This window comes from Mobula hypostoma, chromosome 8 (genome assembly GCF_963921235.1).
Source record: "Mobula hypostoma chromosome 8, sMobHyp1.1, whole genome shotgun sequence".
Classification (NCBI taxonomy): domain Eukaryota; kingdom Metazoa; phylum Chordata; class Chondrichthyes; order Myliobatiformes; family Myliobatidae; genus Mobula; species Mobula hypostoma.
This window is the reverse complement of record NC_086104.1, coordinates 19,543,901-19,688,079: the sequence shown is the minus strand read 5'-3', so window position 1 is coordinate 19,688,079 and position 144,179 is coordinate 19,543,901. Positions and strand designations below refer to the sequence as shown.

The window sequence follows — 144,179 nt, the reverse complement described above, 5'->3', positions numbered from 1 at the left end:
ACTGATGGATTCTCCCCCTGGGTCAGGGTGCCTGGACTGCTTTAGTGCTTGTCGCAATAAAACCAACAGTCGAGCTAAATGAGCTTCTCTTGTCTGTCATAATGGACCGAATGCTCGCCACTTTGGTGCCAGGAGTGGGATTAGAAATTGATGGCGAGATTGAAGAGCTATGGTATCAGACCTGGGGAATAAGTCGAGGGGCCTCCCCTGCTCACTCAGACGGGGTCCTGAAGGTGGACCCCTAACCCAGTTGGAGGACGTGGGAACCAAGCACCGTGCCTTCCCAGGGAACCTGATAGGGTGAGAGTACCCAGCCTTCCCAACCCGGGGAACACGGTGGAGCACGTCACCAGCCTCCCTCGTTCCGAGGAACCAAAGATGCTGTAGCTATGGGAAGATGGGCAGCATGGCAGGCACCGTAGACGCCACCAGAGCAAGAGGAAGGCCAACGGGCCTCAGCAATTCATGCCACAAAGTCCACCCTGAAGCCCTCCAGATACAATGATGCCAGCCGCCTGGAGCCTTACCGGCACAAGTCAAACTTGCTGCATTGGCACAACGGGTGGAGCCTCACTGAGATATCGGTGCACCTTGCCCTGCGAGCCCTCCTCGACCTAACGCTGGCTGAGCAATGTGACTACAGGGCCCTCGTAGTGGAGTTTCAAGCAGAGGCCTTTGGAGGGAGCAATGAGGGATGAACTGGGCAGCAGGCAGCGCCATGTGGGAGAAAGCCTAGGGGCATTCGCGGCAGATCTCCGTCACAGTGCCCGGCATGGCTACCCACAGTTCCATCCTGTGGCACAGGAAGAGCTTGCCCTCCACAACTTTGTAAAGGAGCGGAGGCTGGAATGCCTTCGGCAGCACATTTGCCTGACATCACCATCGTCGCTGGCCGAGGTGGAGAGGGCAGATGCAATTTTAGCCCTGCGAGGCTTTCCAGCAGCGCCCTACATGCCACAAACCCGGGCTTGTGTCCCTGGGGTGAAGGAGGAGATCGACGAGGAGGAGCCTGTAAAGTGCTGCACCCGCCCCGGCGCACGCCACAGAGCGATCTCTCCAGCCAGTGTGGCAGGGCAGGCCATGTGGCCCGGGTCTGCCCCACACCAGCTTCACGCCCACAGCCCCGTGCAGGAAACACTGAACAGGCGACACCACCAGAGACTACCAGCAGAACCCCTCTCACGTGGCCTCTCTGGGTGGGCCATTTGGCTAAAGATCAAGGCTTATACGTTGGCCTGCGTGGTGGAGGACACCAGATGCCATGCATTGGTGGACACAGTGTCAACCATCACCATCATCCGTCCAGGAGTCCTCCCCAAAACGAACCAGCCATCCCTGCCTAGGTGGACAACAACGGTAGTCCAGCTGACTACGGTCACCAGCGACTGTGCAGCACTGAGAGGGAAGGGGTGGCTGTGAATCTCACTGGGGAAAAGTGGTGGAGCATGAGGTGTGGCTAGCCGACATCCGGGAGGCCTGCATCATTGGGCTGGGCCTGCTGCCCCACTGGGAGGCCTCTGTGGATGCGCCGGGGGCAACACTCTACCTCGGTGCCAAAGCCACGGCCCTCTGGCAGGGCAGCTCCAGGAGGTGGACCTGGTGGAAACAGTGACAACCACCACAGGTCTTCCAGTGGCCCGCCACAATGCAGCACGCCCTGCAGCGGCTCAACACAGCACAGCAGAACCAGGGGCAAGAGGCGGTGGCGGTGCTTCAGGTGGCAGATGGTGGCAAAAGGTAGACCTCCCCACTATTGGCCAGTCGGTGAGTGATACCGTGCTGGCCCAGGTGAGGGGATGGCTATGAGTGAGACTGGACAGTGTCCCTGTACTCTCGCCGGGGAACACTGGAGATGCACGATGGGTTGCTGTTCTAGCTCCAGCAGCTTTCCGATGATGACAGTCACTTCCTGTGGTCCCCTGGGGGCTCCATGCACGATTCCGTGGCTGGTGCATGGGCTGGTGGGGCCGGCCACTTTGGGGTCGCAAAGACATTGGGCAAACTGCGGGAATGCTTTTACTGGCCTGGGACAGGCAGGACAGTGGAACGGTTCGTGCACTGCTGTGATGCTTGCAAGTCTCAGAAGGAACTGGGCCGCCGGTCTAGGGCGTCAATGCAGCAGTACCATTATGGGACTACTGTCCCACCACGCTTGGAAGCTGCTGGAAGGGACTGGAACAGGTGATCGACCGGATCTCCGATGTGGTATTCTGGGTGCAGTTGCCTGAGCAGCAGAAGGCAGTCTTGCTGCACTGGAGCTGGTTCGCGCCATGTTATCCCTTGGCCACCACCGACCCAGCGAGACTGAAGGCAGGAAGTGACACTCTGAGTGTCCTGTCTTTTGCCTCACCAAACACCAAACACCACGGGGGTCGTGGAGTGAGCTGCTGGCACCCCACAGCACCCCAGATGGTGACGTCAACCACCACCTGTCCTTCCTGTCAATTTCCTCTCCCTCTCCTGTCAGTCACCGAGCTACCTGCCTCCTGAAACTGAAGGGTGACTGCTTCCCTGTAGCTCCCACTTACTGCCTTCTCACTTTCCCTTATAAGCCGAAGGAAATCGAGCTGTAGCTCCAGTTCCTTAACGTGGTCTCTGTGGAATGCTGCTCAGTGCGCTGGTCGTCCCGGAGCCTGGAGGTCTCCCTGAATTCCCACATCTCACACAAAGATCACAACCCAGCCCCTGGAGCCATCCTCACTGCTCTAACTATGCACTAACAGATGAAGAATGAAGAAGAAGAAATTTCCCAGAAGTTAACCTTGCATCCTGAATACATTTGACAAACTCTATCCCATCTAGCCCTTTCAAAAATAGGCAAAGGTTAAAATCACCTACTTTCACAACCTTATACTTCTTGCAAGTCTGCAACTCCTTTGCATGTTTGCTCCTTTAAGTCCCACATACTGTTAGGTGGTCTCTAATGTAACCCAATTAATGTGGTCCTTCTGATTTCTTGGTTCCTTACCCATCTTGCCCGGGAGACAAAGTCTGCAGTCTTTTCTGTCTGAGCACTGCCATGACATTTTCACTGACTAGTTATACCACTCCACTCCCTTTACTCAATGCCAGCAAGATCAAGGAACTGATTATTGACTTCAGGACGAGGAAACCGGAGATCCGTGAGCCAGTCCGAATCGGAGGATCCGGGGTGGAGAGGGTTAGTAACTTTAAATACCTCGGTGTTGCACATTGTCTGGCCTGGGCAATTTCAAAGAGAGCCTGGCAGCACCTCATCTTCTTTAGAAGTTTACTAAGGTTCAGCATGGCATTTAAAACTTTGACAAGCTTGTATAGACGCGAATGGAGAGTACGTTGACTGGTTGCATCACAGCCTGGTATGGCAAAAACAATAGCCTTGAACAGAAAACCCTACAGAAAGTTGTGGATATGGCTCAGTCCATCACATAGAAAGCCCTCCCCACCATCGAGGACATCTACATGGAGTGCTGTTGCAGGAAAGCAGCTTCCAGCACCAAGGACCCCCACCACCAAGGACATGCTCTGTTCTCACAGCTGCCATCAAGAAGGAGGTACAGGAGCCTCTGGACTCATTCCATCAGGCTCTTGAACCAGTGGGGATAACTTTCATCAATTCTATTATGGTTATTATTCTGTTATGGATTTATTGAGTATGCCCGCAAGAAAATGAATCTCAGGGTTTTGTATGGTGACATATGTACTTTGATAATACATTTACTTTGAACTTCGAACTTTGCTCAATTTCACTCACCCCATCACTGAACTGTTTCCACCACCTATGGACCCACTCTCAAGGACTCCTCATTTTGTGTTCTCGATATGAATTACTTATTTATTTTTTTATTTTTGTTTCATTTTTTTTCTTTTGTATTTGCGCAGTTTGTTGTCTTCATTTTGGGTGCGGTCTTTCATTGATTCTATTATGTCTCTTGGATTTACTGAGATTTCCCACAAGAAAATGAAACAGGGGGTTAACATATATGTACTTCGATAATATACGTATTTACTTTGAACTTTAAACCGTACCACTCTATAGCGATTAAAGCAACGCAATGCTAGAACACTGAGCTGCCAGTCCTACTCCTCCTGCAACCAAGTCTCACTGATGGCTACAAAGTCATCATTCCACATGCTGATCCATGCCTTAAGCTCATCCACATTTCCTACAACGCTCCTTACTTTAAAACATACATATCTCAGAACATTAGTCCCATCATAATCAATCTCACGATTCCTGACTTTGTATGTAGGCTTAACAACATTTTTCCCCACCACCACTCCACCAGCTGCTCTGGTGCTCCGGTTTCCATCCTGTTGCAATTCCAGTATAAACACTCCCCCTCCCCAAACGCAGCACTAGCAAACCTTCCAGCAAGGATATTAGTCCCCTGCAGTTCAGGTGCAAACTGTCCCTTCTGTACAGGTCCCACCTTCCCTGGAAGAGAGCCTGTTGATCCAAAAATCTGAAGCCCTCTCTCCTGCACCATCTACTTAGCCAAGTGTTAAACTGTATAATCTTCTTAGTTCTGGCCTCACGAGCACATGACATAAGTAGCAATCCTGAGATCACCACCCTGGAGGTCCGGCCCTTTAGCCCAACTCCCTGAACTCACTTTGCAGAACTTTGTCACTCTTCCTACACGCATCTTTGGTACCGACATAGACCACCTCCTCTGGCTGCTCACTTTCCAACTTAAGACTGCTGTGGACTTGATCTGAGGTATCCCTGACCCTGGAACCCAGGTGGTGACATGACATCAAGGAATCTCATTCTTGTCCACACAACCTCTTGTCTGTTCCCCTTAACCAATGAATCACTACAGCTCGCCTCTTCTCCCCACCACCCGCTTCCCCCCCTTCCCTTCTGAGCTATAGAACCAGACTCAGTGCCAGAGACCTGACAGAGGCTTTCCTCTGCTAGGTCGTCCCCACAACAGAATCCAGAATAGCATATCTGGTATTGAGGGAAACAACCACAGGGGTACTCTGCATTGGCTGCCTATCCCCCTTCCCCTCTTGACGGTAACCCAGTTACCTATGTCTTTCCTCACCAAAGCCTGATTTCCCACTTTGACACTGGCCCACTCACACAATGGTTGCTCCACTGAAACCAAATTTCTTTTTATTAGACCTTGCGATGTGCTTAATTATCCACAATCCAATATATCCTTGGGAATTGTGGAGTGCAGTATATCCTGACTGCCCCTGTTTGTTTCTTATGAAATCTCTCTCCCACTAAGTAATGTAACAACCAAAGCTGGTTGTTTCTGTAGGTTGCACAGAAATATGTTGTGGATTATTGGGGACCACGCTCATTCCTATAAGTCTGAGTCCTAATGGCAGGTCATAATAAAACTGAGTAGCCTGTTGAACAATTCAATAAGATTTTGACCTATCTTTCACCTTGGAGCCATTTTCTGTACAAACCCCTAAACTTGATTCCCTGATGAAGGGTCTTGGCCCAAAATATCAAGTGCTTAATCTTCTCCACAGATGCTACCTGATGTGCTGAGTTCCTCTAGCATTTTCTGAGTATTTCCCTGGATTTCCAATATCTGCAGAATTTCTTGTGTTCATGACCTTGATTCCCTTAACATCTGAAACTCTTCTGATATCTTTCTTGACCAGGGACTGGTGCTGAGTTCCCCTGGATTTTATGTGTATGTATAATGATTTAGATGAGAAGGTAACTGGCATGATTAGTAAGTTAACATTAAAATTATGGTTTAGTCTAAGAAGTCTTAGACAATGAAGTCTACGGATTCAACATGATTGACCTCAACTGAGAAAGTGGGCAAAGGAATGGGAAGTAGAATTTAATCCAGACAAGGGTGAAGTAATACATAATGAGAAGTTAAACCAGGGCAGGATATGCACAGTGAATATTCTGGCCCTGGGGAGTATTGTGGATCAGAGGAAGTACAAATACATCATACTCTGACAGTGGTGTACTAGATGCAGCAGATCATGTAAGAGCTGAACAAGACTATACCTGGAACATTGTGTGCCGTTCCAGTTGTCTTACTTTAGGAAGGATGCGATTAAGCTGGAAAAGATTTACAAGGATATTGCCAGGACTCGAGAGTTTGGGTTATAAAGAAAGACCGGATAGGTGGGTTTGTTTTCCATTGATTGAAGGATGCTGAGTTTTATAAACCTTATAAAGGTTTATAAAACTATGAGGGGCATAGATAAGTTGGATGGTCACAATCCTTTTCCCTGGAAAGGGGAATGCATAGTTGGGAAAGATTTTAAAAAGCATGCTTTCAAAACGGTGTCAGAGAAAGTAGCAAAGTGAATACAATAATACTTAAAAGCTATTTGGACTGGTACATGGATAGAAAAGGTTCAGCAAAATATGGGCCAGACTTGCTCAGGAAGACACCTTGGTCTGCATGGTAGACTTATATTGAAGGGTCTGTTTCTGGGCTTCATGACTCTATAACACCTTGCCATCTTCCCGCATTTCATCAAAAAACGGATTATTACACTTGATCTGCTCACCCAAATCACTGATATTCAGGGAAATTTTTACGGCATGCTCAGACAGGACAGAGAGAGTGTGATACTAGATCTCCTATTAGGGGATGAGACAAGACAAATGACTGAAGTTTGTGCAGGGGAACACTATACATCTAGTGATTATAATGCATTAATTTCAAGGCAATTATAGAAAAAGATAGGTCTGGTCCTTGGGTTGTGATTCAAATCAGAGAAAAGCCAATTTTGATAGTATCAGAAAGGATCTGGCAAGTGTAGATTGGGGCAGGTTGTTTTCTGGCAAAGATATACTTGGTAAGTGGGAAGCCTTCAAAAGCGAAATTTTGAGAATATGGAACCTGCAAGTTCCTGTCATAATAAAAGACAAGGTTAACAGGTTGAGGGAACCTTGTTTTTCGAGAGATATTGAGGCCCTTGTTAAGGAAAACAAAAGGAGATACATCCAGGTATAGGCAGGAAGGTACTTTAAATCAGGGGTCCCCAACCTTTTTTGCACCGCGGACCGGTTTAATATTGACAATATTCTTGCGAACCGGCCAACCGGGGTCGGTGTTCAAGTAGGGTTAAACTCACCTCAGCGTGTCTTTTACAGTTAGGGTTGCCAACTTTCTCACTCCCAAATAAGGGATAAAAGTAGCAGTCAAATCCCGGGACACTTTACCCCGGGAAAAGACTACCATGACCATGAAGCCTTGCACGGGCACCTGTGTGCGCATGCATGACATGCGCATGTGATGTGTGTATGCGCGTACGTGTTGATTTTTTCTCCACAAATCGGTTTTGCCTTCATCTTCCCGACTATACTGTACATACATTATTTTTACTTTATATAGGCTGGGTATTTATCATATCTTTCCTGCTTTTGCAATATGTTAGTGTTATTTTAGGTTTTATGTGTTATTTGGTAGGTTATTTTTTGGGTCAAAATGCTCAAAACTTTTCCCCATATAAATTAATGGTAATTGCTTCTTCGCTTTACGCCACTTCGGCATGAAAGGTTTCATAGGAACGCTCTACCTTAGCGGGGGAAATATGGGACAAGGGCGGTCCCGTATGGGACAAACCAATTTTGCCCAATATACGGGATGTCCCAGCAACTATGGGACAGTTGGCAACCCTATGTTCAAGTTCAACAGTGCGTGACAGGGAATGAGGAAAGGTGCAGCTGACTCATATCGTTTCCTCATGGCCCAGTGGCACATGCTTTGCGGCCCAGTACCGGTCCGTGGCCCAGTGGTTGGGGATCGCTGCTTTAAATGATTTGGTTTATTATCAGAGGATGTATTCAGTACACAACCTGAAATACTTGTCTTCGCAGACATCCATGACAAACAGAGGAATTCCTAAAGAATGAATGACAGAAAAATGTTAGAACCCCAAAGCCCTTTCTCCCCCTCCCCCGCGCAAGCAGCAACAAGCATTAATGCAACAATCTCCCCCTCACCTCTGCCTGTTTCAGCAAAAAAGTGTCTATGCCCACCACCCACCCAGCAACAGAAAAGCACCCAGAGAGAGACCATGATCTGCAGCCAACAAAAACTATTGTTTACTCGACGATTTGAGATGCCACAGGTTCTCTCTTTCTCTCTCACTAACAAGGGACAGGGAGATGTCACCCATTTCACAGTGAAAGAGGAGGCTAACAGTCGCTGTGATGGTATTACAGTCTGCTGCGTGGCTATTAATTCTGAGATTCTCCAACTCGAGAATTGGCAGCAAACTCCCCCCACCATTGAGGGGAAGAGAGAGAGAGTGTGATTGCTCGACTGCAGAGACCTCCGTCCACACATCTGCTACATCAAAATCCTGATATTCCTTATCCCGCAATGCCTGTCGGCAGCGCTGGCCTGGAATCAATTGTCCACAGAGCCATGCAGGCCGCTTTCCAGAGGCGCCATCTCCCAAGCTGCTCCTGAAGAATGTCAGAAACCCCTCTGCTGGCGAGCTCCAGCAGCAGGAACTGATCCATCCTGAAAAACCACAGGGACCTCGGTAGAACCCCAGCCACTTGAAAAGGAAAAGGGAGAGATTAAAGAGAGGAATTGTTTCCTCAGCTTGTTTCCACAGATGAGCTCGAAGAGGCAGCCAGCTGGGGCCACCTTAACTCTGCCTCTACTTGAGGAGTAAAGGAAATGCAAAATAACAATTAAAAAGGAAATCAGGAGGTCTAAAGGGAGACATGAGATTTCTCTGGCAGACAAGGTGAAAGAGAATCCTAAGGGCTTCTACAGATTTATTAAGAGCAAAAGGATAGTAAGAAACAAAACTGGCCCTCTGGAAGATCAGAGTGGTAATCCATGTGTGGAGCTGAAAGATATGAGGAGATGTTAAATGGATTATTCTTGCATCTATATTTACTCAGAAGATGGACACAATGTCCATAGAAGTGAAGCAAAGCAACACTGAGGTCATGAACCTTATACACATTGCAGAGGAAGAGGTATTTGATGTCTTGAGACAGGTTAGTCCCCTGGGCCTGACAAGGTGTTCCTGTGAACCCCGTGAAAGGCCAATGCAGAAATTGCAGAGGCCCTTGCAGAGATAATTTAAAACTTCCTTAACCACAAGTGAGGTGCCTGCGGATTGGAAGACAGCTAAAGTTGTTCCGTTGTTTAAGAAAGGCTCTAAGAATAAGCCAGGAAATGATAGACTAGTGAGCCTGACATCGGTAGAGGGTAAATTATTGGAAGGTATTCTAAGGAATCAGATATAAAAGTATGTCGATAGATATGGACTGACTAGGAATAGTCAACATGGCTTTGTGCATGGTAAGTCATGTCTAACTAATCTTATAGAGTTTTTCGAGGAAGTTACCAGGAAAGTTGAAGCAAGCAGGGGAGTGGATGTTATCTACATTGACTTTAGGAATGTCTTTGACCAGTCCTGCATGGGAGGTTGGTCAAGAAGGTTCAGCTGCTTGGGATTCAAATGAGATAGTAAATTGGACGAGGCGTTACCTTCACGGGAGAAGGCAGAGAATAATAAATAGTTGCTCTCTGACTGGAGGCTATGACTAGTGGTGTGCCACAGGGATCAGTGCTGACTCTATTGTTGTTTATCAACAATCTGGATGGTAATGTGGTAAACTAGATCAGCAAATTTCTGGATGTCATCAAGCCTGGGGGTATGGTGGACAATGAGGAAGATTATCAAAGCTTGCAGTGAAACTGGACCAGTTGGAAACAGATGAAAAATGGCTGATGGAACTTAATGAAGGTAAGTTTGAGGTGTCACACTTTGGGAGGACAAACCAGGATAGGACATACAAAGTAGGACACTGAGGAGTGCGGTAGAACAGAGGGATCTGGGAATACAGATCCAATCTCTGTTGAAATAGATAGGGTCCTAAAGAAAGCTTTTGGCATATTGTCATTCATAAATAGAAGTATTGAGTACAGGAGTTGGGATGTTATGTTGAAGTTGTATAAGATGTTGGTAATGCCTAATTAGAAGTATTGTATGCAGTTTTGGGCACCTACCTACAGGAAAGATGTCACTAAGGTTGAAAGAGTGCAGAGAAAATTTTCAAAATGTTGCCGGGACATGATGATCTGAGTAACATGGGAAAGGCTGAATAGATTAGGACTATATTCCCTACAGCATAGGAAAAAGAGGGGTAATTTGATAGAGGTGTACAAAATTATGAGGGTAAATGCAAGCAGGCTTTTTCTATTGAGGTTGGGGGATGCTAGAACTGAAGGTCACGTGTAAGGGGTGAAAGGTGAAATGTTTAAGGGGAACATAAGTGGGTATTTCTTCACTCAGAGAGCAGTGAGAACGAGCTGCCAGTGAAAGTGGTGGACGCAGATCCAATTCCAACATTTAGGAGAAATTTGGACAGGTACCCAGATGGGAAGGGTATGGAGGGCTATGCTCTTGGTGCAGGTGAATGGGACAAGGCACATAAATAGATTGGCATGGACTAGAACACTAGATGAGACACAAGGGCTATTTCTGTGCAACACACATCAAAGTTGCTGGTGAACGCAGCAGGCCAGGCAGCATCTCTAGGAAGAGGTACAGTCGACGTTTTGGGACGAGACCCTTCGTCAGTACTAACTGAAGGAAGAGCTAGTAAGAGATTTGAAAGTTGGAGGGGGAGGGGGAGATCCAAAATGATAGGAGAAGACAGGAGGGGGAGGGATGGAGCCAAGAGCTGGACAGGTGATTGGCAAAAGGGATATGAGAGGATCATGGGACAGGAGGCCTAGGGAGAAGGAAAATGGGGAGGGGGGAAAAACCCAGAGGATGGGCAAGGAGTATAGTGAGAGGGACAGAGGGAGAAAAAGGAGAGAGAGAGAAAGAATGTGTGTATATAAATAAATAACGGATGGGGCACGAGGGGGAGGTGGGGCGTTAGCGGAAGTTAGAGAAGTCAATGTTCATGCCATCAGGTTGGAGGCTACCCAGACGGAATATAAGGTGTTGTTCCTCCAACCTGAGTGTGGCTTCATCTTTACAGTAGAGGAGGCCGTGGATAGACATGTCAGAATGGGAATGGGATGTGGAATTAAAATGTGTGACCACTGGGAGATCATGCTTTCTCTGGCGGACAGAGCATAGGACTGTAGTCTTCTAGGTCTTTATGTCTCTTTGTTCCCATCTGTGCATTACCCCCATCTCAGTCCCTATCAGTATATTATCCTTAATCCAATGTGGTCTACTTTAGTTCAGTAACTACAAGAGGTCATACAAGAGGTTATTAAAATTGAAGCACACCTCATCCACTGCTTCTCTTTTATTTATTCTACTAGTTACTAAAATAAAACTCAACCAATTTAGTGAAGCATATTTTCCCTTTCATACATCAATGTTGACTCTATTGTTCCTCTTTACCACTTCCTTAATAACTGATCGCAGGATTTTCCCCACCATTCATGAAAGGCTAATTGGTCTGTGATTTCCATTTTCTCAGTCTCTTCCTTTTAATTAGTGGCACTACTCTGTATTTGCTGGCTTGAAATGTTTTACATCCTGTGCAGTGGTGCTCTATGACACTATGACCCAGTTGAATGGAACATAGTTCACCTCCTCATGCAAAAGGGCGTTGAATCCTCTGCTAGGTTCCATTTTAAATGCTAGATAATTCCTACATATCTTTGTGGTTATTAGTAACTTTCGACTCAATAGCAGGAGAGAAAGAGGAGGAGAAATATGCCCGAGCATTACTGAGCAGTTGGCGCCTGGCTGTGACTGTGTTTGACCGTGGCACAGCTGTAGGCCTTGGCTCTGTGGACGTCTCTGACCAGTACTCTCCTCACAGTGGGCAAGTTACCAAGCCAGCTGCTGCAAGGCCAGCAGACTTATCGTTCACTGATATTTAAAGAGAAATTACTCTTTTATTAATCGATGATGAAGCAACAAATTCTCAGACAGACTGACCCTTCCCAGGTGCTGTGTGTGTATTTTTTTGTAAGGCAGCTGGTTGCAACTTGCAGTGTGCTCAAGAGAGTGTTTGCATTTTATATCACTGAAGTCCTACTTTTTCCTTGTAGTGAACAAAGGTATTTTATACTCTTCTAATATTATATTAAATGCCATCAATTAAACAGATTAATTTCTATCCTGAAGTTAGTTTTTCTGACCTTCAACATAGTGTTTAACAGCTTACCCAAAGGGCGCGATATGTAATGGTGCAGCATTTCCCAGATGCTTCCGTCCATGGGTGTTTATGCTCAAATCTTTGGAATGGGACTTGTGCGAGTAATGAGAGTGCGGCCCATCAGGGCACAGATAACCTCATAAGGTCATTGGGATGGAGTTTCAGCGAGTGTCCAGGGCAGGAAGAGGTGGAGAAGTTCAGGAAGAGAACTCCAGGATTTAGCATCTTGTTGTTAAAGTCTGACCATTATTGGTAGATTGATGTAAATCGGGAATGAGCGAAAGGGCAGAGGAAGAGAAGCCGAGAGATAATGGAGATTACAGAGACATGTAATGACTTGTCAACAGAAATGAGAATTTCAAAGTCCCTGTTGTCAGGCTAGAGCCAGCTTCAGGAGTTGGAGGATGGGATCAGTTCAGATAAGGCTACAGCAAGGAGAGATGTGGAAGATTTTAGTTTACAGAATCTCAGTGAATCCAGCAAAGTCACGAGTGAGAATTTCAACAGCAAATCATGTTGTGTAGGAGCTTATTGCCATTTTTGTACTGAGACTTTGTGCTGTCTAAACTGGCAAATAGTCATTCACTGGGATGAAGTGTAAGATTTATAATATACAATTTGGTATCTGTACTTGTGAGAGAGGGAGTGCAGCAAAAGTTCATCAGATTGATTTCTAAGACAGTGTGTTTTCCATTTCTAAGACAGTGTGTTTTCCATATGAGAGCTTAAGCGTACATGGGCCTTTAACCTCTTCAGTTCGGAAGACTGTGCGGTGATCTCCCTGGTGGCGCAGTGAGATCAGCGCCGGACTCTGGAGCGAAGGTTCCCGAGTTCGAATCCAGGTCGGGCCACCCCCGAGCACGCCTTCCATCCGTGCTGGGTCGAGTGTCCAGCTAGCCACTCGGCCTTGTAAAAAATACAAGGGTCAAGTCAGGAATGTTCTTAATGTGACCCGGTTAATCCTGACACCATGTGCCAGACAAGAGTGGCTGAATGTCTGGTACGACACGCTTAAAAAAATCTGACATGTACAAAATTCATTAGTGGCTTCTAAGTGTTTCCACCAACTAATTAAAGTGGAACAGGTATCATCATCTCAAAATAAGCCATTCAAGACAGAGCTGAAAAGAAATTTTCTTAATGCATCATTCTGGGATTTCCTTCTATGTTCCCATATTCGCTACTGTGATTACTCTGCAATAGAGCATTTGTATTGTACTTTGGGATTACCCAGGGTTACAAACACCACATCAAAACAAGTCCCATCTTTCGTAATGATTGTCTTTCAGATCATTCTGAAGTTCCAAGTCCACACGGAGGTGGGTCCCATTGAGGTCCTTGTCATATCATAAAGCAGTGTAATGCCGACAAAGTTTGGTTGGATTCTGGTACGCTTTCATCAGGAGATTAGAGTATACATTTGCTTGACTTGAGTTGAGACAGTTCCGCTGAAGGAATTTATTATCATTAGAATCTCCAACAATATGGGAACGCTCTATAACAGGCAGTCAAAACTATCCAATGCATCACCAGCACCAGCCTACCTGCTATCAAGGACATACCTACAGAAAGGTGCTGGAAAAGGGCCAGTAACATCATGAAGGATCCCACCCAGCCTGCTCATGGACTGTTGGTCCCACTGCCATCAGGGAGGAGGCTATGCAGCATCTAGGCCAGGACCACCTGACTCAAAAACAGATCCATGGTCTCTATCTCATATGTATTTTGGGTTGCATCAGATACAGAGTAACAATTATTTTGTTCTCTTTTACACTTGTGTACTGGAAACGATATTAAAAAATCCTGAATCCAGAATCGTGAATATTGAATATTGAACGGTATTTAAAATTCATGCCAAGGAGTCTGGATAATGCTTAGAAAACTAGGATGAAGGCAGCTGACCAACACAAATAAGTCTGAAATTCAGAGAAGTTGGAAGAAGATATGTACGAAATTCAGTTAGATCAAAAATGGGAGAGGTAAAATTACCCTTCAAGTTAAATGAGTCATTGAAAGACCTCCTTTGGGGAAGTCGTGTAGATGAAAGCTTCATGTTACAGTCTATCACTTGCTAGTCAACATTTGCCAGTTTCTATCCTTGTAATTGTTCATCAGTAATGTATCCTGATCAGTTCAAAGTTCAAAGTAAACTTATTATCAAAGTACATATATGTCACCATATGCACCCTGAGATTTGTTTTCTTGTGGGAATACTCAATAAATTCAATTTCCATAGTAGAATTAATGAAAGACTACACCAACAGGATGGACAACCAGCGTGCAAAAGACAACAAACTGTGCAAATAAAAAAGGGAGAAAGATAAAGAACAAATAAGCAAACAAACAAATAAATAAGCAGGGTATAACTATCAAGTACATGAGACGAAGAGTCCTTGAGGGTGAGTCCATAGGTTGTGGGAACATTTCAATGATAGGGCAAGTGAAGTTGAGTGAAGTTACCCCCTCTGGTTCAAGAGCCTGATGGTTGAAGGGTAGTAACAGTTCCTGAACCTGGTGGGGTGAGTCCTGAGGCGCCTGTATTTTCTTTCTGATGGCAGCAGTGAGAAGGGAGAGATAATAACTGCTTCTGCACTTGATGATGTGAGTCCTGAGTCTCCTTTACTTTCTTCCGTAAGACCATAAGACATAACAGCAGAATTAATCCCTTCAGCCCATCAATTCCACTTCATTATTTCATCATTGCTGACCCCGGATCCCATTCAAACCCGTACACCTGCCCTCGCACCGTCCTTGCTTCTGTTCTGAAAGATCACCTGTCAATTTTGAGGCTGTGCCTCTTCGTTCTGGATACCCCCACCAGAGAGAACATCTTCCATACATCCACCTTATCTAGTCCTTTCAGCATTCGGTAGGTTTCAATGAGATCCCCACGCATTCTTCTAAATTCCGGTGAGTACAGGCCCAAAGCTGCCAGACGCTACTCATATGTTAACCCCTTCATTCCTGGACTTATTCTCGTGAACCTCGTCTAGATTCTCTCCAATGACAATACATCCTTTTTAAATATAGGGCCCAAAACTGTTGACAATACTCCAAGTGCGGCCTGACTAGTGTCTTATAAAGCTTCAGCATTATCTTCTTGTTTTTAGATTCTACCCCTCTTGAAATAAATGTCAACATTGCATTTGCCTTCTTTACTACCGACTCAAACTGTAAATTAACCTTCTGGGAGTCTCGCACGAGGATCCTTAATTCCCTTTGCTCCTCTAATGTTTGAATTTTCTCCCCATTTAGGTAGTAGTCCACACTGTTGTTCCTTTTACCAAAATGCATTATCATACATTTCCCAACACTGTGTTCCATCTGCCACTTTTTTGCCCATTTATTCCTATTTGTCTAAGTCCTGCTGCAATCGCATTGCTTCCTCAGCACTACCAACCCCTCCACCTATCTTAGTTTCAACTGCAAATTTTGCCACAAAGCCATCAATTCAACTATCATTGACAAGCAATGTGAAAAGTAGCAGTCCCAATCCTGACCCCTGAGGAACACCATTAGACACTGGTAGCTAACCAGAAAAGGCCCCCTTTATTCCCCTACTCACTGCCTCCTGCCTGTCAGCCATTCCTCTATCCATGCCAGTATCTTTCCTGTATTGCCATAGGATTTTATCTTGTTAAGCAGCCTCATGTGAGGCACCTTATCAAATGTCTTCAGAAAATCTTAGTAAATGACATCCACTGCCTCTTCTTTGTCCACTCTTCTTCAAAGAATTCCAACAGATTTGTCAGGCAAGATTTTCCTTTACAGAAACCATGCTGACTCTGATTTATCTTAGCATTAGTCTCCAAGTGCTCTGAAACGTTGTCCTTAGTAATGGACTACAATACTTTCCCAACCACTGAGGTTAAGCTAACTGGCCTATAATTTCCTCTCTTTTATCATCCTCCCTTCTTAAAGAGTGGAGTGCTATTTGTAATGTTCCAATCCTCTGGTACCATGCTAGAATCAAGTGATTCTTGAAAGATCATGACCAATCCTTTATCTCTTCAGCAACCTCTTTCCGGACTCTGGGATGCAGTCCATCTGGTCCAGGTGACTTATCCACCCTAAGAACTTTGAGGTTGCCTGCACTTTTTCCTTTGTAATAGCAATGTCACTCACTCCTGCTCCCTGACACTCACAGACCGCTGGCATACAGCTAATGGCTTCCACAGTAAAGACTAAAGCAAAGTACTTATTAAATTCGTCTGCTTTTCCTTTGTCCCCCAATACTATCTCACCAACATACTGAATGTTCGCAGACACCTGAGGAGTAGAGGCCCTGGCATGCTTGCTTCATCACTTAGGCTGATATCTGTAACTATGTGCTGCTAATGCCCTTTCGGCATAGGGAATTATGTTTCAAAGCTGCAGTTGGGCTTATTTCAAATCATTCAAGGTCAGATCTAAGCTGTTTACTAACTTTCAGGCAAGTGTGCATTGCATAACGGGTTGGGTTAGGAAAATGCAAGTTGCCTCAAATAGTATTCTTGCAAACTAACCATAAGCCACTGATTTACACATGTGACCTCGCACTCTCTGTGCAATCAAATCGTATTAAGTTCTTAGTAAGTCTTTGCAAGCCATGGAACGAATGGGTTCCTCCTGCCTTGTAGGTAAGATTGTAGCAAATGCTGAAAATGCCTTGCAACACAGAGAGCATTGTTAAGTCTCACAAGATTTCCTTGAGAAAGAGCATTAAAAGGTGTAGCCAGTGGTCACCAACAAGAGCTTACACAGAAGCTAATCCAGATGTTTACTGAGTTTGGGCTGTTTAATAGAAGTCAACCCTTCACTTGTTGTAAGTAATCTGCAGCTATAAGTAATTGCAACTTCTCAAAGTTTGCCATCCACTTAGCTGCCCACATTTCAATACCCTGGTGCCCACTGGATGGAACTTATCTTATTCCTCTCCATTTCCTTAGGACTCCTGTGCAGACCGCATGCCACAGCGTTCACTCCTGTGGTGAGCAACTCAAAGTCAACGTTGAGTTTATTGTCATAAACCCAAGTTCACGTATGCACAAATGTATTGAAAAACCTATTGCACAGCATCACAGGCATATAATATCATATAAGCAGCATTCAGAAGAAAAACATAAATTAAACACAGTGTTTTCAAGCGAAAGCACAATTAGAATTTTAAAAAATGCATTTTTCTGCAAAGAGATCGAAGAGGTCATGGTGTGGCTAATCTGTAGATTCCACCATCACTGTAACTAACAAATTCTGCCGCAAGCATGATGAGCATCTTCTTCAGAAGCACCAGGCTGTCTTTAACTATTGCTGCCTACATTTATTTTGTTGTTATTTTACTGAGATACAGCATTGCTCCGCGATCCCTGGATTTAACCCTTGCCCAATCACGAGATGATTTACCAATTAACCTACCGGCCAGAACGTCTTTGGGCTGTGGAAGGAAACCGGAGCACCCAGAGGAAACCCGTGCAGTCACGGGGAGAACGTACAAACTCCTTACTGGAAGCAGGCGGGAAAGTTAACTGGTGCGACATGCTTATGGTATGCTAACAGAAATATCCATGGTTTCAGTCTGTCCAATCTAACCTGTAGTCCCTTTGCTGAGGATTCCATACATAGTAGATAAAAACTCATTCTTCAGCTCGTGTATTAAGCAGCAAAATCAGGAATCATCGTTACGGGATGCCTTTCATTGCCTTTCATGGAGGCGTTTAGTATTCACTTGGCATTAAGTCTTTTGAGGTTTACATGGTTGAGATGAACAGATTTGTCGACACTAAGAGAATCCGAGGCTTAGGGGATTGGTCAATGGAACTTGAAGGACCAGATGCCTAGTTCTGCCTCAGTTTCTCTCCTAACTGATCTGTTTACCAAAGCTCAAAAATGATTCTGGTTTATCTGTGCCCAGCTGTGATAGGAATACAGGAAAAGGAGTGGGCCATTGTCCCCTCCAGCTTCTTCCACCATTTTGCTAAGTGAACGCAGTAAATGACTGGGATCATGACTGAACAATGGCCAGCTGGTGTGATTATGGTAAAGATAAAGATCTTTAAAGATTCGCTTTATTTGTTATGTGTATATCAAAGCATCTAGAGGGGAGGAGAAGATGGAGGCGCGACACAGCGTGCGCGGCCGCTCCGAAATGATATTGTATTTGTAAGTAGGTACCATGCACAATCCTGATTTGACAGAGACGGACGTGAGAAGCACGGAGGACCATCTGGAGTAACTTCTGAAATGCTCGCTTTGCTGCCGCTGCTACTGTGCGATTGAGAATCTCCGGGGGGGAAGGCCCCAAATCCTCGGCTTTGCCTATTGCCTGTTGCCGGGGCCGGGGTCGAAGCGCTCGGCAGAGATGGTGCTCGGTGCTCGGTGTCGGAGGGCTGGTCAGAGGCTCAAAGTTTTTGGACAGACTCAAGAGTCGGCTGTGGTCGGGTGCTTCCAGGGTGCTGCATCGGCAAGTTTGCGGTGCTGGAGGTTCATGGCAGGAAGAGTTTTTTTCTTCCTTCCACCGTCTGCATGAGATGATGGGACTTTCGAGAGACTTTGAGACTTTTTTTTTACCATGCTCATGGTCTGTTCTTTATCAAATTACGGTATCGCTTTGCACTGTTGTAACTATATGTTATAATTATGTGGTTTTTGTCAGATTTTCAGTTGGTTTGTCTTGTGTTTCTGTGATATCATTCTGGAGAAACATTGTATCATTTCTTAATGCATGCATTACTAAATGACAATAAAAGAGGACTGCGTGTCCTCATAATCTAATAATCTAATAAATATGCAATGAAATGCGCTAGTGACCAACACAGTTCGAGGACTGTGCTGGGGCAGAGCGTGCAGTCCATGGGTTTTGCCAGGCTTCTGGCACCAGCATAGCTGGCCCACAACTTATTAACATGCGTCTTTCAAATGTGGAGGGATACCAGAGCAACTGGAGAAAACCCACACAGTCCCAGGGAAGACGTACAAATTCCCTACGGGCAGCGACAGGAGTCAAATCCCGATTGGTGATCACTGGTGTAAAGCGATTCCCTTAACTGCTACGCTATTCATAGAAGGCAATATCACATCAAAGACAAGAGGGCAGCTTGGAAAAATATCATTTCAATTGTGCAGAGGGTTAATACATGGGTGTGTATTATGTCGAGACTAATGGCACTGGGTCTGCAGGGCCTGGTACTGAAGGGTTAACTTTCTATTGAAGAGAAAACATAATCTGATAGCCAACAAAACAATGACGCCAAGTTTCAATGGTAAGGGGACTTCCACAGTTCTGTGTTTCTAGGAAGCAGGAGTGTCAGGAATGAATGAATCCTCTAACTGGAATGCAGTTTTACTATTGTAAACAACTGCCAAAGCCTTCTGCCCATTGTCATCTCCTCAGATTGCTATTAGGCTAAGGAGGCACAGCGGCCAAAGCCTTCTGTCCCTTGACATCTCCTCCCATGGTTCTTAGTCTAAGGTGGCACAGTTGACTGAGCAAGAAATCCTGCCAGCGGCCATGTGATCTGCCTTGAAAGAGACTGAGAACCAGCTCAACTGTCTGTGACAGTAACAGGGAAAGCAATATCCCAACAAAGCCCCAGAAACAGAGGAAATAATCTATTATGTAAAAATGATAAAATGTGAACAAAATGTAATACAATATTGTATTTTCCCATGCCAGGAAATAGCTTATTTAGTAACTAGCTGAGTGGATACTTATTTACCTGTACATGTGATCTTAGTTCTTAGTGTCAATAAAGGTAAAATGCCTATTTGACAAGTAATTACAGTATGTGTATGGGATTGAGTTTGTGTGTGTTGCCCTGTGAATTTGAGTGTTGGCATGTGTATGTGTGTGTGTGTGTGCGTGCGTGTGTGTGTGTGTGTGTGTGTGTATGTGTGTGTGTGTGTGTGTGTGTATGTGTGTGTGTGTGTGTGTGTGTGTGTGTTTCCCTGTGAATTTGAGTGTATGTGTGTTTCCCTGTGAATTTGAGTGTGTGTGCGTTTCCCTGTGAATTTGTGTGTATGTGTGTCTGTGTTTCTCTGTGAATTTGAGTGTGTGTGTGTTTCCCTGTGAATTTGAGTGTGTGTGTGTTTCCCTGTGAATTTGAGTGTGTGCGTGTTTCCGTGTGAATTTGTGTGTATGTGTGTCTGTGTTTCTCTGTGAATTTGCGTGTATGTGTGTTTCCCTGTGAATTTGAGTGTGTGTGCGTTTCCCTGTGAATTTGTGTGTATGTGTGTCTGTGTTTCTCTGTGAATTTGAGTGTGTGTGTGTTTCCCTGTGAATTTGAGTGTGTGCGTGTTTCCGTGTGAATTTGTGTGTATGTGTGTCTGTGTTTCCCTGTGAATTTGTGTGTATGTGTGTCTGTTTCCCTGTGAATTTGAGTGTGTGTGTGTTTCCCTGTGAATTTGAGTGTGTGTGTGTTTCCGTGTGAATTTGTGTGTATGTGTGTCTGTGTTTCCCTGTGAATTTGAGTGTGTGTGTGTGTGTGTTTCCCTGTGAATTTGAGTGTGTGTGTGTTTCCGTGTGAATTTGTGTGTATGTGTGTCTGTGTTTCTCTGTGAATTTACGTGTGTGTGTGTGTTTCCCTGTGAATTTGAGTGTGTGTGTGTTTCCGTGTGAATTTGTGTGTATGTGTGTCTGTGTTTCTCTGTGAATTTGAGTGTGTGTGTGTTTCCGTGTGAATTTGTGTGTGTGTGTCTGTGTTTCTCTGTGAATTTGCGGGTGTGTCTGTTTCCCTGTGAATTTGAGTGTGTGTGTGTTTCCGTGTGAATTTGTGTGTGTGTGTCTGTGTTTCTCTGTGAATTTGCGGGTGTGTCTGTTTCCCTGTGAATTTGAGTGTGTGTGTCTGTTTCCCTGTGAATTTGAGTGTGTGCGTGTTTCCGTGTGAATTTGTGTGTATGTGTGTCTGTGTTTCTCCGTGAATTTGCGTGTGTGTCTGTTTCCCAGTGAATTTGAGTGTGTGCGTGTGTTTCCTTGTGAATTTGAGTGTGTGCGTGTGTGTGTCCATCTGTTAATGTCTATCTGAAGTTTTGTGCAGGTGGGTATGTTTCTGTGTTTATGGTTATGTGTAAATATTTAATGTGCATGTGCTTATTGGTAAATTACAGTATGTGTATATGACGTTTTATGTGTGTAGTGCTTGCATGAACTTTCTTCTGTCAGGGATATGTTTACTTCTCTGAACCTCCACCTTCCTCCCACGCCACTGAACATCATAACCCTCCTCTGTCCTCTGGCCCCTCCAAATCTCTACCATCCCAACTCCCAACCTTGCAGTGTCTTCACCAAACCCCTTTCTGAAGTGGAAGTTTTTGTTCTCAACAGGGGCCTTACCATTATCTCTGCACTCATCCATGATACTGAGTTCCTCTGTCTCCGAGCGCATTTCTTCGGCAAGGATTCCCCATTCCCCACTGAGGACCTTTCTCCTCTGTTCAATCCTCCTCCTCTTTTTGGGCACTCCAATCTGGCCCTCTGCCGCTCTGGATCTTTTCATCACTAACTGACAGTGGGACTTTAACCGTTTAGACTTTTCCACTCCGCGCACCCATTCTTCCCTCATGGCCCTGCACTCTGCACGTAGTCCCACCGGCTCCAAGCTCTCCAAATCAGGCAAAAGCAGTGGAGTCTACCACAGTAAATATATTTAAGACAAGGTTGGATAGGTTTTTGCATAGTGGGGGAATTAAGGGTTATGGGGAAAAGGCAGGTAGGTGGAGATGAGTCCATGGTCAGATCAGCCATGATCTTATTGAATGGCGGAGCAGGCTCGACAGGTCAGATGGCGGACTCCTGCTCCTATTTCTTACATTCTTATGTTCTACGATATAGTCAACAGGAGCTTCTGAAAACTTAAATGTCATTTTAAATAGACATTATTTTAAATTTAATCGTTTTGCTTTTCATAATTTAATTGCCAGTACGCTGCGTTGTACTGAATGGAATAGCACTGCCAGGTCGTTGTCCTCAGCAATGACAATAAAGCTCTGAACTTCTATGAGGTCTGATGCTCTCTGACTCTGTGACTCCATCTGTATTGAGCTGAATTGAACATGAGCCCTGCTGAACGGTGTCAGCCTGAAATATCGACTGCTTATTCCCCTCCATAGAAGCGGACTGACTTGCTGAAATCTTTCAGCATTTTGTGTGTGTTGCTCACGGCTTAACATCTGCCGAATACTTATGGATTCGTATGCATATCTGTATATTGTTCAGAATATATGTGTGAGTGTGTGTGTGTGTGAGCCGGCATACGAGTGTACGTTTATGTGTTTGTGTGTGCTCCAACAAATTGAATATGCTTGAGTCTATCTATTCAAAGCACATAGAAGCGCTATGTAAACAACAGGAGTATCTCATCTCAACAACTACCGCCTGTCAGGCACCTTGTGTAGCATCTCTGGTAGAATCTATGGTTCCTCATCAATCACCTCGGAAGCCACGGGGACTGGAGCTGAAGCATATCATTCTTAAACCCAAGGGGGCAGTTTAAGAGGAGAAAAAGAACGTGTCTACGAACTTGTGTAGCATGGTGTGTGTGTGTGTGTGTGTGTGTGTGCGTGCGCATATATACTAGTGAGTGTGTTTGCGTGTGAGCATGTCTGTGTGCAGAGGGTTTGATAATGAAATGTAATGACATTTAGTCTGGTGATGTTAAAAACAAGACACGAATTGCCGTTAAACATTTACTATTTGCAGCCGATTGCTTCATGTGTTCTAAAATTGTGAAGTTGAATAAATGCAGCACTGGTTATAATTAACGTAACAAGCTCCCCCACTGTAATAGGAGTTCTTTAATTGGCCTTTGCATAATATACCTCTCATTAAAGGGACAACTTCACGTTTTTATTTATGTGTGCATTATTTTTTAGAGTGGCTTTAGGCAGTGAATTTGTGTGTGCGTGTGCGCGTGAGTGAGTGAGTGAGTGTGTGTGTGTTGGTGTGGGGGGAGGGAGGATGTAGATTGATGATCAGCCATGGGACGATGTGGGAATTAAACCTGTTGTTCAGACCACAGGCGCGTCTGATATTGCTTGAGTGTGTAAGTTTATAAATAACTCTGGCTTCTGACTGTTATTTGCATGTAGCAGAAAGATTAATCATTTACAAGTCGACTAAGAAACTCTTTGTTCTTTGGGAAAGCCAACACTGCTGTGCGAGGAATGTTAGTTGTCAGGAAGACACACTATTTTCTCTTCCACTCCCCCCTCCCTCCGCCCATGCCCCTTCTCTGAGTGTCTCTTTTTCTCATGGGATGTCAGTACGCCTGAGCCAGCCCGTGTCTTTCTCCTTCAAACTATCTCAGACATAAATGAAGTCTTCTTTTACTCATTCTGCTTACATGCCTAGATCATGACATCACATGATGCAGCAGCCCGGCAACAACCATAAGGAGTTTAAGGTCTATTGCTTTCTGCATGTCAATATTACTGAGTGAGTTCGGAGTATGTTTCTGCGTGAGGCAGTAGAGTGGAAAATGAAACAGTTCCTTACACCTGGTAAGTGTTTATTTTCTGAACTACTGGCGTTTCCTTATGATCACTCAGAAAGTACCAGTTCAGGAGTATCAAAGTAAAAAATTAGTAATTGTTTTCAGCTTGTTAAAGATTTATAGGTCAGTGTTAAATAAATAATCTTTTGTTTACAGTATCAGCTTTGGCTCTGCCGATGGTATCTGTGTCTCTGGGTCAGAAGTCTCTGGGTTGAAGTCTGGGTTCAGGCATCTCAGCATGAAAGAAGATTGCAGTGCTGAAGTGATCTTGCACTGTCAGAGGGGCCGTCTTTGAGTCTTCATTGTAGCTGTAAAAGTGTGCTTTGCTGTCCTTCAGATGAGATTGAAGTTAATGCTCTGACTTTCGGTGGTAAAAGATGCCTCAGTTCATTTTCAGAACAAGGGATGATTTGGTCTCCCTGGAGTCCTATACGATACTCAAAGTCAAAGTAAATTTACTATTTAAGCATGTACTGTATTCATTTTCTTACAGGCATTCACAAGAACATTTAAAAATGTAATAGTATTTATCAAAAGCTATACATAAATAAAGATTGACAAATAACCAATGTTCAAAAGAAGAAAAAATGTACAAAAATATATTTGTATAAATAATACTGGGAGTGTGAGTTGTAGAACCCTTGGAAATGAGTACATAGGTTGTGGAGTCAGAGATGCGGTGAGTGAAGTGAGAGGATCAATCAGGATTATTCTTAGTCATTGATTGTGTGGGAGCTGACTGTGACTCTCGTGTCTTCTAGATTACAACCATGACCATACACCAGAAATATCTCATTGGTTTGAAAGGTATCATATAATAAGACTTCTTTTCAAGATCTTGCTCTTTAAGGCTCTGAGGTCAGATAATACATTAAAACCGAACCTGTTGCATGTCAAGTTGATAGTACAGACTGAAAACATTGCCTGCAGCTAAGCTCACCTACACTTGCAAAGAGAACAAGAGCTGGCTGTCAGATACGTAATTACTTTCTGGAGCATCGTATGCTGGTGGGATTCATGGTGTTCAAGGGAAAGCATTTTTTGAGGTGCAATCCACAAAGCCCCTTAAAATTGATGCTCTGCTTGATTGGATTAAGACACCTTCCATCTGTAAATCAATTTCTGAAGGACAGTAGTTGGGCAAGTTTCTTACTTCAACCTGAACAATGGTCAGAGGTTGTCTTAAGGAACATCCTGGTCTATCAAGTGCTATCACAAGATATAATATGATAGTTTTGAAGCAAAACCAGCAGACTCAACATTTAGTTTAGGGGCCTGGGGCACAAACACGTCTGTCCCTTCCCTAAATCCCTCAGTGTCTCCCCTTCCTGCTGCTTCTTCTCCCTCTCCATTGCCATCTGAGCTTTCTCCAGTCCTGCTATTCTGTCTCCTTACCTAAAGCCCCCTCTGTCCAGGTTCCAAGGACCCTCTACTCACCCAGCTACCCCACTCTCCCATCTGGTTTAGTTTCCATCTGCCCTTCACTTCTCCCCTAATGGTTCCATTATTACCTTCCTTTCTTCAGGTTCCAGGACTGGGAGCCTCACTGTTGCGGTTTATCGCCATCTTAGCTGTCTTCACCTTCACTCTACCCATTCCTCCACCATCCTCTGTCTCTCAACTCCCCCCTCCCTCTCTCTTACCTGGTTTAAACTGCTTATCACCCTTTGCCAACCTCAGAATCCACAATCACCTCTGTCCCCTGTCTCATCACTTCTCTCTCCTCTTTATATTGGCTTTCTCCCCTCTCCACACTTGGTCCTGATGCAGAATTTCAGCCCAAAACATTGACAATCCCTTTCCTGCCTCAGATGCTGCTTGACCCGCTGATTATAGACCGATGGATTATTTGTTGGTTGAGATGCCAGCATCTGCAGTCTCCCACATCTCCATCTCCACATCTCCTCCATTAACATCTTCCTGCCCTGCCCCTCCCATCACTGCACAGATTTTGAATCTGCATTGGAATTGGACGTATGACTGCTCTGGTGATGGCCAGTTACCTTTGGTTGAGGTGTGGAAGAGTCTTGGGGGAGAGGTGATGGAGCACAAGCTAGTTGCTGGGCCTGCATTAATTGTGCTGTGCGTAGGGGACATCATATGCTGAGCACGTTTCACAACTGTGGGCAAATGGATCAGAGAAGGAACCACCGCTAACAAAGAGAATCCATTCACTGCTTGCCAAAGCAGGATATCATTTTCAGGAATACAAGGTCATTGAGTACCTGAGTCACTCCAGGCTCAGAAATGTTTTGTTTAAATGGAACATTCCCTCAGTTAATCTAAATTAAGATGAAGAAAAGTCATAATGAAACAATGAGTTCTTTCTCAGTAATATGAAAGCAGCAAGTCCAAAACCTGCAAATGAAGATGCTAGAAATTCTCAGTGAGTCTTCCAGCATCAGTAATGGGTGAAATCGAGTCAATGACACTGTCATCAGGTCAATGGTGTGAGCATCCTCACATCAGCCATTAATCTCTGGTCTGGAGCAACATCCTCTCACAAGATACAGAAACTGCAATGAACTCTCAGGTCAGCAGAAAAGGTCATTGGCTGCAGTCTACCATTACTGCAGGACTTGTTTGTGTCCAGGTCAAAAAGGCAGGCCAAAATAATCGTTGCAGCATTACCCACCCAGCAAACTGCCTCTTCTAAAAGCTCGCTTCTCGAAAGTGCTGTAGGGCTATCAAAAGAAAAACTTCACACATCTTAAAAGTTTCTTCCCCCAGGCAGTTAATCTGATCAACCATTCCAGTTAGCTCACTCCTTCCCTCTATCATTACCCTAGTCACCACACTGATGAATATTTTAAAGCACTTTAAACTACTTTATATAATGTTGTTTACACTGTACATGCATGCTGCTATTTATGTATTTATGCACATTCTATCCCATATTCGTACATCTAACTTTATTTTTATTGAATTCTTTATTCAGTATAATTGTTGAATGTCGTTTATTGTTGCATGCCATGCCAACACACCACAGCAATTTCCAAGTATAGATAAATGCATGTGGTGAATAAAGTTGATCCTTGATCCTCGGCTATTTCTTTCCCCACCAGCGTTGCCCGTCTTGCTGACCAACTCCAGCATTTTATGATTTTATTTCAATTCATTCTCCGTTGTTGAACAACTCTCTCATGCAATTCTTCCATTACCTGTCTGTCTGCCTCTTCATAAACAATGGAGGTAGGGATCTCAGGTTCCTCGCCTTTCACTCCACCATCCTCCACATCCAATATTTCATCCTTCACCATTTCCACTATCCCTAAATGATCTTCCACAGGTCACATCCTCCCCCACCCACCACAATCTATGGACCACTCTCCATGACTTCCTAGACCACTCCCCTCTTCTCATTCCTTGGCACTTCCCTCAGCAGTCATAGGAGGGGTAACCCCTATCCGTCCATCCCTTCTCTCACCCTCATCTGGAGACCTTAACAGTCCTTCCAAATGAACCAGAGGTTTGCCAGCACCTCCTCCAACGTGGTCCTCATGGTCCTCATAGTCCTCATGATATAGCCTCTTCCACATTCGGAAACTGAGCCCAGTTTCGGTGCTCTGTCCACAATGGCCATCTCAAGCTTCTGGTTACATGTGATTTTAACTCTCTTTCCCACTCCCATGTCCAGCTGTATGCTTGCAGACTACACTATTGCCACAAGCAGGCCAAATGCAAACTAGAAGAACAATATCTCATGTCCCACTTGGGTAGCTTCCAATGCAATGATGTGAACATTGAATTTTCCAGTGTCAAATAACACACGCCCCAGCTGTTCACCTCCAACATACATTCACCAATACACCTTGGTTTGTTATCCCATTGTTTGCCTTTCCCACCTTCTTCCTCTCCATTATGTTGTTTTATCTGCTGAAAGATATTTCACTTTTACAAATAGAAACCTGAAACAGGTAGCTAATATGTTGTTTCAGCAAAATGACATTTTATGCTTTGCACTCTTTCTTTTCCCAGTTGGTTACTAAGTGGTTCTGACCGAAATCTTCTCCTGAGTGCCAATGAGACCTATTTGCAAGTTGAGATGCTGCTCTGGAAAGCGCAAATGACCCACAATCTCTGAAACCTTCAGTAGGACCATGGGATCAATGAACATTGGAAAGGCTGCGACACTGAATGAACTGCTACATGCCAGCATTGATACAATCGGTAAGTATATCGAATAATACTCCTTGCCCATAACAGGTAAGATGTAAATGGATTGTTATTTACTGAGAAGGTCCAATCTTGAAATGCAATGTTAAGAAAAGCATGTCTTTCGCAACTGCCAATGGTTTTCTGGCCGGTCATGCACTGTTGTATCCTGCCTTCTGAAGTCTAGATGTTACACAGCATATCCTTCCAAGTATTTCTTTTACTCCAAATGACCAGGTACAAAAGTATAAAAGCTGCCTATGTAATCATCTTAATGTGTGCACCATGCTGACAATGGAACAATGCTGAAATCCCTTCCGTCAGCTTTCGGTAATGCAAACTCATACAGAGGCAGAAATCTGGGAAAAGGAGCATCGAAGGGAGGTGGTAACTTATTGGAGTCTCGACACTTGTGGGCTGCCGCAGCACACCCTTGGGTGTATTGGTTGTTAACTCAAACAACACATATCACTTTATTCATCAATGTACACATGACAAATAAACATGAATCTTTGGTCTTGATTTTGATCTTGAGTACAAAATTCCTAATGCCCAAATTAATGATATGAATCAACTCTCCTTGACTTTTAAACATTTGCAAGACTTTCTTTTCCATACTTTCAAACTTAATCCATAATTCACTTGAAAGTGCATCAGGTAATATTGCAAATAAAGGGATATTACACATCTCAAAGACACGCAGGTAGATTAAATGACCACTGTCAAAGTATTTCTCAGTGTGGGCAAGTGGCAAAAGAATCAAAGGGGATTGGGTGGACATGTGAAACACAATAAATCATAGAGGTAGAGAAAAATGAGGAGGAGCTATTGGGGATATTGGCTCAGCTCTCTGAGAATAGATATGAAATTGAAGGGCCAAATGGTTTCCTCCTGCATCTTGGCAATTAAGTACATTACTTGGCATTTTATCCTCACCCTCAATTTTATGAAGTTTCCATCTAATAGTTGGAGGAACATTTGCCCATTTCACAACTATGATATGAGACCTTCACTTGGTGTTGTGGCGTAGTGTCCATGTTATAGTGTGGGCACTCCAGGTGGAGCCCATGTTTAAGGATCAGTAATGCAGATGTGTCCTGGTTATTGTATCTGTAATGCATATGTTGTTTCTGTGATAATTGGAGCTGCTGTGAAATCAGTAGTTTATTTGTTGCAATGTGTTACAGAATTAGTCATCTGGGTGGTGGTGCTAAGGAAGCCTCTACATCCTCAGGAGGCTAAAGAAACTTGGCATGTCGCTGTTGACTCTAGCCAATTTTTATCATTGCACCATATAAAGCATTCTATCTAAATGCACAACGGCTTTGGTATGGCAACTGCTCTGCACGTGACCTGCAGAGAGTTGTGCACACAGCTCAGCATTTCGAGGGAACCAGCCTCCCCTCTATGGACTCTGTCTATGCTTCTCGCTGCCTCAGTAAATCAGTCAGCAGAATCAACCCCATGCCCCCCCCACCACCCCACACATTCTTTCTTCTTCCCTCTTCCATCAGGCAGAAGATACAAAAGCCTGAAAACCTGAAGGATAGCTTCCACCCTGCTGCTTTCAGACTAATAAATGATTCCCTAGCAGAGCAATTGGACACTTGACCTCACAATTTTCCTTGATATGATCTTGCATCTTATTGTTTACCTGCACTTCTCCTTCTCTGTAAAGGTTGCACTTTATTCTGCATTGTTATTGTTTACCTTGTTCTACCTCAGTGCACTGTGCAATGATTTGATCTGTATGAACAGTGTACAAATAAAGTTTTTCACTGCATCTTAATACATGTCACAATAATAAATCATTTCCATTTCCATTTGTTTATATATCTATCTATCTATTTATTTAACTATGTATTTATTGAGATACAGTGCATACTAGGCCTTTCTGGCCCATTAAGCCATGGTGACCAGCAATCCCTGAATTTAATCCCAGCCTATGGAGCAATTTACAATGATTAATTAACCTACCAACCAGTATGTCAATGGACTGTGGGAGGAACCCGGAGCACCCAGAGAAAACAATCATGAGATCTGTAATCTGGATGGTGCCCCTGTTATTGGATCAGTAATCCAGATGGGCCCATGTTATTTGATCAGTAATCCTGATGTCGCCTGGGACTATACTCCCTGGAGTTCAGAAGAATGAGAGGGGATCTTATAGAAACACACAAAATATTGAAAGGGATAGATAAGATAGAAGTAGGAAAGTTGTTTCCATTGGTAGGTGAGACTAGAACTAGGGGACATTGCCTCAAGATTCAGGGTAGAAGATTTAGGATGGAGATGAGGAGAAACTGTTTTTCCCAGAGAGTGGTGAATCTGTGGAATTCTCTGCCCAAGGAAGCAGTTGTGGCTTCTTCACTAAATATATTTAAGAAACAGATAGGTTTTTACATAGTAAGGGAATTAAGGGTTACGGGGAAAAGGCAGGTGGATGGAGCTGAGTTTACGGACAGATCAGCCATGATCTTATTGAATGGCGGGGCAGGCTCGATGGGCTGGACGGCCTACTCCTGCTCCTATTTCTTATGTTCTTATGTTATGATGTTGCCCATACTATTGGATCAGTAATCCAGATGTTGCCCATGTTATTGGATCAGTAATCCAGATGGTATAAAAAACTTAAAAGGTAATTAATAACAATTCTTTAATAGTGAATTTTATGTCCTAATTCTTAGGTCATCATGTCCCTGAGTTTGTTTGGAGTCAAAGTTGATTTTATTGCCATATGTACATGTAAGCATAAAACAACGACCAAACTTACTCGCAGTAGCATCACTATCAAGTAAGCGGTATTCACGAGAAAATCATAAATTAATCATAAATTGTACTCAGTTCAAGAATTTTTTTGTTCTATTTTATTTGGTCTAGTTAGATTTTTCTAATTATTTTGTTCTAGTTTTTGTTATAATTAGAACCAAAAATAAACCATAGTAGTGAAAATTGATTAAAATGTTCATATTGTTCCTTTGAAACCTGCTTCATCACTCACATGGCAAATCCTCTACCTCAGCACCATTTTCTGGCACTGTTCCCATATCCCTCAGATCCATTAATGTTCAGAAATCTATCGATATCTGTTTTGAATACATTCAAAGACTAACTATTCAGAGTCTTCTTGGTTGGTTCAGAGACTGACTTCCCCCTTTCTGAAGAAATTTCTCCCCATCACAGTCCGAAGTGGCCTAACACTTTTACTGGACCATAAATAAAACATAAGACATCGGTGCAGAATTGGGCCATTCAATCCATTGAGTCTGCTCCACTATTCCATCATGGCTGACTTATTATCCCTCTCAACCCTATTCTCCTGCCTTCTCACTGTAACCTTTGACACCCTAACTAATCAAGAAGCTATGAACCTCCACATTACATATACTCATTGACTTGGTCTCCACAGTCATCCATTGCAATGAATTTCACAGTCACCCTCTGTTTAAAGTAATTCCTCCTATTCTCTGTTCTAAATGGATGTCCCTCTATTCTGACGCTGTGCCCTCTGTTCCTAGATTCACTGACTATAGGAAACATCCTCTCCACATCCACTCTATCTAGGCCTTTCAATATTCAATTGGTTCCAATAGGATCGCCCTTCATTCTTCTAAACTCCAGTAAATACAGGCCCAGAGCCATCAAACACACCTCATACATTAACTAAATCATTCCCGGAATCACTCTCATAAATCTCCTCTGAACCCTCTCCAATGCCAGCATATCTGTTCTTATATAAAAGACTCTAAACTACTCTCAGTGCTCCAAGTGAGGCCTCAGCATAACATGCTTGCTTTTATATTCTAGTCCTCTTGAAATGAATGTCAACATTGCACTTGCCTTCCTTACTACTGATGCAACCTGTAAGTTAACTTTTAGTGAATCCCGGACAAGGACCCAAGTCCCTATGCAGCTCTGATTTTTAAAAAGAATTTCTCCACGTTTAGAAAATAGTTTATGCAATAATGCATGACCACACACTTTCCTACACTATATTCTCCCAATCTGTCTAAGTACTTCTGCAGACTCTACCTCTTCAACACTACCTGCCCCTCCACCTTACTTTGTATCATCTGCAAGCCTGGCAACAGAGCCATCACTTCTGTTCAATCGTTGACATATAATGTAAATAGAAATGGTCCCAATACCGACCCCTGCGAAACACCACAATTCACTGGAAGTCAACCAGAATAGGCCCTCTTTTCCCCACTCTTTGCCTACTGCCAACCAATCAATCTTCTTTTCATTCTGGTATCTTTCCTGTGATGCCATGGACTCTTAATTTATTAAGCAGCCTCATGCACAGCACCTTGTCAAAGGCCTTCTGAAATTCCAAGTAAGCAACATCCACTGACTCTCCTTTGTCTATCTTGCTTACTATTTCCTCAATGAATTCCAACAGATTTGTCAGGCAAGATTTCACCTAAAGAAAACTATGCTGACTTTAGCCTACTTCATCGTGTGCCTCCAGGTACCCTGAAACCTCATCCTTAATAATGGATTCAACATATGCTTCTAAACCCCTACCCAGTAGAAACATCCTTCATGTTTCCAGCTTTCCAATCTTGTTAAATTCTTTAAGTTACAGTGAGATTGCCTCTCATTTTTGCTAAACTGTAGGCTTGGTCTACTCAATCTCTCTTCAAATAGCAAATGTGTTTTCTCTGAAATGATTCTAGTGAATCTTTGCTGCACTCCCTCTATTATAGTATATCCTTTAAGTTAAAGATGACCAAAACTGTAACTATTACTCCAGTTTGGGTTATATCAATAATCTGTGCAATTGCAGCAAATCATCTTCACTCATGTTCTTAAAACTTCTTGTGATAGAACCACATGCCATTTGTCTTCCTAATGGCTTGGCTTTTCTCTCTGATCTAAGTTAGCGTGCCATTCAGTTCAGAGGTAATAAGGGCATTGAGTTTCCATATTAAAGCACAAGTAAAAGGAGAGATAGTCAATGATTTTCCAAACCATGCCAAGCAATACATTTTGCATTAGACAACTTTTTGTCACAGAGATTCCCAAGTGTTAAATCAAACATGTTTGGCTGAGTTTTTCCTGTGTATTTGGGAGTCAAGTTAACTTTCCTGAAGAGGAACTTCAACTGAATATGTACAAATATCCCCCCTATTTGTGAATTTTACTAGGAATGTTGCAGATGAAGGGCCCAAAGCATTGTTGAGAATCCACTACTGTCAGGAAGGAGGTAGAGGAGCATTAGGACTAGGACTGACAGACTGAGTAACAGCTTCTTCCCTCAAGCTGTGAGACTAAAGAATACCCTGCCACCACCAAGAACTCGTCACTAGGACAGCGAGCTGTTTACTGTTTATTGTTTAATATTTACCAGTGCTATGACTCAAAATGCATTTTGAATTCAATGTTATTAACTTATTTATTTTGTTTTATGTGCTGTGTGTGATATATGTTTTGTGGGTGCACAGTGGTCCATAGGAACATTATTTCATTTAGTTGTATATATGTGCAGTCAGTTGACAATAAATTTGAGCTAGGTTCTCAGGATCTCGGGAATTGTACTATGAGAAGACATGAAGCAGAACAGACCTTTACATTCCTAAATTAAAAAAAAACGAGAGATGACCTCTTTGAATGAGGCAAAATTATTTCAGGATTTGATAGGGAAATTAGAGAGCAAATTCTTCACCCCAAAGGCAATGATTTTTGGAATTCTCAGTCCAGGAGTTCTGGGAAGATTCAGTTGCTGAGTATATTCAAGAAGGAGGTCTTTTTGGATATTGAGAGATTCAAAGAATTTGGGAAATTTGCAAAAAGAGCTGTAAGAGGGCAAATGGCTTTTTACCCATCTATTTCTTATGTTCTTGTTAATCAGCCTGATTTTTGTGTCTATAGGTTCACCTAACTAACTTAAGAGCCAAAGACAACCTTAGGTTTCCATTTGATCCATTCTTGATTTGGCATTGGGTCCCCGTTAAACAGCAATACTGCCTCTTTTTCCCTTTATTCCAACATTAAGTGGAATCCCATTTTGAACAGAGGAAATATTTAATTCTCCTTCAGCTTTATTCCAAACATCTGGGAGTAGAGGCATTTTAGTTAATGCATGGAAATTCCAGAGATGTTTTTCCTACAGACGTGAAAAGTCTGTGCCCCAGATGCTGGGAAGTTACAAACAGGAGAGACAAAATATCTGCATCTCCATACCATTACAGAAACACTGTTCAAAGGTTCAAAGGCTCAGTTATTATCAAGGTATACAGGCACAATGGCCCTGCCCCCACATCCCTCTTTCTGCACAAAAAAATGAACAAATTGGATCAGGCACATCGACCCCCAAGTCCCCTTCCCACGCAAAAGAATGAGAAGATGGGGCAAAAAAAACACAGAATATAAAAACTGTAAAACTGAAAAAAAGGGTCTATAGTCCAATGTCCAAATCCAAAACGCAGAAAAAACATGGACAACACTCTCCACAGTGGCAGGCTCTCCCCTCTCCCGTACAGAACAACTTATGAAAAGACAAGCAGCCGGTGTTCACCCTCTGCACCCGCTTCGATGCTTCAATGTCCCTTGTTGCTTTAATAGGTGAACAATTGGAGCTTTAATTAGCGAAACGGAGCCAAACATAGGCTTGTGCCCCATCCTGCAGACTGCCCACTGTGAGGTTCGCACACGCTGCCTCCCAGAATCTTCTCAGAGGCTGCAGAGTGCTAGAACACCCAAATGATCTGCAAACTTCCCCACTGGCCTCAATGTTTTAATCACCCCTGTTGTTTTAGTTGGTGAACAATGGAAGCTTTAATCGGTGAAATGGGCTCATACTTCGGCTCACGTGCCATCCCACAGCCTCTTCACCATGAGGTTTGTTCACACTGTCTTTGCCTCCCAGAATCCTCTCGGAGTCTGCAGAGTATTGAAACACACAAATGATCTTGAAACATCAAAACACAGACTCCAAGAGTTCCAGCATCACATTCAAAATAAGAAGTAAACATAAAATACATCAAAAAAGTGAAAAAGTTGGTTTCATGATCTATCTAGAACATGTTGACCAAGGGACTGTTGTACACAGGCCCCATCTTGACAGGAATATTTAGCTATTGAATCTTAGAAGTGTGTGGATTGTTGTTGATGACGTTATGGGCTGTGATGTTACCAGATTTAAAATAGCTTTAACTAATGGATGCGGAAAATCACAAAGAACGTCTATTTGATTCTTGTACAGAGAGAGAGACTTCAGTACAAACCAGGGTGAAACTGATCACATTGTTTAATATAGCTAATGAGAACATATCCTAGTTAGGACAGCACTACTCTGTTTCTACTGAGCAATCACCATAGCATTTCCAAGTAAAGTGTTGATAGTCACTCAGTCCAGCCCTCATTTCCAGTGGGATGTTCTCGTTCCAGAACAATCCCCTGTATGTTTGCATATTTGTTGCACTTCTATTTTTTAGTTTTCATCTATTTATTCCAAATAAAACAAAATGCCTTTTCAATGTTGGGATGGCCGGAGAACTTTATAAAACCAGTGAGGTGCTCTTGAAATGTAGGAAACAAATTTGTGCACAGCAAGATCTCTCCGGCAGCCACACTTTGCACCTTGTGGTCTGAGGATAGAATCACAGAATTAGTATGGCCTTTATTATATTGCTGTCTGTGGGAGCAGTCACATTTCTCACAATACTATGTAACATCTCTTCAGAACAACACCGGATGTACTGTGCCTCGGTACCCCTTTCAGGTTGTGAAAGGTGCAATAGAATGGGAAGCTTTTAAATAATGAGGTTCAATGGACAAGAACACGAGGAAACAGGAGCCAGACTATATTAGCTGGTTCCTCACGTCTGTCCTGCCTTTAGATACGATCATTGTTGATCTACTCTAGACCTCAAGACCCTTCTTTCTGTTAGATCCCCATAGCCCTCAATCCCTTGATCTTTCATAAAATATATACGCACCTCCATTTCATAGATTTCTATTGAGCTAGCCTTCACATTTCTGAGGATGGAAATTCCATAAATTCACCACCGTCTGTGAGAAAAAACATCTGGCCACCTCAGTTTTAAATGATCGGGCCCTCGTCTTGAATCTATGCCACTGATCTGAGATTCTCTCACAAGCGAAAATACCTCAACGTCTACCCTGTCATATTCCCTTGGAATCCTGTATTTTTCAATATGATTACTTCACATTCTTTTCAAATGATGCAGATCCAATCCATTTAGTCTCTATTCCTATTCCTGACAGGGCAATGGGTGAGAATGTGAAAATACTGGGCTGGTGGTGCTGTTTGGAGCTGGTTCAAAGGAGGTTAAAAAAATTGAAAGGCTTGTCATATGAGGAGCGTTTGATGGCTCTGGGCCTCTACTCACTGGAATTCAAAAGAATGAGGGGTGACCTCATTGAAACCTATCAAATGTTGAAAAGCATTAATAGAGTGGATGTGGAGAAGATGTTTTCTGTGGTGTGGGGGAGGGAGGTCTAAAACCAGAGCGCACAGCCTCAGAATGGAGGGGGGTCCTTTTAGAATGGAGGTGAGGAGGAATTTCTTTAGCCAGAGAGTGCTGAATCTGTGGAATTCGTTGCCACAGGTTGTCATGGTCCGGATCGGTGTCCCTTTAAATTTACTTTGTTTATGTTACGATCCGGACCGTTGATTCCCTGTTTTCCCGTATCCCTCGGCCTTGGTGATTGGAGGCAATTTAATCTCGGTTGAACCGGTAGTTTATAGTCTCTGGCTTTCAGCCACTGGGGGCGAGAGCATCTGCAAAGTCACCAAAGGTACAGCGTGCCAATGTCATCTGGCCGGAGCAAGCCTAGTCTCCGCCCAAAGTTAGTGCCGGTAATTCGCCTTTCCTCACTGGTGCAACCCTGTCAAGTTACCTCGCCAAAGCGAGCCTGCAAAGTTTCCTCACCGAGGTGGGTCCGTCAGTTAACCCGCCAGAGGGAATCAAGAACCTCTGTCTACTGTTCCCGGGCCGAGTCGAGAGCTCGTCACTACCTGGAGGCTCCAAGTCAAGTCCTGGCTCCGGGGGCATCCAGGTTCCGAGTCAAGTCCTGGCCCTGGCAGTCTGTGATTCCTGTCCTACCCCCCTGTCTGAATCCATTCTCTGCCCCTCTCACCTCTACCCCTTGTCTTGTCTTGTCCTGTCCTCGCCTCCGTGGGGTAAGTCAGGCCGTCTTGCTGTTGCCCCGCGGGGATCATGAGTCCCAGCCCTATGTCCTGTACCCAAGGAGGGGTCCCGACTCTGTGTTCTGTGTATGTGTCCATGGTTCCATGTACCTGCTCTCACGAGACCGAGGCTCTGTTTTTCCATGTTCCTCCTCTCCCTAGCCCATGTCATGTCCATGCCTGGTTCTGGGGTCCGAGCCCATGGCACGACCCAGGTACTGGGTCCTTGCCCAGTCCCTGGCTCGGAGTCCATACCATAGCCGCTTCATGTCGCCTCTAGTTTTGGGATCCGATTCCGAATCCAAGCCCAGACCCTTAGTCCCAGCCTAGTCGTAGTCCTGAGTCCTTGACCAGTTTGCTATTTCCTGCTCCTGCCTTGCTCTCCTGGTATCGAACAATAAACTCAATTTAATTAACCTCACAAGATGTGTCTTGCATTTGGGTCTACCCTTGCTCCCTATGCCCCGCCATTGTGACACAGGTGGCTGTGGAGGCCAAGTCACTGGGCATATTTAAGGCAGAGGTTGATAGATTCTTGATTAGCCAGGTCATGAAGGGATATGGGGAGAAGGCAGGAGATTGGGGCTGAGAGGGAAAATGGATCAGCCATGTTGAAATGGCGGAACAGACTCGATGGGCCAAATGGCCTAAATGCTAGCCTTATATCTTATGGTCTTGCCTGATGCTACTTTGCACTGAGATTGTGCCTGCTGTAGACACCCTGGATAAAATGTCACGGGTTGTGTGTCATCATGTAGCAGGCATAGGTTGGGAATGAATTTCTGAGATAAACAAATTTGAGAAGGTTTAACGAGTAAGTAAAAGTTTGAACATTAGTCATCAAGCTGCAGTACGCTGATAATGTTTGTATATACACATTTTTGGAGGCTGGACTCCAATTCATCACTGATTCAAAGTTTACAAGGGTTATATACTAAACATCCATACCAAAATGTCTTTAGCTAAAGTTCCTCACTGCATGAACACAATCATAACGTGGTGGATCAAAGCTCTCCATGGATACAATCTTGCTGTGCTACACATTTATGTTCGATATAAAAGTGTGACAAAGTAAAGGACTAGCTGTAATGTATGTGTGTGTTTGTGTGTGTGTGAACATATTTGTGCATATACAGTTTTAGGCACAAATCTTTTGTACTTGTCGATGTGGAGTAGAGAGCGACTTTGTAAATCTGGTAGGAGTAAAGGATGTTGGGAACGGTGAATGATTGGGAATGGGAGTGCTATGGGAGGGGTGTGGGACAGGTGGCAGAGAAGGAGTGCTAGGCTGTGGGGTGGTGCAGGTGAAGGCATGCCCAGCCCTGAGACACCAGGCAAGGTCATTTGATTCCAAACAATTTGGATTATTGATCATTATGGAATGTTTCGCTGATGCTTCCCGCTCCCTGCCCTCTCCCTTTCCTTCTTTCCAACGATGATTTCCCCCCTCCCTGCCCCCCATCCCACTGTCAGTCCACAATAGAGACCCACATCAGAATCAGGTTTATCATCACTCACATATTTCATGAAAATAGTTTTTTTTTTCACGGTAGCAGTACAGTGCAATATATAAAATTACTGCAGTATTGTGCAAATGTCTTAGCCACCCTAGCTATATGTACTGTATGTGCCGAAGACTTTTGCAGAACTGTACAGTGTACGCAAGTGTGAATGCATAGGTGGGTAGATGTGCATGCGTGAGTCTTTGCATGCATGTGCACTTATGTGTATGTGCACGTGTGTGCAAAGTACATTTAGTAGTAGTAGTCATAGTCATAGTCATAGTCATACTTTATTGATCCCGAGGGAAATTGGTTTTCGTTACAGTTGCACCATAAATAATTAAATAGTAATAAAACCATAAATAGTTAAATAGTAATATGTAAATTATGCCAGGAAATAAGTCCAGGACCAGCCTATTGGCCTCAGGGTTTCTGACCCTCCAAGGGAGGAGTTGTAAAGTCTGATGGTCACAGGCAGGAATGACTTCCTATGACGCTCTGTGTTGCATCTCGGTGGAATGAGTCTCTGGCTGAATGTACTCCTGTGCCCAACCAGTACATTATGTAGTGGATGGGAGACATTGTCCAAGCTGGCATGCAACTTGGACGGCATCCTCTTTTCAGACACCCCCGTGAGAGAGTCCAGTTCCATCCCCACAACATCACTGGCTTTACGAATGAATCTGTTGATTCTTGTTGGTGTCTGCTACCCTCAGCCTGCTGCCCCAGCACACAACAGCAAATAGTGTTATGTATTTACACATGTTTATGTGTGTGCGTATTTGTGTGCATGCACCCATGTTTGACCATTTATATGTACAGATACATCATGAACTTGGGTCTTGTCAGTGTGGAGCTTGCTTATTCTTCCTCAGCCCTGTATGTTCCTCTATGTGCTCCAGTTTCCCAGCATATCCTGAAGATCTGCTCATAGGTTAAGTGGCCAATGTAAATTACCCCATAGGTCAGGTGCAAAAAACTTGAAAGGAAAAGTTGGACAGCAATTTGAGAGATTGATTTGCCGAGATGCGGGGCACTTGGACTGGTGAGATTGATCTGCTGGGAGTCGGTGTAAACTCAGTGGGAAAATAGTCTGCTTCTATTTCATAAGTATGTCAACTCGCCAAATCTGTATAACTGAGTAATATGGAAGAAATTACTAATTGTGAGATGTACGTGTGCGTGTGTCCACGTGCACCATATGCATGGGAGTTTGTGCAAGCTTTTATGTGCACGTGCACTGTATCAAAGTTCAGTTTATTGTTATATGTATAAGCACATGTATCCACAGGTGAAATGAAAAGAAATATTTATGTATTGAGATACAGCACAGAATAGGCCCTTCCAGCCCTTCGAGCTGCTGCACCCAGCAATCGCCAGTTTAACCCTAGCCTAATCACAGGACAATTTTCAATGACCAAACCTGTAGCAGTATCAAAGGCACGTAGCATCTTACAAGCAGCGTTCATAAGAAAAATATAAACATAAAATACATGTGAGTTTTATAAGAAAAACATAATTACAAAAAAACCCAGTCTATTTTAGTGCAAAGTGATCAAGATGATCGTAGTGTTGCTAACGTTGATGAGGGATTGCTTTGGGGACTGAATGGCCAAACTTATTTACATATTGCCCATTATGCCCCATTTTAGGGCAGCAATAAAGGTCCTCCTTCTCTATCCGTCCTTGGCCATCTTCTCTATTATGCCTAGGTGTGGTTCAGATTGGCGGAGTTCAGGGCTTTCTTCATCGTGTCAGTAGCTTCCTCTCAGTTTTCATGACTGTCAGTCATGCAGGTCCCGGGTGGAGACTCAGGATATGTCGCACATAGATGTAGAAGGATTCTTCATTGCTGTTTCTGTAACAATTTTGTTTGGCCAGTCAGGGTTGTTAGTCTGAGCTAAACCCCAAATTTGGAGGAGCGGAGGACCACTCTTACTCTGGCCTCTATCCTTTGACCTGTTCAGTATAAGGCTCTGACTCCAGCCAGCATAGCTCTCCAGGTCATTGAGGCACTCAAGTCTCCAATCCACGACAAGGTTGTGGTCCTCTTGGAGGTGAACGACTGAAGGGAAGCAGCTATTCTTGAACATGATGGTGTGAAACATCAGGCTTCTGTACCTCTGGCTCGATGGTAGCTGTGTGAAGATGCCTAGGCCGGGATGGTGGGTATCGTCGATGATGGATACAAGAAATTCTGCAGATGCTGGAAATCCAGAGAGACGAAATGCTGGAGGAACTCATCAGATAGGCAGCAGCTATGATGGATGTTGCTGCCTTGAAGTAGCGCCTCCTGTAGATACTACCAATAGGAGGTAGGGAATTACCTGTGATCTATTGGGAGAGTCCATTACACTCCGCAGCTTCCTACATTCCTGCACCTTTGTGTTGCTTTGCCGGTCCGTCATGCAACCAGGTATGTGCAAGTGTGGCCATGCTTGTCTGTTTGTTCACCTGTGTGTTCTCATGTGTGCCTGTACACAAACCTGTGAACATGTGCGTATGTGTGCATGCACTTGTGATGATTTTGTGCACATGCATGGGTACATCTATGCAAGAGTGCTCCCATAAGTGCTTGTGTGTACTTACGGTGTATGCATGGTTTTAACAAGCTCAAATTTATTGTCAGTCAACCGTACACATGCATACCATCAAACGAGACAACATTCCTCCAGACCAAGGTGCACAACACAGTATATATAACTCACATACATACCACATAAAGTAATATTGCCACAAATAAATTAACAAATAATAAGGTGCATTTATGATACAAGTTATAAAGTAAACAGTTTAACACGACTGGCGCTTCATGCGTGATGAAGCGTGGTTGGTGGCAGGGAGTTTAGTCGTCTTACAGCCTGGGGGAAGAACCTGCTTCCCATCCTAACAGCAAACAACAGGAATTCTGCAGATGCTGGAAATTCAAGCAACACACATCAAAGTTGCTGGTGAACGCAGCAGGCCAGGCAGCATCTGTAGGAAGAGGTGCAGCCGACGTTTCAGGCCGAGACCCTTCGTCAGGACTAACTGAAGGAAGAGTGAGTAAGGGATTTGACGTTTCAGGCCGAGACCCTTCGTCAGGACTAACTGAAGGAAGAGTGAGTAAGGGAATCCCTTACTCACTCTTCCTTCAGTTAGTCCTGACGAAGGGTCTCGGCCTGAAACATCGACTGCACCTCTTCCTACAGATGCTGCCTGGCCTGCTGCGTTCACCAGCAACTTTGATGTGTGTTCCCATCCTAACAGTTCTTGTCTTAATTCTAAGGTACCTCCTGCCTGATGGTAGGAGGTCAAGAAGATTGCTCTACAGATGGAGGAGATCACTAACAATGCCAAGGACCCGGCATACGCAGGACTCCTGACAAATATCGCTAATGTGTGGAAGAGAGACTCCAGTGATCCCCTCAGCAGTCCTCACAATCCTTTGTACATGTGAGCCTCCAAGAAATCTTATTAAAATTATCATCAGCTTCACTTTTCCAACGCTCTCCCTCTTTTCATCCCTCCTGCACAGTCTGCAGTCCTGCACACTGTGCTTTCTGCTCCTTGCACAGCTGCTATTTTAAACACTTGCTCCAGGCAACTACTCCTTCGGCTGCTGAGTCCCTGAATTCTGGAATTCTCCCCGTAACATTCCCCAGCCTGCTCTTTCTTCCAGACGCATTTAAATCTTCCTCTTTGACCAAGCTTTTGGCCGCCTGCTCTAGAAGAAAATTGAAAATATGCTTTGTTTGGTGGTGTTCCTGTATTTAAAAACATCTTTCTGCCCATGTGGTGTTATATTGCATTGACAACACTATATAAACAAAGATGATTTAAGAATACTTCTGCATGCTGAAAAAGCTTCTCTGCCAATAGTTGGCTCTGTCTCACTGAGTTAATAATTTGGCTCCTGGCAAGGTACACGACAGCTGCTGTTTTATGTGACAGAAAATGCACAGCTGTGCTCTATATAAGGGGCTCGGCTGGCAATCTTTTTGAGTCTGGCATACTCCAGAAACCTCAGCAGAGACCTGCTGGGATCAGTTTGCTCTCTCTTCTGGTGACATTAGCAAACATTTTTTTTATTGCTCTCTCCCTCTCCTTCTTCTGCTGAGGATAGGATTCACGGAGACTGCTAGGTCTCTGCGCCTTCTGATCGTGTGCTCTCTGCAGCCAGGAAAGAGGACTAATGTTAGTCCTTTGGGTGAGCAAGGGCACATTGGTACTTGGCTTTGTTTACACTGGATTTTCAGTTTCATATAGAATGGAAGCTTGAAGCAATTATGACTATTTTAGCACTGGTAACCCAACATTGCTCTATTGGAAACATGATGAGATTCCAATTCTGTCTGCTTCCTTTCACTTTCCCAGCTGAATGGGCTTTACAGCAGCTAATAATGTCTTTGTCACTATCCTCAGAGATGGTTGTGGCTCGGGATCATTATGAATCCCCTAGTGTGAATTACTAAACTACACTCCAGAGTAGGCTGGTCTCAGGGGGTGAGTTTAAATAGTTTGCTTTCCATTTACATGCAATCAGGCATGTGAACATTTTAGCCTTTGTGTAATTGATGACCCCCGAATACCTTGCCCGAGCACAACACATCTACGGCTTTCACCAGAGCAGGTGGAATTGGGGCCAGGGTCTTGTCTGTTCCTTTCCCTTCATACAAGTGTGGCCAAGCTCTTCAAGAGTTTATCGGAATCACTTCACAACCTTTATAAATTGGCTTCCGTAGATGGTATCTGTTCATTGCAGTAAAGTCTAATCCAGGCAGTTGAGTGCTGACCTTTGTGAAAGAGGGAATGATAACATCAGTGAGTTGACCAATGTGTTAATGATAAGCACTGGTGTTAGGTTCAACCTCCAATTGAAGCCCTCACATCCGATCATAAAGGAAGCATATGCAGGCCACGAGGGCATCCCATTAATATACAGAAGTAACCGTGCGTGAAAATGGTTTTGTACATAACTGAGCTCAGCAATTGATGAGGTCATTTCCAAGGACGTTACATTTCTGAGTGGTGCCATGAGGTGGAATTGCTTCCAGTGTGAGGAAATGGAAAATACTGATCTTGACATAATCAGGTCAACGTGCTTTCAGATCCTTTTTTTTTTGATCTCCTTTCAGTGATTAACCTTCTCAGTGAAGAATGACAAGCATTTCTCAGTATGTGCGTGTGTGTGTTTCTGAGAAGGAGGGCAGTGTTGGGGAAGTACTTGTAGTTTGAGGGGTGCTGCAGGATCTAGTGCAAAAAGATAAATGACTGGAAGAACACGGCAGGTCAAACAACATAGGTGGAGGCAAAGGGAGGATTGAAGTTTTGCAGAGCAGCCACACTCTGTCCACAATGGGCACTCCCACCAGAACACGCGGGTTTGCTCTCCTTGTGCGACACACTCAAAATGCTGGAGCAACTCAGCAAACCAGGCTGCCTCTATGGAGTGGAATAAGCAGTTAATGTCTTGGGCCAAAACCCTTCATCAGAACCTCAACATCAATTGTTTACTTCTTTCTAATGTGTTCCGTTCTGGTTGCCTCATCATAGGGAGGATGTGGAAGCCTTAAGAAGGATGCAGAGGAGATTTGCCAGGATGATGCCTGGATTGGAGAGCATGTTTTATGAGAAAAGGCATGTCTTTAGAGAGCTAGGGAAGGAAAAGAAGAGGTGACTTGCTAGAGGTCTGCATGATGACAGGAGACATAGATGGAGTGGACAGCTAGAGACTTCTTCCCGAATACAAACAAACATGATTCTAAGGAGATTAGAGGAAAATATAAAGGGGATGTCAGAGGTAAGTTTTTTAAGCAGTGAGTGCTGGGTGCATTGAAAGCTCTGCCAGGGGTGGTGGCAGAAGCAGATACATTAGGGACATTGAAAAGAGGCACCTGGTTGATAGAAAATGGAGGGCTATGTGGGAGGGAGGGGCTAGATTGATCCTAGAGTGGGTGGTCGGCACAACATTGTGGGCTGAAGGGTATGTGGTGTGAAGATCTATGCTCTATTTTCTGTTTCTGGTATCTGCAGAATCTCTTGTGTTTATGATTTGTATTCACCTTTTCAATTTGGCCCCTCATCATTACCCCCCCCCCCAGTCTCATTCCTCCATACCTGTCCACCTGGGCTTCTCCTATCATGTTTCATCTTTCCAAGCCGCTGTCCCTCCTGGCTCCATCGGTCCATTATCCCTCCTTCATCTGGTTCCACCTATCACCTACCAGCCTCTGTGTCACCCCTCCCCCCTCAGTTCTATGTAACCCCTCTCTTCACTCTACACTCTCATGAGGGGAATTCATCCAACACATCGACTGCTCCTTTGCCTCTACAGATGCAATCTAACCCTCTGAGTTCCTCAAGCAGTTAATTTATGCTCCAGATTCCAGCATCTGCAGGCTCTTGCCTTATCTGTTATTCCAGCACAGTGAGAAGTCAGGAGGAGAGGTGGTGGGAGTTATGACCAGTAACCTGACAGAAGGGGAGAAGAAAGTCCTCCCCCCCGCCCCCGCAAGCAAATCCTTTTTGGCGATTTCTGTTCGTGGGGGTGGGTGTTAATCACTACCGGAATATAGGTGATAAGTGGGTAATACACTCAATTTTGTTTCTAAAAGGGTTTATCTAACGAATTTAATATTAAACACACAGCGCATATTTTCCTCGCATGGATATAATGATAAGTCAATTATCAGGAGAACTTGAAGTGTTGAACGAACTTCCAGTAGAAGTGGCAGAAGCAGGTTCGATATGATCATCTGAAGAAAAATTGGATAGGTATCTGGACAGGAAAGGAATAGAGGGTTATGGGCTGAGCGCAGGTCGGTGGGACTAGGTGAGAGTAGCGTTCGGCACGGACTAGAAGGGCCGAGATGGCCTGTTTCCGTGCTGTAATTGTTATATGGTTATATAGGTCACTTATAAGTCAATAGCATCATAACATTTTAAGTAGTATTTGGATATTAAACGCACAGCACATATTTTCCCCGTATGAACATATAAAATCATTGCAACAAACCAATATCGCTGAATCAGCGGGAGCCCTGGGCTTGTTTCCCTGCAACAACACCGTCTTATTGAGGGGTGATGGGAGACAGCGATACTCGAAGGGGGTTCCTTATGTCCAGTCTATTCCGCAGTTTAGTTTTCGTTGCATTCATTGCAGAAAACTCCGCTTCGCAGAAAAATGTTGGAAATGAAAGCAACGTTTTCAGTGCTTTCGTGGCTATCTCGGGATATTTAGCCTTGACTTTGATCCAAAATGCCGACAGAGATGTTATGTCAAACATACTTTTCAGCCCGTCGTCATTTGCAAACTCGAGGAGTTGATCGCCTTCCCGCCCTGACACAGATGACGCGCGGGTCATGACCTCGCATGCGTAATGGCTGATCAGTGGCCGTGACAGGGAATGAGGAAAGGTGCAGCTGACCAAATCATATCGCTCCCTCGCGGCCCGGTAGCGCATGCTCTGCGGCCCGGTACCCGTCCGCGGCCCGGTGGTTGGGGACCGCTGAGCTAGGTGTTACATTTTAAAATGGAGGAATGTGTGGAGGCTGAGTTTTGTCCTTTAGGGAGTTCATTCTCTGCCAAAGATCAAAGCAGTGATGCAAAATATGTACCAAAGGTGCTATGACTCCTAATGGCCTGGGGAGAACAATTATGAATTTTACATTCAATTATGAATATTACGATTTAAGGTAGAAGTTATAAGCAGTAGAAACTGCAAGCAGTTTCAAACTCCTGGGAGAGCACATCACATAATCCTTTCATGATCCCAGGAAATTTCCTACACAGACTGGAAAGCTCACCAACGCCTCTACTTTCTGAGGAGGCTGGAGGGAGCTGGACTTTGCACATCCGTACTCACTTCATTCTACAGTAGAGAGCATCCTAACAAGCTGCATCATTGTCTGGTGTGGAAACTGCACTGTGGTGGACAGGAAGGCTCTACAAAGGGTAGTCAAAACTGCTGAACTCATCATTGGCACCAGCCTAATCACCATTAATGACTTGTATACTGAAGATGCCAGAAAAGGGCCAGTAACACCATGACTGCTCCCACTCTCATCAGGGTGGAGGCTACATAGCATTCACAACAGGATCACCATAGTAGTAAGGCTGATCAACACCTTCCATGCTCCCAACCACCAGTACTTTTTGATTTTCTGTCAGTTACCTTATGTACAGACTAGTGTCACTTTATGGGCATACAATCAGTCTATACACACATAAGCCATCTTAAGACCATAAGACATAGGAGCAGAATTAGGCCATTCAGCCCATCGCGTCTGCTCTGCCATTCCATCATGGTTGATCCCAGATCCCACTCAACCCCATACACCTGTCTTCTTGCCATATCTTTTGATGCCCTGACCAATCAGGAGGCAATCAACTTCCACCTTAGATACACACATGGACTTGGCCTCTACCACAGCCTGTGGCAGAGCATTCCACAGATTTACTGCTTGGGCTAATCATATGTACTTATATTCATTGTGTTATTTATTATTGTGTTCTTTATCTTTTGTGTTTTCTTTTGTGCTGTATCAGCTCTGGAGAAACAAATATTTCATTCTCCTTTACACTTGTGTACTGGAAACAGCATCAAACAATCTTGAATCTGGAATCTTAAATAATTTATTAATATGTTTCCAACCCTCCCCAAACCAAAGTTAACATTATTTAACCAAATCATTCACTGCAGAATTACGGAATATTTCACTATCCACAGTCTAATTTGCACATTACTCACTGTCAAAATGTCCAAAGGATCCAACATCAGCACTTGCACCCTTTCCCCACAACCTGAATTCCTTCATCAGCAGTTTATTCTGGTTCCTGAACATAACTGTGAATAGTGAACTGACATCCATGAATGTACTTAAGGAACCACTCCACTCCAAACATGATGGCTAATTCTTCCACATACAGTAAAGGATACTTTCCAAAGCCATTGTAACCATTCTGATCTTACATCCTGTCAGCTTTTCAGACAGAGTGACCAAGTGACCATCCTGTTAGGTTTTCAGAGGCACCTTCTATCTGATGAGAGAGCACAAGGCCAATACCCATATGATAATCTGGCACACAACTCTGTTGAGTAATGCACTGATTGCAGGTTGTGGCAATCATTTAGAATTTCCCAAGGCCTCTCCTTAACGAACTATAGCTGAGAAAAAGTTTACCTCTCCATAAGCTTCTGTCCACATCCACCATGTCATCTCATATCAATTGAATTACAGGCATTGCAGGATTGGAGGCAATTTATTATAAAACCCAATAATACTAGACATGCCTTCAGCTCAGTTACACTAGGATTTCATTTTCTCTGAGCGGGATGAAGTTCTTTATTGCCCACACAGTGTTCCAAATTCTTCAGTGGTTACGCATGCCTGCTCTTTCCAGTCTGCTCATCTTGTCTCCCAGTTTCTGTAGGTGTTGGTTGCTAATGGCTCCTGTAATCAGGATACAGCCATCCTGGGAACATCCTGCAAGAACTCCTCTGTAAAATGGACCTAGGGCTTTCCCGGCATATGGACGAATAAAACGAAAAGAAAAGAATTTTACCAAAGACAAAGGTCTTGCTCTGAGTAAGGACTGGAATTCGATTGCAAACAAGGTCAGACAGCGGAAACCTGATTGGATGAGGACTAACTGATCAGGAGGGACAGACTAAGGGGGTATAAGTACCACTGGACCAGACATGCCCAGGCATCATCCCTGATGAAGATGGCAGAGTTTCTCATCAAAACATAGGTTAATATCAATACCCGTACCCGGCTGGAATCCCAAGAAGAGTTTAAACCCTTTGTAGTTCTACAAGAGGTAGCAGGTGTAGACAAAACTTTGGATGGTAGTGTTTTTGGTTAATAGCTCTTGATAAACAAAAATGTCTTAGACTGATTCTTCAATAGTATCCATTGATATGAATAACTCATATTCCCAGACAAAGCAGCAAATAAATGTTTCATTCTTAGAATGGAGTGCTCTCCCAGGAACAAAATTTGCTTAGCAGTCATCTTACAATCTTAAACAAGTTTATTGCTATGAGGATCTGTGATGATGCGTCCTGTACCCAACACAGCCAGCATGGTTCCCTGAAAGGAAAACCCTGCCTGACTAACCTACTGCAATTTTTTGAGAAAATTACAAGCAGGGTAAACAAAGGAGATGCCGTGGATGTGGTGCACTTGGATTTTCAGAAGGTCTTTGACAAGGTGCCGCACACGAGGCTGCTGAGCAAGATAAGACCCCGTGGAATTACAGGGGAGTTACTAGCATGGATGGAGCATTGGCTGATCGGCAGAAAACAGAGAGTGGGAATAAAGGTATCCCATTCTTGCTGGCTGACGGTTACCAGTGGAGTTCCACGGGGGTTGGTGTTGGGACCGTTGCTTTTTACGATGTGTGTCAATGATTTGGACTATGGGATTAATGGATTTATGGCAAAATTTGCAGATAATACAAAGATAAGTGGAGGAGCGGGTAATGTTGAGGAAACAAAGAGCCTGCAGAGAGACTAAGATAGTTTAGGGGAATGGGCAAAGAAGTGGCAAATGAAATACAATGTTGGAAAGTGATTGGTCATGCACTTTGGTGGAAGAAATAAACGGGTAGACTATTATTTAGATGGGGAGAGAATTCAAAATGCAGAGATTAGATTAGATTAGATTATGAGGACACGCAGTCCTCTTTTATTGTCATTTAGTAATGCATACATTAAGAAATGATACAATATTCTTCCAGAATGATATCACAGAAACAAAAGACAAACCAAGACTGAAAAACTGACAAAAACCACATAATTATAACATATAGTTAATAATTTGATAAAGACCAGACTATGGGCACTGTAAAAAAAAGTCTCAAAGTCTCTCGAAAGTCCCATCATCTCATGCAGACGGTAGAAGGAAGAAAACTCTCCCTGCCATGAGATTCCAGCGCCGCAAACTTGCCGATGCAGCACCTTGGAAGCACTCTGTCCGAAAACTTCAAGCTTCTGACCTGCCGTCCACCACCAAGCACCGAGCACCATCTCTGCCGAGCGCTTCGACCCTGGCCCCGGCAACAGGCAATAGGCAAAGCCGAGGATTTGGGGCCTTTCCCTCCGGAGATTCTCGATCGCACAGTAACAGCGGCAGCAAAGCGAGCATTTCAGAAGTTTCTCCAGGTGTTCCTCCGTGCTTCTCACGTCTGTCTCCATCAAATCAGGATTGTGCACGGTACCTACTTACAAATACGATATCATTTCGGAGCAGCTGCGAACACTGCGTCACGCCGCCATCTTCTCCTCCCCTCTGATGTAAAGGGGCTTGGGAGTCCTTGTCAGGATACCCTAAAGGTTAACCTCCAGGCTGAGTCAGTGGTGAAGAAGGCAAATGCAATGTTGGCATTCATTGCTAGAGGTATAGAATGTAAGAGCAGGGATGTGATGTTGAGGCTCTATAAGGCACTCGTGAGACCACACTTGGAGTATTGTGTGAGGTTTTGGGCTCCTTATTTCAGAAAACAAATACTGACATTGGAGAATGTTCAGAGAAGATTCACGAGAATGATTCTAGGAATGAAAGGGTTACTGTATGAGGAACGTCTAGCAGCTCTTGGGCTGTATTCCCTAGAGTTCAGGAGAATGGGGGGGCGGGATCTCATAGAAACATTCTGAATGTTAAAAGGCCTGAATAGATTAGTTATTTCCCATGGTAGGGGAGTTTAGGACAAGAGGGCACAACTTCAGGATTGAAGGACGTCCATTTAGAACAGACATGCAGAGAAATTACTTCAGTCAGAGGGTGGTAAATCTGAGGAATTTGTTACCACGAGCAGCTGTGGAGGCCAAGTCATTGGGTACATTTACGGCAGAAATAGATAGCTTCTTGATTAGCCAGGGCATCAAAGGGTATGGGGAGAAGGCAGGCGAGTGAGGTTGACTGGAAGAATTGGATCAACCCATGATTGAATGGCACAGTAGACTTGATGGGCCGAATAGCCTACCTCTGCTTCTATATCTTACGGTTTTATGGTCTTATATTGATGCAGCTACAAAGAAGGCACAACAGTGGCTATATTTTATTAGGAATTTGAAGAGGTTTGGTATGTCACCAAAGACTATCATAAATTTCTGCAGATGTACTGTGGAGAGCATCCTGACTGGCTGCATCACCATCTGGTATGGGGTTGGTGGGGGGAAGGATGGCTATTGCATGGGATCAAAATAAGCTGCAGAGAGTTGTGAACTTAGTCAGGTCCATCATGGGCAATAGTCTCCGTAGTATCCAGGACATCTTCAAGGAGCGATACCCCCAAAAGGTGGTGTCCATCATTAAGGACCCCGATCACCCAGATCATCCCTTGTTCTCACTGTTACCATCAGGTAGGAGGTACAGAAGCCTGAGGAACAGATTCTTCCCCTCTACCTTCTGATTTCTGAATGGACGTTGAACCCACGAACACTACCTCACTAATTTATTATTTCTATTTTTGCACCACTTACTCTCTTTAACTATTTAATATATATATTTACTGTAATTCATGTTTTTTCTATTATTATGTATTGTATAGTATTGCTGCTGTAAAGACAACAAATTTCAGAACATATGCTGGTGATTTCAAACCTGATTCTGATTCTGACACTGAGGCTCCACAAATCCTCATTTTGAAATAACGACTGATGATTAGGTTTTCCCGTGCCTTTGGCACTTCATTAATCCCAACCACTTTGATGCTTTCAGATTCGTAAATTCAGGTGTAGTGTTTTCCGGGCAGCCGGTCGAATACCCAGACTGGTTTAGCAGCGTCAAGTTCAAATCTCACCTGTCCGCCATTCTTGTTCACGACAATAATCAGCACTCTATTTTTGCTAAGTCATCCTCGTTGTCATACTTCTTCTGTATTCAGTCATTACTTACTCATGGAAATTTTGAGCCGTCTATTAATGTTTCACTTTCATTTAGTTTACTCAATGCTTATGTCTATTAGCTCTGGATTGCGCCTTTAAGACATCTGTGGGGTAATTTTCCTGTCTGAACCATAATTCAGACAGTGCGTTTCCTTCCACAATTTTTGTCACCTTTGAAAATAATTTTCAGCTTGCTTTTAAATAGTGTGTGTTGACACGTTTCCTCAGTGTACATGGAACAGGCAGAAACACGTAGAACTCCTTGTTATCATTTGCCATTTCCAACTACACTGTGCCTCAGAAGTCAGATTCATCTCTGTATCCAATAATCCCCTGGTTCAGCATACTAATCTGTCCCTTAGAGAAAGTATTGCCAAATTTACAGTCTTGCAATCACTTCCTCAATCTGGCAAAGAATTACAACATGATTTTGCAATATCCATTTGTACGTCTGGGTTTGAGACAAATATACCAAACACACTCTTTGACTCTATGATCGATATCCTGAGTGTAATCTTAGGCAACTTTCTGTAATGTCTACAAAACAAGTAATATGCGTCAACACAGGTAATGTATGTCAACTCAAGTAATATGTGTCAACTGCAAACTTATTAATCATTCATCCTACATTCATATCCAAGTGTGAACAGTTCTAGGCTCCTCATCTAAGAAAAGATGTGCTAGCATTGGAGATGGTTCAGAGGAGGTTCACAAGGATGATTCTGGGAATGAAAGGGTTATCATATGAGGAACTTTTGATGGCTCTGGGTCTGTATTTGCTGGAATTTATAAAGGCGGGGGGGGGGATCTAATTGAAACCTTTTGAATGACAGAGTAGATATGGAAAGGATGTTTCCCATGGTGGGTGAGTCTAGAACAAGAGGGCACAGCCTGAGGATAGTGGGGCGTCCATTTAAAACAGAGATGTGGAGAAATTTCTTTAGTCAGAGGGTGGTGAATTTGTGGAATTTATTACCATAGGCAGCTGTGGAAGCCAGGTTGTTGGGTGTATTTAAGGCAGAGCTTGATAGGGTTTTGATTGGACACATCATCAAAGGTTCCGGGGAGAAGGCTGGGGAGTGGGGCCGAGGAGTGAAAAAAAAGATCTACTATGATGGAATGGCGGAGCAGACTAAAAGGGCCAAATGGCCTAATTCTACTCTTATGCCTTATGGTTTAAGTCATTAAATATACAGTACAACCAATGGCAAGAACTCAGTCTCAATCTCTGTAGCACACCAGTGGTCAACGACTTGCAATCATCCTTCTAATACCACCCTCTGCTTCTATCACCAAGTCAGTTTGGATCCAATTAGTCTGCTCACCTTAAATCTCAAAGGCTGTCATGAGCCTACCATATGGGACTTTGCTAAGGACTTGACTAAACTCCATAAAGACAATATCCACCACCCTACTGTTATTACTTTGGCTACCCCCTCAAAAAACTTGATTAAATCAGTGAGATAGCACTTCCCTCTCCCAAAGCCCTGTAGACTATTCCTGATCATCCCTTCCCTTTCTAAATATACATAAATCCTATTCATTAGAGTTTTCTTCAAGAATATTTCGACCACTGATGTGTGGGTTAGCAGCCGGTAGTAATTTGTCCTATCTTGCAGCCCTTCTTAAATAAAGGAAAAACATTAGCTATCATCAAGTCATTTGGTTCTTGGCCTATGGTTAATAAAGGTACAAAATTCATGGTCTGAGCCTTGGAAATCCTCTCTTATTACTTCCCATAATATTCTGGGATAGATCTCACCAGAAGAAGAAATCTATCAACCTTTAATATTCCCATAAATTCCTTTGTTCTTTCTCCAGTTATACATGTATCCCTCATGAATTCCATGTCTTTCTCCTTTTTTTTACAGACAAGTGAGAAGTACTTTATTAGAGTTTTGCCCACATCCTTTGCCTCCTCGCATAGGTGGCCTCTTTTGGTCCCATAGGAGACTTACTCTTTTCCTCCCTTCCCTCTTGCTTGTGATATACTTATGGAAATACTTCATATTTTCCATAGCATTACTTGCCAAAGATATTTCATGAACTCTTTTTGCCTCCTCACTGCCCTTTCAGAGGGCAGTTAGGAGTCAACCACTTTGACTCTGGAGTCATATAGGCCAGGCTTGACCAGGTCCATAGATTCCTTTCCCTGAAAGATGTTAATGAACAGGATGGGCTTTTATGACAATCCATTTTCTCCCCTTAATGTTCATTATTAACTGAAATTGAACTCCATCACTGCCATGGTGACTTTCTGGATGTATAAATCAAGGGATCTATGCTAACCTACTCTGGATGTATAGTATAAATCCCTGGATTTTAAATGGGGTAATTTAACTGCTGCAATGCCATTGTACCTCAAGGTTACATGGAAAGACTTAGAGCAATAAGTTTAAATTCTGCCACTACAACCAAATGAGTACCTGGTATTAAAATGTAGTCATAGGCATAGTCATAGTCATACTTTATTGATCCCGGGGGAAATTGGTTTTCGTTACAGTTGCACCATAAATAATTAAATAGTAATAAAACCATAAATAGGTAAATAGTAATATGTAAATTATGCCAGGAAATAAGTCCAGGACCAGCCTATTGGCTCAGGGTGTCTGACTCTCCAAGGGAGGAGTTGTAAAGTTTGATGGCCACAGGCAGGAATGACTTCCTATGACACTCTCTGTTGCATCTCGGTGGAATGAGTCTCTGGCTGAATGTACTCCTGTGTCCAACCAGTACATTATGTAGTGGATGGGAGACATTGTCCAAGATGGCATGCAACTTAGACAGCATCCTCTTTTCAGACACCACCGTCAGAGAGTCCAGTTCCATCCCCAAAACATCACTGGCCTTCCGAATGAGTTTGTTGTGACATTGAAATTACTGGATTCATTTAAAATTCACCTTGCTCACTAACATTATTAAATCTTGGCTGGTCTGACCTATAACGGCTTCTCTTGGTGCAATTAGTAGTTCTCAGCTCCAGAGATCCAGGTTCAGTCCTGACCTTATTGTCTGCGTGGAGATTGCAGGTTCTCCCCGTGATCATGTAGTTTCCTCCAGGTTCTTCGGTTTCTCCTCATTTACCGAAGATCTACAATACACACCCCAAAGATGGGTGGGTTGTGAGGTTAACTGGCAACTTGAATTGCCCCTGCTGTCTAGGCGTTTGATTAATTATTGAGTTTGTGAAAACGTGAGAAGAAATTTTAAAAATATGGGTTTGTGTAAATGGGTTGTTTACTGAGCACAGATTCAGTAGACCAAAGAAACTGTTCGCATCCTATATCTCACTACAACTCCTTGATCTGCCCTCATAGGTAACCTGGAAGCACTGGCAGTGATCGAGGAAGATGTAAGTCGGAGTCAGAGGGTGGTAGTGGAAGCGTGTTATTCAGGCCTGCGACCAGCAGTGTATCTTAGGGATTGGTGTTGGGTCCACCACTGCTTGTCATTATAATTAATGATATGGTTGACTATGCTGTTGACGTGTTCAGTTAGCTTTTGGATGACCCCAAAGTTGGTGGTGGTTAGTGGAGAGTGTAGAAGTTTGTCTAAGATTACAGCAGGATCTAGGGGAAATAGGCCAAAGAAGAGCTTTGTCAGTGGTGTTCACATTGAGATGGCAACAAAACACATGAAGGATAGCACACTTATTTGTGTTGCCTTTACACCTCCAAGTTCTAATGTCCAATCCATGCTTTTTTTTTTCAGATAATGAAGGGGAGTTTAGTAACAGCCAAGTGCCAAGGATGGTTCTCCTCATGCATCGATGGTACCTCCCGTCCACTGAATTGGCAGGAAAGCTTCTACTGATATATCCTTCCAGACCTTCTCAGCTGCACTTTTTTCGTGATCATATTGAAAAGCCAGTGCTTGTCTCCTTTCCAGTTTGGTCCTTCGCACAACTACATCCAGTCTTACTACCGATGAACAGTAGAGCAGGTCTTAGGAAAGCAGAGCTGTTTGTGAACACATATTGGAATTGAACCTATGCAAGGATAGGAAAAGAAAAAAAAATTGACCAAACGTGTTAAACTGGCATTGATATTAGTGGAATTGATTGTGTGGTAGTGAATACAACTAGGGGCTGATACTTTTGCACAAGCTTCAGATGAATGAGTGAGGAGGAATTTCTTCCAAAACTGTTCCAGTGTTAATGAACAACAAAAATAAGAATCGGGTAGGGACCAACTGATCAGACGCAATGTTCTATGGGGACTGTAGTGCATCTGAAATAAATCAGGATGTGCTGGAAGTGCTCAATGAGACATTCAGTATTCAGAATGTGAAAAATGTGAGAGTTAACCTTTCAGGATCATTTCATCAGAATGAGAAAAAAACGAGAGCTAAGGTTATAGGGAGCAGTTGAATGAGTAGGGCAGTGGATTGGATCAGGGACTCTGATTGGAAGACAGAGAGAACAAAAGGAAGATATTTATTTATTGAGATACAGTGCATTTCTCTTCTGGCCCTTCGAGCTATGCCAGCAAACCCTAATTTAACCCTAGTCTAATCACAGGATAATTAACCTACCAACCAGTTGGTTTTTGGCCTGTGGGAAGAAACCATAGCACCTGGAGGAAACCCAGGTGGTCATGGGGAGAGCATACAAACTTCTTACAGGCAGTGGCAGGAGTGGAACCTGGGTCACTGGTACTGTAAAGCATTGTGCTAACCACTACGCTAACGTACTGCCCCATATGTTGACAACAGAGTGAATAAAAAAGGTAGTGAGGAAGGTGTCTGAAAGAGGCAAGTGTTGAACAAAAGATATGTCAGGGAGATTTTTAAATAGATGATGGGAAGTGACACATGAACTTACATAGAATGTAGAACATCACAAGAACAAGTCACTCAGCCCACAACGTTGCGCTGAATTAAATAAATTAGTAATGAAATGCTGTGATCTCATTGAATGTTGCCATGGATTCAAGGGACTGAATGGCCTATTACTTTTCCTCTTTTTCTGTGGTTTTCCAAAGTACGTAGATGTTTCCCTTGACCTTCAAACGTATCGGGAAGCATGCGGTGAGGATTGCAATGATTTTCGACTCAAAATCTGTCACTTAATGAGGTAAGAAATTGCACCAAACTGATCATTAATGAAAGAAAATACAGAAAAATGAACCACATAATTGGAGATTGGATATCACTGCACACACTCATGCTTCCTATAGGATCAGCCTCATGTGGGAGAGTAGGACGTGCGGAACTTTAATTCTGAATTACACTGAGGATAAACCCTCATGCCTGCAATAGGGTTCATGTGCAGACTGAAGCAATAACGACTGCTGGGTAATCTGATATTGAGCAGTTTCAATGCCAAACAGAATCCTGTCCTCAACGGTTCAATGTTTCAATGGTTCAGAGAATATTAAGAATATACAACCTGAAATTCTTACTTTTCACAGACATCCATGAAACAGGAAAAAAAAAACCTCAAAGATTGAATGACAGAAAACATTAGAACCCTAAAGCCCCCTCCCCTCCCACACACAGGTAGCAACAAAAGCAGCCACCCTCTCCTCTACCCCTACCCCCACTTGCCCCAGCAAAAGCATCAACCTCCCACCATACACCATGCAAGCAATAGCAAAACCCCCAAAGAGACCATGATCTAGGGTCCATCAAAAAGTTACAGTCCATCCCAACACTTTGGTATCTCAGACAATCTGTCTCTCTTTCTCGTGAGGGAGAAAAAGATATCACTTCTGCAACAACGCTCCTGCCCTGAAATGCACCTGGTTAGCAGGAGCATACTGTTCTACCTATTGCACAAGGGCCTGGTGGTAGTTAAATAACTGAGAATTAGCCAGAGATCTAGATTATTGATCTCTAGTTGCCACATTATGCAGTCCTGTACCTAGATTTCTCATTGGTACTCTATGCTTAGAATGAACTGGAGTGGTGAGCATGCTAGTAATATCAACAATCCGTGAACAAACTAAAATAAAAGGGAAAATGACAATCAGAATCAGGTTTATCATCACCGGCATGGGATGTGAAATTTGTTAACTTAGCAGCGGCAGTTCAATGGAATACATAATCAAGCAGAGAAAAAAATAATAATAATAAATAAAATTTAAAAAATAATAATAAGTAAGTAAATCAATTACAGTACTCATATGTTGAATAAATTTTTTAAAACGTGCAAAAACAGAAATACTGTATATTAAAAAAAGTGAGGTAGTGTCCAAAGATTCAATGTCCATTTAGGAATCGGATGGCAGAGGGGAAGAACCTGTTCCTGAATTGCTGAGTGTGTGCCTTCAGGCTTCTGTACCTCCTACCTGATGGTAACAGTGAGAAAAGGGCATGTCCTGGGTGCTGGAGGTCCTTAATAATGGAAGCTGCCTTTCTGAGACACCACTTCTTGAAGATGTCCTGGGTACTTTGTAGGCTAGTGCCCAAGATGGAGCTGACTAGATTTACAAACTTTTGCAGCTTCTTTCAGCCCTATGCAGTGAGCCCCTCCATACCAGAGAGTGATGCAGCCTGTCAGAATGCTCTCCACAGTACAACTATAGAAGATTTTGAGTGTAATTGTTGACATGCCAAATCTCTTCAAACTCCTAATAAAGTATAGCTGCAGTCTTGCCTTCTTTATAAGTACCTTGATATGTTGGGACCAGGTTAGATCCTCAGAGATATTGACACCCAGAAATTTGAAGCTGCTCACTCTCTCCAGTTCTGACCCTCTGTGATGATTGGCATGTGTTCCTTTGTCTTACCCTTCCTAAAGTCCACAATCAGCTCTTTCGTCTTACTGATGTTGAGTGCCAGGTTGTTGCTGTGGCACCACTCCACTAGTTGGCGTATCTCACTCCTGCACGCCCTCTCGTCACCACCTGAGATTCTACCAACAATGCTTGTATCATCAGCAAATTTATAGATGATACTTGAGCTCTGCCGAGCCACACAGTCATGTGTATATAGAGAGTGGCACACAGTCATGTGTATACAGAGAGTGGACAATTATAGAAAGCAAAGTGCAGAAGTTAATAAAACTGTACACATCTTGATGCATCTGCAATTTCTCTTTGAATGAGCTATTCATTCTAATTATTCCAACTCCTGCCCTTATCAGATACCTCTCCAATTGCTTGTTGGAATCTAAATCCATCATGACTTCACGAGGTGTTTTCCAAATCATTACCACCCTCTATGTGATTCCACTTCCTCATTCTTTTTCTCTTGCACATTTGGCAATTAATTTATATTGGTGACTCTTGGTTAAAGTCATCCCAATTGAGAGAATTAGCTTCTCTCTACTTGCTCTTTTGAAATCCTAAAATTTAAAACTTCCATTAGGTAACTCTTACACAATTAAGCAGAGAAATCTCGGTTTCTTCACCCTCTCCACAGATTTTGTCATCCTTGTGAATTTTCTCTGCAAACTCTCCATGGTCGTGACCTTTCCATGATCTTGGTCTCTTACAGAACATTAAACATAAAACATTACAGCACAGGAAGAGGCCTTTCAGCCCACACTGTTGTGCCAGGCTAATTAAACTAGTAATTAAATGTCTAACTAAACTGATCCCTTCCACTTATGACACACTGTCCATGTTCCCCCATTCTCTGCACAATTTGCCAATCTTTGCCCCTAACATCTGAGGACCTCGTGAAAAATTGACTAGAGAATCCCTCATCAAATTCCTAAAGTGGAAAGCAGCCCAGATGATTCAGCCCAGATGATTAAAAAGAATGAAGTTTTATTTGTCACATGTACATTGAGACATTCAGTGAAGTGCGTCATTTGCATCAATGACCAACACAGTCTGAGGAAGTGCTGGGAGCAGTCTGTAAATGTCTCTACGCTTCCGATGCCAAAATAAATTGCCCACAACTTAGTAACCCTAACTCGTACGTCTTTCAGAATGTGGGAGAAAGCCCACACAGTCATCGGGAGAACATACAAACTCCTTACAGATAGTGGTGGGAATTGAATTCCAATGTTACTGTCATGCTGCTCATACGGTCCAAGGGATGCGTCCTTTGCATTATGTATAAACAAAGCCTTTAACTGTCCTCTCTTTCTGCGTGTGCATGTGCAGGTACTGGATCTCTGAGTTCCCTGCTGAGTTTAGCTTGGACCTTGGTTTGGTTCATCTGACTGAGCAATTTCAGGAACTGGCTAGCCAGCTAGGGTATGAAGAACACAGTAAACTCATCGACATCTCCAGCATGTAAGTGAACTCCTTTACTTAATGACCTGAAATAGACTTCAACAATCTGCATTGAGTGGTGCCATTGACTGGTTGCATTGACTAATGGTATTGGCTATTGGCACTATCTGACTTCTGGCACTGGACAACGACTGTCGAAGGATACAAGTCGCACTGATTCATTGCACTGTGGACCGTTACTGATGGCAATGACAATGGCACTACTGGGAGGTATTGATTGGTGATATAAACATTGGCACTAGCAGGGTGGCAACTGATTGCATCGAATGATAGTGAATCAAAATCAGCTTAAAAATATCTGCCACATGTCATGAAATTTGTTGTTTTATGGCAGCAGTCCACTGCAACACATAAGAAATTACTGTAATAAGAAATAGAGCAAGATAGCAGTTCATGGACTGTTCAGAAATCTGATAGTGGAAGAGAAGAAGGTGTTCTCTCAAATGTTGAGTGTGGATCTTTGGATTCCTGTATATTATCCCTGATGGCAGTAATGAGAAGAGGGCATGAACTTGAAGGTGAGCAATTTACTAGATTCGTTGGTGAGATACCAAATCTCTTCAAGCTCCAATTAATTGTCACATAGTGATGTAACGTACCCCGTGAAGGGAATTAAGAACCAGCAGAGATGGAAAACACTTTGGAGTCCAGTATTGCTATTAACTAATAATATTTATTAGTAACTACGCAATACAGTAATATAAATGTAGATAAATCAAACAGGTTAGCAATGATTTTATATATAGAAGTAAGTATATCAGTAAGTGTGGAAATATATGAAAATCCAAGCTTCTTCAAGTCTAGGGGTAAAAAGATACAGACTTACGATGATGAGTGGTATTGATTTGAGTAGTGATGGAGACAGAGAGAGGGAGAGATTTGAGTCTTCAGGTGAGCTGGAGCCATCGATCTTCTCGTTATCCTCCAAAATCCTTTAAAAGTCACCGACTGTGACTTCAACAAAGGGGACCGGTTTTCTATGGTGGAGCTATCACCCAGGCAAGGGTGGACACAGGGACAACTCCCCACTGGTCACTGCCTTTTCTTTTCACTGCAAGAGCCACTGATCGATCTGCCTGATCGATCCTCCAAAAACCCACTTTTCCTGCGGGCACAACAAAGCTCATTCCGTGTCCAAAACATGTGTCTGAGGTCTATATCATCTAACCTCCTATTTATCTCACCGCACTGGATATCAGCTGTCATTCAAATAACTCCTCCTTCCTCTCTCTGTGTAAGAAATGCACAAGCAGGCGAATGTCCTTGGGAAGTATCAACATGCTGCCGGAAAATCATAACATCAATTGTCCATCAAATAGTGCCGCCTTTGGTCACCATAGCAACTTACGAGCTGCTCGGTGCTGTCTCTTTCCAACTCAGCAGAAATCCAGTGCCCTAAAGTGACAGTCCAAAAGTTATTCTTCCTCTCTCTCTCTCTCTCTTTCTTTCTTTCTCTGTCTTTCCAAAACAAGATATCGGTGTTAAATAACTCTCTCTCTCTCTCTTTTCAAAAGCACAGTTCATAGGGGTAATTGAGCACAGTTTATAGGGGTAATTCAGGACCCCATCACACCCCCTTCCTTCAGAGAGAAATTTTTTGATGAAGGCGAAATTTTTTTAGTCTAAATGTAAATTACAGAGTTTGAAACAATACATGTATGATCATCTGATGTCAGAGTACAATTTCCAACTTAACAATGGGATAAATAATCAGCTATAATATTGTCAGTACCTTTCACATGTTTGATTGTCAGATCAAATTCTTGCAATATCAGACTCCAATTTAACAACCTTCTATTCTTATCCTTTATCTGAGTTAGAAACACCAACGTGTTATGATCCGTGTAAACCACAAGTGGTCTCTGGACAACAGAGAAATTTTTAGGTCTCTGAACATAGACCTTAAAATGTTGTAAAGCCAGAATAAGTGCTAGTAATTCCTTTTCAACAGTTGAATAATTTTTCTGGTGCACATTAAATTTCTTTGAGAAATAAGCTACTGGGTGTTCAATGTCATCCACACCCTTCTGTAACAGTACTGCCCCAGCAGTTTCGTCACTAGCGTCTGTTGCTATAGAAAGTGGCTTTGAAAAATCAGGTGCTTTGAGCACAGGATGATAACACAGGATGGTTTTCAGACATTCAAATACCTCCTGGCAAAGGTCATTCCATACTAATCTTTCACTCTTCCGTAGGAGTTTTGTTAGGGGGAGAGCGATGTCAGCAAAGTTCTTACAAAACTTATGACCCAACCATTCCTAAAAACCTTCTTAAAGCTTTCTTGCCTGTTAGAACAGGAACCTCAGCAATAGCTTGAACCTTGGCCTGTACAGGAGCCAGTTGGCCCTGGCCTACTACATTTTCAAGATAAATAACAGTAGCATGATCACATTCACCCTTATCGAGGTTCACATAAGATTGGCCTTGGGGAGGGTGGGCGGGGTCCGAGCGTGACGGCGGGGGTGGGCGGAGTAAAAAAAAAGATTGGCCTTGGAAAGTCTGTCAAACGGTTTTTCTACCACTGCAATATGCTCTTCCCACGTGTCTTTCCAGACCACTAAATCATTGATATAAGCCCCTGTGTTTTCTAAACCTATAATCACAGAACTGATCATTCTTAGAAATGTCCCTGGAGCATTTTTCATCCCGAAGGGTAAAACATTGCACTCATACGGTCTAGATGGTGTCACAAATCCTGATATCTCTCTAGCCCTCTCTGTTAAAGGAACACCCCAGTTTCCTTTTAACAAGTCAATCTTTATTTAGCCTTCACCACTCTATCAATACAGTCATCCATTCTCTTTCCTTGTTCTTTCTTGTTTCCAATTTCTTCTTCAACCATTTTATTTTTCTCAAAGTTTACTCTGTAAGGATGCTGTTTCATGGGCTGGGCTGAATTTATAATGACGTGATGCATTGCACCTGTGCCCTGTTTCAAAATGCCAATTAGTCTTTTCAGTTGTTTTTGTGGTCTAGGGTCCAACTGATGGACATTATCAGTAATATTTTTCAAAACAATAGAACTCTTACATCTTGGTGAGACTAGATTCAGTGGGAAAACATGTTTTTTCATTCCATTATCAGATTCCACAGCCTTTACGACTCTATTCTGTTCCGTAACAATTCTGCCAGGTGCCATTCTAGCGAACAAATGTTTTATTTTAATTCGACCATTCTGTAAACTTTCCTTTGCAAGGTCACAAGTCTTACTAATTCCCTTCTAGAGTTCTAAAACATAATTAAGCACACTGACACATGTTTCCAAATCAGACCATAGTTCTCTGAGTAGGGTCAAAGGTCTTTTTGGCCTGTAACTGAACACAGGTTCCAGCAGACTACCCTCCAATGGCTTTTGAATCGAACCTCCAACAATAAATAAGAGGAGGGGAACCCCCTCATCCCAATTTTTCCCATTTTTCACACAATATGTCTTAATCATGGTCTTAAGAGTTGAGTTGAACCGTTCCAAGGCTCCCTTGGACTCTGTGTGATATGCAGATGACACCATGTGCGTAGCTTCCACTTCTCTAACTATCCCCTGGAATGTTCTCGAAGTAAAGTTACTGCCCTGGTTAGATTGAATTTCTTTGGGCAGACCTACCAGTGTGAAAAACTTACTGAATGATTTCACCACAGTCTTGGCCTTGATGTCTCCAAAAGGCACTGCTTCAGGGGACCTAGACACAGCACACATAATTGTTAACACATACTGATAACCAGCTGCAGTCTTTGGCAATAGGCCGACACAATCCACTATGATCCTAGAAAAAGGTTCACCAAGAGCAGGTATTGGTTTAAGTAGTGTTACCTGAATAACCTGATTAGATTTCCCCTCAATTTGACAGGTATTGCAAGTCCTGTAAAAATTCATAACATCCTTTCCTAAACTAGGCCAGTAAAATTCCTTCATAATCCTGTTCACTGTCTTTCTCACTCCGTAAGGTCCACCTAAAGGCATACTATAAGTCATGTTTGAAATTTCAGCCCTATAAACTTTTGGAACCACCACGTGATGTTCAATAACCCAATCCTCACTTGCACACACAGTGTCTGGTCTCCACTTCCTCATCAACACCCCATCTTCAAGGTAATATCCCACTGACCCTCTCTGAACTTCCTCTCCTGTGAGAGCTATCTCCTTTAAAGCCACCTTTTCAAAATCTCCCTTCTGTTCCTCTATAGATTCCTTCCTCAATAAGGACAAACCTTCCTCATACACCTTACTCTCATCAGCCTTACTACCCTCTAAGTCCTGCTGAACTCTGGAAGGTAGAAAAGTCTGTGACAAATCATCATAATTTAAACCTCTGGTTTTGCTATCACAGGCCTCAACAGCAACTTTGCTCATCAGTTGAACAGCTATATCAACCTTACCTTGGAGAGGTGTCAACATTCCTCCATTGTTTACTAAACTTAGCACCATCTCCAGGCTTATAAGAACCATGTATACATTATGGAAGAGACCAAACAATCCCTCCATCTGATTATGACCTTCACTTCGACTTGCTTCCATAACAACTTCCACCCCCAAATCTTAACAATTCTTCTTCTTCACAACACCATAATCTTGCAGGTGTGTACCTCCAAATGTCCAAACAAAATTCAACAGAGTAGCACATCTTTCCTCAGCAAGCCTCTGTCCTGCAAGCAGAGTCAAAGGTCGTGCAACCAATCCAAACTTTTCCAGCACTTTATCCGAAAGTCCAGGAACAGCACTTTTCCCATTATTTTCATTACCACTGACCTCACCAATTGTCACCTCATCACTAACTTTTAAAACACTGTCCAATACAAGTGACTGAGAATCCTCACATTCCACTGGTACCAAGGTTAACCCCTTATTCACTGAACCAAGATCAACTGACACAAAAAAACTGCATTCCTTTTCAACCAAGTCAGACACCTCAGACTTCAACTGAGCTTCAACACAAAGTTCAGAATCCTGTGAATTCACAGGTACTTCAACAACCTGAACACATGCAATCGGGACAGTCTCTTCTGGGCTATCATCACTTGTCCCAGTTTCAAATTCAAGGTCATCCTGAACCTCACAGCTATTCTCTGGCAAACTCTCATCTGGAGTAAGCTCAAACTTGTGGGTTAAAACCTCTTCATTTGCTTTCTTAGCAGACCCCTGCAGGGTGGCGGCATCCTCTGTATCAAGTTATGCCATTACATCATCAGGAGCACAACTTCTAAATTCATTACACAAAACAAGCCCTTACGAGTTGTAAAAATCATCAGGGACTAAACCTCTCAGCTGCCACATCTCCCTTTTAAACGGTCTCTGTCTTTCTGTTTCTTCTGTCCATTTTGCTGCCTCTTCTCTCTGTTTTGCTGCCTCTGCTCTCCGTTTTGCTGCCTCTCCGCTCTGCTTTGCTGCCTCTCTAGCCTCTCTCTTGAGCTGTTTTAATTTCAGTTCATGCTCCATTCTTAATTTTTCCAACTGAAGCTGAAGCTTATCATCAGCAGATTCAGCTTCCACGAACATTTTCAACGCATCCTCAGTAAATTGTTCCGTCGAAATATAATATTCAGCTATTTTCCTTTGAATATCTACCTTAGTCATACCCTTCTTTACCTCAATTCTCAATTCTTTCGCAATGTCCTGCACATCATCCTTTTTAGTTATCTTCAAAGTGACTGGGTCTGGTGATTTCAGAAAGTCCCTAACATCCATTTCTGCTGTTTTTCCACACAACCAAATCAAAAGGGATTTTCCCCAATCAATTCAAACAAGCCTCTTGACCAATTATTTCTTCATATCACGGACGCAGGCCCCAATTTTGTCACGTACCCCATGACGGGAATAAAGAACTCAGCAGAGATGGAAAACGCTTTGGAATCCAGTATTGCTATTAACTAATTAATATTTATTAGTAACTACGCAGTACAGTAATATAAATGTAGATAAATCAAACAGGTTAGCAATGATTTTATATATATAAGTATATCAGTAAGTGTGGAAATATATGAAAATCCAAGCTTCTTCAAGTCTGGGGTAAAAAAAAAGTCTTACAATGATGAGTAAAGTTCAGTTCAGTTCATGGTATTGAGTTGAGTAGTGATGGAGAGAGAGAGGGAGAGATTTGGGTCTTCAGGTGAGCTGGTGCCGTCGATCTTCTCATTGTCCTCCGAAATCCTTTAAAAGTCACCGACTGTGACTTCAACAAAGGGGCCCGGTTTTCTGTGGTGGAGCTATCACCCAGGCAAGGGTGGACACATAGACAACTCCCTACCGGTCACTGCCTTTTCTTTTCACTGCAAGAGCCACTGATCGATCTGCCTGATCGATCCTCCAAAAACCCACTTTTTCTGCGGGCACAACAAAGCTCGTTCCGTGTCCAAAACATGTGTCTGAGGTCTATATCATCTAACCTCCTATTTATCTCACCGTACTGGATACCAGCTGTCATTCAAATAACTCCTCCTTCCCCTCTCTGTGTAAGAAATGCACAAGCAGGCGAATGTCCTTGGGAAGTATCAACATGCTGCCGGAAAATCATAACATCGATTGTCCATCAAATAGTGCCGCCTTTGGTCACCATAGCAACTTACGAGCTGCTCGGTGTTGTCTCTCTCCAACTCAGCAGAAATCCAAAAGTTACTCCCAGTGCCCTAAAGTGACAGTCCAAAAGTTATTCTTTGTCTCTCTCTCTCTCTCTTTCTTTCTTTCTCTCTCTTTCCAAAACAAGATATCAGTGTTAAATAACTCTCTCTCTCTCTTTTCAAAAACACAGTTCATTGGGGTAATCGAGTACAGTTTATAGGGGTAATTCGGGACCCCGTCACAATGATGGCTGTTGGCACTGACTGGAAACAACCCAATGGCACTGATTGATGGTGCTGGCTGACATCAAGGGTTGCTGACAGTGCCAGATGGGCTCAGCTGGTCATGGCGTCTGATGATGGTGATTACTGTGCTGCTGAACAGAGGTACTGAGGGGTGGCCTTGACCGATGCAGCTAGCAGATAGCAATGATTGGTCGTACTGAATGTTGGCTCCTTCTGCTGGCACAAACCCATGGCACTGGCTGACCATTCAGAGGGCGGTGCGAGTGTGGAATGAGCAGCCAGCGGAAGTAGCGGATGCAGGTTCAATTGCAATATGGAAGAGAGGTTTGGATAAGTACATGAATGGGAGCGGTATGAAAGGCTAATGGTCCAGGTGAAGGACGATGGGACTCAGCAGAATAACAGTTTGGCACAGAGTAGATGGGCTGAAGGACGTACAGTAGTTCTGTGCTGTAGTGATCTAACTCTCCGTGACACTGGCTGATTAATGGCACCAGTGGATGGCACTGTCTGATGTCACGTGACTGTGCTGTTTGACTGACTGGAGAGACTATTGTTTGTGTACTAATAATGACATATCATCATTACTTTCAGTGCACGTATTATAAATGTTTCCCTCAATAGCAGTAAACACTAAACTTCAGAAATCTTCCTGATTTGCTAGAAGTACTTTGAGGTTTTGGGAAATATAAAATAATAATTATGGAAATTAGAGTAATTAAAGTAAATGATCACAATTTAATGATAGTTTTGAATCACGTGAAACTCCATGTCAAATCCACATTTCTTAAACAAACCAATCATTGATTCTACTATTACTTTTCCACTAGTCCGTCCTACGACTGGATGAGACGCGTCACCCAGCGTAAGAAAGTCTCCCAGAAGAAGGGGAAAGCTTCTCTGTTGTTTGATCATTTGGAGCCGCTGGAATTGGCGGAGCACCTCACCTTCCTGGAATACAAGTCCTTCCGCCGGATCTCGGTCAGTGATTCCCCATCTCCTCGGAGTTGGGATTTCTGTGTTTAATTGTCACATTTTTTTCAGATTTCCACACTCACTGCTTCTTTTGTAAAAGCACCATGGCTGCTCTAGCCCTCTACTGCCTGCTCCCCACACAATCTCTTGCCCCAAGTTCACTGGGGCTGTCTATAATGTTTCCAAACCTCCCTGACAGACCCACTCCTTGAAGGGACTGATTTTGTTCCCTGGAGAATTGAACCACATCATTCATTGTCAGCTGGTGCTCACGAGTTGTCCCATTGACCTCATAGAGAACTCTCAGAGCAGATCAACGGCCTTGAGTGGAGCAAATCCCATATATTATGTTAATACATCAAGTCCAGAAACAAAATGCTGGAGGATCTCAGCAGGCCAGGCAGCATCTATGGAAAAGAGTAAACAGCCAACGTTTTGGGCTAAGACCCTTCATCAGGACGGGAAAGGAAGGGGAGAAGTCAGAGTAATTTTGTAGCCTGGGGAAAAATACATATGCAGGGCAACAAATACACTTCAGGTCTTAAATTCCTTTATCTCTTTTAGATGTTTTAATACAGAAAGAGAGTATCAAAATATACAAAACCAATACGGTAGAGGCAATTTTTAGCACACTTGTGCTTAACTTCCAAACACATATAGGCTAGACCCTGAATCGAGTTCCCCTTGCTCACACTACTAGGCTGATAAGGAACTTTGCACAACCCTGCTATCCAGTGCCGATCCCTTACTTGCAAAAATCTGGGAAAAAGCACTCAACATTCTTTCTAGGACCTTGCAGCTCCTCTTTCTACTCCACGAGTGCAAAATGACATCACCATTTTCTCTTAAAGGCACAGGTAGCTACTTTAGCATTACCAAGGTGAATATGTAAGTGCACTTTAACAATAAATAAATGCTATTCGATGGTCACCTGGTTATAGTAAGAAGGTGGAGGGGAGGAAGAGGTACAAGGTGGTAGGTGATGGGTGAAACCAGGAGAGGGGGAAGGGGGTGAAGTAAAGAGCTAAGATGTTGATTGGTGAGAGAGATAAAGGCTGGAGAAGGGAGAATCTAATAGGAGAGGACAGAAGACCATGGAAGAAAGGGAAGGGGGGAGCACCAGCGGGTGGTGATGGGCAGGGACGGAGAGAAGGTGAGCGAAGGAAACAGGAATTTGGAATAGTGGAGGAGAGGAGGCGGGGTATAATTACCAGAAGTTCAAGTAATCAGTGTTCTTGCCATCAGGTTGGTGGCTACTCAGATGGAATATAAGGTGTTGCTCCTCCAGCCTGAGTGTGCCCTCATCATGGCAATAGAGGAGGCCATGGAATGACATGTCGGAATGACAATGGGAAGTAGAATCAAAATGGATGGTCACCGGGAGATCCCACTTTTTGTGGTGGGTGGACAGAGCTAAGGTGCTCAGTGAAGTAGTCTCCCAATCTACAGGATACACAGGAGGCCACTCCGGGAACACTGGATACCGTAGATGACCCCCAGAAGACTCGCAGGTGAAGTGTCGCCTCACCTGGAAGGACTATTTGCGGCCCTGGATGGTAGTGAGGGAGGAGGTGGAAGGGCAGGTGTTGTGCTTGTTCTGCTTGCAAGAACCCAGGATGAAGATCAGTGGGAAGGGACGAGTGGACAGGGGGTCACGTAGGGAGCAATTCCTATGGAAAGTGGAAAGTGGGGGGAAGGGATTGATGTGCTTGGTGGCGGGAAATCCCCTCCCCCACCTTCTTACTCTGACTTCTCCCTTTCCTTTCCAGTCCTGATAAAGGTTCTCAGCCTGAAATGTCGACTGTTCACTTTTTTCCATTGATGCAGTTTGACCTGCTGAGTTCCTCCAGCACCTTTTGTGTGTTGCTTTGGATTTCCAGCACCTGCAGACTTTTCCGAGTTTGTAATAAAACGCTGGAAGAAGATCATTGTGTACAAATCCTGCACACAAGTGATTTAATACATGTTTGAACACTCTTGCCCCCTTTAAAAAGAGCTCTTTCATGAACTGTTCACGTCAGTGCATCTGAGACTACTGTGGCTTCAGACATGCACCTAATGATGCCAGTACCCATGTTACACCCATCTCCGCCCTTGGGGCATAAATTGGAGCTTTTGGGTGCAATACACAGTCACTGTGCTGTGACACCTTGCTGTTTTAATCCAATATTTAATGGGACACCTGGCTGACATCAAAAGGCTTCTCTGGACAACTTCAGACGTGACTGCAGGCTATTCGAACTCCTCCCGAAGCTCGCAAGCGCTTCCTGCAGCAGTTAGCTGCCGAAGTTCACCGTTCAGTGGGTGCACAGTGACCTCACCTCCAGTAGCAGTCTGGTAGCCCCGCTAGAGGCATCAACAGGAAAATGACTGACCATGCAGGCTGAAATTAGCCAGTCTGCTCACAGAGCATGGAGGGAGATCACATCCAACCTAGACCTCTCAGACGATCAACGTAATCGGAGGTTTTCTCCGGCTGTCATCATCGAGAAATCACTGAGTCCTTCAGCCATGCCCTTGTCCTTCATCTACACTTGCCATAGAAGTCCTCACTGTAAACTGCAGTCGACCATTGTCACATGTCCCAACCTGCTGCCTGCAGCAACACCTGAAGTCTCCGGTGCTCTGTGCACGTATGGAGGTGGTGACGTGTTATTCAGCCTGCTCCAAAAACCTGATCTCATTTGACACCGCGTACTGTTTGAATATGGTCTTCATGATGGTGCAGGTTTGCACTGGGTGCTCTGGTTCCCTCCCACAAGACAGAATAAACATAAGCAGCACTGCTCATTCGGGAAGTGGCATGACAGTGTAGTGGTTAGCGCAACACTTTACAGCAGTGGTCCCCAACCACCGGGCCGCGGACCGGTACCAGGCCGCAAAGCATGTGCTACCGGGCCTCAAGGAAACGATATGATTGGGCGATATGAGTCAGCTGCACCTTTCCTCGTTCCCTGTCACGCCCACTGTGGAGCTTGAATGCACGCGAGGTCATTACCCGCGCGTCATCCATGCCAGTGCGGGAAGGAGATCAACTCCTCGAGCTTGCAAATGACGGTGGGCTGAAAAGTATGCTTGACATAACATCTTTGCCGGCATTCTGGATCAAAGTCAGGACTAAATATCCTGAGATAGCCACGGAAGCTCTGAAAACATTGCTTCCATTTCCAACGTTTCTCTGCAATGAATGCAAAGAAAACTAAATTGCGGAATAGACTGGACATAAGGAACCCCCTTTGAGTATCTCTGTCTCCCATCACCACTCGATAGGACCGTTTTGTTGCAGGAAAACAAGCCCAGGGCTCCCACTAATTCAGCGATATTGGTGTGTTGCAATTATTTTATATGTTCATACGGGGAAAATATGTGCTGTGTGTTTAATATCCAAACGTTACTTAAAATGTTATGATACTATTGACTTATATAACCATATAACAATGACAGCACAGAAACAGGCCATCTCTGCCCTTCTAGTCCGTGCTGAACGCCACTCTGACCTAGTCCTACCGACCTGCACTCAGCCCATAACCCTCCATTCCTTTCCTGTCCATATACCTATCCAGTTTTTCTTTAAATGATAATATCGAGCCAGCCTCTACCACTTCTACTGGAAGTTCATTCAACACTTACTTCAAGCTCCCCTGTCCTCCCCTGATAATTGACTTTTCACTATATTCATGCGAGGAAAGTATGCGCTGTGTGTTTAATATTAAATTCATTAGATAAACCCTTTTAGAAATGAAATTGAGTGTATTAGCCACTTATCACCTATATTCTGGTCGTGATTAATCCCACCCCGAACAGAATCGCGAAAAACGATTTGTAGAAAAAATCGGCACGTAAACACGTGCACTGGTGCCCGCGCAAGGCTTCATGGTCATTGTAGTCTTTCTCGGGGTAAGCTCAACGCATTTGACTGCTACTCTTGTCCATTGCCAACCCTACCGCACCCCCTCCCCCCCCGGGTCGGCCGGTCCGCAAGAATATCATCAAAATTAAACCGGTCCGCAGTGCAAACAAGGTTGGGGACCCCTGCTTTACAGTGCCAGCGACACGGGTTCAATTTCCACCACTGTCTGTAAGGAGTTTGTACATTCTCCTCGCGACCACCTGGGTTTCTTCCAGGTGCTCCGATGTCCACCCCTAGTGCAAAGATCTGCTGGACAGTAGGTTAATTGGTCATTGTAAATTGTCCCATCATTGAGCTAGCGTTAAATCAGGGGTTGCTGGGCGGCGCAGCTCGAAGGGCCGAAAGGGTCTATTCTGTATCTTAATGACTAAATAAATAAATGAAGCACAAACAGCTAGGGTGTCAGATGTGATCCATGGAAACACCCAACGGTAGACCTACCCGCCCCCCACCCCACCCCCACGTTTCCCCATGACTCAGGAAATTAATGCTGGCTCTGGTATAAGTGAAATAGCTCAGACCGGCTCAGCCTCTGACATCCCCCTTCCATCCTGCCTCTGAAACCACCATGATGCTGATCTGCTGACAGGGTTGCGATGGTGCAGAGCTGCTGTCTCAAAGCTCCAAGAAGAGGTGTGACTATTCTGTCCCACACTTGGTTCAGACTAGACAAGCCAAAACAGAAGGGACTTGTTGTAATGTAAGCGTAACTAAAAGTAAGTTAACACTAATTAGGATATCGGAGGGGGGCGGGGGCGGTCTACTTCTGTTTGTTGTTCTTCCGGTGGCCCCCAGTACATCGTGTCCCCGCCATGCTGTACGGGTTGTGAAACCCTCTGTATATACGTAATGTTTTGAAGTTCGAGATAAAGTTGTTTCCTTGGCATGAAGTTGTCGAGTGTGCCTTTTTCAAAGTAGAAGTTACCACATATTTTTGGCGACGAGGTGAACTGGTTTTGTGAACGTGTTGGCACGTTTTCCGAACGGGAGCTTTCGCGTTCAGTATGGCTACGTCTGGAACTATCTGTGAATTCCGAGAAGAAGCCGAGGACCGGCTGGAGTATAAGGAAAGGTGGGGACACTTTTTCTGTACTAATGGAATTACAGAGGAGGCTAAGAAGCACTCAATTCTCCTGAGCGTGTGTGGGGCAAAGACTTACAAGCTAATAAGGAATTTAGTCGCACCGCGGAAACCGGGGGAAACTCCATTTGACGAACTGATGAAACTTGTGGGGAACCACTACAATCCAAAACTTTCTGTGATAGTCCAACGGTGTAAGTTTCACAGCCGTTTCAGGAAGCCAGGTCAGTCTGTGGCCAATTTCGTGGCCGAGCTTCAGCAGCTGTCGGAGCATTGTGATTTCGGAGCGGTGTTGGAAGACATGCTCCGTGACAGATTGGTATGCGGCATTAATAACGACGGCATACAATGCCGCCTGTTAGGGGAAACTCCACCGTTGACCTTCAAGAAAGCCTCAGAGATTGCCCAAGGCATGGAGGTGGCTGCTAATAATGTCAAGGATATCCAGAAAGGACATGTGGGGTCGCAGTCGGCGGCAGTGCACCAAGTCAGGAGGGAGACTGGTAAACAGGCAAAGCGGGTGGAATGTTTTCAGTATGGAGGGACGCACTATGCAAATGATTGCAAGTTCAAAGACACTGTCTGCCATGCTTGTAGCAAAAAGGGACATTTAGCTCAAAAGTGCAGAAGTTCAAAGGGTAAGATGAAGCCTGGGCAGGGGATAGCTCAACAGGATCAGGCAGCCACACACCATCTAGAAGAAGCAGATGAAGAGGCAGTGCACGCCTACAACATGTTTGGAGTGGAAACAGGTGAGGAACCACCTGAACCATATTATGCCACAGTCACTGTCAGGGGAAAGGACATTAAGTTTGAGATTGATTCAGGGGCTACTGCATCGGTCATTAGTGAGGAGACCTACAGGAGGACATGGGGGATCCAACCTGCCTCCCATTAGACTGTCAAAGCTCAAACTTAGGACCTATACGGGGCAGCCCATACCTCATTTAGGGGTGTTATGTGTGGACATTTCAGCCAGGGGTCAGAAGGCTGAAGCCAGGCTAGTGATAGCTAAGGGCAGGGGGCCCAGTCTTTTGGGTTGTGAATGGCTTTGCGAAATCCAGCTAAACTGGCATGAAATTAAGTATGCACACACGACGGAGGACATTCTGCAGTGGTACAGTGACGTTTTCAGGGACGAGCTAGGAACACTAAAGGGTGTGACAGTGAAACTCCATGTCGACCCTGAGGCTACACCTCGTTTTTTTAAACCCGGGTTGGTGCCCTATGCCATGAAAGGCAAAGTCGAGGAGGAGCTGGAACGTTTACAGAGGCTGGGCATTATTGAGCCCGTCCAGTTTTCAAGGTGGGCGGCTCCCATTGTTCCAGGTTTGAAGGTAGACAAAACGGTGAGGATATGTGGGGATTATAAGCTTATGGTGAATCAGGTCTCTAGGCTGGAGGAGTACCCATTGCCACGGGTGGATGACCTGTCAGGGGGTAAGCTGTTCACAAAGCTGGACATGAGCCACGCCTACCAACAGCTGCTGCTCGATGAGGATTCAAAGGAGTACGTCACAATTAATACGCACAGGGGATTATTCAAGTACAATCGCCTGGTGTTTGGAGTGGCGTCCAGCCCTGCCATTTTCCAAAGGACAATGGACAATTTGCTGCAGGGGATCCTGTACGTAGCAGTGTACCTTGATGATATTTTGATCATGGGGGTTATGGAGGTGGAGCATCTGGCTAATTTAGAACGGGTGCTGAAGAGGCTCTCAGACGCAGGGCTGCAGTTGAAACGTGGAAAATGTGTGTTTCTGGCATCGAGTGTGACTTACCTGGGACACAAGATCACAGCTGAGGGGCTTCACCCTGTGGAGGACAAAGTGAGAGCTATTAAGGAAGCCCCAAGCCCTAAGACCATCACGGAACTCAGATCATTTTTGGGCATGGTGAATTATTATGGCAAGTTTCTTTCTGACCCCTCAAGGGTTTTGACCCTGATGAATAAGCTGCTTCACAATGACACTAAGTGGCAGTGGGGTGAAAAGCAGGAGAAAGCTTTCAGGGAAGTGAAAGAACTTCTCCACTCAGTGAAGCTGCTTGTTCACTATGACCCAGACAAGGAGATCACCCTGGCATGTGATGCCTCGCCCTATGGAGTCGGGGCAGTTCTCTCGCATGTAATGGAGGACCGTTCAGAGAAGCCTATTGGTTTTGCTTCACGTACCCTGACAGCTGCTGAGAAGGGATATTCACAGCTACACAAAGAAGGTCTAGCCATTGTTTTTGCGGTCAAACGCTTTCATCAGTACCTTTATGGACGCATATTTACAATTTATACGGACCACAAACCACTGATGAGCCTGTTCAGTGAGACTAGATGCATCCCACCGCTAGCCTCAGCCAGGATACAGCGTTGGGCTCTTACATTGTCAGCCTACCAGTATACTATAGTGTACAGAGCGGGTGGGAGTAATGCAAGTGCTGATGCACTGAGTCGACTACCTTTACCTGAGACATCTGTTACTACACATGTGCCTCCAGAGACTGTGTTTACATTGGAGAGGCTGTCAGAAACACCTGTAAAGGTGACCCAGATCAAACAGTGGACAGAGTGGGACCCAGTCCTGTCCCAAGTCAAGACTTTTCTTTTACAAGGTTGGCCCAGAGTTGTAGAAAGAGAGGAACTGAGGCCTTATGCCAAACGCAAGACTGATCTCAGTCTGCAGGATGGCTGCATTCTCTGGGGGTCGAGGGTCATCGTGCCTCCCCCTGGCTGTTCACAGATTGTGGAGGAAATTCATGAAGCTCACCCAGGAGTGTCTCGAATGAAAAGCCTTGCAAGATCCTACATTTGGTGGCCAGGAATGGATCAGGATCCGGAGAACAAGGTAAAATCATGCACGCAATGTCAGACTAATCAGAATATGCCACCACCAGCTCCTTTGCACCCATGGGAGTGGCCAGACCACCCCTGGTCTAGGCTACATTTGGACTTTGCTGGCCCTTTTATGGGGCAGATGTTTCTTGTCATGGTAGATGCACATTCTAAATGGATCGAAGCTCACATCATGAGCAATATCACAGCCCCCTCAACCATAGACAAACTCAGGCAAGTGTTTGCAGTCCACGGGGTGCCTGACACTCTGGTCACTGATAATGGCCCGACGTTCACCAGTGAGCTGTTCAGTGAGTTCATGCAGCAGAATGGCATTCATCACACTCGGACGGCCCCTTTCCATCCAGCCTCCAATGGTTTGGCTGAGTGGGCTGTTCAGACAGTGAAGGAAGGCCTGAAGCGCATGACAGGGGACTCCTTTAGCATTTCACATTTCCTGTTTAAATACCGCCTCACGCCACAGACTACGACTGCCCGCACTCCAGCAGAGATGCTGATGGGGCGAAGGCCCAAGTCAAGATTGGACCTGCTGCACCCAGACATGAAGGCAAAAGTGGAGAGAAAGCAGGAAAAGCAGAAGGAGGGACATGATCAACATGCGCAAGAGAAGCAGTTAAAACCGGATGACAATGTCTGTGAGAAACAATCAGCAATGGCTGCCTAGGGTTATTCTTAAGCAGAGTGGTCCCGTCTCCTATGTTGTTAAGCTGACTGATGGGCGTGTTTTCCACAGACATCAGGACCATGTGCGCCTGCGTCATGATACCGGCTCAGAGACAGACAGTTCCATGGAGTTTCCATTTGTGAGTCAGACTACTGCGGAAGCTTGTCCACCAGTGACTTTGCCAGAAGGCGAGACACTGGCAGAGGGGTCGGGGTCCGCTGAGGAGGATGGACATTCTCACGCAGACACACAGACCCCTCTCATGCCCCCAAAACCAGATCCACCCAAAACACCCTCACCAGCGGTGCCTGCTGGGTCACCGGGGTAGTGCGCAGATCACAGCGCACCCGTAAACCTCCTAAACAGACTGAATCTTTGATGGGACAGTTTATTTTGTTGTTGTTAGATTGAATGTTGAATCTGTCACGTTTTCCAGATGTTTTGTATTGGTAAACTGTTGCTAAGGTACTAGTATAAGTTTTCAGGGGTACGCAAGTTAATAACACCACTGTTTTTTGTTTCCTAGTTTTTTACATTTGGGGATGTTGGATTTTAAAGGGGGAGAAGAGTTGTAATGTAAGTGTAATTAAGAGTAAGTTAACACTAATTAGGATCTCGGGGGGGGGGTGGGTCTACTTCTGTTTGTTGTTCTTCCTTGGTACATAGTGTCCCCGCCATGCGTACGGGTTGTGAAACCCTCTGTATATACGTAGTGTTTTGAGGTTCAAGATAAAGTTGTTTCTTTGGCATGAAGTTGTCGAGTGTGCCTTTTTCAAAGTAGAAGTTACCACAGGATTGGTGGATGAAACACAAGCAGCCAAAGAAAATATAACAAATCTCAGCTTTAATGCATTTGTACAAGGAATATATTGACTTCTGACCTTTAATTAACTTCTGAAATGGTGATTTCCTCCAGTTTACAGACTATCAGAGTTATGTCACACATCGCAGCCTAATGGATAATCCAACCCTCGAGAGATCCATCGCTCTCTTTAATGGCATTTCCCAGTGGCTCCAGCTGATGGTTCTTAGCAAGCAGACACCTGTGCAAAGGGCAGAGGTTATCACCAAGTTCATTAACGTGGCTCAGGTGAGTAATGTTATCAGAAATGCTTGTGGCTTTCTTGGTGGGGATCCATCAACACTCGGGTGTTTCCTTGGTGGTTTGTCTCATGAGGTAACAAAACCACAGATACTGATCATGGCCATGCCTACTACAATTCTTCAAACACTTTGTAGAATACAGGGCTATAGAGCAAGCAAGGCATTTATCTTCAAATAAGACTGTCAAAGAACTAGCAAAAGACAATAGGTTGAAAATTTTCCTAGCATATGAAAACCACTACCTTTACTTGCTCAGGATGCCATGTTTGTTTACAATGCCTGCATTTATTACCTATTTTTAATTGCCCTCTGAACTGAAAGGCTACTTCAAGATTCAAGATATATTTATTATCAAAGAATGTATAAATTATACATTCCCGCTTGTTCACAGGAAGCCACAAAACAAGAAACCCAAAAGAACCCAATTAAAGAAAAAAAAGAATAAGAATAAAAATTAAAAGGCCAACACTCGAGGTGCAAGAGAAAGGAGAAAAACCCAGCAACAACAACAGCATCCGAGACAGTTAAGAGTCAAGTTGCAAAAAGCCTAGTTACGTTAAATTATACAGATCTCCTTTCCTAAGGGCTACCATTCTGTTCCACTGTCATCATTACATAGATTTTTGTTCACAGTTTATTGAATTGTTAATTATAAATTCTCAAGATGCTGCAGTGGCAGTCAGCAACATGTCTCTGGCTCAGTAGACCAGGCCACTGAACCCTAGTTCACCATGTTCCTGCTCCTTCCAGTGGGACACTTGACTGTGAGAACTTAACATGAGAGGGAACTGTGGAAGCCTTAAAAGTAGCAGAAGTCCTCCTCATATTTACAAAGTAATTGGACGTACACCTGAAGGACCACAATATACAGTGGTGGAAGCCAATAGCTGGAAATACCGATTTTGGTTGGTCAGCTTGAACATGATGGGCCAAGTGTGCCCTAAATTTCAGTGATTTTTGTGACAGGACAAGAGGGGATATTGTGGTGTATTAAGCTAAGACCTTGGAAGGATTTGTAGGGAATGTTGAAAGTTATGAATTCAGTGTACTTGGGAGTCAGAGTAAGTGAACAAGGATAGGTGATTGAGATTTGGGATGGAAGTGATAGAGTTATGGATGATCTGGTGCTCTCTGAGTTCAGATTAAAAGAGAAGCTGATGTTCGGTTGGGTGAGGTGAATTAGGGTTGAAGGTGGAAATAGGCGATAGATGACTGTGAGGTCTGAGATTCATCATCTTTGTGGTTCCATGTGATCAAACATAAAACTGTTCTTCTCTTCTATTTGTTGGTCAAGGCTCATGATGAATGAACCTATTGGCTTGCCAAAGTATCTTCAATGATTCACAGTGGTTTTTCCCCATTCCCAAATTACTTGGTGTTCCTTTGGCAAATGTGTTTTGTATAAGTTAAACCTTAGCTACCAAAGGTACTCACTTATCCTGGGATTAAAACATTATTAGAACTTTGAGGATAATTGCAGGCTGAATAGACTGGATAAGTGCTTCCTCTCAGTAACGTTCAGAGCAATGTTACCATAATTATGTGAATTATGTTTGTTTTTTGCTCTCTGCATTTTTTTCTATGTTCATAATCAGTCTATTATCAATGAAAAGCCTCTTTGGAAGTTGAAACCTATGTCCTTAGTCACACTTGAATACCAGTTAGGTTGTTCAATATAAACAAGGGGATCATATTTGATCTGTGACCAACTCTATGTTCTCGCCTTCATCAAAATTCCTTGTTATCTTTGGTTTATAAAATCTGTTATTCCCAGACATAAAACTAACAATTGATGCAGCATCCTTCGAAGTTCCTATCTTTCCACCATTCTTAAAGTGCACTGGTACTCCTCTACCTTATGAAATCTTGCTCTATTTTTTAAACTATGTACCTGAACCCTAGACTACCCATTTAACAATATTGCCTCATCAGTTATGTGTCCAATCTTGAGAACTGTAATCCCATCACACTTTCTTAAGCCCAGGAACTGAATGGTTTTGATATACCAGATAATCTTCTGGCACAGACTTCTAACACATAAGCGGTGACTTGTTTTGTTATGTCTGTGAAAGGGGACACCTCTTTTTCCCTTTATTAGGGAGAGAGAGCCTGTGGTATGTCAAATTGTCAGGTGAACAATTAATTTGTGTTGTACTGCAGATCATGGCCTTTCTTGGGGGCTTTGCTATAGCTTGCTAGTTGGGTGGAGGGTGCTGATGCTTTATGTATGGAAGTGGGTGGGGATGGGGGGGAGGGTCATCGCTTTGCCGCTTCTCATGCATGGGGGAGATTAAGGGGACCTTGGGTTTCTGGTTTTTTAACTGTCACTCGTTCTTTTGTCATAAGGGTGGTGGCTGGGAACGGACCCAAGTGCAAGACACAGACACTGAAGTACTAGGGACAGGACTAGGATACAGGACGATAGCAAGGACATGGACAGGAAAACCAGGAACCTGGAACAGGACTGAACAAGAGAGCTAGGAGCCTGGGCTTGGACTCCGAGCCAGAGACTGGACAAGGACCCAGTACCTGGGTCTTGCCTCTGGCTCGGACCCCAGAACTAGGCAAGGACAAGGCTTGGCAAGCAGGCAGGACGAGGCAGAAATCTACAGGCTTGAAGCTTGAGGCTAGAGGCTAGAGACTTGGCTTGGCTTGGCAAGAGACTGGAGGATGGAGGCTGCAGGTAGGAGACTTGAGGCGAGGCTGGAGGCTGGAGGCAGGAGACGAGGCGAGGGTGGAAGCAGGAGACTTGAGGCGAGGCTGGAGGCAGGAGACTTGAGGCTTGAGGCGAGGCTTGGGTCTGCCTGGGCAGGGTGCGGATCACCTGGGCAGGGCGCAGTACTCCTGGGCAGGGCGCGGATCACCACCCGACAGAGGCAAGGGACGGGAAGGGACAGAACCAACCCCAGGTAACGGCAAGACGGCCTGGCTTACCTGGGCGGAGGCAAGGGACAGGAAGGGACAGAACCAACCCCAGATAATGGCAAGACGACCTGGCTTACCTGGGTGGAGGCAAGGGACAGGAAAGGAGCTAGGAACAGGGTGGCTCCAGGACCAGACAGCAAAACAAGGCAAAGCTACTGGCAAAGCAAGGCAAGACGAGAATTTCAGGTGAGGCGAGAGTTACCGGCAAGACAAGGCAGGGCTTCAGGCAAGGAAACAGAAGGCAGGGGAAGGGATACAAGGAGTAAGGACAAGAACAATCCAGCAGCCATGCCCTGGTCTCTGGAGGTATTTATGCAGCCAGCCCCAACTAGCATCAGCTGACTCAATTAGAGTTCAACAAGACAGAAACAGGGTAGATAGGAAAACCTGGAGCAAGGGTCGGTGGACCGGACCGTGAACTGGAATATGGACTTCACGGACCAGACTATGACATCTTTGGCCATTCTTCTGTTTTCATGGATGTCTGTGAAGAAAAAGAATTTCAGGATGTACATTGCATACATTTTTCTGCTATTAAGAGGAACTATTGAATTTGTAAGTGGTCAATTATTTTGATATGACAGTGTTACAATGAAATTGACATGTCAACATTTGAGGGGAGAGTTCCCAATTTAGACTATAACACATTGGAACAGAAGAAGACACAGGACCATCATACCCTTGAAACTGGTGGGTAAACTGTCCTCACTGGATCTCAACACCTCCCTCTGCACCTTGATCTTAACAGAAAGGCCACAGTCAGTCTGTGTCTCTAGCAAAGTCTCTAGTTCCATTGTGCTGAGCACTGGCTCCCACCAGTGCTGTGTGTTTATCTTGCTACTGTTCACACTGCTGACACATCACTGTGTTGTATGATTCAGCTTAAACCGTGAAATTAAGTTTGCCGATGACACAACAGCGGTTGACCTCATCAACATCAATGATGAGTTGGAGTACAAAGAGGATGTGGAGTAGCTGGTGGACGTGTGTGTGGACAACAACCTAAGGACGTGGAGAAGACAACGGAAATGATTGTGGACTTCAGGAAAGTGCAGATGATCTATCCCCCTCTGCAAACACATGTCTCCTTCGTAGAGAGAGTTAAGAGCACCAAGTTCCTGGGAGTTCACATCCTGGATGACCTCACCTGGTTCCTTAATACCACTTCCCTGAACAAGAAGGCACAGCAGCTCCTCCACTTCCTAAGGGGATTGAGGAAAACAAGGCTTGCTCCCTCCAGCTTAACTGTGTTTTATAGAAACATTGACAGCTTTCTGACAATTTGCATCTCCATCTAGTATGGGAGCAGATGAGTACTGGACCGGAAGTACCTACCAGGGTCTGTGAGAATAGCTGAGACGATCACAGGGGTCATCTCCCTAGCATCCATCGGGGACATTTACCAGAAGTGCTGTGTATGCAAGGCCCTTAGTATTATTAAGGATCCCACCCATCCATTCAGCATCTTCTTTGACTTTCTGCCATCAGGCAGGAGACTCCAAAGCATAAAGACAAGAACGGTCAGGATGAGAAACTTGTTTCTTCCTTCAGGCCATTAGGCTTCTGAACTTCCTGCCGTATCACATTCGAAATATCACCGGTTAATCTGTTCTGCACTTGACAATATTTAATTAATGCAGTTTTCTTTGTTTATTTGTGTATAATTCATCTATAGAAATTATCCTAAATTTCATAAGTTATTGTGTGTTATGTGTGTGTTATGTGTACTACTGTGCTTTACTCCCTGGCTTGGAGAAACATTGTTTCGCATGACAATATATTTATATATAATTAAATGGCAACAAGCTTGACTTGAATTTGGCTATTTGGTCCATGGAGCCTGCTCTGCTATTCCATCATGGCTTTCCTCAACTGGTGGGGAGGGAGCTTCTGAAACATGCCCCTCACATTGGCCAGGAAGTTGGCAGGCCTGCCCCACATTGAGGTTGTAATGTTGTGGAGTTCATTGTAAAGCAGAGGAGACTGCACTTCAGAAGTTCTCAGCCTCTATTTCTCCTCAACATTTGGATCACTACAGGCCAGCTGTGAGGTATCTGTGGTTGCTGCTGACGATGTGGTAGTATAAATTACCACCAATATGAATTTACCACTTTGTCTCCCTTTGGGTAGTTAAACCCTGCTTGGTGGCAGGAACTTGACTGGCATCATACCCAGAGCCTAAATGCGCAGCAGAAAAAAATCTTATGCAGCCTGCAACTGCGCTTTATCCCTGGGCTTTGCTAGCTGTCAAATCAGTCAGGACATTGAATATTTTTAACTGCTCTTGACATTCAGAAACATCTAAAATCATTTTTTGATTATTAGAATTCTATACATTAACTGTAAAGTTATATAAAAATAAAGAAGTTATTATAAATAGTTAAACCATAAAAACATATAAATTAGCTTGATGTAACCTTCAAAATTCTAAGTAAACTTATTATCATGGTATGTAGAGTATGTGTCACCATATACTACCTTGAGATTTGTTTCTGTGCAGGTATTTATGGGAAAATAAAGAAATACTATAGAGTCTGTAAAGAAATCTATACATAACAAATACTGACAAATATCCAATGTATGAAAGAGCACAAATTGTGCCAATAATAAATAAAAATGTAAATAAGTAATACTAGGAGCATGAATTTTAGAGTCCTTTACAACCTTGTCCCTCCTGACCTTTTCACTCCTGAATAATGAAGGTTCCTGCACACGTGCATTAGTGTGCCATAGCTGTTCTGCGACCTGATGTTTCAATCCCGATAGGGAGTTTTCCCTGTGACCATGTGCGTTTCCTCCAGGTGATCCGATTTCCTCAAACTACCCAAAGGTGTGCTAGTACACTAGCTGGCCACTGTAATTCCCCAGGCCAGTGAATCTCAGGAGAATTGATAAGCATAGATGAGAGAATAAACTGCAGGTCTACAAGAAAATGAGGAGGAAATTGGATTGATTAGGTTGTTCTGCTAAGAGCCAGCATGGAACCAAAAGACAAAATGGACCCTCTCTGTATAGCAATGGGTAAGTAAAGTCAGTTGTGTGTCTTCAATGCTCTACATTTACTGCATTGATTGTATTGTATTTCTTTGCTTTACTGTGAATGCCCACAAGAAAATGAATCTCAGGTGACATAAACATACTCTGATGATAAATTGACTTTGAGCTGCCATGTAGAGGGACAGAGTTGGTGGCTTAGTGGCAGAGTTGGCAAATTTAAAAATAATTTCTATGTTCATTGAGGCGTCACAAGCTTATTTTAATATTCCATACTGTGCAAGTAGGAAACGCACTGTACGTGGTTATGATATTCATGATATTGTGGAACAGAATGTTCAGTATGAAGCAGGTTATGACTCAGCGAGAGATACAAATGGATGATCCAATGCTGTGGCTTCTGAACTGACCCCTTTCCCCAAATGTATCTATGCCTGAACACTCAATGGAGTGTTCCTCTCTTTATCAGAGTGTAGTTCTGTTCCCTGTCATTTCCTCTGTTTTTTCCTCTGCTTTGTGCTATGCGTTAGTTGCAGGAAAACAGTCGCATGAAAGGAAATGAGTAGAAGTAACAGAGAGAGAGAGAGAGAGAGAGAGCGAGAGAGAGAGGGATGAGTCATGATCTGGATTGACAGTTCTGGAATTAAGCATCCCTGCTCAGGAAGGGGATCGATGGAAGACAGCTGATGACTGATAAACAGCTGCCCCCCCCCCCATCCCAAGTGAAACTAATGCTTGGCTGGGGAAAGTACAGTTTCCAAGCTCCGGGTTATCGAATGCCACAAGCAATTGGCCAGCGGCCCCTGTCAAGGAAACAAGTGCACTCATAATGGTCAAAATGACCTATTCGTAATAACACAGTCTGGAAGGGTAGTTATTTCTGATAACCAAGACCTTTCCACAACTGGAATAAATTTGAAAATAGACCACGTCTATTTAAATAGTTCACATCTTCAACTCTACAGCATATCCTATACCTTCCCTTATAAAACTTGCAAATCCACCTCCTATACCAACTAACCTATCATGCCTAATTACAACATAATCCTGCAAAGAAAAGCTTAAATATGGTAACAACCAGGTTTTCTGAACACATATAATATTGGGTGAATTTAATAATTCAGAAATAAACTTCTCAAGGTCTTGACCATTAGAAATCAGGCTTTTCTCATTGAACTGTAATATTCTTAATCCCATAATGTACCTTCACAAAGAGACTGAAATACGGATACCACATGCATCAGAGTTTCACTTACAGATTCCCACATAACACCAGTTATACCAAGATATTTTTCAGGAGCTTTCACAATAATTTTAATTTTATCAGTACGACTAGATGCGTGAGCAGTACAATTCAGCACATTGATTATAAACATCACAACCTTCATTTTATCAACTAGTAACGTATCTTTAGTAAGAGAACTGTGATGCCAACATATAGCCACTGACTTCACATTCTGAACTTTAACTGATAATACTTTATCAACATATGATTTAACCTTTTGCAAGGCCTCTGCATAAGACACACCTAACTGTACTTTAACCTGTTGAACTTCAGCTGCCTTCTAAAGCACTTCATGTCCTCTATAAGCTACACATGTTCTCCTCTGCAATTACAATGATTAAACTTTACACCTTCACAAAAGGCGTAGAGGAAAGATATAAGTAAGGTTGAAAGAGTGCAAAGAAAACTTGCAAGGATGTTGCTGGGACTAGAGGACCTGAGTTATAGGGAAAGATTGAATAGGTTAGGACTTTATTCCTTGGAACATAGAAGATTAAGGGGGGATCTGACAGAGATATACAAAATTCTGAGGAGTATAGATGGGGTAAGTGCAAACAGGCTTTTACCACTGATGTTGGGTGGGATTACAACTGGAGGTCATGGGTTAAAGGTGAAAGGTGAAAAGTTTAAGGGGAACATAAGGGGAAACATCTTCTCTCAGAGTGTCAAACAAGCTGCTTGCGCAAGTCATGCATGCAAGCTCCATTTCAATGTTTAAGAGAAGTTTGGATAGGCACTTAAACAAAATGACAGGTTTTGAAGAGCTGATTAAGGAGGCTGAGAGGTATAAGGTTGAAATAGTTAGAATAGGTATTTCATACCTTCGAGCCTGTGGGAGTGGAAGAGTGGCATTTTTTTGTTTATTCATTTACGGGATGTGGGCATCGCCAGCTAAGCCGACATTTATTGCCCATCCCTAGTTGCCCTCAAGAATAGTGTAGAAATTGAAACAGCAAATGCAAAGAGCTCAGAATTCAAACAATGTATAGAGGTGTAGAGCAGGAGGAGATGACCAAGACTGAGAAAGGTGAACCATTACAGGGTTTGAAAATAAGTGTATGAATTTTAAAATTGAAACTTTTACATAGACAGGAATCACAGCTGGTCAGCACAAACAAGGATGTCAGGTGACCAAGACACGATGTGAATTAGGATTCAAGTTTTGCTGAGTAGGCAGTTTAAATGGTCCACCATGGACTAGATGGGCCAAAGGGTGCCGTATTTTTCTGTGGCTCTACGTCTCTAACACATATCCCATTTCTGTGAGCTTGCTGTGGAGATATTAACTGGAGTGGGGGATAAGTGCGGGTTCTGGTTGGTTGATCTTGTATAGTATTGGACCTTGCGTCTCATTTACACGTGACCAATTAACTGTGGGGACCTGCGGCAAAGGGGAAGGCTCAATTTGTCTGGAACAAAGCATCCAGATCTTCTTTTTTTTCTGAATATAACATAAAACAAAGAAAAGTACAGCACGAGAGCAGGCTCTTCAACCCACAATGTTGTGCCAAACCAGTTAAATTAATCATCAAACCACTAAATTAATCTCCTCTATCTACACAATGTCCACATCTTTCCATTTTTCCTACATTCATATGCCTATCTAATCACCTGTTAAGTCCCTAATGTATCTGCCTCTACCGTCAATCCAGGCACCCACCAACCTCTGTGTAAAAAAAATTGCCCCTCACACCTCCTTTGAAATTATTCCCTCTCACATTAAATGCATGTCCTCTGATATTAAACATTTCAACCCTGGGAACAAACTCTGGACAGCTTTTATCCCATAACATTGATGAGGATGTGCTTCCTTCCCAACTACGTTGGAGAGTTAAAGCACCCACTTCGAACCTTTGGAGCAGAGTGTGCCATTGAATGTCCGAACCAGTGAGGATGCACTGCTGGCTTTTTATTTAATTCAGCTGAGTGTCTTTTTCCAAGCAGTCAGTAGGGCTGTGAGCAAAATGGAATCCTGATGAAATTTCCCAAGAGCTATAAACCATTCCTATGGAAGACACATGCAGTTATATGTTCCTGTTCTCATCTTGCAAGATTTTACTGCTGTTATTTCCCAAGGTTAGTGGTAAAGGAGCTGATGTGTGAATCTGTCAGATGGCAACAGTGCTGTAATTTTCCAAACTGGAAATGCTGCCTCGCTCAATTTATTGTTGATTGGATAACAGACAGAATAATTAAAATCTGAATCATTTGTTTTTCCAGCAATCAAAAGTTGCTTCAGCCTCGAGCAGCGACAGCTTTATTATCATTGACACATGTTGTAAAATTTTGGCAGCAGTACAATGGAAACCTAAAAAATTAGAGCAAAAGAAAGCAAAGTAGTAAGGTAGTGGTCAGGAATTCATGGACTGTTCAGAAACAGGAAGAAGCTGTTCCTAAAATGTTGAGTGTGGGTGTTCAGCTCCGGTACCTCCTCTGTAATGGTTGTAATGAGAGGAAGGCATGTCCTGCATGGCGAGGTTCCTTAATAATGGATGCTGCATTCTTGGTAGATCACTTTTTAAAGACTTCCTTGATAGTGGGGAGGTTTGTGTCCGTGCTAAGTTTAAGTCTACAGCTCTTTGCATCCTCTTTTGGTCCTGTGTGTTACAGCCTCCAGAAGATAATGGAACCAGTCAGAATATTCTCCATGGTACACCGTAGAAATTTACTAGAGTCTTTGGCGACATAGTAAATCTGAAAATACTAATGAGGTATTTAGCTGCTGGCATGCCTTCTTCATGTTTGCAAAAGAGAGATCCTCTGAGATGTTGATGCCTAGAAACTTGAAAGCCCTTTCCAACATTGACCTCTCAATGAGGACTGACGTGTTCTCTCCACGTCCCCTTCCTGAAGTCCACCATCAATTCCTTGGTCTTACTGACGTTGAGGGCAAGGTTATTTCTTTAAGTTATGGTCAGATAGACTTTGAGCCTTGAGTGTCTGTGTTTATTTATTATTTCATTCATATTACTTCAATAATGTATCCCAAAACCAACTCCATCAACTTTGTTTGTGGTGCTGAGTAGCAGATCTAATCTGTGTTTCCTCAGTTAAAATATTATCAACACAGAATAGTTTCGGCTGAACCTGACTAAAATTCTATAGGAAATGTGTGTGGTCCTTCAGTTATTAGTTATCCTCTTCTCTCACTCATCATATCAGCAATCCTTTGTTCTGCTCTGTGTTAGGCTATCCTACGATACAGAGAACAGAACAACACAGGAACCACAATGTTGTGTTGAACCATTTAAATTAGTAACCAAATGTCCAACCAAACTAATCATTTCTGCCTACACATTGTCCATATTGTTTCATTTCCTGTACATTTACTGTATGTACCTGTCTAAAGGTCTATTTGCCTCCACCACCATCCCGGGCCAGGCGTTCTAAGCACCCACCACTCTCCGTGTGTGAAAAAAATACTTGTCCCACACATCTTGTTTGAACATGATTGTTATGGCTTGCACTTTATTGTTGACCTGCAATGCACTTTTTCAGTAGCTTTTACACGTTAATCTTCATCCTTTTATTTTACGTTCTTCTCACTCAATGCGCTGTGCAATGACTTGATCTGTATAAACAGTATGCAAGACAAGCTTTTCACTGCATGTTGGTACATGTGACAATATACTCCAATACCAATACCAATCAAAGTTAATGCCTGCATTATTTTAGTTTTGAAAATAACTATTCTGTTTAATTCCATTCCTCACCATTTTCAGTTCCATTTAGAGAAAAAGATATAGTCCTGTTGCATCAAGATATTGTGGTGTGAAGAACATCCATGTATTGCAAAACACTCTATGTTTTGTATTGCATTCCATCCATATGAGGCTGATACCACTGGGGCAGATAAGAGACTCTTAGATAGACATCATTATCATCATTATGTGCTGTGTCGTATGACAGAGGAGATTATGGTCTCATGATCATGATTGTTCTTGGCAAATTTTTCTACAGAAGTGATTTGCCATTGCTTTCTTCTGGGCAGAGTCTTTACATAACAGATGACCCCAGCCAATATCAAAACTCCTCAGAGATTGCCCTGGCGTCAGCGGTCACATAACCAGGACTTGTTGGCACAGCCTCAGAAATGAGGGATGTCCTTTTAGAACAGAGATGAGGAGGAATTTCTTTAGCCAGTGAGTGGTGAATCTGTGCAATTCGTTGCCACAGGTCATCGAGCTTAATGGATTCTCGATTAGTCAGGGCATGAAGGGATATGGGGAGCAGGCAGGGGATTGGGGCTGAGAGGGAAAATAGGTCAGTCATGAAGAAAAGGCGGAGCAAACTCAATGGGCCAGATAGCTTAATTTATATCTAATGGTCTTATGATCTTAAATGCAGCAGCCGCACATACAATCATCCACCACCTGCTCCCGTGGCTTCATGTGACCATGATCAAAGGGTAAACAGATGCTGCACCTTGCCCAAGGGTGACCTGCAAGCTAGCAAAGGAAACGAGTGCCTTAAACCTCCTTTGGTAGAGACGTATCTCCATCCTGCCACTCACTTAGATAGGCACATGGATGTAAAAAAATTACAGGATAATGGACTGTGTAGGAGGGAAAGATTAGACTGATGATTTAGATATGTCAGCAAAGCATATTGGGCTGAAGAGTCCATACTGTGCTTACTGTTCTAACAGTTGAAGTCAGAAGTTTACATACACCTTAGCCAAATACATTTAAACTCAGTTTTTCACAATTCCTGACACTTAATCCTAGAAAACACTCCCTGTCTTAGGTCAGTTAGGATCACTATTTTAAGAATATGAAGTGTCAGAATAATAGTAGAGAGAATGATTCATTTCAGCTTTTATTTCTTTCATCACATTCCCAGTGAGTTAGAAGTTTACATACACTCTGTTAGTATTTGGTAGCATTGCTTTTAAATTGTTTAACCTGGGTCAAACGTTTTGGGTATCCTTCCAAAAGCTTCTCACAGTAAGTTGCTGGAATTTTGTTCCATTCCTCCAGACAGAACTGGTGTAACTGAGTCAGGTTTGTAGGCCTCCTTGCTCGCACACACTTTTTCAGTTCTGCCGACAAATTTTCTATCGGATTGAGGTCAGGGCTTTCTGATGGCCACCCCAATACCTTGACTTTGTTGTCCTTAAGCAATTTTGCCTCACCTTTGGAGGTATGCTTGGGGTCATTGTCCATTTGGAAGACCCATTTGCAACCAAGCTTTAACTTCCTGGCTGATGTCTTGAGATGTTGCTTCAATATATCCACATAATTTTCATCCTCATGATGCCATCTATTTTGTGAAGTGCGCCAGTCCCTCCTGCAGCAAAGCACCCCCACAACATAATGCTGTCACCCCCATGCTTCACAGCTGGGTTGGTGTTCTTCGGCTTGCAAGCCTCACCCTTTTTCCTCCAAACATAACGATGGTCATTATGGCCAAACAGTTCAATTTTTGTTTCATCAGACCAGAGGACATTTCTCCAAAAAGTAAGATTTTTGTCCCCATGTGCACTTGCAAACTGTAGTCTGGCTTTTTTATGGCGGTTTTGGAGCAGTGGCTTCTTCCTTGCTGAGCAGCCTTTCAGGTTATGTCGATATAGGACTCGTTTTACTGTGGATATAAATACTTGCCTACCAATTTCCTCCAGCATCTTCACAAGGTCTTTTGCTGTTGTTCTGGGATTGACTTGCACTTTTCGCTCCAAAGTACATTCATCTCTAGGAGACAGAATGCATCTTCTTCCTGAGCGGTATGACGGCTGCGTGGTCCCGTGGTGTTTATACTTGCGTACTATTGTTTGTACAGATGAACATGGTACCTTCAGGTGTTTGAAAATTGCTCCCAAGCATGAACCAGACTTGTGGAGGTCACAATTTTTTTTTCTGAGGACTTGGCTGACTTCTTTTGATTTTGTTTGTAAATTTCTGACCCACTGGAATTGTGATATAGTCAATTAAAAGTGAAGTAATTTGTCTGTAAACAATTGTTGGAAAAATTAGTCGTGTCATGCACAAAGTAGATGTCCTCAACATCTTGCCAAAACTATAGTTTGCTAATATGAAATCTGTGGAGTGGTTTAACAATGAGTTTTGATGACTTCAACCTAAGTGTATGTAAACTTCTGACTTCAACTGTATGTTGAAAATACAAGTGCAGAGAGGTCGTACAAGGGAGAAGCAATAACAGGATGCAGAGAAAAGTGTTGCAGTTACAGTGAAAGTGCAGTGCAGGCAGACAATAAGGTACAAGGGCCATGTGAACTAGATTGTGAGGTCAAGAGTTAAACTTTATCATGCAAGAGGTTCAGGCAGTAGGAAGGATGGAGGGGAGGCTGGTCCTGGTGACTGTGATGTGGATGTGTCATTACATGGTTCCATCTTTCGCTGCTGACCCTGTATTCACCACATCTATTTCAGAAGTTGCTTCAGCTCCAGAACTTCAACACGTTGATGGCCGTGGTAGGAGGCTTAAGTCATAGTGCAATATCGCGCTTGAAGGAAACCTTCTCTCATCTTGCTCCGGAAGTTACAAAGGTAAGGTTGTGTGGATCTTAACAGTATCGTCAAGGATGGATAGAGAAGGACCACGTGGCCTATTCCACGTTCAGACTGTGTACCTTCTGCGCTAGAATGGATTGCTTTATTTTAGTTTTCTCCTTGTCCTTTAGGATGAAAGCTTTAGATAGTGATTTGGATTTTAGAGAAAAGGAACGGCTTTTATAAGCATGATAAAATGTGTTGTCTGCAGAGTTGGAACTTCGTTTATTTTCTGATCCTTAGGGAGTCAGGAATAACGAGTAGTCTTATTTCAGTTTATTTTAGAGTACAAGCAATCATACGAGTACTAATCAAACCAATAAAGAGCTGAGAAACGATGCTAAGAGGTGTATGCTCAGTGGACAAAGGAATAAAGAAGGCAAGATGGCACCTCTGAAAAATCTATCACTTTTAGAATAAGTTAAGGAAAATTCCTTAGTTAAGAATGAATTAGTTAGAACACAGTACATAACTAAAGCAATTATGTCACGTGGGTAATGTGCTAATACTTAGCCAATGGAAAATGACAAAAGTGATAAACCATTAGTTTAACTGCTATTCCACATTCTGCCATTGAGTGAATAATACACGAGTTTGTTAAAATGTAGAAAAATGATAAAAAGTAGTATTTAAAAACAGTGGTTTCCAACAGCAGATAAGATCATAAGACACAGAAGAACTGGGCCATTCAGCCTATAGATTCTGCTCAGGCATTCCATCCTGCTGATCCTGGATCCCACTCAATCCCATATACCTGCCCTCTAACCATATCCTATGATGCCCTGACTAATCAAGAAATTATCAACTTCCGCCTTAAATATACCCACAGACTTGGCCTCCATCACAGTCTGTGGCAGAGCATTCCACAGATTCACTACTCTCTGGCTAACAAAATTCCTCCTTGCCTCTGTTCTAAAAGGTCTCCCCTTGATTCTGAGGCTGTGCCCACTCGTTCTGGATAGCCCCACCACAGGAAACATCCTCTCTACATCCACCCTATCTAGTCCTTTCAACATTCGGTAGGTCTCAATGAGATCCCTGTGCATTCTTCTAAATTCCAATGAGTACAGGTCCAACGCTGCAAATGCTCCGCATATGTTAACCCCTTCATTCCCAGAACCATCCTCGTGAACCTCCTCTAGACTCTCTCCAATGACAACACATTCTTTCTGAGGTAAGAGACCCAAAACTGCTGACAACACTCCAAGTGCTGCCTGACCAGTGTCTTATAAAGCTTCAGCATTATCTCCTTGTTTTTATATTCTATTCCCCTTGAAATAATGGCAACATTGTATTTGCCTCCTTTATTAGTTTATATTAATTAGCTATTTAATTAGAGATTAGCTTATTTAATTAATCTGTAATTTTATTTGGCTAAGGCAAGAGCAGGAAACCGCTAAATGCATCACACATCCTGATTTTATTCTCCTGTATCATTGTAATACTTTAAGACTGATTCACACTTTAATAAGAGGCAGTTTTATTTAGAAGTTGTTCAGCAGACAAGAGGATAAACATTTGAACTTGAGTTCTCAACACAGTGCATCCTGATTTTTTGCAGCCCCCTTTCCTATCAACTGCAAGAAATGAACCTACTTTTTTGCTTTTTATTACATAATGAACAACATATTTTTCATGGAGAGTCCCTGATTTCTGACACCTGCAACTGTTAAGTTTGGGTTAGCCTTCAGCATAAGGAACATTTGACTCCTCCTTGCCTCACGCAACAGCCTTTGCAAAAAGTCATCCGGAAAAATTAGTTCCGCTTGAATTATTTTGCATCTCAGTGCGGGAAGCTAATGAACATGTGTCATGGGTTTCACCAGGAGGCTTGTCTGTTGAAATGGCTGCGGGTGTGAGCGTAAAGGCCTTGCCAGATTGCTTAATACCACGTACATATGAAACTGTTTACCAGTTTATCATTTAGAATGCGTTCAGTTCTTTTATATGTGAATTCTCACTGTAGGCGTTGAGATGAATTCGTAAGTCTCAAATCAAGGTTTAATTACAACATCCAGAACCTGTGCTGATTAAGATCGCTGAAGAATCAATTTTGTGGTTTAATTTATTCTTTTGTTATGGGATCCAGCATCACTATAAGACCAGAATTTACAGCCTATCCCTAATACTCTTGTGGACAGGGTGGCAGCCAATGCCTTGGGTTACTGTAGGCAGTCTGGTGAAGGCACTCCCACAGTAAGGGAGTTCCAGAATTTATATTCTGTGATGATGATGAGACAGTAAATTATTTCCAAGTCAGGATTTTGTATGACTTGAAAGGGGTTGCACAGAACCCCAATGTCACATGTTTGCTGCCTTGCCCAACCAGGTGATAAATGTCACAGGTACTATTGAGTGGGGAATGCTGGGATTTTTCTTTTCGATAATGAATCTCTGCCATGCTGTTTAGGATATATAAGTCTCATTTCTTTTAATTTCAGATTCTGTGTTTAGGAAATATTTGGCTTGCTATCTGATTTATGTTTCTCTGTTTCTTCTGTGAGGTTTGGAATGAAATGACCGAGCTGGTCTCTTCCAATGGAAACTACTGCAGCTATCGAAAAGCTTTTGCTGACTGTGAGGGATTTAAGATTCCAATTCTGGGAGTTCACCTGAAGGACCTGATTGCAGTTCACGTAGCTTTCCCAGACTATGCAGACGATAATAAAGTGAACATTGTCAAAATGCAGCAACTGTACGTTACCTTTAATGAACTGGTTTCACTTCAGGATGCAAATCCTCACTTAGAGCCAAATATGGATTTAATACACCTTTTAACAGTAAGTTTAGTTCAGTTGTCATGTATATGTACGTAGGTGTGCCGATGTGTGTGTGTGTGTGTGTGTGATTGAGCTGTAGTGAATGTGTGCATGTTTGTGTGAACATCACACCAGCACTGCGGTAATGTTAATGAAACAGCTAGAAAAAGACTCATTATTCCTTCTCCGTGGGAAGTCAGTGTCTTTGCATCAAAACTGTTCAGTTCTGGTCACCTCATTATAGGAAGAATGTGGAAGTCGCAGAGAGTTTGCAGAGGAGATTTACCAGGATGCTGTCTGTTTTGGACAGCTTGCCTTGTGAGGAGAGGTTGAGTAGAGTTTAGGGCTTTTCTCTTTGGAGAAAAAGAGGATTAAGAAGTGATTTGATGGAGGTGTACAAGATTATAAGAAGCATAGCTAGACTGGACAGCCTTTGGTTCAGGTAATATAGCTAAAGTGAGAGGGCATAACTTTAAGGTGATTGGAGAAAAGTATAGGGAGAATGTCAGAGGTAAGTTTTTTTACACAGAGGGGTAATTTCCTGGAGCACACTGCCAGGGGTGACAGTGAAGGCAGATACATTATGGGCATTTAAGAGACTCTCAAGGTTCAAAGTTCAAATTAAATTTTATTATCAAAGTACAAACTATATCTGTCACCGTACACAACCCTGAGATTCATTTTCTTGTAGAATAATAACTATAACAGAATCAATGAAAGAGTGCCCAACTAGGGCGCACAACCAGAGTGCAGGAAACAACAAACTGTGCAAAAAGAAAATGAAGAAACAATAATAATAAATGAATAAGCAATAAAATAAGCAATTGAAAACATGAGATGGATTGTCCTTGAAAGTGAGTCCATTGCTTGTGGGAACATTTCAGTGACGGGGCAAGTGAAGAGATTCTTAGGCACATGGATGAAGGGAAAATGGAGTGCTCTGTGGGAGGGAGATGGTGGATTGATCTTGGAGTAGGTTAGAAGGTCAGCACGACCACTGGTCGAAGGGCTTGACTGTGCTATGTGTGAGCTGTCTGAAAGTGGAACAATATTTAAGGGCATGTGGAAGCTGAACATGTTGAAATGGATGTTAGCAGCCCCAAATGTGCAGGGTAGGAGATTGGCATTGCATAGCTCATAGATCTCGTATTCCAGATCCATCACCACGGTTGGGTAGTCCTACCCTGGACTAAACTGGAGTGGATAATTACTGTGTGCCGCCAATGAACTTTAAAGACCTTATTAATTGGGTGTGTTTTCTGCAGCTGTCCCTGGATTTATATTACACAGAGGATGAAATCTATGAGCTGTCGTTACTCCGTGAACCAAGAAATCCAAAATCAATGGTAGGTGCAGACTTCAGTTTCCTGTTACTAACTTTTGTGGGTATTGTTACCATTGTACCATTGAGCTGAGAACATAGACACATCCCAGAACTTGTCAGCACATGAATCTGCCCCGCAATGGGCATAGGGTGTCTTCTCCCCATTCCTGACCCTCCATGGAGTGCACATTGGGAAGATGGTACCAAATTCGCTCGAGTGGCACAGTGCAAGTTTCTCTCCTGGCTTCTGCTAGTCCCGTATCAGGAGGCTAGCGTGCAAAACTAAGGCACAGTGGATTAAGTTAATGCACAGACATAGAGAGAGTGCTGGTCACCAGACAGGAAACAAGGAGTGAGAAGGAACGTCCTTTCTCCCTATGCTGACAAGGGGTTTCGACCCAAAATGCCAACAGCTCCTTTCTTCCCCAGGTGCTGCTCTACTCACTGAGTTCCGACAGCAGATTGTTGCTCCTGGTTCGGTTGAGTTGTTCTCCGATCTTGGCTATTTGCTTACAAACTTTTCGTCACCTTGCGAGGAGACATGGACAGTGAGTTTGCTGTTCACTGTGGAGCGTTCTCTGTATGCTTGGCCTTTATATACTTACCAATCAACTGATCTTTCACCTCTTTGGAAACTCAGCTGTGATGTGGGGAGGAAATCTCGTCGCTGATTGGCTGCGTGGCAAACTCTGCGGCTGTGGTCTGGAATTTTGCCCTCATTGGCTCATAAATAGGATCGCGGTCCACATGCTTGTTTACAGAATTGTTCGTGGAAAACCATGCTTCTGGGAATTCTCTTGCATGCTACATGTGCACTTGTGTCATGACCTTCATTGATGCCCGGTCAAATTTGTTCCTCTCTTGATCTTCATGGGGAGAGACTCGAGAGAGTTGGTCATGCTGCTTACAGCCAGTTGATGGTCATGGATCGTTGTGGATAGTTTTCTCCCAGTATGGCCGATGCAATATTTACAACCATCAACCACCCAGGCTACATATTTTCCAAATTATTTCCACGGTTGCTCCTTTTCAACATGGCTGGCCATGAAAAGTGGGGTAATGTGGGGCCGGTGCTCGGATCTGAGTTGTTTACAATATGTATTACCGATTTAGTTGAGGGAATATTTCCAGCTTTGCAGGTGAAGCAAAGCTGGGGGAGAGTGGGAGCAGGGAGGAGGATGCTTGTGACTTGGACAGGTCGGGGAAGGCAGATTATGATAATGCGGATAAATGTGAGGTTACCAACTCTGCTGGACAAATGGGATGTTAGTCTTGGAGAGAGACAGGATGGCTCGGTTTGTTCTCCCTGGAAAAAGAAGGCTGAGGGGTGACCTTGTCAAGTTATATAAAATTATTAGAGGCATAGCTACAGGAGATAGAATCATTTTCCCATGGTAAGAGTATCCAAAACAGGAGGGCATAATTTATGATAAAGATGATGATTGAGGTTTAAAGGTGATTTGAAGGGGAAGTTTTTTTTTCCCCTAGAGTAGTTAATATTTGGAACTTGTTGCCAGATGAAATGGTGGTATCAGATATAATCACTACATTTAAGAGACACATAAATCAGCACGGCACAAGAGGAATATGGACAGTGCAGGCAAATGGGGTTGTAATGATGGGGAAAAAAGGTTAGTGTGGGCATAACGAGCTGAAGGCCGTACCACTTTGTCTCTGAGGCGTCTCGAAACAACTCTTGTCCTGAGTAGGTTTTACAAAGCAGAGTTTAAGTTTAAGGACCGTTTCTGCCTGGCCATCTCAGAATCTCTTCACCATCCCTCACCACGAGCTTTGGTACACAAGAACACCAAAAATAAGACCAGGAGTAGGACAGCAGTCCCCTCAAGCCCCAACATTCAGTAGGACCGTGGCTCATCTCGAGGCTTTCACTGCCCTTCTCTGCTCACTCTGGATGGATACATGGAGCTTAGAAAAATAGAGGGCTATGTGTAAGCCTAGAGAGTTCTAAGGTAAGGACATGTTCAGCACAGCTTTGTGGGCCGAAGGGCCTGTATTGTGCTGTAGGTTTTCTATGTTTCTATCCTCAATTCCTTGATCTTTCTTTTATTTAAGTTCAAAGCTCAAAGTAAATTTATTATCAATGCATATATGTCACCATATACAACCCTCAGATTCATTTCCTTGTGGGCATACTCAATAAATCTATAGAATAATAACCATAACAGAATCAGTGGAAGACTGCCCAACTAGGATATTTAACCAGAGTGCAGAAAACAACAAACTGGGCAAATACAAAAAGAAGAAATAGTAATAATAAATAAATAAGCAATAAATATTGAGAACATGAGATGAATAGTCCTTGAAAGTGAGACCATTGGTTGTGGGAGCATTTCAATGATAGGGCAAGTGAAGTTGAGTGAAGTTATCCCATTTGGTTCAACTGCCTGATGGCTGAGGGCTAATAATTTTTCCTATACCTAGTGGTGTGAGTTTTAAAGCTCCTGTACCTTCTCCCTGATGGCAGCAGGGAGAAAAGAATATGGCCTGTGTAGTGGGATTTATCTATCTCCAACTTAAATATATTTAATATATTTACTAACCTTGGCAGAAAATTCCAAGAAATTTGCTACCCTCTGAGAAAAGATGTTTCAATGTACTTCAGTTTTAAGTGACCTGACACTTTATTTTGTAGCTATGTCCTCTTGTTCTTAAGCCCCATTAGAATCTTATATGTCTGAATAAGGTTACCCCTCATTCTTCTCAACTCCAAGGAATACAGACCCAAATTGTCCAGCTTCTCTTGGTAGGACCTAATCTGCAGATGCCAGAACACACAGAAAATACTGGAGGAATTCATCAAATCAGGCAGCATCTACAGAGGGAAATAAGCAGTTGACTTTCTGGGCCAAGACCCTTCATCAGGACTGGAAAGGAAAGGGGTCACAAGCCAGAATAGGAAGGTGGGGGAGAGGGGAAGAAGTACAAGCTGGCAATTGATTGGTGAAACCAGGTGAGGGGGAAGGTGGGTGGGTGGGGGAGAGCTATGAAGTAAGAAGCCGGGAGGTGGATGAGGTAAAGGGCTGAAGAAGAAGGAATCTGAGAGAAAAGGTCAGTGGAATATGGGGGGGGGGGGGAGGAGGAGGAGCACCAGAGGGAGGTGATTGGGCAGGTGAAAAATGGGAAGGAGTCAGAGGGCAACCAGAGGAGGGAATGGAAAAGGACAGAAGGGGAAAGGGGGTAGAAATTATTAGGAGCTAGTGAAATCAATGTTCATGCCATCATGTTGGAGGCTACCTAGGAATATGAGGTGTTGCTCCCCTGACCTGAGGGTGGCCACATCATGGCGGTAGAGAAGGCTATGGTTAGACATGTCAATTTGAAATTGCTGGCAACCGGGAGATCCTGCCTTTTGTGGTGGGTGGTGCAAAGGTGCTCGGCGAAGCGGTCCCCCGGCAGGTCTCACCGATGTAGAGGATGCCACACCAGTGTATAGATTACAATACGTCAGCCTGATAGACTTGCAGGTGAACCTTTCCATTCCAGACATTAGCCTGGTTAATCTCCTTTGGACTGGATCCAATGCTAATGCAGGTTGAAATGCTTCAGTCTGGCACCTTTAGAACCTGACTGGTGCCAGACTACAGAAATTCCCCATGGTTACCTTCCCTATGAGTAAGAGAACTGTTCTCTTTCAGCACTTACACTCTGAGTTGTATAATTGTTCTGAGAACTGGCTATAGCCTGACGTTTCCCTCAAATGCAAATGATGTCAGCTATGGTGGCAAAACTGCACAGTAGGCTAATTAGCAACAGATTAGCACAGACCTTAGTTAATTTTAGATCTTAGTTAAAATTAGTTAATTAATATAGCTCAGATCCTAAACATACCGGACTAGACACCTTCTACATGTTGTTGTTCATCCATCGTTGTTGTCGATGAAGACCTCGACACCATTATGATGATGATAGTGCCAAGACTAGCGCATGATTTGGATTTAAGTGAGGGAGAGTTGCGCAGCATCAGCCTCACTCTCTCTTCCCAAATCCCATCTGGATCCAGTGGCAAGACAAGAGTCGAGACGGCCGGAGATGGGACTAGGCACAGTGGATGACCAGGATGTCTTCTGTGTCTAGTCGTGCTCTACACATTCCACGGCGCTTGCAGAGACCGCCTTCTTGACCGTTGGACCATCCATTGGTCTCGTCTGCTCAATCCGCCGGATTCTGTCTTCACATGCTGGGATAGACAACTCCCTATCTCACCAAGTGTTTGAGACTTGTTGGCTACCCTCACCTTCTACATGTACATCCTTTTTAATATTAAGGGTGCAGTATTCGAGATGAGGCCTCACCAGCACCCTGTACAATTGCAACAAAGCTTCCTTATTCATTAACTCCAGCGCCTTTGCAATAAAGGCCAACATGCCACTTGTGTTCCTAATCACTTGTTCCTGCTTGTTAAACTTTTGTGATTTATGAGTGTGACAGAGCAGGTTGGCAATGCTAATTCTCCCGCTAACCTTTCCCCTTTGCCTGGTTAGTCACTCTTCCTCGTTCTGTCCCTGGTGTCATTTCCCCAATAGTTCACAAACTATGCACTCCCGTTCTACAGTTCTTGGGAATTCATCAACAGTAAAACAATCGCTGGCTTGGCTAATCAAAATAATCCCTTCAGTTAATGTGCTCTACTGGTTGACAACTCATGAAAATAAGGATTCTAGACACACGCATTCCAAACAGTTTCATTTATTCTCACACACACTGGTACATCGGTTTATAGGCAGCTGAACGGCCCCAAAAGATGTGAGGGACAGCTTGTGGTGTCATAAAATAATGTCTGGGTTAATGGGAGCAGGTGCTCTAAACCCTACTCAGGCAGATTTAAACCCTCATTTGAGGGGTGTGGAGGGTGGGTTTGACAGTTGGTGAATAGTTATATTGGGAAGTTAATGACAAAGTGGAGGAAGCCTCTGAATATTTGTAAATTTTTGTACAAGTTTGTTTTCATGAGATTACTAGAAATTTTAGGTAGTCCAAAGATAGCAGTAATAGGGTGAGGAGAGATATCTATATTTAATACCTTAGAAATAATATTAAAAATATCTCTCCAAAAAGTTTCCAAAGTAGGGCAAGACCAAAACATATGAGTTAAAGAGGCTATCTGCCCCGAACATCTATCACAGAAAGGATTAATATGCGAGTAAAAACGCGCTAACTTATCTTTGGACATATGTGCTCTATGAACCACTTTAAATTGAATTAGAGAATGTTTAGCACAAATAGAGGAAGTATTAACTAATTGTAAAATCTGCCCCCAATCATCCACAGAAATGGTAAGCCCCAATTCCTGTTCCCAATCTACCCTACTCTTATCAAATGGAGCTTTCCTAAGTTTCATAATAATATTATAAATCATAGCCGATGCACCTTTCTGACATGGATTGAGGTTAATTATCGAATCTAAAATATATGTAGGAGGAAGCATTGGAAAGGAAGAAAGTATAGTACTTAGGAAATTTCTAACTTGTAAATATCTAAAAAAATGTATTCTTGATAAGTTATATTTATTAGATAATTGTTCAAAAGACATAAGGGAACCATCTAAAAATAAATCCAAAAACCGTAAAATACCCTTAGTCTTCCAAGTTTGAAAAGCGCGATCCGTAAAAGAGTGAGGAAAAAATATGTTACCTAAAATAGGAATCGCTAACCCGAATTGATTAAGATCAAAAAATTTTCTGAATTGAAACCAAATGCGCAAAGCATATTTAACTATCGGGTTAGAGACCTGCTTAAGGCGTTTCGAATCAAAAGGGAGAGAGGAGCCTAAAATAGAGCCAAGTGTATAACCCTGAACAGATTGTAGTTCCAATGCTACCCATTTAGGAATAGATAGTATGTCCTGATCAAGTAACCAAAATTTCATATGTCGAATATTAATAGCCCAATAATAGAATCTAAAGTTAGGTAATGCTAAACCTCCATCTCTCTTAGCTTTCTGTAAATGTATTTTACCCAGTCTCGGATTCTTATTCTGCCAAATAAATGAAGAAATTTTAGAGTCAACTTTATCAAAGAAAGATTTTGGAACGAAAATTGGTAATGCCTGAAACACATATAAAAATTTTGGCAAAAAAAACATCTTAACTGCATTAATACGACCAATCAAAGTTAAATATAAGGGAAACCATTTAGATGAAAGTTGAGTAATATGGTCTATTAATAGTAAAAAGTTAGTCTTAAATAAATCTTTGTATTTACAAGTAATTATAATCCCAAGATATGAAAAATAATTATTAATCAATTTAAATGGAAATTTATAATATAAGGGAAGATGTTTATTAATCGGAAGAAGCTCACTCTTACTAAGATTTAATTTATAACCTGAAAAAAAACCAAATTGTGCTAATAACTCTAAAACAGCAGGAATGGATTTCTCAGGATTAGAAATATATAAAAGTAAATCATCAGCATAGAGTGATAATTTATGGGACTTTAATCCCCGAGTTATCCCAGTAATATTTGGAGATTCTCGAATAGCAATTGCAAGAGGTTCTAATGCAATATCAAATAATAGGGGACTAAGAGGACAGCCTTGTCGAGTACCTCGAAAGAGAGGAAAAAAAGGTGAATTTAAAGAGTTAGTACGAATACTTCTTTGGTAAGAGTGACCACGACTTCCATAGCTTCAGTATAGCTATGGAAAAGGATAAAAACAGACAAAATGCAAAAGTGCTTAACTGGGGAAGGGCTAACGCTGAAGGGATGAGGCAGGAACTAGTGAGGGTAAATTGAAAACAGACATTCAAGGGTGAAAGCACAGAAGTAATGTGGAGGAAGTTTAGGGACCACAGTTCTGGGTTCAGGATAGGTTTGTCCCACTGAGACAAGGAAAAAATGGTAGGAAAAGGGAACCGTGGCTGACAAAACGCGTGAGGCAACTCGTCGAGGAAGAAGGAAGCATATGTTAGATATAAGAAGCAGGAAGCAGGAGGGGCTCATGAGAAATATAGGGTAGCCAGGAAGGAGCTTAAGAAAGGACTTAGGAGAGCTCGAAGGGGGCATGAGAAGGCCTTGGCATGTAGAATTAAGGAGAAACCCAAGGCGTCCTATGCGTATGTGAAGAACAAAAGGATGACAAGAATGAAGGTGGGGCCGCTAAAGGATAAAGAAGGCAACGTGCCTGGAGGCGGAGGAGGTTGGGGAGGTCCTAAGTGAATACTTTGCTTCAGTATTCACAAGTGAAAAGGACCTTGATCAGGGTGAGGTCGAAATAGAATAGGTCTGTGTGCTGGACAATGTGGAGATTAAGGAAGAAGAAGTGTTGGATCTTCTTAAAAGCATCAAGATTGATAAGTCCCCAGGGCCGGACATAATATACCTCCAGTTGCTGTGGGAAGTGAGAGAAGAGATTGCTGGAACAGTAGTTATGATCTTTGAATCCTCTTTGGCTGCAGGGGAGGTGCTGGAGGATTGGAGAATGGCAAATGTTGTTTAAAAAAGGTAATAGGGAGAATCCTGGGAACTATAGACCGGTGAGTCTTACATCGGTGGTCTGCAAACTATTGGAAAGGATTCACGATAGGATCTACGAGCATTTGGAGAAGTGCAGTCTACTCAAGGATAGTCAACATGGTTTTGTGAAGAGAAGGTCGTGCCTTTCGAGCCTAATTGAGTTTTTTGAAGAGGTAACAAAAGAAATTGATGAGGGTAGGGCGGTAGATGTGGTCTACATGGATTTTAGTAAGGCATTTGACAAGGTCCTCCATGAGAGACTCATCCAGAAAGTCATGAGGCATGGGATCAATGGAACCTTGGCTGGATAAAAAATTAGCTTACAGGAAGAAAGCAGAGGGTAGTAGTGGAAGGAAAGCATTCTGCCTGGAGGTCGGTGACTAGTGGAGTGCCACAAGGATCTGTCCTGGGACCCCTGCTCTTTGTGATTTTTATAAATGACCTGGATGAAGAGGCGGAAGGATGGGTGAGTAAGTTTGTGGATGACACGAAGATTGGAGGAGTTGTGGATGGAGCTGTGGGTTGTCGAAGGTTACAAGAGGATATAGACAGGATGCAGAGTTGGACAGAAAAGTGGCAGATAGAGTTTAATCCAGATAAACGTGAGGTGATGCATTTTGGAAGGACAAACCAGAAGGCTGAGTACAGGGTTAATGGTCAGTTACTTAAGAGTGTGGATGAACAAAGGGGCCTTGGGGTTCAAATCCATACATCCCTCAAGGTCACTGCACAGGTTGCTAGGATAGTTAAGAAGACCTATGGGATGCTAGGCTTCATTAATAGGGATATTGAGTTCAAGAGTGGAGAGGGCATGTTGCAACTCTACAAATCTCTGGTGAGACCACACTTAGAGTATTGTGTTCAGTTCTAGTCACCTCATTATAGGAAAGATGTGGAAGCTATGGAGAGGGTGCAGAGGAGATTGACCAGAATGTTGCCTGGATTGGAAAACAAGTCTTATGAGGCAAGGTTAGCAGAGCTGGGACTTTTCTCTTTGGAGCGTAGAAGGATGAGAGGGGACTTGATAGAGGTCTACAAGATTATGAGAGGCATAGATAGGGTGGATAGCCAGTACCTGTTTCCCAGGGCATGAATAGCAAACACCAGAGGGCATATGTACAAAGTTAAGGGAGAGAAGTTTAGGGGAGACATCAGGGGTAAGTTTCTTTACACAGAGGGTTGTGGGTGCCTGGAATGACTTGCCAGGGATGGTGGTGGAGGCTAAAACATTAGGGATATTTAAGAGCCTCTTGGACAGGCACATGGATGAAAGAAAAATAGAGGGTTACAGGGTAGTGTGGGTTTAGTACTTTTTTAAAGGAATGTATGGGTTAGCACAACTTTGAGGGCCGAAGTAGTATTCTAGTGTCTAGTGTCTTCTTTTCACAACTCTTGGGCAACTTTCGCTTTTTTTTCACCTGGAACTAAATAAAACCCCTTGCACTAACGTGCTGTTGCGACTTATCATCTGTTTTTCTTTAACTGATGATCCTTGTCAAGCACGCTTGCCTGCAATGGGCTAGTGCACCTTGATTCCTCTGAGCTTCACTAATGTGCAGTCTCTCTACATTTAGATAATAATCTGCCCGTTGACTCTGCTTAATGAAGTGCATGACCTTCCAATTCCCCACTTCCAATTGCCAGGTTTTTCCCCAATCATTTTGCCAATCTAAATCTTTTTGCAGAATCACAATATTCCCATCACAGCATGCCTTTCCACCCAGAATTCATACCATTGGAAACCTTACATTTCTCTCACTCTTTCAGGTCATTAATGTAAACAGTAGACAACTGCGGGCCAAGAAATATTTCCTATGGTGTTCCTAGTTACATCCCTCCAGCCTGGAAAGGACAAATGTATTCTAAATCTGTTTTCTATGTGACTGGCAGTTTCATTCTATGCTAACACTCCCTCACCAGTACTTTGGCCTCTTAAGTTATGCACCACCCTCGTATACAGCACCTTGTCAAAGGTCTTTTGGAAATCTAAATGCACAGCATCTACAGGATTCTGATGAAGGGTCTTGGCCTGAAAGGCTGACTCTTTATTCCTTTCCATGGATGTCTATAGAAAGGAAAGGACATAGAAGCAGAATTAGGCCTATCAGCCCATCGAGTCTGCCTTCTGTCATTTGATCTAGGCTGATTTATTTTCCCTCTCAACCCCATTCTCCTGCCTTCTCCCCATAACCTTTGACACACTTACTAATCAAGAACCTATCAACCTACATTTTCGATATACCCAGTGAATTGGCCTCCACAGGCATATATGGCACTGAATTCCATAGATTCACAACCCTCCGGCTAAAGAATTTCCTCCTTATCTCTGTTTTAAAGGGACATCCTTCTATTCTGAGACTGTGTTCGCTGGTCCTAGACTCCACCACTATGGGAAACATCCACTCTATCTAGACATTTCAATATTCAGTACATTCCAATGAGATTCCCCACTCATTGCTCTAAAGTCCACCAAGCACATGCCCAGGGCTCCTCATATGTTAATGCTTTCATTCCCTGGATCATTTCTGTAAACCTCCTCTGGATCCTTTCCAATACTAGCACATTCAATCCTAGATATTCAGTGGTTGGTAAGTTGATGGAAAAGATCCTGAGAGGCAGGATTTATGAACATTTGGAGAGGTATAATATGATTAGGAATAGTCAGCATGGCTTTGTCAAAGGCAGGTTGTGCCTTACAAGCCTGATTGAATTTTTTGAGAATGTGACTAAATACATTGATGAAGGTAGAGCTGTAGATGTAGTGTACATGGATTTCAGCAAGGCATTTGATAAGGTACCCCATGCAAGGCTTATTGAGAAATTAAGGAGGCATGGGATCCAAGGGGACATTGCTTTGTGGATCCAGAACTGGCTTGCCCACAGAAGGCAAAGACGGGTCATATTCTGCATGGAGGTCGGTGACCAGTGGTGTGCCTCAGGGATCTGTTCTGGGACCCTTACTCTTTGTGATTTTTATAAATGACCTGGATGAGGAAGTGGAGGGATGGGTTAGTAAATTTGTTGATGACACAAAGGGTGAGGTGTTGTGGATAATGTGGAGGGCTGTCAGAGGTTACATCAGGGCATTGATATGATGCAAAACTGGGCTGAGAAGTGGCAAATGGAGTTCAACCCAGTTAAGTGTGAGGTGGTTCATTTTGGTAGGTCAAATATGATGGCAGAATATAGCATTAATGGTAAGACTCTTGGCAGTGTGGAGGATCAGAGGGATCTTGGGGTCTGAGTCCACAGCACACTCAAAGCTGCTACGCAGGTTGACTCTGTGGTTAAGAAAGCATATGGTGCATTGGCCTTCATCAATCGTGGTCTTGAGTTTAGGAGCCGAGAGGTAATGTTGCCGCTATATAGGACCCTGGTCAGACCCCACTTGGAGTACAGTGCTCAGTTCTGGTTGCCTCACCACAGGAAGGACGTGGAAACCATAGAGAGGGTGCAGAAGACATTTACAAGGATGCTGCCAGGATTGGGGAGCATGCCTTATGAGAATAGGTTGAGTGAACTCGGCTTTTTCTCCTTAGTGCGACAGAGGATGTGAGGTGACCTGATAGAGGTGTACAAGATAATGAAAGGCATTGATCGTGTGGATAGTCAGAGGCTTTTTCCCATGGCTGAAATGGCTAGCACAAGAGGGCATAGTTTTAAGGTGCTTGGAAGTAGGTACAGAGGAGATGTCAGGGGTAAACTTTTTACGCAGAGAGTGGTGAGTGCATGGAATGGGCTGCTGGTGGCGCTGGTGGGGACGGAAACGATAGAGTCTTTTAAGAGACTCCTGGATGGATACATGCAGCTAGAAAATAGAGAGCTATGGGTAAAGCCTAGGTCGTTCTAAGGTAGGGACATGTTCAGCACAGCTTTGTGGGCCAAACGGCCTGTATTGTGCTGTATGTTTTCTGTGTTTCCATGATTCTATAGATATTGGGCCCAAACTGCCTAGAATACTCCAAATGTGGTCCGACCAAAGCACTTCCAAGTCTCAATATTACATCCTTGCAGAGCCCTTCCTCACTGCCGACTCAACCTGCAAGTTAACCTTTACAGAATCCTGCACTAGGACCCCCAAGTCCGTTTGCGCCTCTAATTTCTGAATTAGCTGGCCACTTAGAAAGTAGTCTATGCCTTTACTTCTTCTACCAAAGTGCGTGAGAGTACACTTCCCTCTACTGTATTCCATCTGCCACTTCTTTGACTATCCTCCAGGATCTTCTGTCCATTTCCTTCTGTAGATTCCCTGCTTCCTCATCACCCCTGCCCCTCCACCTTTGTATCATCTGTAAAGCTGGCCACAAAGCTATCAATTCCATCAACCAGATTTTTAACAAATATTGTGAAAAGTAGCAGACCCAATACTGGTCCCTGCCGAACACCACTAGTCACTGGCTGCCAACCAGGAAAGGCTCCCTTTATTTCCTCTCTTCTTTTCTTTTTAAATCTTTTTATTAATTTTTCCAAAATTATAAACAAAAATAACAATGTGATACAAAGAGATTGGAATAATCTTATTGTTAATAAACATAATATTGAAATTACATAATATGAAAATGTTGAATAAATGGTTTCCAAGTTTCTTCAAATTTAACCGAAGGATCAAAAATATCACTTACGATTTTTTCTAAATTTAAACGTAATATAGTTTGGGAAAACCATTGGAATGTAGTAGGAGGATTGGTCTCCTTCCAATTCAATAAAATAGATCTTCTGGCCATTAAAGCAACAAATGCAATCATCCGACAGGCTGAAAAAGACAAGGATCTATGTTCTACTATTGACAATCCAAAAATTGCCGTAATAGGGGGGGTTGTAAGTTATTCCCTCTCTTCGCTTTCTGCCGGTCACCCAATCTTCAGTCCATGAAACAGACCCTTCAGTCTGTCGTCTGCACCAACCAGCAGACACTCATCTACACTAATTCCATTTTCTCCTTCCCAGGATCTCTTCAACTCCCCAGAGATTGCACTGCCTACCTAGTTGCTGCCTGGCCTGCTGAGATCCTTGCAAATTTGTGTGCGCTACCTACAGGTGTCAGGTTGGAGATACATCTCTAACGAAGTAGTTGTGATGCACTCCTTCTCACCACTAGGCTGCAAGTCACCCTTGGGCAAGGTGTAGCCACCCCGATCAGCGTCACGTGAAGCCGTGGGATCAGGTGGTGGATGGTCGTACGAGTAGCTGGTGCATATCGCGAGTCCTGGTTATGCGACCACTGACGTCAGGCAGACCATCTCTGAAGAGTGTTAATAATGGCTGGGGTCACCCATCTTGTAAAGACACTGCCCAGAAGAAAGAAATGGCAAAGCACTTTGGTAGAGAAATTTGCCGAGAACAAACATGGTCATGAGACCGTGATCGCCCATGTCATACGACACGGCTCGTAACGATGACAATAACGATGATATCTACAGGATCCCCTGTGTCAGCTTTTCCTGAGCAGCAGAAATCAGCTGTATTGCTGTCATTCCCCAAAGCTTCACCGATAGGGAGTCTGTAACATTGTGGTTAAAACAGTGCAAAAATAGCAAATGTCCTTCTGAAGGAAGAGGTGTGAAGGGATGGACTTCTCATCACTGTCAGAGTGTATTGTTCATTGAGTGCTGTTTGACAGTACTGCAGTGCAAAAGGGAAGTCAGGTGAGTAAGTGCGAGCCAAAGGAACAGAAGAATGTGAGATCGTGGGAAAGGCTCACGTAGAGCATTGATCAAATGACTTCCACCTGTGCTTGTGTAATGTGAAATGTAATACATGAAGTGTTATGACTTGCATATGGACCTGTGTCTCCACAGCCCAGCACACCAACCACTCCAAACAAAACAGTAGCGCTTGTGGATTGGGAACCTGGACTGACACCAAAACCAGATCCCACCATCATTAACAAACATATCCGAAAGACAGTTGATGTAAGTACACTTAAATCAAACTCAGTTACAGTTATCTTCCTGCCCTTTCTATTGTAGAATGCAGCATTGTGCAGAGGTCCTAGGCACATTTATATGGCTTGGGTGCTGAAGACCTTTGCACAGTCCATAGTAATTCTATGTATTGCACTGTACTGCTGCCGCTAAAATAAAAAAACAAATTTCATAATAAACCTGATTCTGATATGGGTCTCTACTGTGGACTGAGAGTGGGAAGGGAGCGGGTGGGGGGGGAGGGATCATGGTTGGGGAGAGGGGAGAGAGCAGGATGTATCAGAGAGACATTCTGTAATGATCAATAGACTAATTGTTTGGAATCAAATGACCTTGCCTGGTGTCTCAGGGCTGGGTGTATCCGTACCCACGCCTCTCCTGCCCCTGGCACTCCTTCTCTGCCACCTGTCCCTCACTCCTCCCACAGTGCTCAACCCTCACTATTCCCAACATGCTTTGTTCCAGCGGATTTACAAACTCGCTCTTCGCTCCACATTGACAAATACAGTATTGTTCATAAGTCTTAGGCACCCTGGGTAGACAGACATTTAGCCTAAGACTTTTGCACTGTAGTGTATGTCCAAATTTCTGGTGCCACTGGTATGATCCATTGAAAGACCAGACTCTGTGTCAGAGTAAACATTCCTGCTTGAGGTAAAACCATGACGAAGTAGCAGACATCTTGCTGCGAGTTTGAAGGATTACTATTCATAGCCAGAATCAGAATCAGGTTTATAATCACTGATGTATGTTGTGAAATCTGTTGTTTTGCAGTAGCAGTACAGTGCAATACATAAGCAATACACTAAATTATAATAAAGTAGTGCAAAAAGAGAATGAAAATAGTGAGGTTGTGTTCATAGGTTAATGGACCATTCAGAAATCTGTTCCTGAAACTTTGTGTGTTCATCGTCAGTCTCCTGTACCTCCTCCTTGATAGTGGTAATGAGACGAGGGTATGACCAGGATGGTGAGGGGCCTCTATTACTGACGCCACCTTCTTGAGGAACTGTCTTTTGAAGATGCCCTCAGTGGTGGAGAAGTTAGTGCCTATGATGGAGATGGCTGAATTCACAAACCTCTGCAGCTTTTATCAATCCTATGCATTGGTGCCTCTATGCCAGGCAGTAAGGGAAACCAGTCAAAATGCTTCCCACAGTACATCTGTGGAAATTTGCTGGAATTTTTGGTGACATACCAAAACTCCTGAAGCTCCTAATGAAGTATAGCTGCTGGCGTGCCTTCTTCATGATTGCATCAATCAGGCCTGACTTAGTCGACTGGGCTTCTAAAGGTGCTGACACATCTGGAGCCATTGGTCCATAGCTATCAGAAGCTTTCCAGGGAATATATTTTAATGTGAGTGGAAAGAATAGCGTCGGTATAGTGAAGCTGGAGAGAAGGACCAGGGGTTGGTGTAGTAGCAAAACCCTGAACCCAAACCTGAGCTCACTTGATAAAACAACCTTCATTTCTTTTGTGTATTTATGGCACGGCATCAAATACAATTGGATGTCAAGCCACAGAAGCAGTTGACCAAAAGTTATTGAATATTGGAAGGCTTAAATGGGGTGGATGTGGGGAGGATGTCTCCTAAGGCGGGAGAGTCCAGGAGCAGAAAACACAACCTCAGAATACAAAGATGTCCCCTTAGAACAGAGATGAGGAGAAATTTCTTTAGCCCGAGGGTGGTGAATCTGTGGAATTCATTGCTACAGATGCCTGTGCAGGCCAGGTCATTAGAACATATTTAATGCAGAATTTGATAGGTTGTTAATTAGTAAGGGTGTCAAAGGTTACCGGGAGAAGGCAGGGTATGAGGTTGAGAGGGATAGTAAATGGATAGAATGGTGGAGCAGATTCGATGGGTCAAATGACCTAATTTTGCTCCTATGTCTTATGGCCTTATGGCCTATAAAAACCCAGTTTTTACAGGGTGGTGTCTTAAGGGAGGAAACTAAAAGAAAGCGGAGATATTGAAGGAAGGGATCCCAGAGAGTACCCACACTTCTTGGCTGTTTTTGACCTGGGATTTGTAGCCTTGATTCTAGAGTACTTTGATGAATTATTTAATAAGCTAAATGGATGAATCCTAATTATTGAACAGTCCTTCCTACTTCTAGATTATCCCACAAATGGAAACAGCATATCCAGGGTCCTTTTATTTGTGAAATTATTAGCCACTTTCTTCCTGTGGCTCCTGTGATTTTGTGAGCAATAATTCAGTTTCCTCTCTTCAGCTCTTCATGATTGTGGGGAAGAACTGAAAAAGAGACCATCTCATTAATGGCTTGTTTTTCCAATTTGATGGTACAATATCCTCTTCACACCCACTTTTTTCATCTGAGGGCTTCACTACCTTATATTTCAGTCTTGATCTCCTGTAGTCCTTGGGGGGAAATTTCTTTGGCACAGTGCTGAGACCCTGTCTTGTGACAAAGGGTCTCCGCTGCCAATCAAACACTCATTACAACTCCACACAGGATGTTTGTGGTCCTGAATATTGCTTCACCTTTTCTTAGGTGCTTTGTCGTTTACTTCAGCCAAGTGGCCGGTGCATTATTGCAGTGGAATTGTTTTCCTTTGTTTATTCTGTCTCTACCGAAAGCTCATTTTAGTTTTTAGTCTGTATTTAGGAACTATGATCATGATCATGATGGCTACATCTCCCAAGAAGACTTTGAAAGCATAACTGCCAACTTCCCATTCTTGGACTCCTTCTGCGTTTTGGACAAAGACCAGTAAGTGCATAAGAAATTGCCCTATTCTCTTTGCTTGGTTTTTAGATAAGTTGCTCGTAGTTATGATGTGAAAATTTTCGCAAGGAGACAACCTCATGCAATTACAATCACATGATCAAAGGAAGTTTCCTCCCAACAGTGCTTCACCTTTTCAACTTTACTTCAAAAGCATCTGGACCAGAATTTGAATGTTCAAGACATTGAGGGCCATGGATCTAGTGTGGGTAAATGCGGTTTGTGTAGTAATGGTAAATAAGTATAGTAATTATACATTAGCATGGTATAATGGTCCATGAGGATATAATGGGTTGAAGACCCTGTTGACCATTGAAGTTAGAACCAATACTCACTTGGAAAGGGTTTCTCACTCCATCTCAACCCTGCAAAAACCTGAGGTTGAGAAGTAGCACACCGAAGAGTAAATATACCTTTGGTCGACAGTACTTGAGAGAATAATAACCACTGACTATACTCGATAACCATGCAGTCCACCTGTGGGATCAATACCATCAAAGTTATTACCCTTCAACCATCAGGTTTCTAAGCCAGCCTGGAGAAATTCACTCACTTTAACACTGAACTGATTCCACAACCTGGAGGCTCACTTTCAAGGACTCTACAACTCATGTTCTCAGCAGTATTTATTCTTTTTCTTTTTCAATCTTTTTATTAGTTTTATAAAAATAAACATAACATGACAGTGGTACAAAGTTATTGGGGATACATTGTTATAATTAGCATAAGTGATTATAAAGCCAGTTGACACTTAAATGATAAAACTCCCAATCATATAGGATACAAATGAACAATATATAAAAAAGAAAAATATCTAAAAAAAATCATGAAAAAGGAAAAAAAGTTATAACACCCCCCCAAAAAAAACTAATCTAAACAGAATTAATCAACTAAACTAAAAAAAAAGACATGGGCTGTTTGTAACATCGTTAAAAAAAAGAGAAAGGAGAAAACCTCAGTATCAACGACTCCATTCCTCTCAACCAATATTACAAAGAAATAAAATAAGTTTGGAAAAGGTCAAATTACAACATATGAAAATGCTGAATAAATGGCCTCCAAGTCTTTTGGAATTTAATAGAGGGATCATAAACAACATCTCTAATTTTTTCCAAATTTAAACACAGCATAGTTTGAGAGAACCAATGATATGTGGTGGGAGGATTAATCTCTTTCCAATTCAGTAAAATAGATCTTCTAGCCAATAAAGTGAGAAATGCAATCATCCGACGAGTTGAAGAGGTTAAATGATTTGATTCTATCATTGGTAACCCAAAAATAGCAGTAATTGGATAAGGTTGTAAGTCTCTATTCAAAACCGTTGAAATAATATCAAAAATATCTTTTCAATATTTTTTCAACAAAGGACATAACCAAAACATGTGAGTTAAAGGAGCTATCTCGGAATGACATCTATCACATATAGGATTTATATACGAGTAATAACGAGATAATTTATCTTTGGACATATGAGCTCTGTGCACCACTTCAAACTGTATCAACGCATGTTTAGCACATATAGAGGAAGCAGTATTTATTTAGTTGTTTGTTTGGTTTATATTTGCACAGTTTGTCTTTGCACATTGATTGCTTGTCAGTCTTTGTGTGCAGTTTTCATTGATTTTGTTCTGTTTCCATTTTTAGAGTGAATGCTTACAAGAAGATGAATCTCAGATTGAGTTGTATATGTACTTTGATAATACATTTATTCTGAACTTTGAAGTGTTTGAGCTTTAAAAGAATGTAGGTGAAAACAGGTAGCAGTACATTATCTTGCAAGTGCATTGGCCATAACAGATTTTTCATCTTCAGCTTTTGTTTAAATAATGGCTCAAATTGACTCTATGGAATTTATAGTTTATTTGCTTTTATTTCTCATGTTCTTTCATAGAAAAATAAAATGACAGAAACAGAATCCCAAAAACTATTCATGTCAGAAAAAAATTACGTTCGGCTGGATTCTTCACTACAAAGCACACTCTTATTATATGGTCAACACTTCATTCCTTTTCTACCACCATGCCTGTGATCTAGAACTCACAATGTGTATGAGATACTCTAATTGACAAAGGACTTCCCTATTCCTCAACATTATGCCCAAATGTGACCTTTCTTATTGACTTTGAGATAAGGGCTTTCAATCAGTATCCTTGTGTAGACCATGAAGACCTAAAAAAGAAATTGCAGAACTTAAAAATGTAAAATAAAAACTGACAATATTGGATACATGTGGTTAAGAAGACGTACGGGATATTGTCCTTCATTATTCAGAGAAATGAATACAACAGGACGTGCTGACCAAGCTTTATATAACGCGTAAACTCAGCTGAAGTATTGTGATGACAGTCCTTGACGAGGATAGCTTGACCCAAACGCTGGAGTGTTGGAAGCAAGGCTCGAGACACGGTATCAAACTGGATCGAGAACTGAGCACAGAACAAATGCGAGATGAAATCACTAGTAAGGCTTACGACTGATCGCCAAACCTCCGTTCAGGTGCTCTTTAAATACTCATTTCTTGGTGGCCAAAACAAAATTGCCAATTAGCAGAACCGTCCGAAACCCTTAAAGTAGCTGTGCCAGCTAACCGTACTCTGGAGAGTTTGAGCGTCTAAATCCCAGAAACTGGTGTGGTTGGTAGCATCTTGTAACAGGACCCCTCCCCGATGGCTGACTCCTGACCTACCTGGCTGCTCCTGGGTGAGCACTTCTCCTCAGGTCCAAATCCTTCCCAGTCCACAAAGTATTTCTGAACACCCGGAACAGCACGCGGGTCCAAAAATCTTCTTACGATGAAGACCTGTTCCCCATCAATAAACCTGTGTGGTGGCAGGGCCAAGGGCGGTAGGGTTAAAGGGCTGGTGCAGACAGGGTTTAATTTAGAGATGTGGAAAGTGGGATTGATTTTTAGCATCTTGGGGAGCTGCAAGGCATAAGCCACCGGGCTTACTTTCCTCATGACTTTGAAGGGTCCAGTGAATTTGGGCACCAACTTTCCAGACTCCACCTGGAGAGGCAAATCGTGAGTGGAAATTCAGACCTGTTGCCCAGGCTGTAAAGTGGGTCCCTGTCTACTTCTTCAATTCACCTTGGTCTCCACCTTCTGGGTGGAGCCCAGCAAAATCATCTTGCGCTAATCCACTTTTGCTTGCACTTTGGCCTCCTGTTCTGGAAAGAGAGGTGGAGGATAACCAAACTGGCACCTAAATGGTGACAGCCCATACGCCGAATGCCGTAAGGTGCTGTGGGTGGCCTCTCCCCACATCAAGTGGTTGCACCACTCATCAGGTCTTTCAGAAACCTGGCGTCTTAAGGTAAATTCTAAATCTTGATTGGTCCACTCCATCTAGCCATTGGACTGCAGGTGACACCCAGAGGAAAGGTTTGCTGTTGACCCTGTCAGCTTACAGAACACCCTCCAGAAATGTGACGCAAATTGTAGACCACAATCCAAGACAGTGTCCACCGGGAATCCATGGATCCTGAAGACCTGGTCCAGGATAATTTCAGCCTTCGCCGCTGCAGATGGTAGCTTTTCCAAGGCAATGTACTTGCAGGCTTTTGAAAACTGACTGACAATTACCATGATGACCATCTTCCCTTTGGATGGCAGAAGACCTGTGACAAAGTCCATGGAGAAGTGTGCCCATGGTCTTTCCAGAACAGGTAGGGGGTGAAGCAGACCTTGAGGTCAGATACAGGGCTCCTTGTTCCGGGCGCACACCTTGCATATCTGCAGGTACTGTCAGACTACCTTTGTAATTTCAGGCCACCAATACCTCCTCTTGATAAACTCAAGGGTCCTAGCAATCACTGGGTGAGTTCTCCAACTTGACAAAGTCCACCAACCGGAAGCCTCTTCAAAATGTCTCTGTCATGAGCGACGTGCTCCTCCATGGACTTTGAGAAGATTAGGATATCATCCAAGTAGGCAAAGGCATACTTATGGAGAGTATCTCAGAGCTTGCTGTTTCTGCCACAGGAAACAGTTGAGGCCAGTTCATTGGCTATATTTAAGAGGGAGTTAGATATGGCCCTTGTGGCTACGGGGGTCAGGGGGTATGGAGGGAAGGCTGGGGCGGGGTTCTGAGTTGGATGATCAGCCATGATCATAATAAATGGCGGTGCAGGCTCGAAGGGCCAAATGGCCTACTCCTGCACCTATTTTCTATGTTTCTATGTTTCTATAAAGGCCTGGAACATGGCTGGAGCATTTGCAAGGCTGAAGAACATAACCAGGTACCCACAGTGCCATGTCAATGTATTGAATGCAGTCTTCTATTCATCGCCTTCCCTTATATGGACCAGATTGTGTGCACTCCATAGGTCTAATTCTGTGAATATTCTCGCTCTTTGGAGCATCTTGAAGGCTGTATTCATGAGTGGAAGGAGGTAACAATTCTTGGCTGTTATACAGTTTATCCCCCTACAGTCAATGCAGAGTCGCAGGCTCCTATCTTTCTTTTGTACAAAGAAGAAACTTGCAAACCTGACGAAGGGTCTCGGCCTGAAACGTCAACTGCGCCTCTTCCTATAGATGCTGCTTGGCCTGCTGCGTTCACCAGCAACTTTGATGTGTGTTGCTTGCAACTGTGGGTGAGGTAAAGGTCAGAAAGAAGACCATGGCAAGAACCTCCCTTATATACTCAACCATTGCATTTCTTCTGACCTGAGAGCACATACAATCAGCACTCAATGAACAATACATGCTGACAGTGATGAGAATTCCATCCCTTCACACCTCTTTCTGCAGAAGGATGTTTGCTATTTTTGCACTGTTTTAACCACAGTGATTCGACAGACCCTCAGAGTCCCCTCGCTAGCTTCACAAAACTAATTTGTAGAAGCAGTGGGCAAATCAGAGTCCAAATCCTTATCTGTATCCTCAGGCGATGACAGCGAGGTGTTACAAATGGTCCTTGTCTCCCCCTCTCAGTGTATTGGCTTCAAGGATCTGCATATAGGAGTCTTTTCCTTTCCTCGAGTTCAGGCTAGGGAATCCAGCCGCCAAAGCTGAAAGTTTTCCAGACTCTGGGTATTTCCTTGGTCTCCTCCTAAACAAGAGTTTCCCTCTCTAGTTCCCGTACAGTCCTGACAAGACAGAGTCAGAACACACACAGCCCCATGAGGGCAGGACAAGGTCTCCAGAAGGCCTCAGCTTACCTCACACTGAAGGCCCACAAATAAACACTCTTACAATGACTGGACCAAGAAATGATTCTCCCCTCCCCTCAGTCTACGGATGGGTTATGCTGAGGCAGCCAAGTGTACCCGAGGATCAGGGGTATGAGTGCAGAGTCAATAATATAGAAACTAATGTCTTCACATGATCCCCTATCCTCATCTGCAACACCACAGTCTGTTGCTGGATCGGCCTGGAACCTAGCCGTCCAAGATGGCTGTGGGGAAGGACTGGTTCAACTCGCGCAGCGTTATGTCGAACTGACAGGTGATTACAAGGTGCAGAAAATTACCCGTTGACCCAGTGCCCACACAAGCCTTCACCTGGCTCAAGTTCTTACCCCAGGTGAACTCCACCTTCATCGTGAAACCGGAATCCGTGGGATTGGGAATAGTGGCTAATTCCGTCACAGTCCTCCTTACACTGCAGTTCTCCAGGTGGCTGCAGACTTGGACATTCAGCCCGCAGGTGACTCCAACGCTGGGACCTCTCATCGGCAGAGAGTCGAGTGTAACCAACCCGCAGGGGTGCGACTGGATCTTGAGCAGGTGACAGGCTGGTCGTGGTCCGAGGCTGTGGAGCAGAACTGCAGTTTGTAGGCACGGGACTCGGAATGGCTTTCTTCGACCTCCTGAAGTAGTCCCACTTTCGCTCTGCCAGATGATTATCGAGACGGATGGCCTGGTCGATCAGAACCCCTAAGTTCTCGGCTGGCTTTCCCAAGGCGAGGGCATCCTTCAGTGATGGTGAGACGTGGACAAGGCCTCCCCGTTTCAACCACTCTCCTGGGCCAATGTCCGAAATTCAATCGAATGGCCGCTGACTGTTCCCCCCCCCCCCCATTGAACCTCCACCAGGTGGTCTGAGACTCGCCTGGCTCCGGTGGGGTGAAACACCTTCCTTACGGCTGCCATGAATTCCGCCAAATCCGAGCAACTCTTCGACCTGCGTTCCCAATGTGCGGTGGCCCAGGCCAGAGCTCTTCCAGTCAGAAGAGAGAGAAGGAAGGGCAACTTTCCGCACTCCGAAGGGAACTGGGACGGCTGGAGTACAAACACTAATGAGGACTGGATGTGGAAGCTGCAGCAAGAGCTCAGGTCACCGTCGAGTCTCTCTGGGGTCGGAAGATGGACGAGCTCACCAGAGGGACCGACTGCCTCAGCTGAGTAACTTTGGCTTCCCTCCTGCAACAGTTGGTAAACAGCAGCCTGGAGGTCGTGATCTCCAGGCTCTGTCTGGAAATTTTCTTGCTGTGGCTGGCTGCAGCTGAAATGCTCTGATACCTTGCTGGTTCTACTTTGACTCAATCGTACTGTGACAAGAGTCCTTGACGAGGATGTCTTGGACCCAAATGCTGGAGTATCTGAGGCAAGAATCGAGACATGGTATCAAAATGGATCGAGAACTGAGCAGAAAACAAACGTTAGACAAAATCATTAACAGGGCTTATGATTGAGCGCTGAACCTCAGTTCAGGTGCTCTTTAAATGCTCAACTCCTGGTGCCCAAAATAAGATTGCCAATTAGAGGGACAGTTGTGAAAACTTAAAGGGGTCTCGCCAGCTAACCATACTCTGGAGAGTTTGACTGTTTATATCCTGGAAGCTGGTGTGGTTGGGTGCAACTCGTAACTGTGTGCAATGCTGGTCATTAAGGCAGAGGAAGGGGTCTAGGACCAGTGGGTACTGCCTCAGAATACAAAGGGGTTTCAAAGATGTCAAACAGAGTCATCTCTTTAGAATACTTATACTTTATTATCACCAAACAATTGATACTAGAACATACAATCATCACAGCGATATTTGATTCTGCACTTCCCGCTCCCTGGATTAAAAATCGATAGTAAATATTAAATATTAAAAATTTAAATTATAAATCATAAATAGAAAATAGAAAAATGGAAAGTAAGGTAGTGCAAAAAAACCAAGAGGCAAGTCCGGATATTTAGAGGGTATGGCCCAGATCCGGGTCAGGATCCGTTCAGCAGTCTTATCACAGTTGGAAAGAAGCTGTTCCCAAATCTGGCCGTACGAGTCTTCAAGCTCCTGAACCTTCTCCCGGAGGGAAGAGGGACGAAAAGTGTGTTGGCTGGGTGGGTCGTGTCCTTGATTATCCCGGCAGCACTGCTCCGACAGCGTGCGGTGTAAAGTGAGTCCAAGGACGGAAGATTGGTTTGTGTGATGTACTGCTCCATGTCCACGATCTTCTGCAGCTTCTTCCACGTCTTGGACAGGACAACTTCCATACCAGGTTGTGATGCACCCTAGAAGAAGGCTTTCTGCGGTGCATCTATAATAGAAGCAAGGCAGAATTTCTCTAGCCAGAGGGTGGTGAATCTGTGGAATTCATTGCTGTGAATCACTTGTGGAGGCTGTCTTTGGGGAGAGACTGGTGAATATAGCTTTGTTCTCCCTGGGGGGGTGGAGGTTATGAAGACATGATAGAGATACGTAGCTAAGGTACGCAGCAGGAGACTTTATCCCATTGCAGAGAGGACTTAGGTTTAGGGTACGAGGTAAGAGTGACCGGAATGCACCATCTGAGAGAGGGCTGGAATTAGAGTTCCTGATAGCAGTTAAGAAGGACCAGTTGGATCACCGAGGCAAAGAAGGCTATGGGCCATGTGCTGGAAGATGGGATTAATTATGAGTGGTCTTCACTGGTTCACATGGACATGGTGGGCCAAGTGGTGTGTTTTAATGCTGAATGACTCTATCACTCAGCAGGGTGGACAGTACATGTAGAAATAGCCTGATTATTACCTTGTTTCTCTTACCACACATGCTGTCTGACCAGTTGAGTGGTTCCAGCACTTTATATTCCTGATCTGATTATCTTGCTTTGCTGTGCATCAACGTTCGGGGATTATTGTGCATGGATACCATTTACTTCTTCTCTCACCATTTTGATTAATCCTTCTTAAACCCAAATGTCTCACATTTTGCAGAAATAGAACATAGAACATTACAGAACATTACAGGCCCTTCGGCCTTTGATGTTGTGCTGTCATTTTAAGCTACTCCAAGATCATCTAACATTTTCTTCTGTCATAGCCCTCCATTTTTGTTTCATCCATAATTATGACTGCTTCTTTTGACTATGTTGCACATTATGCTCCCAGTTTTGTGTCATTTGCCGATTTGGTTATGTGGATGTCTAAGTCATTAACATGAAAGGGTAAAACTGAGGATTCAGTCTAGATCCCTGAGGAAACCTGACTTGTTACATCCCATCAATCAAGTGAACATTTATCTGTATTCTCTGTATGCTACCTTCTGAACATTCATCATCATTAAGTGCCATGTTGTATGACGTGGGCATTCATGATCTTTCCTTGATCATGACTGTTCTTGGCAAATTTTTCTACAGAAGTGGTTTGCCGTTGCCTTCTTCTGGGCAGTGTCTTTACAAGACTGGTAACCCCAGCCATTATCAATAGTCTTCAGAGATTGTCTGCCTGGTGTCAGTGATCACATAACCAGGACTTGTGATATGCACCAGCTGCTCATATGACCATCCACCACCTCCTCCCATAGCTTCACGTGACCCTAAGCAGGTGGTACACTTTGCCCAAGGGTGACTTGTAGGCTAGTGGAGGGAAGAAGTACCTTACACCTCCTTTGGTAGAGACGTATCTCCAACCTGCCACCCAGCCTAAACAGCTCCATAATCAGAAGTTTTTAATCTAATTTTCATTTTTGTATAATCCTATGCAACAACTTAACAAATGCTTTCTGGAAATCTGCGCAGATGATACCCATAGACATTCCAAGATTGACCACGATGATGACATCAGCCAGATGACTTACACATGATCTGTCCTTCCTGATTCTTTGGCCATCTGATAGCTCAGTCACAATCACCTGGCCTGCTGAGTTCCTTCGGTATTTTGTTTGTGTTGCTCTGGTAGCTAAATCAGACAACTTCTGACAAATTTCAGTAAAGGCCTCAATTCTTATGGAGTAATTGCCTGAACGTTTCTTTCCTCTTTTCTGGATAACTGAGTATAATTTTCTAAAGCTCTTGGAACATTGCTAGCGAACCTTGGAATATTATGATTCAAACAACTGCAATTTCTTCCCCAGGCTTTTTGATACCCTGGGACATTCAATCTTAGAGAGAGCAACTGTGTGCTATTTCTGTTAGCAGCATGACATACATGTGATGCTTTGCTTGTAAACAAATAGAGAGAAGGATTCTTCCCATGGACCCAGTGCCTCACTAAGCCTCATGAGCTACGTTTACGTTTTTTTCTGCATTTGGGATTATTTGGGGCCATATGATTGTTACCAGTTGCAGGAGGTGAGAAGCAAAATACTGTATTATTTGATCTCACTGGTGGGTTGAACTTCAAATTCAAAGTGCAAGGTAAATTTTATTATCGAAGTACATGTATGTCTCCATATACAATCTTGAGATTAATTTTTCTGCGGGCATACTCAACAAGCCTATAGAATAGTAACTCTAACAGGATCAATGAAAAGTCAACCAGAGTGCAGAAGACAACAAACTGTGCAAATGCAAATATAAATAAATAACAATAAATAATGAGAACGTGAAATAACAAGATAAAGAGTCCTTAAAGTAAGATCATTGGTTGTGGAAACATCTGAATGGAAGGGCAAATGAGTGTAGTTTATCCCTTTTTGTTCAAGAGCCTGATAATTGAGGGGTAGTAACTGTTCCTGAACCTGGCGATACTGAAGCTCTTGTACCTTCTACCTGATGACAGCCACGAGAAAAGAGCATGGCCTGGTTGTTGGGAATCTCTGACGATAGGTGCTGCTTTCCTACAACAGTGTTTCATGTAGATGTGCTCAATGGTTGGGAGGGCTTTACCCATGATGTATTGGGTAAATCCACTATCTTTTGGAGGATTTTCCATTCAAAGGTATTGGTGTTCCCATACCAGGCTGTGATGCTGCCAGACAATAGACCCTCCACTACACATCTCTAAAAGTTTGTTGAAGTTTTAGGTGTCGTGCCAAATCTCCGTAGACTCCAAGGGAAGTTGAGGTGCTGCCGTGCTTTTCTTCATAATTGTACTTAGGTGCTGGGTCCAGGATAGGCCCCCTGAAATAGTAACACACAGAAATTTAAAATTTCTAACCCTCTTCACTGCCGATCTTCTGATGAGGACTGGCACATGGACCTCTGGTTTTCCTCTCCTGAAGTCTATAATTCAGTTCTTTGATCTTTCTGACATTGGGAGAGAGGTTGTTGTTATGACCCAACTCAGCCAAACTTTCAATTTCCCTCCCGTATGCTGATTCAAATACACCACCTTTGATTTGGCCCACAACAGTGGTGTAATCAGCAAACTTGAATATTATCCCACCAAAAGGAAAAGGATGGTTGAAGATTCTGGGGGAGTGTAAGGAGTGGCATTATCTAGCTCTACTACCAGTCCGTCAACCAGTTCAAGAATTTTTATAAAATCATGTTCTTGTGTTATGAGAAAGAGTTGGTGTTGATAAAATGCCTTTTTAAGTAAATGTTGTTGAGCTCCTTCTCCCCCCGATCCTATTCGACACTAAAGCAGCAGAAGATCAGCATCCCTGCTATAGACAGGGTAAATGCAAGCAGGCTTTTTCCACTGAGGTCGGGTGGGAATACAACCAGAGGTCATGGGTTAAGGGTGAAAGGTGCGAAGTTTAAGGGGCACATGTGGGGAAATTTCTTCACTCAGAAGGTCGTAAGAGTGTGGAACGAGCTGCCAGCACAAGTGGTGCATGCGAGCTCGATTTCAATGTTTAAGAGAAGTGTGGATAGGTACACGGATGTAGAGGTGTGTGGGAGTAGGCAGTTTAAACATTTTTAGCATGGACTAGATGGACCAAAGGGCCTGTTTCGGTGCTGTACTTTTCTATGACTCTATGGCTACTCCATACTGATATCACTGTTAAAGTTGGGTACGACTGTTGAGGCTTTTTGGGGGTGTTTTGGGCTAGAAATCTCCCTATCCATGTTTGCTGCTGATGCAAAGATAGGCAGCATTGTAAACAGTGTGACCGGTGGTGTCGAATAATCAATGGATACAGATAACTAAGGGATATCAGGAGACTGAGAACCTGAGGAACATTCCAGCACTTGGCTTTCAGCATAAAGTGAGGTGAGTCCATTAAGTTGTGACCTTGGGGCATACAACAGAGTACCTCCCAAGTAGAATCAATGAATTCCAAAGAATCTTGGTGGCCCACTTCATAAATACAGCAGAATAGAGGCATGAAGCACTGTATCAGGCCCTTCAGCTCATCATGACCAGGCTAAACATTTAAACCTATCCCTCTTTCCAGCACTCAGTCCATTTCCTTCAGCCAAAGGGTGGTGAATCTGAGTAACTCATTGCCACTGGTGGCTGTGGAGGCCAACCATTGGGTATATTTAAGGCGGAGAATGATAGATTCTTGATTAGTCAGGGCATAAAGAGATGCCGTGAGAATGCAGGAGATTGGGGCTGAGGGGGAAATCGATCAGCATGATGAAATGGTGGAGCAGACACGATGTGCCAAATGGCCTAATTCTTCTCCTATGTCTTCTGGCATGTTCTGCTGTTTCAAATGCTCATCCAGACACTTAAATGTGAAGTCATTCCTCATAACTGAGCTGATTTCTTCTAGGCAACCTCCTCTCTACCTCTCTATTCACCAACCTAGCAATCTCCACTTTAAATATACCCAATGATGTGGCCTCTACAGCTATCTATGGCAATTAGTTCCACAGATTCACCACATTCTGGTGAAGAAAATTCATCTTCATCTCCTCCTCTGGGTTAGAACAGTTCAATGTTATGTCAGGCTAAGTTATATATGTAGATGATTGTGCATTTGTACGATAATTAAGTCTTTGTTCCCCCTTTTCTTTGACAGGGATGGGCGAATCAGTAAAGATGAAATGATGGCCTATTTCCTGAGGGCTAAATCACAGCTCCAGTGCAAAATGGGACCAGGCTTTATTCACAATTTTCAAGAGATGACGTACCTCAAACCCACTTTCTGTGAGCACTGTGCAGGATTTGTAAGTACATCTACTGAAATGATGGTTTTGCAGTGATTCTCCCTGAGCTTTCTCTAATGTGCTTCAGTCTAGACGTCTTCCCTTGGAAATTCTAAATCATCATAAATTCACACCTAAGTTTTGCTAAATCCCTGGCTGACCATGTCTAAACGCCTGGACACAACACTGGGCAAAACCAGAGAGTAGCTGTACACTATATATGTATGTGAGATCTCCCCAGCTAGATAAATCCACTACCTTTCTCTTCCCTTTAGCCACTTGGCCTCCTGTACCGAATACACTAAGTGTACTTCAGTAGTCTTTTGCTGCTGTTGCCCATCATTTCAGGTTTCGAAGTGTTGTGAATTCAGAGATGCTCTTCTGCACACCACTGTTGTAATGTGTGGTTATTTGAGTTATTGTCGCTTTCCTGTCAGCTTGAACCTGTTTGGCCATTCTCCTCTGACCTCTCTCATTAACAAGGTACTTCCTCCCACAGAACTACCGCTCACTGGATATTTAACACTTTTCACACCAATCCCTGTAAACTCCACAGTTGAGCATGAAAATCCCAGGAGATCAGCAGTTTCTGAGATACTCAAACCACCCCGTTTGGTATTAACAATCATTCCATGGTCAAGGTCACTTAGACCACATTTCTTCCCCATTCTGATATTTGGTCTGAACAATGACTGAACCTCTTGATCATGTCTACATGCTTTTATGCATTCAGTTGTTACCACATGATTGGCTGATTGGATGTTTGCATTAATGAGCAGGGGTGCAGGTGTACCTAATAAAGAGGCCACTGAGTGTGTATTGATTTGATCAGAGCATCAACAATATTTCTGATCTGGTGCTCATACATAGTGTACGGGGTCATTCTTAAATACCTGCTAGAAATATCACATAGATCTAACTCATTAGCTATTTTACCAACATGATATTCCACCCTGTCATAGAATCAAAGCATTGATTCAAGTGATAAATATTGTTAATCAACAGACTTTTGTACTAAATGTTCTCTTTCTCTGTGCAATGCTTTGTTCTACCAAAGTTTAATTGTACTGGAGAATATTACAAAAGACTTTAGAAGTCCTGACTGTGCAATTGGAGGAATCTAATGCTTCTTCGAGGATCATCATCTTGTCATGGAGGAGAGGCTTCAGAGTTCCTGAGATACTGTGAGCGATGTCGTCTGGAGTTTAGCCATTTGGCACTTACCTCCTGCAGGGATCACCCATGGTGGTAAGGGAGAGGTTCCAGACAAAGAACGATCCGAGCAAGCCCTCAGTGGTGGAGCTGGCAGAAGATGATGACGCAGTGAGATTGGAGGGAAGCTGCAGCGGTGATGGTCCCCCGGTCATCTTGCATTCCACACCACGGGACCCTGATCCCGGTCTGTCAAAGCAGTTGCTTGTGCTTCAGCCTACCCACATTTTTTTTAAGGCATCCATTAGTCTTGCGAGACCATGGATCTGCGCCTGGAAAGTCTTCACTCTCCAGGGGCAGGCCTGGGCAAGGTTGTATGGAAGACCAGCAGTTGCCCATGCTGCAAGTCTCCCTTCTCCATGACACCAATGTTGTCCAAGGGAAGGGCATTAGGACCCATACAGCTTGGCACCAGTGTCGTTGCAGAGCAATGTGTGATGAAGTGCCTTGCTCAAGGACACAACACGTTCCCTCGTCTGGGGCTCGAACTCATGACCTTCAGTTCTGTAGTCCAATGCCTTAACCACTTGGCCACATACCCATATTAAAAAAACCGATACAGAAGTGTTCTCCAGTAAGGGAGTTCACCGGCCTCTACATCCACCTGAGGACCCATCAATAGACAACCTCTTAAGAGAGCATCATACTTGACACGAGAGAATGCACTTACCAATCTCTACATCATCATCATCATCATTACATGCCATGTCATACGATGTGGGCCATTATGGTCCCATGACCATGATTGTTCTTGGCAAATTCTTCTACAGAAGTGGCATGCCATTGCCTTCTTCTGGTCAGTGTCTTTACAAGACGGTGACCACAGCCATTATCAATACGCTTCAGAGATTGTCTGTCTGGTGTCAGTGGTCACATAAGTAGGACATGCGATATGCACCAGCTGCTCATACAGCCATCCACCACTTGCTCCCATGGATCCATGTGACCTTGGTTGTGTGGGAGGGGTGGTAGTGTGCTTCACATTGCCCAAGGGTGTCCCACAGGCTAGCGGAGGGTAGGAGCACCTTACACCTCCTTTGATAGGGACGTATCTCCACCATGCCACCCTAATCTCGAAGTAGGTGCCCCAAAGATTAATACAGAATACTGGACATGGCACTGCTCTGAATGGAATCCCAGAGCCCGTGTGGGACAGTCCTGATGGTGTTGTTTCCTCTTGAGTTTGCAATCAGGAAGTGATAGGCTTACATGGCGCACACCCCTCTGTGGCCACCAGTGTGATTTAGATCAGGAATTTCATGAAGTTAGTCATTCATTCAAATTCCTTGCCCCATGTGCTGAACATTCTCATCACTGAACCTCCTCCATGGAAACAGGTTGTTCTGGATTGTCCAAAGCTACTGAGTGACACTAGAGGGCAAGAATTAAGCAGCCCATGCTAGAGGATGTGAAACAATGAACAAAAGGGCAGAAGTTGGCCAAAAGGCCTTTCAAACCTGCCCTGCCTTTCAATAGCTTAGCTCAGTGGTCCCCAACCACCGGGCCGCAAAACATGTGCTACCGGTCCGTGAAGAAACAATATGAGTCAGCTGCACCTTCCTTCATTCCCTGTCACACACTGTTGAACTTGAACATCGCGTTGCCAACTGTCCTGTATTTGCCGGGACATCCCGTATATCGGGCTAAATTGGTTTGTCCCATACGGGTCCGCCCTTGTCCCGTATTCCCCCCGCCAAGGTTGAGCGTTCCTATGAAACCTTTCGTGCCGAAATGGTGTAAAGCGAAGAAGGAATTACCATTAATTTTTATGGGAAAAATTTTTGAGAGTTCCTAGACCCAAAAAATAACCAACCAAATCATACCAAATAACAAATAAAACCTAAAATAACAGTAACATACAGTAAAAGCAGGAGTGATATGATTAATACACAGCCTATATAAAGTAGAAGTAATGTATGTACAGTATAGTTGGGAAGATTAGGCCAAAACCGATTTGTGGAAAAAAATCGTCATATATGCGCACGTCACTTACGCATGCGCACACAGGTGCCCGCGCAAGGCTTCATGGTCACGGTAGTCTTTCCTGGGGTAAACACAAGTGTCCCGGGATTTGACTGCTACTTTTGTCCCTTATTTGGAAGTGAGAAAGTTGGCAACCCTAACTGAAAAAGACATGTTGAGGTGAGTTTAACCCTACATGAACACCGCCCCCCCCCCCCCCCCGGTCGGCCGGTCCACAAGAATATTGTCAATATTAAACCGGTCCGCGGTGCAAAAAAGTTTGCGGACCCCTGGCTTAGATAGCCTTTGCTGGCCTCAACTTCTCTTTCTGCCACTTCTACATGGTCCTCAATTTCTCGATCTTTCAAATACTTATCTATTCAAAGACATTCAAAAGACATTTATCATAGTATGTCTGCAGTATACAAGCCTGAAATTCATCTTCTCCACAGGCAGTCATGGAACAATGAACCATGGACCCAAACTGTTCAAGGAAAACTGTCGAACTTCAAACTCCCTGTCCCCCACATGCAAAAAAAATAAGAAAATCATGCAAACAGCAACAGAAAAATGAGCAAAAACACAGAATATAAAACACAAAATCAAAAAGCATATTTCTGTACAGTTCAGCTCAGTGTTCGTTATCTGCAGGCTGTCCCAATTGAAAAATCACCCAAAGCAGAGACAAAAAAGAGCGACCAGAACTTTAACTGGAAACTAGGACACATCATAATCCTGAATTAGAGTCCAAATCTACAATCCCCATCGATTAAACCTTGCTCCGGCTTCATCCACTGAGAGCATCGAGGGAGAGAGAGATCACTCGAATGCAAGGACCTTCCCTTGGGGCAACGAGGGAGAGGGAGAGAGAGACCGTCACACACAGACACCTTACCCTGGCAACAGCAAGCAAGAGGCTGGTAGACAGCGCTGAACACTCGCTCGCCTTCCGCCATAAAATTTTAAGATTAGCTTTATTTGTCACATGTACATTGAAACAGACAGTGAAATGGTTCGCTTGAATTCTGGGCAGCCCACAACTGTCGCCATGGTTCCAGGCACTAACATAGCATGCCCATAACTGTCCAATCTTACCATTCAACTATGATCTTTGGAATCTTTGAAACCCTCTTCCCCTGAGAGTTACAAAGATTCACTACCCTCAAAGGAAAGAAGTTTCTATACACATCTTGCCAGAGATTCCTTTAAGTCTGCTGCTTCTGAAAAGCTACGATCAAAAACCATTTGTGGAGGGAGATCAGTTGATCCTCATTCTGTCACTCTGGGGCAATTTCATATTCTGCTACATTACACGGTAGCATAGTGGTTAGCACAACACCTTACATTACCGAGCACCCAGGTTCAATTCCCGCCATCGTCTGTACGGAGTTTCTCCTTGTGACCGCGTGCGTTTCCTCCAGGTACTCCAGTTTCCTCCCAGAGTTCAGAGACGTGTCGTTGGCAGGTTAATTGGTCGTTGTGAGTTGTCGTGTGACTAGGCTAGGGTTAAATTGGAGGGGAGGAGGGGAGTTGCTGGGTGGTGTGGCTCGGAGGGCCAGAAGGGCCTATTCCACACTGCACCTCAAAAAATGAGATTACAAAGCTTTGAGACGGAGATGACTTGTCTGTGCTGGTCTCTGGCACTTGGCTCCCTGCCAGTCGAAGCTGGCTGCCTTTAGCCTTGGCTGTGGCGTTCCCTGCATCTGATTTTACATCTCCCACAACACTACTTGCTTTGTTTCGTCCCAGCTTCACACCCCTCCTTAAGCTTTCGCTCCACTGCTGGAGAGAAGTAAACAGTAATCGTGGTCAATGGAAGTGGCTGCAATGAAGCAGATTAGGGTGTTAATCGTGACCCCGCCATATCACCCCATCACTCCCAGCCTAATGTGGTTCATCTGCCAGGTTTCTTTTAAATGCCGTTGACGCTTCACAGATAAATGTCGCCCCGTTCTGAGAGAAGTTAGCGAGCAATGGAGTGGACAGCGCAGGCCTGAAACAACGATTCCCATCTCCATGTGTCAGGAAGGGTGTTGTGAGCAGCTCCATCCTGTTTGTGTTGCTGCAGGCCACGGCTCCTTCCTCTTTCATTACTTCACCTTCCTTCCGGTTCCCTACCAACTCACTAACATTCTTCTGCTCTCTTTGCAGCTCTGGGGTATAATCAAACAGGGACACAAGTGTAAAGGTAAATAAGAACTCTTTCTTTTTTTTCAGATGGCTATTGTATTAATGTTGGCAGAGGAAGTTTTAGGGATATGCAGCTGAGGGATCTGGGGCCTTGTAAAGCAGGGCCCAGAAGGCAGTAACATCGACAGTCCGATAAAATCAGGCAAAGAGGCCAGTTTGCTTCTGCAGTAGCCACAATGGGTTTTTAACTTTCCCTGTGGAGACTAAAGGGGATGCGGTGATGTTGGTAAAGCAGCAGAGAATATTTTGAGCACCTTTCCCATCTTGGACAGTCTCCCAGTCTTGAGGATGACTTCCTTGTCCCCTAATTTTTTGGTTTCTAAGGTGGTAACCATGGACCCTTCCACAGATGGGATGGGCCAGTGTGTACTTTGGGAGGTGCTGTACTCCCTCTGTTGTCTGCACTGGGCTTCTGTGTGTGCCTGAAGAGGGAGATTCACCGTTCTACCTACCTTTGCAAATGCTCCTCCAGTTTGAATTTGTGGGCCAGACGCTGTCGCGAATCAGTGAAGATGTTGCACATTCTCAAGGGGGCTTTGAGAACTTTCCTGAACCCTTGTTGCATCACAGACCTCAGTGGACCGAGTGTCTGCAGAGCTCTGGCGTCAGACAAATGAACATTGTGGACCAACCATTGGTCCTGATTAGAGCTCGGAGATGCTGAGATGGGAGAGAATGCTGGAGTGTATAATAGGTACTCAGTGGTTTATGTGCACTTGGTCAGCCTAAGGTCCTGATTCGGTCCTGTATGACAGTGAATGCATGGATTTAGAAGACAGCATCTGTGGTACGTCTGTAGTGTCTTGCAGTATGTCGTCCAGGTCTCGGATGTGTTTAGGTAGGGATTCGTGTAAACACACTGTTGATGGCTCTCTGCACATCACATATACCTCCTCCAAAGTCAAGACTTGAACTGTGGACTCCTCACAAACTCTCAGCGAGAAGGCACCGACTTTGTCAATGCATGCAAAATGATGGAGGAACTGAGTAAGTCAGGCAGCATCTAAGGAGAGGAATAAACAGCTGACATTTTGGACCAAGACCCTTCATTAGGACTGAAAAGGAAGAGGGCAGATGCCAGAATAAGAAGGCAGGGTGGGGGAGTGTTGGCAGGGGAAGGGGTATACACTAGCAGGTGACTTCATCTGTGGTGAAGAAAGCTTTTGGTAAGCTTTTGGTATGCTGGCCTTTATAAATCAGAGCATTGAGTGTAGGAGTTGGGATGTAATGTTGAAATTGTATAAGGCATTGGTGAGGCCAAATTTGGAGTATTGTGTACAGTTCTGGTCACCAAATTATAGGAAAGATGTCAATAAAATTGCGAGAGTACAGAGATTTACTAAAATGCTGCCTGGGTTTCATCTCCTAAGTTACAGAGAAAGGTTGAACAAGTTAGGTCTTTATTCTTTGGAGTGTAGAAGGTTGAGGGGGGACTTAATAGAGGTATTTAAAATTATGAGGGGGATTGATAGGGTTGACATGGATAGGCTTTTTCCATTGAGAGTGGGGGAGATTCAAACAAGAGGACATGAGTTGTGAGTTAAAGGGCAAAAGTTTAGGGGTAACATGAGGGGGATCTTCTTTTCTCAGAGAGTGGTAGCTGTGTGGAACGAGCTTCCAGCAGAAGTGGTTGAGGCAGGTTTGATGTTGTCGTTTAAAGTTAAATTGGACAGCTATATGGACAGGAAAGGAATGGAGGGTTACGGGCTGAGTGCAGGTTGGTGGGACTAGGTGAGAGTCAGAGTTCGGCACCGACTAGAAGGGCTGAGATGGCCTGTTTCCGTGCTGTAATTGTTATATGGTTATATGACACTCAGCAGATGTCCCAGCTGAGCTTCAGAATAGATACAGTACAGATACAGGCCCTTAGGTTCAATGAGTCTATACTGAACTTCAACCACCTTTTTGACATTAATACCATTTTTTATTCTCCATAGTAGTAACATAGTAGTGGTGGGATTTTGTGGGCAACATCTGAGCATTAAATTTTAAATACTGAGAGACGTTGGCACTGGCGTTAATTGCACTGTCTCGCTTCTGTTCCTTGTTTGACAGACTGCGGTGTCAACTGCCATAAGCAATGCAAGGATCTGCTGGTGTTGGCGTGTCGGAAGCTGCGAAAGAGCACTTCTCTAGAGAGTCCTTCTCCACCTTCGCACAGCCACGGCTCCCTGCCCAGCAGTCCGGCAATCCTGTCCTGTGGAAATGGTAAGGACCACTGCTGTGATCAAGGGGACCTTGTTAGTGGGGAGCTCCCTTGTGATTTAACCCTTCATTTCATCCTCAACCCAATGGAAACTATGCCCTCTCTTTGCTAAATGGTGCGGTTAGAAGTGTGACCTTTGGAAACATAAGAACCATATCACTGCTTGCTATTGAAAAGCAGTTATTATTGTGTTTAGAGTGATTATATTTATGAGGACTTCCTTTGGCCTGGGTTGACCCATGGATATCGTGCCTTAACTGTCTACGTGATACAAAAGTCAGGGCAGTACGATGTGAAGAGGAAGCTGTTGTCCATGCAGCAGGCTCCTTCTCTCCACACATCTGATGAACCCAAAGGAACGGCAGAGACCGATACAGTTCGGTACCAGCAGCGTCGCAGGAGCTGCCAGTCAGCATTGGACTCAATGTAGGACTGCCTTAGCGACGGCAGCTCCAGATTTTTGCCTCGGGGTTTACTCCTGAGCCTTCCTCATGTGTGGGTATCGCCCCAAGGCAACGGTGATTTGAGATCAGAGCTTTCTTTCTGCCAACTATGAGTGATGAGCCCCTTCTGCAGTATTTATATTACTGAAACTATTAATATAGGAGAGAGTCAAAATCATGTTCCCATTGAGTCACTGATTAACTATATTAGTTATTTATAAGTAACAGATGAGCAAACCATGTTTAAATATCAGCCATGGCTCAATAGCAGCAGGGCCCCTCTTCACTCAAAAGTGTTGAGGTTCAAGTCCCATTCTAGAGAGCCGATTTCGAAGATCTGGGCCGGTGACCCAGATGCCACACTAGAAGGTCACTGCAACAGACATTTGACTGAAGTGGAGAGCCTGCTGGCCTACTCAGGGTATTGTTCTAACGTTGAAAGTCAATTTATTATCAAACTTATATATGGCACCACAGTCAACCCTGAGATTTATTTTCTTGCAGGCATACTCATAAGTCCATAATAGGATAATAACTATAATAGAAACAATGAAAGGCTGCAGCAGGAAGAGGCAAGTTACCCCAGGACATTTGTCTAACGTTCATCAGTGAAACTCTGGTCACGCACCCTGCCTCTCCCCTCATCTGCATCACTACAAACATACCTTATGGTCTGAAAAGTTCTGTGGGATATTGAAAGGCAAGTGAAAGGCACTACAGAAATACCAGTTACTTCCTTTTTCCCTGTTCCTAATCTTTTCACGAATAGCACCCGTAGAAAACTGCAAGTGATGTGCCGTCCATGCGCACCCCCGCCCCCCCCCAGCCCACAGTATAGTCACTTTGAAACACTCTGAGACGCCAGAGTCATTTTGTAGTGATTGTTCATCATAATTCCATCCGGATCTCCCATTCATCCCTGAAGTACCTGCCATAGGAATCCAGGCCACGAATAGAGTGAAGGCAAGGGCCATGGAACAATAGTTTAAACAGGGTTAGATTACAGCATGCGATGGCTTATGCTCCCTGTTTGGCTACTGAAATACTCTAAGTTCCCGTTTGAGAGCTACTCGTTGTTATCCATCCCTATGGTTTTCCTTCACTTTGATGGGTTCTTGAGCCCATTTTCCGTATTTTCGGAAAGGATTAACACTGCTTGGAATAAACTCAATTTTAAAGCACCAATTTAGTCCTGAGGACTAATCCACAATGGGCATTTCTTTCCTATAGCATCACAGAACTGGATATCAGCTCGACTGGACGGGCTCCAAAATCCATCCAAGGAAGCAATCTTTAAAATTCAAGGAAATTAGATCATTTCAGTTTTTTTAAAAAAATGATATTAGGCCAGTAAGGTTTTCCATTAGCAGATTAATTGCGAAAGTGATACAAGGGCTTATCATGGCTATCACATATCCTCCGTAAGGCCAGCTTTCGCCAAGCAGTTCCTGCTCCACAATTCACTCTCCATGTGAATTATTAGCTTCTTCGAACATAATAATACAGAACAGGCCATTCGGCCCATAATGTTGTGCCAACCTTTAAACCTAACCCTTCAATCTAACTCTTTGCTCCTACATAGCTGTCTATTTCTCTGTCATCCATGTATCTGCCACTGCCACCAGCCCTGTCAGTGTATTCTGTACCCAGCACTCTCGGTGAAAAAAATGTCCCTCTGACGTTCCCCCCCCCCCCCCCCAATACTTCCCTCCAATTGCCCTAGCATAATACCCCCTAGATTTAGCCAGTTCCGCCTGGGAAAACGCCTCTGGCTGTCCTATCAATTTCTCCCTCTTATCATTCTTCTTCTTGTCTTCTGCCTTTTATCATCTTGCTTCTCATTCAGTGACGTTATTGTTGTTGACTCGACAAAGGCATCCTACAGTAAAACAAAATGTCCTCCTTCATCAATGACTTGCATCCATTCCAAACAGCTTGCCTGCTGTTTACCATGAGACAAATAGCGCAAAACAATAACGCTATTGTGCTATTTGCCTCATGTTTATGCAGCTCATTTACAGTCAGAAGCGACCTGCGATCCTGAAGTGCTGCCTTGTACCCTCATTGCAAAGCCTTGAGCTACAGTTGCTGGTCACCGCGGTTGTATTGAATTGAATTGAATTGACTTCATTACTTACATCCTTCACATACGTGAGGAGTAAAACTCGTTACGTTACGTCTCCGTCTAAATGTACAATGTGCAATTATATTAATTTATAATATATATTATGTACAACAGGATAATCAATACAAAATAGAAATACAGTTGCATCAGCATGAGTTAATCAGTCTGATGGCCTGGTGGAAGAAGCTGTCCTGGAGCCTGTTGGTCCTGGCTTTTATGCTGTGGTACCATTTCCCAGATGGTAGCAGCTGGAACAGTTTGTGGTTGGGGTGACTCGGGTCTCCAATGATCCTTTGGGCCCTTTTTACACACCTGTCTTTGTAAATGTCCTGAATTGTGGGAAGTTCACATCCACAGATGCGCTGGGCTGTCCGCACCACTCTCTGCAGAGTCCTGCGACTGAGGGAAGTACAGATCCCAGACCAGGCAGTGATGCAGCCAGTCAGGATGCTCTCAGTCGTGCCCCTAAAGGAAGTTCTTAGAGTTTGGTGAGCCACACCAAACCTCTTCAACCATCTGAGGTGAAAGAGGTGTTGTTGTGCCTTTTCACCACACAGCCAGTACGTACAGACCACACGAGATCCTTGGTGACGTGTATGCCAAGGAACTAGAATTTGTTCAGCCTCTCAACCCCAGATGCATTGAAATCAATCGGGGTTAGCCTGTCTCCATTCCTCCTGAAGCCCACAACCAGCTCCTTTGTTTGTGCAACATTGACGGAGAGGTTGTTTTCTTGACACCACAGTGTTATGGTGGTGATTTCTCCTCTGTAGGCCGCCTGGCAATTATTTGAGACTAGGCCAATCAGTGTAGTGCCGGCCGCCCCAGCAAATTTCACCTCGTGTTAGACAGCCATAATAAACCTGGCTCGGATTCCATCCTGATCCTCTGTGCTGTCTATGTGGAGTTCACATGTTCTCCCTGTAACGTGAGTGCTTCCACTGGGTGCTCTGGTTTCCTCCTATAAGATCATTAGTTATTGTCGATCACCCCTGGTGTAGGTGAGTGGCGGGAAACTCGGGGGGAGGGTGGGGCGGCGCAAGGGGACGGATGGTTATGTAAGAACAACACGGTAGCAGGGCGATTAGTGCGATGCTGTGACAGCTTGGGCTATCAATGTTTGGAGTTCAGTTCCAAAGTCATCCATATGTCCAACATCATAAAACGTTTAGTAGGTTAACTGGTCCTTGTAAATTGTCCCATAATCAGGCTAGGGAAAAGTCAGGGGCTGCCAGTCGCTCAAGGGGCAGAAGGGCCTATTCCACTCTGTATCTCTAAATAAAAATAAAATGAAAGAGAGAATAGATGATTGGGCAGAAGGGGGCAGGGGATTGTTCTGAGAGCTAGCATAAACTTCCTGGACGGAACAACCTCCTGCATCACCAGAAGCGGGGGGGGGGGGGGGTGGGTGGGCGAATGCAAATGCCTGAGCCAGATTGATAACTCTGTATATTATTTAAAAGGAGAAAATTTCTAATTCCCCCCAATCCAGAAACACATTCGATTTGTTGTTCAGATATAGTGAGCCTGTGTTTTTTTGACTGGGTGGGTGGTCTGTTACGTGCCTGCTCTAGCAACAGTGAGAACATCAGTTGCTGTGCTCTCTCCCCGTGGGGCTGATGTGTCCCCTGCTGAAGCTGCAGCAGGAAATGCAAGCGTAACTGTTAAAAATCCCCGCTAATGAGGCCATTGTATTACTGGACATATCCAAAGGTATTGGAGGGTTCGCATTCATTTCCAGAGGACTGGAATATAAAAAAACAAGGAGGCTTTATAAGGCATTGGTCAGACCACACTTAGACAATAAGATATAGGTGCCGAATTAGGCCATTTGGCCCATCCAGTCTTTTCTGCCATTTCATCATGACTGAACCATTGCCCTCTCAGATGCCTTCTCCTCGTTACCTTTCATACATAGTCATATTTTATTGATCCTGGGGGAAATTGGTTTTCGTTACAGTTGCACAATAAATAATTAAATAGTAATAAAACCATAAATAGTTAAATAGTAATATATAAATTAAGCCAGGAAATAAGTCCAGGACCAGCCTATTGGCTCAGGGTGTCTGACCCTCCAAGGGAGGAGTTGTAAAGTTTGATGGCCACAGGCAGGAATGACTTCCTATGACGCTCCGTGTTGCATCTCGGTGGAATGAGTCTCTGGCTGAATGTACTCCTGTGCCCACCCAGTACATTATGTAGTGGATGGGAGACATTGTCCAAGATGGCATGCAACTTGGACAGCATCCGCTTTTCAGACACCACCGTCAGAGAGTCCCTGACTGATACCCTGACTAATCAAGAAATTATCAACCACTTAAAAGGAGGGAGAGAGAAACCGGGGAATTATAGGCCGGTTAGCCTAACGTCAGTGGTGGGGAAACTGCTGGAGTCAGTTATCAAGGATGTGGTAACAGCACATTTGGAAAGCGGTGAAATGATCGGACAAAGTCAGCATGGATTTGTGAAAGGAAAATCATGTCTGACGAATCTGATAGAATTTTTTGAGGATGTAACTAGTAGAGTGGATAGGGGAGAACCAGTGGATGTGGTATATTTGGATTTTCAAAAGGCTTTTGACAAGGTCCCACACAGGAGATTAGTGTGCAAACTTAAAGCACATGGTATTGGGGGTAAGGTATTGGTGTGGGTGGAGAATTGGTTAGCAGACAGGAAGCAAAGAGTGGGAATAAACGGGACCTTTTCAGAATGGCAGGCGGTGACTAGTGGGGTACCGCAAGGCTCAGTGCTGGGACCCCAGTTGTTTACAATATATATTAATGACTTGGATGAGGGAATTAAATGCAGCATCTCCAAGTTTGCGGATGACACGAAGCTGGGTGGCAGTGTTAGCAGTGAGGAGGATGCTAAGAGGATGCAGGGTGACTTGGATAGGTTGGGTGAGTGGGCAAACTCATGGCAGATGCAATTTAATGTGGATAAATGTGAAGTTATCCACTTTGGTGGCAAAAATAGGAAAACAGATTATTATCTGAATGGTGGCCGATTAGGAAAAGGGGAGGTGCAACGAGACCTGGGTGTCATTATACACCAGTCAATGAAAGTGGGCATGCAGGTACAGCAGGCGGTGAAAAAGGCGAACGGTATGCTGGCATTTATAGCGAGAGGATTCGAGTACAGGAGCAGGGAGGTACTACTGCAGTTGTACAAGGCCTTGGTGAGACCACACCTGGAGTATTGTGTGCAGTTTTGGTCCCCTAATCTGAGGAAAGACATCCTTGCCATAGAGGGAGTACAAAGAAGGTTCACCAGATTGATTCCTGGGATGGCAGGTCTTTCATATGAAGAAAGACTGGATGAACTGGGCTTGTACTCGTTGGAATTTAGAAGATTGAGGGGGGATCTGATTGAAACGTATAAGATCCTAAAGGGATTGGACAGGCTAGATGCGGGAAGATTGTTCCCGATGTTGGGGAGGTCTAGAACGAGGGGTCACAGTTTGAGGATAGAGGGGAAGCCTTTTAGGACCGAGGTTAGGAAAAACTTCTTCACACAGAGAGTGGTGAATCTGTGGAATTCTCTGCCACAGCAAACTGTTGAGGCCAGTTCATTAGCTATGTTTAAAAGGAAGTTAGATATGGCCCTTGTGGCTACAGGGGTCACGGGGTATGGAGGGAAGGCTGGGTTCTGAGTTGGATGATCAGCCATGATCATAATAAATGGCGGTGCAGGCTCGAAGGGCCGAATGGCCTACTCCTGCACCTATTTTCTATGTTTCTATGTTAACGTAAGCATACCCAAAGACTTGGCCTCCATAGCTGCCAGTCAGAATGAATTCCACAGATTCACCACTCTCTGGCTAAAGAAATTCCTCTTTCTCCCATTTCTAAAAGGACACCCTCTATTTCACAATATATTTCAGTGATAATAAACCTAATTCTGATTCTATTAGTTCCAAGACATTTCTCAAAACTTTCTTCAACATATAGGAAATGATAGAATCAGAATTTTGTGCTTGCACAAAGTTTTGTGAACTTCACTTGAGTAACAAAATGAATTTTCTGCCTGCTGTATATGAGAATAAATGAATCTCATGTAAAAACACTGTGTATTTGTAAGTATTGCTGACACACACTCCAGTTTCTACTTAATGGCCGGTTACCCACATGAAGCCGAGTGGCCCTCAGTTAGCTGTTGAAACTGTAGTGCAGAACGATGCAACCACTTGACATCAGAACACAACCAACTGGCATCAGAGAACAGGACCTTTGGGCCTCTGCTAAATATAAATTTGTATAATTGTATTGGCAGTGATATCTTCAAAAATTGCTGCTGAGAAGTAAATCTTTTTAGAAACCAGCTTTACTTTATGAAATGGTTGCCCTGCCTCAGTATTACGGTTTACTGCATGCTAATCAGTGCTTACAGGGTCTCCTTTCATCTCTGTTGCTGAGCTATTCTGTGAATGAATCCTTCGATTGAGGCTGGAATCTCAGTATTTGTTGAAAGATGGTTCATATGTTCACTGAAAAGGAGAAGTTGTGCTTGTCCGTGCAAGGTTATTAAAAGCCTAACATTGTTTCTCATTTTGATCTTATATCCTTGAGCTTGGGCTAAATAAATTCCTTGGCTTTTCCTGCCTTTTGATGTTCTGAATCCGGTTCTATGCTTAATCTTTGATTGCACAGCTTGTTTTTGAGGCGTCCTCCCTCGCAATTTGAAATCAGTTTTTTTTTCCATTCTCTCCCCCTGCAGTTCAAGATGGAGCTATGTTCAACTTCCCCCAGAGCAACAGTAACCAGGCCATTGATGGCCGCTCCATCACCCTAATGACTGGCTCAGCTCAGAAGATCTCGGTGCGCTTACAGAGGGCCACCGCCAGCCAGGCCACACAGACGGAGCCCCTGTGGCAGGAAAGCGGGTGGGCTGGCGCCGACTCAGGGTCACACACCTTCCCAAAAATGAAGTCGAAAGGAGGGAAGAGTAGGGGCTTTGCCAAGTGGGAAAATGAGAAGCCTAGCAGATGTGCTAAGACAGAGGAGGAGCACGAACCACTGCAGAATGGGACTGAGGTGAATGAGGAAGATGAGTGAGGGTGCATTCCTCAAGGCAAACTCCAAGTGTGCACGATGCATCATCAAATCTTATGGGAATAACAAGAAATTGGATATGTGCTCAGGGTTAATATTAACAGGATATTTATTCAATGACTGCCTCGTGTGTTTGACTATTTGTCATTTTTCACCCTGTACAAATTGCTCAAACCAGTTTCTGCCAAGCGTCAAAGTGACAAAGGTCTTGTATAAATCTGTGGCTCCTTCATGGCTTCTCCTATCAATCAAAATCTTCCAGGCCGCGAATACCAGCACCCATCAGATCCCAGCCATTACCCTTCACAAGCAAATTGTATATCGAGCTCACAACCAGTTGGAAGGTGAAAAACGGCCATGGAAAATCAAACCTCAGGACTGAAAAAGCAACAAATACGCAACGTAAGTGTGCAGATGGAACACTTTTGACAGGAAGCCACAAGCAAGCTGTTGCGTACTATAAGCGCTCAGCATCAATACACACGTGGCCAGTAGTAACAAGGTTAGCCTGGGAAATGCCTCCAGTTTGCTGGAAAGTCAAGCCTGGAGGTTGCCTGGAATGGCGCTTCCATTTCCAAGGCTTTGATATTGACAAAGTTCTTGTATAAAACTCAAAAGCCATGCCACAGACTTCTGAGACAATTCAGCTGGGACAAACAATAGAGACTACTTTTTATTCAAGTGGATGAAACTCTTCACTTTCCACACACAAGGTCAGGTAAAGGTGAGACCGATAAGGAACAATAAGCCGGTTGTCATCATCATAGTTGGAGCTTAAAGATTATCTCCCACCATCTAGCATACTAAACCTTTTAAATAAACAGTTGAGATTCAGCAGATGCTGGAAATCCAAAGGAACACACACAAAATGCTGGAGGCACTCAGAAGGTCAGGCAGCGTCTATGGAGATGAGTAAACAGTCAATGTTCCAGCCCATCAGGACACCATTGGGATTTGGTGTGTGTTAATCCTTTTACATGTATTTTGTCCAAAATTAATTGAGTTTCTTTGAAGATGTGGGAGCAGAGATTCCCCTTCACTATGGAAGCATGAAGTCATGTGACAAGCTGATCTTTGTTTCCCCTGTAATGAAATGTGGTATCATTGAGATGTTGTCCCTGGTGGTGAGGAGGAAAGATTGCTCTGTAATTGGATAAAAAGAATGTTATATGGGAATTTCCCGCTTTACCCAGTGCGTGTCCTTAGTGCCTGAATGTCCTTTGACCAATGACATACGGTAAGCATCCCTAGCACTAAGACAGCCTTATAAGATGGGATGGTTGCTCCCAATGTTTCCAAGGTACGAAACTTGGAAAATACAAGGTGTGTGACACACAGATACGGCACACCCCCTTGAACATATCAGGCAATTGTGAATTTTCAGATCCTTTCACACAGTGCGCGATTCGTTTCCATTGCTTCCATTGGTATCAGTTCCAGGGAGAATTCCAGCAACGCAGACCTGGAGGGAGAATCCTTTACATGACCCTCCTTTGCTGTCCCACCTAGCTTTCAGAGGCTCACTGATGTAATTGAAAAGGGAGGCCTGGCTCCTCACTGGGCAATTATCGCAGTGCCTCTGGGCCAGGCTGCGGGTTCACAGAAAGCGGCTGCATTATTGATTGCACTCAGACAGAATGTCTGAGGGAACACGACGGGCCAAATGCTTTAAACGAGGAACACGTCACAGAGAAATTAATCAATGTCACTTTCTGCTCAGCACAATTCCCCGGTGTGGACAGCGCCTGTCACCACCCCAAATCAAGAGGCTTCCACATGCCTTTGTGTTAGAGAGATAATCCTCCTGGCTGACTGGTTCTTACTGCCTTGTCAAGGACAATACATTGTAATCAATTATTCATTGAGGTGAGAAGTGCCTAGGTTGAAGGAATGGAATTTCTCCATTTCGGGTTCAAATCTCAAGCGTTGTAAATCAGGCAGGAGATAACCTGACGCAGATTAAGGCCTTATTCCACATTACGCTGTAGCCCTACTGGCCTAGAGTGCCACCTGCTGCACCATTGTGGTATTGTTTCTGTTAACCTCTCCTGCCATTTCGTGTCCCCTCAAACATTACAAATTGTGATATTTAGATTTTGCTTTTCTTTTAAAGGAAAATAACTGAATTTAATAATTTTAAGTCTTAAAAATAGCAGATGAGTTAGGATTAGAGCAATCTGGCCAAGTCAGATCTTCAAATGAAAGACCTTTACATAATGCAGCAAAATCTGATTTCCTCTAAACTGGATCCATTTGATATACAATTCTGTTTGGTGTCACCTTTTGGTAAAGTTGCTGCAGACCCTCAGGCAAACCTCTTTCCAAGGAAGTTCATATGGGACACATCAATAGATACCAACATGATGAATCATGTTCTCACTGAACTGGGATGTCCATTCAAACCTTTTGTTAAATGGCTCATGATTACTTCATATTAATAACCAACAACTTCAGTGTTTGGCAAGGCACAAATCTCATGTTAAAACCAATTTGCCCTGAAAGGGGAATATGGAACTAATGAATGAGTGGAGGAAGGTTTAGGGGAGATGTTTTTTTTTTTTACACAGAGTGGTAAGTGCTTGGCATGAACTGCTGAAGTGATGCTCGGGGCTGATGCATGGATGGGAGGTGTATGGAGGGATATGGTCCGTGTGCAGGTCAGTGGGACTAGGCAGAAAATGGTTCGGCACAGCCAAGAAGGGCCAAAAGGCCTGTTTCTGTGCTGTAGTTTCTATAGTTCTATGATACGTTAGAGATATTTAAAAGACACGTGATGAAAGTAAAATGGGGGACTACGGGCTATGTAAGAGAGAATGGTTAGATGGATCGTGGAAAAGCTGGTACAACACGGACCAAAGGGGAGTGTGCTGTGCTTTACTGTTCTATATTCACTGTAATGGGTAGAGTTTCAGAAAAAGAAGCCACCGATTGAAGATAGGTCCCCGAGGCCATGATGCTCTGTGTTTCTCTTCACCAGACAACAGTAAAAGCTGAACATCCCTAAGGCTGAATTAGAAGTTGTTTTGTATTTGTTTGGTGGATCAAGGCATCTTGTAATTGCCAAACAACACAAACTGAATCTTTAGAGGCTGGTAACTACATAGCATAAATAGAGCCCGACTTCCATTTTCAATGCCTGGTGCACAATGTGATCACCTCAGTGTAGTAACAACTGAACAATATACAGTACTACTACTGTGCAAAAGTCTAAGGTACATGTATATAGCTAGGGTGCCTAAGACTTTTACACAGTACTATAGTAATTTTATGTATTGCACTGTACTGCTGCCACTAAAAATAAAACAAATTTCATGACATGTGAGAGTGATGATAACCTGATTTCTCTTATGGGTCTCTATTGTGGACTGAGAGCGGGAAGGGGCAGGGAGAGGGGAATCATGGTTGGGAAAGGGGAAGGGAGAGGGGAGGGCAGGAAGCACCAGAGAGACGTTCTGTAATGTTCAATAAATCAGTTGTTTGGAATCAAAATACTTTGCCTGATGTCTCAGTTCTGGGTGTGTCTGCAGCCACACCAGCCGCGCTCCTGGCACCCCTTCTCTGCCAGCTGCCCCACACCCTCCTGCAGCGCTCCACCCTCGCCATTCCCAACACCTTTTGCTGCCGCCAGATTTACAAACCCGATCTCCACTCCATGTTGGCAGAAACAGTACTGTGCAAAATTCTCAGGCACCCTAGCTATAGTTATGTGCCCAAGGCTTTTGCACAGTACCACACCTCAGAACTATGTACAGTCTCTGAGGACATAAGAGTACAGCTAATTGAGTGGGGGGAGGCAGTAGATGTAGTGCATTTGGATTTTCAGAAGACTTTCAGTAAGGTCCCAAATAAGGGAACTGATCCAGAAGGTTCCAGCTTATGCATTTGGTCAACAGAGAGAAAATACAAACTAGAATAAAAAGGTTGTCAGGTTCTGATGAATAGGGAACTGCAGGGATGAATGATTGCCCCAACCCCAACCATTCACGATCCACACAAAATTTGACTGAGGAACTAAATATTTCTCCAGTTTGCTGATGATATAAAACCCGGTGTGATTATGAGCATGGTGGAGGAGGTAGGGAGTATCCAGGGGACAGGGACAAGTGCTCACATAATGTGTGGTGCACAAAACAGGAAGGCAGTGTCATCTCTTGGTGAGAGATTTGCTGGTTTTCATGTTCCATGAGACCGACGTATCTTGGCGTGCTTGTACAGAAGTAATTGAAAGCCAACGTGCAGGTGTAAGAAGTGATTTGAACAGAGGAGTAAAGAAATTTAACTGTAGTCACAATGGGTGCCTCAAAGTATTTTCCAAAGTTTTGTTCTTCTCAGCTAAGAAAGGAGCAATTTGCCATTGAGAGAGCCCAATGCATTCAGGACACTGATTTCAGGCAAGGCAGATTTGTCAAATGAAGAAATGCCCTTCAGACTGGGTGTGCAATCTCTAAAACTGAGAAACATGAGATCTCAGTGAAGCTTATGAGGCTTCATGGTGGATGCAGGGGCCATGTTCTTGGAATAAGGGGTAGAATGTTTCAAAGGTACATTTAGTGTCAGAGAAATGTATACAACATACATCCTGAAATTCTTTTTCTTCGCAAACATCCACTACAACAGAGTGCCCCAAAGAATGAATGACAGTTAAATGTTAGAACCCCAAAGCGCCCTCCCCAGCTCCCTCTCCCACGCATAAGCAGCAGCAAAGCAACGATCCCCCCTCCCTCATCAGCAAAAAAAAAGCATTGGCACTCCCCCCACCCCCACCGAGCACTCAAGCAAGCAGCAAAGCATCAATAAAAGCACAGACTTGCAGTACCCCAAAGGCTACTCGTTCACCCGGTACTTGACATACCACAGGCTCTCTCTCTCCCTAATAAAGGAAATAGGGGTGTCCCCGTTTCACAGCGAGAGGGGAGACATAACAAAACAACTCGCTGATTCATGATTTATGATGTTAAAAGCCTGTTGCGTCGCTTTTTCCAAGCTCTGTGCACACAGCCAGCAGCCAGCTTGCAGCTTTCGATCTTCTGTCTCCCGTGACACACCAGTTTCCTATGGCGACACCGACCTCAAGTCCACCCACCTCCAGAACCATGAAATCCCGGAACCCTGAAGGTGTGCTAGTCTTCTAGGCCGCATCCTTGGCATAGGGTTTTGATGAAGAGAGACTTTGAAGGAATCTCAGACACTGAGTTCATTCAGAAGGGATCAATAGATTTCCGGGTATTATGGGCAGGTCAGCCATGATCATAAAGAATGACTGAAAGATCAAATTCTTACTATTTTGGGGTGGTGATGGGAGGTGTTGATTGATGACTACATACTGCAAAAATGTTGCCTCATGTGAAGACATCTTGGTCTTGGTCTTTCACTGGTACTGCTGTCAAATAAAAGTATTGGGTTGTCAGAAGATGCTTGTGTTTTCAGACCATAAGACAAAGGAGCAGAAGTAGGCCATTCAGCGCATCAAGTCTACTCCGCCATTTTATCATGAGCTGATCCATTTTATCCTACTTAGTCCCACTGCCCCCCTTCTCACCATAACCTTTGATGCCCTGGCTACTCAGATACCTATCAATCTCTGCCTTAAATTCACCCAATGACTTGGCCTCCACTGCCGCCTGTGGCAACAAGTTCCAAAGATTCACCACCCTCTGGCAAAAAAAATTTCTTCACATTTCCGTTCTGAAAGGGCGCCCTTCAATCCTGAAGTCATGCCCTCTCGTACTAGACTCCCCTATCATGGGAAACAACTTTGCCACATCCACTCTGTCCATGCCTTTTAACATTCAAAATGTTTCTATGAGGTCTCCCCTCATTCTTCTAAACTCCAAGGAATACAGTCCAAGAGCGAATAAACATTCCTCATATGTTAACCCTCTCATTCCCGGAATCATTCTAGTGAATCTTCTCTGTACCCTCTCCAACATCAGCACATCCTTTCTTAAATAAGGAGACCAAAACTGCCCACAGTACTCCAAGTGAGGTCTCACCAGCGCCTTATAGAGCCTCAACATCACATCCCTGCTCCTATACTCCATTCCTCTAGAAATGAATGC

At 43.7% G+C, this 144,179-nt stretch overlaps 1 protein-coding gene across 1 annotated transcript; it reads left to right on the top strand.

The window, feature by feature from the left end:
- Nucleotides 1–23,139: 23,139 nt before the first annotated feature.
- On the top strand, nucleotides 23,140–141,501 carry rasgrp3 (RAS guanyl releasing protein 3 (calcium and DAG-regulated)). The gene is made up of 16 exons (XM_063055532.1): nucleotides 23,140–23,557; nucleotides 27,529–27,720; nucleotides 54,951–55,053; nucleotides 56,251–56,313; nucleotides 59,297–59,428; nucleotides 67,054–67,204; nucleotides 76,615–76,788; nucleotides 90,396–90,512; nucleotides 93,020–93,295; nucleotides 94,540–94,620; nucleotides 107,873–107,986; nucleotides 110,624–110,739; nucleotides 122,805–122,952; nucleotides 128,257–128,293; nucleotides 130,351–130,503; nucleotides 137,786–141,501. Exons 2-16 carry the CDS (start codon nucleotides 27,651–27,653, stop codon nucleotides 138,121–138,123), a joined length of 2,073 nt encoding a protein of 690 aa, XP_062911602.1. The 5' UTR covers nucleotides 23,140–23,557; nucleotides 27,529–27,650; the 3' UTR covers nucleotides 138,124–141,501.
- The last annotated feature ends 2,678 nt before the right edge of the window (nucleotides 141,502–144,179 follow it).

Coding starts and splice junctions, on each gene's coding strand:
- rasgrp3 (XM_063055532.1), top strand. CDS start 27,651: ATGGGATCAATGAACATTGGAAAGGCTGCGACACTGAATGAACTGCTA. Junction 55,054..56,250: donor GCAGGAAAGCTTCTACTGAT/ATATCCTTCCAG, acceptor TGACCTTCAAAC/GTATCGGGAAGCATGCGGTG. Junction 94,621..107,872: donor CAAGAAATCCAAAATCAATG/GTAGGTGCAGAC, acceptor GTGTCTCCACAG/CCCAGCACACCAACCACTCC.